General features: G+C 32.5%; 2 protein-coding genes across 3 annotated transcripts; one reads left to right on the top strand and one right to left on the bottom strand.

Annotated features, from left to right (window-relative positions):
• Window positions 1–33,390: 33,390 nt before the first annotated feature.
• LOC140443350 (uncharacterized) lies at window positions 33,391–86,361 on the top strand. Of its 2 annotated transcripts, none has more exons than XM_072534564.1 (5): window positions 33,391–33,579; window positions 67,772–68,252; window positions 69,046–69,226; window positions 69,325–69,624; window positions 70,829–86,361. In XM_072534564.1, the coding sequence occupies exons 1-5, from the start codon at window positions 33,546–33,548 to the stop codon at window positions 71,003–71,005; spliced, it is 1,173 nt and encodes a 390-aa protein (XP_072390665.1). In that variant the 5' UTR covers window positions 33,391–33,545; the 3' UTR covers window positions 71,006–86,361. The 2 variants fall into 2 exon arrangements, with proteins under 2 accessions (XP_072390665.1, XP_072390664.1); XM_072534563.1 differs by lacking the exon at window positions 33,391–33,579 and adding an exon at window positions 61,853–62,026.
• Window positions 86,362–88,373: 2,012 nt separating this feature from the next.
• LOC140443349 (uncharacterized) lies at window positions 88,374–96,950 on the bottom strand. The gene is made up of 2 exons (XM_072534562.1): window positions 96,156–96,950; window positions 88,374–90,932 (listed from the first exon to the last, which is right to left on the bottom strand). Exons 1-2 carry the CDS (start codon window positions 96,179–96,181, stop codon window positions 88,976–88,978), a joined length of 1,983 nt encoding a protein of 660 aa, XP_072390663.1. The 5' UTR covers window positions 96,182–96,950; the 3' UTR covers window positions 88,374–88,975.
• Between the last annotated feature and the right edge of the window lie 47,229 nt (window positions 96,951–144,179).

The following is a 144,179-nucleotide window of genomic DNA, read 5'->3' as shown; positions in this document are numbered from 1 at the left end:
CACTACTGTAAATCAGGAAATTTACTACCAACTTCTTTGTCACTGAATATATCTCCAAGTACAGAGGAACCTATCTAAAACTTATCAAAACAGCTAAAAAAATGTACCATCAGAATGGTCTGGGAAGCTCTAAAAATGTTGCAAGGGAAACTTGGTTCATAATCAACGATCTTTCTAAATAAAACTAAAACGGCTCAAATATTTTCTCTTGCAAACACTGAAAATCTAAATGAATACTTCGTTAATGTGAGTAAAAATATAACATTCACTATTTTGCCACAACAAGATCCTATTTTCTATCTCCCCAATTCAAAAAAGGTCTCGAATTCATTCTTTATAAGACCAGTTGATAAATCTGAACTGATCCAAATAATCACAAGTAACAGTCAAAAGCAAATCTTCCTGTAGTACTGATGAACTATCCATAAAAATTGTCTTAAATCTCCCAAAAAATGTGTTGGAAGTCTTGGTCTTACTAATTAACGATTCCTTTGAAAAAGGTATATTTCCAGAGTGCCTAAAGACAACCATTATTATTCCTTTTCATAAAGGTGGTGAAAAATTTAATGTCTGCAACTATAGACCTATTGCCTTACTACCGGTCCTATCCAAAATTATTGAGAGACGTCTAAAAGCCCGACTTATGTCCTCTCTCGTTGAAAACAATATTTTATCATTTTATCACAAAGTCAGTTCAAATATTTCTATATCCCAACTTTAGAACGGGAGTTTACCAACTCTTGGTTGGAAGTTTGAACACTCTTGGTTGGAAATTTGCCAACTCTTGATTGGGGGTTTGCCAACTCTTGGTTGGCAAACTCCCATTCAAAAGTTCGAATGTAGAAATATTTTATTTGCTTTAATTATTTATTTCGATGTTTGAGTATTTTACCTTTGTATTTCTCGATATAATTGAGTTTTTAAGGGGACATTGAGTCCAAGATTACATCTGTTGGCCATGTAAATTCTGCGGTTTCTTTCAACTGGTACGTATTTTAGTATTTGCTTAGGAAGTCGTCTAGCATCTATTCTTTTGATATGGCCATACGAAATAATAAGTTGTCTGAGTTTAATTTTCTCAATAACAGTTGTTAAGGCTCTCATATGTTGTCATATTTGATCGTTGGGTATTTTTTCAGTCTTGATTTTCTGTCAGATTTTCTAGGGATTTATTTAGCTACCATACCTCGCATCCATATAGTACGATACTTTTAAAGATTGAGTTAAAGAGGTTTCTCGATTATTGGACCACAATATTGAATTTAGAAGTACTATAAACGTGTTCCTTATTTCCTTTTCAGTCTAGTCATTATGGTTAATTGTTATTGTTCTGAAGCTATTTTCTTGTGGCATTTTAAAGTAATTACTATTTAAATGGGAATAAGCCACAATTAAAGGTTAAAGTACGTTTATTGACGTTTCAATTTCCACTTCGGAAATCGTTCTCAAAATACAAACATTAGTAAATTAAACTTTAATTTAGGGTAAACTCACGTTTATTTCCATATATTAAAAAGGTTCACCGACAGATTGCAGTAATTACCGTACAGTAGCATTAATATTATTACACACGAGCAAAGTACTTCTAACCTAACCATCAACAACGAAAGACCACAAATTCCCCAAGAACAATGCGGATTCGTTCCAGGTAGAGGAAAAAGAGAACTTATTCTTAATATTCGAGAGAAAATCTCGAGAGTTTAACATAGAAACATATTTATGCTTTGGTGACTATTCCAAGACCTTCGATACCGTAAAATGGGATAAAATGTTGTATATACTTAGAGAAATGGGTACGCCAGAACATCTAATCTTTTTATTACAAAAACTATATGTAAATAATACTGCTAATGTAAGAGTTAATAGTGTGGTTTCGAAAAACTTCAAATTAAAATCTGGGGTTCGACAGGGATGCATAATATCCCCTATTTTATTCAATATATATAGCGAACATATTATGCGTCAAGTTTTTGAGGAATGGCAAGGTGGAGCAACGATAGGAGGAAGAAAAATCAAAAACCTACGTTATGATGATGACACTGTTATATTGGCGTCATCAGTAGAAGAACTGGAACAAATTATGAATAGGCAAGGCACGGTGAGTACGGAATATGGTTTGAAAATAAATATGCAAAAAACCAAAGTGATGATCATCGATAGAATCAGAAACAACCAAGCAGAGATAAGAAACATGGCAGGTTACGAAGTGGTCAGGCAATTTAATTACTTAGGCTCCGTTATTACTAACAGTAGAGGATGCGAAGACGAGATCCGTTGACGCATCACAATAGCCAGATCGACAACAGCCAAACTTACAAAAATTTGGAAGAACACTGACATCACAAAAATCACAAAATTACGCCTTGTTCGAGCATTGTTATTTCCTATCGCCACCTATGCTTCAGAAACTTGGACAATAAAGAAAGTCGATTCAAAGCGTATAACGACATTTGAAATGTGGGTCTACCGAAGAATGTTGCGCATAATATGGACCGCCCATCGCACAAATAACTCAATTCTAGCCGAACTGAACATAAAAACTAGACTCATCACAACTATCAACCAAAATATACTATTTGGACATGAAGAGAAGAGAAGGCATGGAGCGAATGATAGTTATAGGCTTAGACCATAAAAACTGATAGACACGCCTTGTGCCGAACCGATGAAGCAAACACCTTCCGCGAAAGTGACGTCACAATGAGGCAAGAGCCCGCTTGGATTCTTAGCAAAGCACTAGTAAAATTACCCAATTTTAGACTAATTTTAATATAACTTCAATATTTTGTAAAAAATATGAAAGATAAATTATTTAGTAAAGCAATTAATAAATATTTTTGCCTTAAATTGTAAAAATAAATGTTTTATTTGAAAGTACATACCTACATATATTATGTATTATATTATTATATTATTTATATATATCGTTGGTATATCTCTTCTTGTTTGATATTCAAAAATAAATTTAAAGGAGAGTAATTTTCTTTTGGGTGGAAGTTTCAAGTTAGGTAAAAAAAAATATGTAGGAAATCTATAAATTTATTGACCACAAAACAAAATAGCTTTTGTTAACTTACTTCTAACTCGTATTACATTATTTAGTTTTTCACCTTCATGGTACAATCTAATGTTGCAAGAATGGAAACAAATTATATTTATTAGATTAAACAAATGGTTTGTTTCAAAATCATGATCAAACATATGCTCTTTGTATGCGTTAAACACAGAACCATGCACGTTACTCATGACGTTTAAGATCCATTTTGTCATTATTTTGGAATCGTTTAATTTTTTTGAATTGTACATAAATTTAATTTCGCTTTCAGCAATTTTGCAAATATGAATGACGTCTTTAGAAGGTTGAATTAAAAAATTTTTTGATATGCTATAATTTTTGTCTTTTATGAATGGAGATTGTAAATTATCACATTCAATTGCACACAAACATATGTCACAATCTAATGTTTTCTTAACTTTCTTAACGACAAACCCAGCGATATAGTCAACAACATCACAAACATAAGATGACAATGTTCTTGAAAAACTTAAATTATTTACAGTGTAATCCTGATCCTGGTTACTAGTTATTGTTTCCCTATTATTTTCATCAGTTATAAAGTTGTCAATGAGTTGATGATCAACAGTTTTCATTTTCACCATATTTGTTGTGCTCATTGCTAATATTATGGAAGGTGCCTGTTCTATACAATTAGCCTGGGTAGATCCTGTAACACTTGTGTGCATTAAGAGTCTTTTATATGCAGCTTTAAATTGTTTTGCCGTTGGGTTGTTGTTGTAACCTCCATGACTCCTAATAGAACTAAAGAAAACTTCTAAGTGATCTTGAGAAAGTTTATAGGCCGAAAGATACTTCAGACCTCCATCCATATCCTCCACGTAATTTTTCCAAATTCCCATTAGTGACTTTAAACTAATAATCATACCAATAAAACCCGCCTTTCTTTGGCTTAGATATAGGGGTTCGCCATTTTTGGAGACCTTAAGTGAACTAAGATACTTTATAGATTCTTCAGTTTTTTGAAAAATCGCTTGTTTATTATGTTGCTGTAAACTAGATTTTAGGTGTTTTGCCAATAAATTTCGGCTATTTAAAATATCAAAAATATCATTGATATGTTCAATAAAATTTTGAGTAGCTTCGCTATGTACAAATTCTTTTGAGCTGTTATTTCTCAGATAATGTATTGCCTTAGCAACTTTTTGGCTGAACGTTTGGGCAGCTAATTTCACTTTCATTTTTTCCTTATACCAATTTAAATGCCTTCGCGTTATCCTAGTTGCAAGATGAAGGCCTTCCTTTTCTTGAATGTCTACTAATTTTTGCAAATATTCCCATTTAATCGCTTTATTATTCCCGTCAAAAAAAATTTTGTAATAACCTAAATATTGCGAATAAGTTTCAACATATGTGGAGGGTCAAATATTACATATATTGGTTGATTTGTTGCTGGATGTAGAAAATATACTTTATTGGAATTAATCGATAAATCAACTCCAAGTTGTTTAACCATGCTAATATTTGATGCTGCACCATCAAACGTTAAACTGGTAATTGTGACATCAGCTTCGTGCATTATTTTTAAGCACATTTTTATTAGATTACTTTTTTGAACACCTGATAACCCAGCGATTAAAAAGTAGCCTATCGGCAGCTTCCACAAATCATTTAAACTATTAATTAAGAATACAATTGCTTCTTTTGCTTTAATGTCGGAAGAATCGCTTTGAGGTTTACTTCCTATATCAACATACCTAAAATTAATGTTTTCAATTATTTAAATAGAAAATATATTGTTGATACTCTTTATAATTGCTAATAAATATTAAGCTACACTTACCCTAAAAACTTTTCACCATCCCATTCTATTTTCTGGTGTATAGACATTTCATCGACCATCAAAGCACAGATACATGATTTTCCTTTATTTCTAAGTTCAACTACTTTTTGTTTTAATAAATTCACTGCTTCTTTTTGAAATCCAGGCTCACAAGCTACTACTTGATACCACTTTTGAAGAGTTCGTGGATGAGGCAACATGTTAGGAAAAGTTTTTCTGACATACAAGTAAGCTTTTGGTGAATAGAAATTAAGAGTGAGCGCAAAGCTTTTTAACTCCGGTGGATATGTTTTAGTGCTCTTAGATTTAAGTAGCTGCTTAAAGATAGTTTTTGCAGAAGCATGCATCGTATCCTAATAAAATAAAAAGCAATAATCAAAACTTGATCGACTAACTACAAACAATATAAAATAATAAACTGTTATACATGCCAAAGCTAAATAGATCACTAATAATAAGTATTAATAATTTTCCTTACCGAAAGTTTCAGAGAGGAATCTTCATCGATCATCTGTTTTTCTTTAAGATGTTCTAATAAAGATTTTAAGGTATTTACTTTCTTAATAAGCCTTCTATTTCGTTGTTGCAACATTTTGATTTGTTTGTTTTTCTTTTGAATTAATTTGTTTACTACTACTTTATATCCCTGGTCTCTGTTAGATGATTCTTGTTCAAAGTCACCAAGGTAATGTCTTCGCTTTTTCAAGGGAGGTTCTAAGGTAGTTTCGTCTGAAATTTCTACTGGAGTCTTTATGGTGGTAGATTCACTCGTTACATTTATATTTTCCCTTTTAGATCCTGTTGGTTTGACTGAGACAGTTTCTCTTTTTTTTTGGAAATTTTCTAGTTGTAACTTGCTTAATTAAATGGTTTGGAAAATCGAAAATGCTGGGTACAGCATCTTTTTTTAGTTGTTTTTTTGAACTCCAACCGCTAGTAATATACGAATCCGCTGTGAAATGTTTGGAGTAAATTTTAGAACTCTTTGTTGGTTTAAAATTTTCACGGCGCATCGCTATAATTCATTTTTTTTTGCAATGATGAATCTTTAGGAAATCTAAAACAATTTATTTACTGAATCCTTTAGTTTTCAATCTAATTATAAAATGAAAATTATATATAAGACTCTCTCTCATATGTATCTATTTTAAACAAATTGGGAGGAAAAAGTAAAATAATAGGTGCTAAATTTCTGGTATGTTTTTCAAGTTTAATTTGTGAATTTACTTACCCATGAAATGATATATCAGTCCCTTTTTTTTGTCGCTGCGTACAATTAAATGCACTGCAAGACCCCGCCATAATTAAAATATTAATGTATCGGAAAAATTTTAAATTGGAACACTTTAAAAAGTTTACAACGCGTATAAACACTTCTAATCTCTACCGTTTCTGCCGCACAGTGACGTCACCCACAGCTGTGTGAATCGTTTTATGTTGGCTTCACTCTTCGAGACGAGAGAATAGCATTACGGCGTGTCTATCAGTTTTTATGGTCTAAGGTTATAGGTAACTTAGCGGGTAAAAGATCCAGATGAAGATCTCGAGTATGTTGGTCAGAAATAGTCAAATAAATTACATGACGCCACTGCATCCTTACGAAGGAGAAAAGATAGAGGGGGGATTCTCCGTCTAGTTCTTTCTTCTAATTCTTCGTCCTTGTTTTCATATGCATAATCTCCTTTGGTGACCTATGACCTATTAAACTAATCTTCTTGCTTTAAGCGTATCCACCAACTTCACACTCGTACGTGTTTTCTAACCTGTAATAATATATAACATATTTCTGAATATCTTGCTTCAAAAATAATATTTCCTGAATATCTAGCTCTCAGTGGGTACAATCCAGAAACATATTTTCACTCTTAGATGATCTTTTAAACGAACATTTATTTGTAATCAACGAATGTATTTCACTTACTTATTAAGACGTTTTAAATGTTTATTACTGCGCCTTTTCATCATATTTTTCAATTTGGTTTGGTGTAAAATAAAAAACGCAAAATTTGTTCATATAATCTTTTAAATATTCATTTTTATTATCATGTTTCATGGAGTTGTAAATTTTCTGAGAGTTTTATATTCTATTAAATCTTCAAAATTACGCAGAAAAACAATAAACAAGGCAGTAACCACATAAAAAATTAAATTTAATGATGTCTTGCTCCTGAACGATAACTCTTTTTGTGCTCCAAGTCGTTCAATTAACTCTAGACATTTTAAATATTTACGACATGACAAGGAAAGAGCGCTTTATCGAATTTAAATACAATTTCTTTTTCAAGACGATTAACAACATTATTAATGTACATTGAAGGCGTCCTTTTAAAGATTAGAACGAGTTGTTGTTGACCGATTGTATTATTAATATTTGAATTACCGGATACTATGACGTTTGTTTAAATTAGGTAATAGAAGTATGTTAGTAGTTAAAAGTAATGCGTGGTCTATATTTTTCTCGAGACGAGCACCGCACAAAACTGTCTATCCATACTGTTGATGTAATATAGATTACGTCGACGAAATTAAAGTGACATTTGTATGTTGTACATTTTGTTTCCAAACAATGATATATATGTGATACGCTCCAGGATTTAATTGATCCAGGAGTCCAAAAACAAGGCCTTATCGTTCAACTTTTTCACTTGTTAATATGGAGAACAATTATATCAAGAATCAATATGTTATACTATCATCATCATGGCTTATTCACTCCTGGCGGAGTGTTTGCCGCCCTTTTGGGCTCTCTGATTCATTTATTGCGGAGAATCAGTCCGCTGTTGTTTTTTTTTTTATTATTATAGCAGCGTGTGTGACTTGGCCCTGTCTACAATTTTCCTCCATTCTTCTACAGCGCTCCTTCCAATTGTAGATTCTCAGCTTCTTTATGTCTCCTAAGACTTGATCTCTCCATCTTGTTTTGGGTCTCCCCTTTGGTCTCTTTGTTGTTGGTCTCCATCCAGTTATTCGCTTTAGCGTAGAGTCTGGGTTAGCTCTTTCTGTGTGTCCCAGCCACCTGAGCCTTTGCGTCTTCACGAACTTGATTATGTCTTCACCCTCGATGACTTCTTTAATTTCTTCATTGGTTAATCTTCTAAATTCGCCTACACTTATCCTCACCGGTCCCATTGTTCGCCGAATTATCTTTCTCTCTAAGATTTCCAACCTCATTTCATCTTGTTGTGTTAGGCACATCGTCTCTGCACCATAGGTGATCACTGGCCTGATTGCAGTCTTGTAAATTTTTAATTTGGTTGTATTACTAATGTGCTTTTCTTTCAGGAATTTTTGATAGTTCCGGTAGGTTTTATTGCCCAATAGGATGCGTTCATTTATTTCATCCGTTCTATTATTTCTGTCATTCACCATCACTCCCAGGTATTTGAAACGGTGTACTCTTTCAAATGTATATGCACCAAGCTTAATTTCTTTCTCTATGTTCGTATTCTCTCTTGAACACTTGAGGTATTTCGTTTTACTTTGGTTTATTACTAGCCCTCTCTTCTTTGCTGCTTTATCTAGTATTAATATTATGTTCTGCATGGTTTTTAAATCTCTAGTAACCAGTGCAATATCGTCTGCATACGCTGTCAGTTGGGCTGAAGATTCGATAATCGTTCCCATAATTTTGGCTGCTCTTACTGCCCCCTCTATGGTAATGTTAAATAATGTTGTTGACAGGGAGTCTCCCTGTCTGACACCTACCTCCATTTGTACTTCATCTGACGGGCCTTCCCTTGTTAAGATTCGTGCCTTGGATTCCTTCATCGTCATTTTCGTGAGACTTATTAGTTTTTCTTGGATGCCTAATTGATTCATATCCTTAATTAGCTCCTCCCTTATTACACTGTCAAAAGCTTGCTTGTAGTCAATAAACAGTATATGTAGATCTATTCAGTGCTCCTAACTTTTTTCGACGATTTGCGTTACAATGTGTATTGCATCTATTGTTGACTTACCTTCTCTGAATCCATGTTGGTATTCATCTATTTTTGTTCTAGTTTCTTTTTCTATTCTTTGTCTGATCAAATTAGTTAATATTTTGTACATTGTATTTAATAACGTGATTCCCCTGTAGTTCGTGCATTTCGTCTTGTCGCCTTTTTTAGGGATTGGTGTTATCAGACCACAATTCCAGTCGTTCGGCGTGCGTTCTTCTTCCCATATTCGTTCTATTAGGTTGTGGATTCTGTGGGCTAGTTCCTCTCCCCCTTTCTTGAAGAACTCATTTATAATGTCGTCTGGTCCTGCTGCTTTCCTTGTCTTTAATCTGTTTATGGTCGCCAATACTTCGCTGTATGAGGGAGGCTCTGATTGTTCTCCATTCCTATTTTCTGTTTGTTCTTCATTTTCTGCGTTTTCAGCATCGTCTTTCTTTTTAAACAGTTCTCTATAGTGTGTTTCCCATTCCATTTTTCCAATATTTCCCGGTATCTCTTTTTTTCTCTGTGATTTTATGTATTTGTATAGTCTTGCATTGTCATTACTATTGGCTTCGAGTTCCTGCAGTCATTCTTAGATCCACTTCTTCTTTTTTGTTTTGCAGCATTTATCTGACTCTTTCTTCTTCTCTTTATAGTGTAGGAGATCTTCTTGTTTCCCTGTGGCCACCCACCTGTCTTGCTTTGTCCTTGTCTTTACTAGCTTGCTCGCATTCTTCATCGTACCAATCCTTTCTTTTATTGTCTTCCATTAGTCCTATCGTCTCCTCTGCTGTTGTTAAGATACTATCTTTTATGTCTTCCCATGTTTTATCTATGTTCGATGGTTTTAGGACTAGTAGTTCTTCTTCCAATTTAGTGCAGAATTTTCTGTTTGCATTATGTGTATTTAGTTTCGACCGATTCCACCTCTTTCTTTTCTTTCTGTCGTTTTTATCTTTAAGTATCTTCAATTTCATGTCGCCTATCACCAAAATGTGATCTGAATCAGCATTGGCTCCCCTGTAAGACCTTACATTCTGTAAAATTGTTCTCCATTTTTTTGAGATTAGGATGTGGTCTATTTGGTTTCCATCTGTTGTTCCAGGTATTAGCCACGTTACTTTGTGCTCTTTTTTGTGCTTGAATTGAGTGCTAATAATAAAAGTATTGGTTGCTGCTGCTAGATTACATATTCTCCTGCCATTGTTATTCGTATTTTGATGGATGTTATACCAGGTTATACGAAAAATGATAATATTGTGGAATTTTATAGCAAAAAACAGCAATACCTAAAACCAAACAGAAATATAACGTGAATGTTCACAAAGAACACGGAGAGTTAAGCTTTACCCTAACCAAAGATCAATGATAGATTACGCGATAACAAAGAAAACAATACACTGATCAAAAGTAATTGATTTAAAATGTCGCAACTCAGCGGAAGTAGGACGTATCCACTGTAACTTCTAATGTAAAATAAGAATGAATGTAAAAGATGACTGAGAACGAAATAGTATAACTCGATAACGACTTATTTATATTAGAAGCATCAGAAGAATCAGATTACAAATTATTTTAGAACGTGCATAATCGTGCATGTGCATAAACTGGGTAACCCGTTTATAGAGAGTTTCCCTGGATCTTGATGTTCCAGTCCCGCAGTCTGTTGAGAGATTTCCAGACTTCCAGACTTCCCATATTTCAAGATGGCAAGGTTCTTCAAGTGGTTGCATCCAGTGGTGGTAATTGATATTACCCACCTCTCTAGCTCGGAATGAGTTTGGTGTTTTAAGTCTTGTGTTGCTTGGAGGAAACTATTTCTTGATTTTATCCTTTAGATAGCTAGTTGGGTTCCATACAGTGGATCTTCGGGCATAATGGACTCCTCTCTTACTAGATCCTATCTGAGGGAGTAGGTACTAGACTCTATCTGCGGGAGTCGGTTGCAAGCAGCCGGTAATAAGCCAGCATGTTTCGTTGAGCACTATATCAACGTCCTTGGCATGGGTAGACGTGTGCCAGATGCGAGAGGCATACTCACTAGCGGGGAAGCAAAAGGCTAGTCCTGTCATTATAACGACAGATGGTTTAGCGCCATAGATTGAGCCTATCATTTGGCGTAAGATATTGTTTCTGTGACTGACTTTATTTCGGTGTTAGGGCAGTATTGCCTACATGTAAGAGCTTTATCTAAGGTGACGTCTAGATACTTCGTATAATGGTAGTGCTCTAGCGGCTTTCCTTTTCATGTGCCGTATAGTTTTCGGGATGTGTGCCTATTACGGAGATAAAAGACACAGCCTGGGTTTTTGCAGGGTTTGGAACAAGTTGTTTATGGCAGTGGTACTGATCAATTCTCTCTAAGGCCTTAGTTAGCCTCTTCTCAACCTCCTCAAATGGTCCCCTCATATGGGGCTCCTCAAATGGACCTTGCACCCCCGTGGCTCGGTTCTCAGCATATATAAAGTTGGTGGAGTCCTTCTGTATTGGTTCGTCGTTGGTGTAGAGGTTGACGTTGGAGCCAGAATACTGCCCTATCCTTGCCACCTGCTCCTTGCATCCTAGAACTCCACAAAAAGCATATGGTTGGCTAGAAAATCCCTGATTGCCAATATAAGAGTGTAATATTTTATAATAGAAGAGATTTTTTAAATTAAGTGTCTGTGAATGACCGTGTCGTAAGTGATTGAGAGGTCTATGAACGCAACGCTCATTATTTGGCGGTTGTGGTAGCCTGTGGTGATGGGTTCCCGGTACGACTAACCCAAATGGTTCTCCGTGTTGCACTTTCAAAAAGTATAGATGGTACTTCGTTTTTTATTTTATAACTTACCAATTCTATTTTAACCCCAGATTGCCGAGATAAACAATGTTTATTTATTGGAAATCCACGTATTGTTTATCAGTATGCTTGAACTATTGAACAATTAAACTAAATCCAAGTTATTTCCCTATCATATCCCTATTATAATTATAATTATAATTATAACGCTTCGATGATCTCTCGCCGATCAAATTCTCCCAGCCGGTTATTTGATTTCGCTTATCGGCATTTGTCATTGTAAATAAACAATTGGATTGTATTTTCTCTTCTTCTAAATTTTAAGAAACAATTTTCGAAGTGCTTTCTTTTGACAATCTCAAAACGCAATTAGTATTGTTTATTAAATAACATCTCAGGAAAAATGTTTTTGTTTTTAATCCTTATAAAAGGTATATTAGCATCTTGCACATATCTGCTTTCCAAATTCCGTGCACCAAATGTTAATAAAAACATGTAGGCCCTTATTGTTTAATTATTTTAGCTCATCGTGGCTTCAACGTGGAAAAAAAATGCTTTGATATTATTACACTAAGACTAACACTAATGCTATAGAGCAAACGGCTTCCATCTCTTAAGCTGCTGTTGATTGACAAATTGTGCAAGCTGCAACACTACATCATTGACGTGGAGATGAAGTATCTCTTCGTACCTAGTTTTTCACGAACCTATTGACTTCTTCTTGTATTCTGTGCATCTTCAGGTCTCTGTGAAGATCGTCATTTCTATAAAATTCACTACGCATCTCAGGGCATTGCTTTGAAATTTTTGGATATCATCGAGGTTACTGTTGACTGCACATTCCCATAGTTGTATGCCATATATCAAGACGAACTTTCTGATTTGATTATATACTCGTACTAGTAACTTATTGCATATTGACAGATTTATGTCCGAGAATCCAATACAGTTTTTTGAATTTAAGTTTAAGTTCTTTCCTTTTCTTTTTAATATGTTCCTTTCATTTTAAATGAGCATTTAAGTTGATACTCAGGTTCTTCGCTGAATTGTGGAATAGCATCACTTTATTGCTTATTACTAGGTCTCCGGAACATTTTATCATTTTTTAAATAGATTAAATCAAAGTCATCTGATTTGCCTTCATTGATTTTTATTTTCGGCTCTCCCATCCATTGGTGAATCTTGTTTAATGACTGTTGAAGCTTTCCTCTGATTTCTATTATTTTTGCTGACTGTCAGTATAGCTGTATTATTAGCATAGGTAGCTATTTAATGATTGGCTGTTAAAGTCTATCATCTCTAAAAAACAAGAAAAAAACTTATCCCTATACACCATCCTTACGAACAAACGTTCTTCGAACCATTGTTCTGTCTAAGTAAGATCTAGTAATATCCACGTAGTGTAGGGGAAATATTTTTTGTAGCTTTTTAATAAGCTCTGCGTCCCAGACTTTGTCCAATGCCTGTTCAACGTCATCGAATGTAGCATAGCATACCAGTTTTTCCTTATATGCCCTCTTGATGAAACAAGTTATCCTGTTAATTGATCAATAATTGAGTTTCTGTTTTTTTAAACCACACTGATGTGAAGGATATTCTAACTGTGATTTGTAAACCAAGATCACCACTGCATAGCACTTTTCTTATTTTACTGGATATCTCTCTAGATTGTGCAGGTCCCATCCTTATTTCTTGTGTACATTCGTTATCGTCATTAGAGAATAATTGTACTAAGGTATCTGTATTTTTTTAAGTTGTATTTCTGACATCCTTTTTATATTTAAAGTATCCTGTTTTAGTATTTTTGGAATTTCTATAAATTTCATCTTGTTAACGTTAAATTTTTATTCCACTTTCCTCGCTAGAATCTACTGCTTCTTCCAAGAGCACCTGTAAATCTTATACGGTGTCTGCAATTAATATAGTATGATTGGCATATATAATATTATTGACAGGTCTGCCATTGACGTCCAATCGTTATTTCTTTAAATCATTTTTGAATGATTTCTCCTGAATATAAATTAAACAATAATGGGGAAAATATGCAACTTTCCCGTATAGTTCTCAAATATTTCTTATCTTTGTTGTCTGTAGGTTTTTCTCTAAGTAACACTAGCAGATAAATACCTTATTGTAATCAACGAAGCAAGCAGAGGGCGTTGGTTGACATCCATACACCTTTGAATAATACATTAAATCCAAATAATTAAGTTAAAATAAGTAAATTGCAGATTATATCGGGAGCACCCTATTTAGTGAAAAATATTTTAAAAAGTTATTTCCAATATATTTTGTATGTTAGATTATATTTTAAAATCACTAAAGAGACATTACGAAAAGCGACGTTCAAGCAAAACTTTTGTTTCTGACTTAATTTCAAACAATACTGCAGACAAAAGTGACAGTCAAGGACAAGTAACTCATACTTAATCAGTTGGTTCTGTACCCTAACCTATCCAAACAAACATGCGATAGAGAATGGTTGTTTAAAACAAATTAAATAAACATTGTGATAGTCAAACATCGATATGTTTATACAAAGTGTTGCCCTAATGTGGGTTAGCAATTCCTAGTAACCATATGATTATCGAACTGTTGATTGAACAACTTTCTTACGTTTTCTAACGACTGGTATTATAGAAATAGGTATTTGTATTTGGTCATTTCTTTAATTACATAATGATAAAGATTGTGTTAACGAGTCGATTAATTACAAATTATAACAAAGATATAACACTAAAAGGTATTGATTGCAGATTGCACTTTTTTAAAACATAAAAATAAACGAAAACAGATGAAGCGAAGGTAGCATAATAAATATAAAACTATTAATAAATGCTATTAGGTGGGAAATTATATAAATACTAGAAATTTTCAATGAAGTACTGGATCAAAAGATGGAAAACTGCTGTTACAATTAGAAATATAAGCAAAATATATAAAATACAGATCCTGAAACTGTTTTTGTGGTATGTCTGAGTTAAATATTCAGTTTCTACTACGGAAATCTTTTTCAACATCATTTCAAAAAAGATTATTTAAGAATTGCAGGAAAAGAGTATACTCGCCAAAGTTGTAGGGGTTATGTCTTTTCAAAATTGACGGTTGGCTTACTTGGCCACAGTTTTGTAGGTAATTTTAATAGACACTATTTTAATAGAAACACATTGCATACATATAGTAGACACTAACACATACAACAGACAAAAAACACACACATTAACTAATTTAACAGCCTGTTAGAAAACATCAGTAACAAAAAATACAACCAAATAAGACAAAATACAAATAACGCAACAGTTTACAAGCTATCCAAAAGGCAGTTTAACGCACCACAGAACCTGATGATCTCAAAAGATCTAAATTATGCTGTTACACGCCCATCAGTTCATAAACTTGACATAATTAATGCAGTTAAAAAAGTCTATCAAGAACTACCAATACACGAAAAGGAAGAATATAGAGTACTATGCAAGAAGAAACTGGAGAAACGCACAAAATCACAAGCAAATATTATCAAAGACGAACTCAAAGCTATCAAAGCTCTGAAAGAGGAGAAATCCATAATAATATTACCAGCTGATAAGCCAACTAAAACATGGCAGACATACATAGAAGAACTGTTTGACGATCAAAGGCAGCCTCCTTGTGATAATTTTCCAGAGGAGACAGGTCCAGAAATAAGCAAAGAAGAAGTAATGCAAGCGGTGAAGTCTTCAAAGAATAGCAAAGCTCCAGGACCAGACGAGCTACCAGAGGATATACTAAAGTTGATAGACGAAGATCGAATCCACTTGTTAGTAGACTTATTTAACAAGATTTATGAAAACAGTATAATTCCTGAAGAATGGCTAAGATCAACGTTTGTCCCTCTTCCCAAGAAGGCACCTAAGCAGTGCAGTGATCATCGCACGATCAGTCTGATGAGCCACACCTTAAAAATATTCCTCAAAATAATTCACAATAGAATTTACAGAAAATTGGAAGAAGATATCGGAGAAACTCAGTTTGGATTCCGGGAGGGATATGGAACTCGCGAAGCATTATTTGCCTTTAACATCTTGACACAGAGGTGTTTGGATGTGAATCAAGATGTATTTGCTTGTTTCATTGATTACAACAAGGCTTTTGATAACGTCAAGCATGACCAACTTTTAGAGATCTTGGAAGCTAAACAGTTAGACACTCGCGATATAAGAATAATAACTACTCTGTATTATAATCAGAAAGCAGTCGCACGCATCGAAAATAGCACAACAAATGAAATTCAAATTAAAAAAGGAGTTAGACAAGGATATGTGCTGTCACAAATGCTATTTAATCTCTATTCGGAAGAAATTATGAAGAAAGCATTGGAGGAAGAAGTGATTGGGATAAAAGTTAACGGCCAACCAATTAATAATATTAGATACGTAGATGATACGGTTTTAATGGCGGAGACAGTAGAAGACCTGCAAGCCATTTTAAACAAGCTAGTCACAGCTAGTGAAGAGAAAGGGTTAACAATGAACGTCAAGAAGACGAAATTCATGATTATTTAAAAAAAACAAAGATTCCTGTGAGAATGCAAACCTGTACATTCACAATAACGAAATCGAACGGGTGCACAAATATAAATATTTGGGAACAAGCGTTAATAACAACAATGACATCACAGAAGAAATAAAAACTAGAATTGGAAAGGCTCGAGCTGCTTTTGTTAATATGAAGGACATTCTGGGAAGTCATGACATTAACTTAAACCTGAAAATGAGATTGGTTAGATGCTACATCTTCTCGATACTGCTGTACGGAGTAGAGACTTGGACTTTAAACAACAGCAATATTGATAAACTAGAGGCCTTCGAAATGTGGATATACAGAAGAATTTTGAAAATACCTTGGACAAAGTAACAAATAATGAAGTTCTTCGAAGAATGAACAAAGAACGGGAGCTGTTGATCACCATCAAGAGAAGAAAGTTGGAATATTTTGGTCATGTGATAAGAGGGAAAAAGTACCGATTGCTCCAGTTAATTATCCAAGGAAAGGTTCAGGGCAAACGAAGCGTGGGGAGACGATGTATATCTTGGCTGCGCAATTTAAGAGACTGGTTCCAGTGCACATCTAACCAATTATTTAGAGCAACAGCTTCAAAGATACGAATAGCAATCAATGATGATTGCCAAACTCCGTAGCGGAGAGGGCACTTGAAGAAGAAGAAGAATCAATAAGACAGATCCTCGAGAAAAATTTAACATTGAAACCCATTAGATATTAGTCCACTTTAAGGTCACATACTACAGTGTCAAGAGAACAGCACTATACCAATCAATGCGTGAGTTTGGTATACCAGAAAAACTTATCCGATTAATGAGAATGACAATGTCCAACTTAAAAGCCAGTGTTAGGATACAGGGAGAAAATTCTCGATCCTTTAAGATAAAGGATGAATTCAGGCAAGGGATGCCTTGGCTTGCCTCCTATTTAACATTGCCTTGAAAAAGGCAGTCCGAGACACGAATTAGAGATGACGGTACTATTTACAATAGATCGATACAAATCTTAGCATACGCTGATGACATTGATATAATAGGGCGTAGCAGGCGAGATGTTAAGCAATACTTCCTAGAATTGGAAACGGTGGCGAAACAGGTCGCTCTAGTCATCAACGAAGACAAAATCAAGTACATGTAGGTTACTAAGGATCCTACAGCAAATGAGGAAAGGGAAATAGCATTTGGAAGTCATATCTTTGAACGTGTTGATAGCTCCACATACCTTGGTTCGCTAGTTACTACTACCAATAAAACAAGCGAAGAAATTAAAAAAAAGAATAAACCTTACAAACAGGGCACACTATGAACTCCAAAAACAATTCCACTCAATAAAGAAAAACTAAAATTATTATATACAAAACACTGCTGAGGCCGGTCCTCACATATGGGGTGGAAACATGAACTCTAACGCAGAAGAATGAAAGACTTCTGAGAATATTCGAGCGTGAGGTACTCCGCAAAATATTTGGAGCTATAAACGATCAAGGGCAGTGGCGCAAAATAAACTCTTTAATGAACCAGATGTCGTAACGTTCATTAAAACACAGCGACTTAGATGGGCCGAACACATAATACGAATGCCTGACAACATGATTGCTAAAAAGCTAACGACAGGAACACCTTTAGGAAGAAGATGCAGAAGCCGACCGCGAATTAGGTGGTTAGATGGAGTTGAGACCGACTTAGGGATACTAGAGATCAGAATATGGCAACACGTTGCCAGAAACCGAACAGAATGGCGACTAATCTTAGAGCAGGTCAGTATCCACAGAGGATTGTCGAGCAGATGATGTTCTCGTTCGATGGTGTGTAGAGTAACTGGATGAGTAGGAAATAATAACTTACTCACCACTTAGATAGATCCACGTTACTCTAAAAACAAGGCTTCCAGGAGTCTGAAAGGGTATACAGCCTTAAAGGAGTTCGAAAAACCCGACTGGCTAGTAACTGCACTGGTGCGCTGACTCAAGGATCCTAAAGGGACTGACCAAAGCTCGAATATGGCGCACACTACCAATCGGGTACACCCTGTACAATTAGCAATCACTATTCGCCGAATCAGAGTACTTGCTCTAAAAAGTGCTAGTATTTCTGATCCAACGAATATGGATTCCCAGCTCTACCAAGGAGGAGGTTTTTACTAGGATGATTTTATGAATGATTTTTTTTAAGGATGAAACACGACGTTCACCCAAACGCAAATAAAACTGAAGGTCGCTCAACAAGAGGTTTGGATAACTCAAGTCGCACACTCTTCAGCCAATTACGTCTGGCGAACGACGGGCCAAGCAAAACCACAATTGCAGAGCCAAAGATGATGATGCTGGTATTAATAATCGCCATATCTAATGAAGTTGCTAATTACAGCATATCAACTACAGCTTCATTACTATTATTATTATATACTTAATCGTTTTATAACTTCCAACATGAGCATTTTTTTAATGTTACATAACTTGAATCCGGCTCAATAGCTCAGCGACAGACATTGTACTTATTTCGACCCACACTTCAGCCAGAAAATTTTCGAATGGGTTAGTATCAATTCCAAATTGATTATTTGTTATTTAATTAAGGCGCAAGTTTTCAGAAACCCGGAACACACACAAAAATTGAATTATTATACCTTTCTTGTTAAAACGTGCCATTAATTCTTCTCTAAAATATTAAATTCCTTAAAAATTTAATTTTTGATATGCTCGAACTTTTTATTGTCGTCGTGAATTTTAGTACAGTAAAGTTGGTTCAGGCGAAACGATTAAAGTAAAACTGTTATGTTAGAATCACATCGAGTGAAAACTTAAGCTCTTTTTTACTCTGAAAGTTCTCTTTAAAGAGACTGTTCCTAATTAACAAACTTTTGCTTCTGAAAGCTGCAGAGATAAAATTAATAAAATGAAATTCGACATTTAATAAGTGCCTCACAGTGGGTGGATTTTCACGGAAAACGCTTTTCTCCAGAAAAAATACATCAAAAGCTTATTGTCCATGACAGATCTCTCTTTGAAGTTTTTAGTCCGTTCTTTTTACCGGTTAATTATTAACGAGAAAGGAGCTTTTTAATGCTTTTGAAGTCAGCGGCGTATCATAAAACAGCAGGTTGTCACTGTCATTTATTGAAAAGCGATTACGATAAGAAAATTAGCAAAAGGTTTCCTATTATGTAATTAGAGTAATGCATTATAAGTGTCAACGTTTCTTTATATAGTTTCGATACAGACCAACATATCTAAAAAATACGTTAAAAGAAAAGAAACTTCACTAAAAATTAATTTTATAAATAGCTAAGTCAGTCACAACTTTACATATAACTTTATACACAACTGAATAAAGTTCACATTCATCAAAGACAACTCTTTAAATTTTTTGTTTGGGCTTTATTTAGTATATATGCCATTAGTAACCTACTGGAACTTACTTACTTTACGTGTATAGTTTAAACAATTAAATCTTGTTCATCCAGAAAAGAGCGGTCTGAATGGCCATGTCAGTTGCAAGAGATCGTGTTTAGTGCAAGGTTTCTCCAACCGAGGATAAAGTAGTTGTGTTGAATCTTGTACCGCTCCAAATTCACACAGGATATCAGTCCCCGTTTATCTATATTGATTTCAAACTTGGACACTCTGACTCGCAGACCATTAAGAACACTCCACACAGGTTAAAGAAGATGGCTACCAGACAAAAGCTTCGTGAGGACTCAGATGGCGAGGAACAGCTTCTTTCCAATTAGTAAGGCGAGTTCTTTCTGGTGCATCTTGCTGATTTGTTGATCTGGCCAGAAAGCTTTTCGTCGATTTGAGTCTTCGTGGGGTAGGCTGATAATCGTGGAGTGGATATTGTGAATCTAACATTTTATTATTTTCGTTCCACATTTCTAGCTACTTTTGTTCGGATATTAGGTGGAGTGATACCTACTCTAGGGTAAAGCTTATGTAGAGCTACATCTACGTGTCTAGCGTATGCTGATGATAATTGCCGTACTAGCGAGGCATATTCGGTAGCAAAAATACAGAGTGCAACCGTCGACGTTCTAAGTGTGGAAGAATGTGCGCCCCATTTTTGGTTTACAAGTTTGCGGAGAATATTTTTTGTGGCCTTAAGTCTGCATTTTAGTTTCAAACCATGTTCTTTGAATGATAACGTGCGATCCAAAGTAATTTCCAGGTATTTAGGAGGAGTACAGTATTCAAGGGTTTCACTTTACCATTAAATGTTCGGTGTTCGGGAAACGTTCCTGTTACGAAGGTGGAAGGAACACACCTGAACTTTCCCGGGGTTTGGCTTAAGATCGTTTGGTTCGCAGTATGTTGTAATTATATTTAAGGCTTCAGTTAGTGTTATCTCCACTTCGGCAAAAGTTTTTACATGTGCTACGATAAGGTGATCTCCTGGTACCTCCTCTTCCTGAATTATTTTTGTTCGTTTGTAATGGTATCTTCTCCTGGCGCTTTTAGATATTTCAGTTTTATTATTGTATTTTCAACGGTGTTGATTTGACGTTTGTTGCCGTTTATTTTACGCTTTGTGTGTCAGTTTTCTTATTTATTACTTCCACATATCTATGTGGTATTCAGAAGTTTTCGTGTTTTTATATATTAAGTACGCATCTAATGCTCTTAATATGTTATTATTAATTATATGTTATATGTTAATTTTTCCTCTTCTTATTTGTAAATTCTTCTAATCTACTTTTAAACACAATTCTTCTGTTTTGTGTTTCTAGATACTCTATATTAACCTTATGTACAAATGTACAAATATGTACCACATGTACAAATAAGAAACCTTCACAAAGAATGCAGTATCAATGAAACTACCGCAATCAGTTGTACCCTGCGAAAGGATTAATTAATTAATCGGCTAATCCTTTAATAGTTATTTCAACATGGTTTTGTCAAATCGGCCCTTTTCAGGACCACAGGAGACTTTTTCAGAAACCATATGACCTCACATTAGACAGTAAATTTACTTATATCTGCGTTTTCCTACACAATCGAAGATTTTTCGGATTTCAAAGGTAAGAATAGTACATGAAGAATACAGAATAATGGTCTTGCTCAGGATAAGGTAGTGGCAGCTACACTGTATAAAATTTGTACAAACGACCAACATATACCAGTAGACACTAGGGCTTATATGCAGACGATACAGCTAATACTACATTAATATTTAAAAAAGGCGACAGAAAAATCGAAAAAATAATAGTCGAAAAACTGCTTCTTGTTTAATATAGACAAATTGCCGATTTTTCTTCGATTTTACCTCCTTTCCTGGTGGAATATTACCATTCCATTTTTTTCATTAAAATATGTTAGGACGTTTCGAAAGAAAAGTACTAAGCCGAATCTATGGACAGAACATGACAATGGAGTGTGCAGAAGACGATACAACTTCGAATTTTATAGAATATACCAGGAACCAGATACCACAAAATATATTAAGATATATCATCTGAGGTGCATAGGGCATATAATACAGATGGAACAAAATAACCCAAATAGAAAAATGCTCCTTAATAGATCCATTGGTCGGAGCAGAAGAGAAAATTCCAGAACAAGGTTCCTTGAGAACATCGATGAAGATATGAGAAATGTGGGAATACGTGCTTAACGGAGAAAGGTGATGGATAGGTACAACTGGAGAGAAATTCTTTAAAAAGCTACGGCTCACACAGTATTGTAAAAGAATGATCAGGATGATCCATTTTTTCCACAGTGTTTATGATTCCCATTTATTTGCCACTACAGATTGTATTGCTTCATGGAGCTGCTCTTCTCCACTTCTTATGAGTTTGACAGTTATGCTATTACTCTCAAAAGCTTTGTTGCCTTTAGCTCGTTGATTGCTTCGTTAATCCCGAATAGTGATGGTGTTGCTACTCGTTCTTCTGCTTTCTGGTGTGTCCTACTCACTATGTTGGTTATATTCCTTATATTTAACAGGCTAAAATATTCTTTCCAGCTTTTCACAATTTTTGTTGTGTCTGTTATGAGATTATTAATTTAGTTCTTCAATATGTTGTTTTGTGACATATAACCTTTCTTTATGTTCTTGATTCTCTTGTAAGACTCCCGCCTACTGTTTGTAGTTGCACCTTTTTCCCATCCTTTTGTATTGTCCAAAATATTTTTAACAGGGTTGGTCATATTGAATTGCGTGACAATGAAAACGTCAATTATACTTTTATAATATATAATTACTTAATATAACTGACTGAGAGAGCTTCAAAATAAACCTTGAATACAAAACTAATCTTGCTGTGCCATTGAAAAACACAAGGCAACTTGATGACGAATTAGAAGCTTTTATAAAAAAATATCCAACAGGTAGCTTGGAGAAACACTCCCACAATAGCTTCTAGAACAAAAGAGAATAACTATCCAAAAGAAATTAGAGAACTCATGGAAGAAAAAAGAAAGTTAAGAAAAAAATGGCAGCAACACAGAGCTCCACGAAATAAAACTAGTCTAAATAATGCTAGACAAAAACTAAAAAGGGAGATACAGAATATAAAAAATTAAACAATTGATTTCTTTTTAAGTAATTTAACAGCTGACCAGAACACAGATTATTCATGTTCATATTCATTCAGAAGGCAACAAAAAGAATGAAGAGACCAATTATTCATTCTCCTCCTATCAAGTTGGAAAACGGCAACTGCGCTATCATTTAGAAAGCATGTTCAAACCCAACGACAATGATGGTGAAAAACTGAGATGGGAATAACCATTCCAAGCCAAAGAAATAATAACGATGACATCATTTAGAGAAGTATCAACAGAGCTAAAAAGAATATAAATCCTAAGAAATATCCAGGATATGATCTTATAACAGGAGAACTATTAAAAAATATACCCAGAAAAGCCATAGTTAAGCTGACACACCTAATAAATGCTGCTTTTAGATTGAGATATGTTCCCAAACTCTGAAAAGTAACTAAAGTCATTATGATCGTTAAACCAGGTAAACCTCCTTATGAAGTGACATCCTATCGACCAATATCACTCCTTCCGATAATGTCAAAATTAGTTGAAAACTTCTATTAAAAAGATTATAACCAATAATAGAAAGAAACAATCTTATACCAAATCATTAATTTGGTTTCAGAAATAAACATTCCACTATAGATCAAGTTCACAAAATAACGAATATAACAGAAAAAACATTAGAATAAAAGAAAGTCTGCTCTACAATCTTCTTGGACGTAGCACAGGCGTTTGATAAAGTCTGGCATGAGGGTTTAAACAATTAACTAAGAACGTTCATGCCTAAACAGTATTCAGAATTCTTAGGATCATACATTGCGAATAGATATTTCAGAGTAAAACAAGAAGAAGGGTACACCGATTTAAGGGAGATCAAAGCTGGCGTGCCACAAGGGAATGTATTAGGTCCGGTCCTGTACCTATTGTATACGTATGGCATTTCAGAGCTAGAACAAAACACTATTGCCACGTTTGCGGATGATACAGTCATACTAGCGACAGGAGACACTAGTGAAGAAGCGACTGATAAGTTACAACTATACAATACATACCTGGACCAGAAAATAGCGAATAAAATTAAATGAGACTAAATCTGCACACATCAACTTTACAAATAAAAAATAGAAAATTTACCAATTAAAATAAATGATAGCCAAGTTCCTTATTAGCCTTGTTAGCCAAGAACAACTGGAGTTGACGAACAAGACTTGCGAATTATCTCAGAACTATACTGGCACCAAACGGCAACAATTGAAATAGAGCACACAACATCCGAAGACATACAAATCCGACGAGGAGTGAGACAGGGTTGCGTCTTATCACCGCTACTCTTTAATTTGTATTCGGAGTCTATATTCAGAGAAGCATTAGACGAGGTCCAAGGCGGAATTAAGATTAACGGAATCAGCATAGACAACATCAGATATGCTGATGATACCGTCTTAATAGCAAGCAACGCACAAGAACTACAAAATATAATAAATGCGGTAGTTCACCACAGCGAAATGTTCGGTTTACATCTAAACGTTTCCAAAACTAAAACTTTAGTATTTTCAAAGACACCAATAAACGTACAGGTGTATGCCAAGGGTCAAATAATAGAACAGGTAAATTCCATAAAATATTTGGGAACAAATATCAATAGTCAGTGTAATCCAAAAAAAGAAATCCTGTCAAGAATCGAACAAGCAAGGAAAACATTCATGAGCATTAAAACATTTTTTACAAGATCAGACCTTAGTCTACAGCTTAGAATCCGAATGATCAGATGTTACGTTTTTTCTGTCTTACTGTATGGCTGTGAAAGTAGGACAATGGACTCCGAAGTAGAAAAAAGAATAGATGCCTTTGAGATGTATATATACAGACGAATGTTGAGGATTCCATGGGTACAAAGAGTTACTAATGTTGAGGTACTTCGTCGCATGTGTAAACAAAAAGAATTACTAAGAATAATCAAAGAGAGGAAAATGCAATACTTGGGTCATGTGCTGAGAGGCGAAAGATATGAATTACTTCAAGTTATACTGGAAGGAAAAGTACAGGGCAAAAGATCAGTAGGAAGACGCCAGAACTCGTGGCTGAAAGACCTGAGGAGATGGTTCGACCGCTCATCCGCAGAGATCTTTCGCGCAGCAGTTTCCAAAACTACAATTGCCATTTGGATCGCCAACCTTCGAAAGGAGACGGCGCAATGAGAAGAAGAAGTTCCTTATCAACATCCTTATACCTTATCCTTTTACCAACCATTTACAAGCAAGTACCGAGGCCAGTATAGGTATATGGGTGCCAACTCTAGGGCTGTACCAAAGCTGGTAATCTACATATTATCCAGATATTTCAAAACAAAGTACTGAGGAACACAGAAAGTGCTCCTTAGTATATCCGTAACAGCAACCTCCACCAGGACCTGAGTATGAAAACTGTGACCGAAGTAATCAAGAGAACAGCAGCAAGTCACGAGCAGAGGCTTCATAGTCACGTGAATCTCGTGGTAATCCAGCTTCTTGACAACACTGGACTAAAGAGAAGACTCATAAGGACAAAACCATTTGAGTTAGTGTAAATGTGTAACAGTTTAGTGTAAAAAACAGAGTATAGTGCTGTGATGTTATTGCATGTTAGTTGTAGTGCATTAGTTGATAGATAAAATAAGAGTAAGCCATAGGGTAAGCCTTTAGATTTAAGTATTTGCTGTTTATTTAAGTTAGGTCAGAAAATAACTGATAATTGGTCATTTGTGACCAGATAGCAGTATACAAATACCGTACAGGTGGTATACAAAAAAAATCGTTCAAATCTCGGCGCGGGCTGAAAAAACAAAAAAATTAAATGTAGTAGTATTTTAAATCCAAAATTAATCTGCGACTTTAATAAGGTTAAACCGGTGAATCGAATCGAAAACTGACAATTTTAATTCTAGTTTTTCGATCCCTACAAATTTCCATTTATTAACTCAATGGGAGTTTCTTAGTACAAGTACTTTTCTTTTTTTTTAGTTCAGTTTTTTAATTATTTGAATGTAGTCAATATAACATAACCCTTGCCTACTTGTTGTTTTCATTTATTTATGTCGTATTCTAGTTATTTTTCTATTAGACCCCAAAGACATAAAATATTTTGAAACGTAAAATAAGAAGCAACAACGCCTCTGAATATCTCGTACGGTAATACTCCTACAAGAAAGTTTACCTTTTTCTTTGAACAGTCTGTTTGTGACGTGATGAAGAAAATATATTTTCCGCTAATTTTAAGGATCTAATCTTCTTCGTTTCAAATTCTCAATATTTGAAGGACCAAAGTGCATACTTAATCATATTTCTTACGCTTGATGAAGTAAAATGTAATTTAAAAAAGTAAAGGAAAATTTTCATTTTTTATTATTTTCCTAATATATTTTTCTGCCAAAATGTTTTGCTTTAACAGGGAGGTCTAACGTTGTTTTTATAAGATATTTATATTGGAGTTTTATTAATTTTTTATTTATAAGCCAAATGTAAGAATATTTCTATAGTAATGGTAGTTTATTATTTATAATAAGAGTTAATAAGAACGATTTGACATCATATTGATTTACTCTTCTTCTTATTTAAGTGCCACCTCCTTTAACCTCCTGCCTATAGTAATGTTTTTTTTTCTAAATTTAATATTTTTAGCTTTCAGACTTGCTTAAGGAAGTTTAAAAAGTATCTGAAAAAATGTTTAAAAAAATCTTAATCTTAAAATATTGATTTTATTAATGTCCTACATAGAGGACAGATGTAGGTTGTTGATCTTTTAAATCAAAAATAATGTCCTTCTCATAGGACTCTGGTTGCCTATAGTACGAGATTAGTAAAGGTAAAAAAATGAAAAAAATTAAAGAAGTTAATATGTCTTTTATTTTTGAGACTACAAAAACAAGATTCATTCTTATAACCAAAACATGTACATTCTATAAATGTTTGAAATAAAAAAAAAATTTATGCATTTTCGTGAAAATCACTAAAACAACGTCTTGAAGTTGTAAAACATAAGAAAATTGAACATTTTTTTCAAAATATTGTTGTTTTCAAGGAGCAGCCATCTTTTATGCATCTGTTTTGTTTAGGGGCATAATCTGGCATGTGTATTGCTTTTTGTTGCCTTCGTATAACTGATGGTAAAGGAGTAATAGGCGTTCTTTTGTGTTTATGTCTAGGCATTAATTGAACTATATCTTATTCATTGCTATCGCAATCATTGTCCATATCATTTTGTTCAATTAGTTTCCCTCCCAATTTTATTTTATAGTGTCTCAATTGTCAAATATTTTTACTGCCTTTACTTTTTTCACGCTGTCTATATTGAAGCCAAGCACTGACGACTGCTAAATCTATGAGGTGGCAAATAACTCGTATTGTCCATTTTTTGGTACGACTACATGACGGACAAACGGCAACGATCTACTAAATCTACCCCACCCATATTTTTATTATACGTCTTAATTACTTCTAGTCGGTAAACTTGTTCATAGTATTTATTTTTTTTTTGACACCGCTTACAATAATCTATATTCCCCGAGGAAAAAATAGTAGATAACATTATTACTGGTTTGTTGTCCATCCACCGTGCGATGGCCATTTTGCCATCATCTCTATTTTTGATTTCATAAGTACCCTTTAAAGATTTTGAAAAAAGTTTTTCTAGTTGCATGAAACAATCTTTAGGGATCCGGTTCTTCATAGTGGTTCTAGTTCCATAAAGCCCACGAGACAATAACTCGGTACAAAGCTTTGTGGTAGTAAAATATCGGTCAAAGTATATTTTATGCCCCGGTACCAGTGATCTTACTAGATACAATACAGCTGACTCTCCTAATCCAAAACCGTCACTAGATGAACTATCTTACAAGTAAAGTCGTCCCATAAACGCAACTCAACAATATTGGCAATATCATTTTAAAGTCGTCTACTTTAAAATGTATAATGTATGTCTGAATTGTCAATATTAATGAGTCAGATAAAATTAAATTATTAGAAGAATTTTTCACCAAGTAACCAAAAACCAAATTTGTTTAATTTACTAATGTTTGTATTTTGAGAACGATTTCCGAAGTGGAAATTAAAACGTCAATAAACGTACTTTAACCTTTAATTGTGACTTATTCCCATTTAAATAATAATTACTCTAACATGCCACAAGAAAATAGCTTCAGAACAATAGTAATTAATAACTTTTTACTGGAAAAAAATTTATTTATTTTTATTTATTATTTATAAAAAAAAAATGAATATCCTGCCTGCCATAAAAGGCAAGATATTGCAAATTCTTCAAGCGTATTTCAATTTGAAGTTCTATTTAAAAAAGAAACAAAGCTCTGACAATTCTCCCCTCCACTTTAACGTGACTGTATTTTACAAGTAGAATGATTTTAACAGTTTATAACTTTTTACACTTTTTCTGTATATGCCATCTATAAATTGGATCATAAAATCTAGATGTTCAATTATAAAGTATTCAAGCACTTGCAGGCATAAAAAAATCACTTATTAGAAATGTTTATAAACTAAAAAGTCTGCCGTTTCAAACGATTTTTTTAACAATTTTGTGAAAATGTTGATTTTTTTTAATATATCTTAAAATTGCAGCCTCAAAGAATCGACTGCAATCTGCTAAATACCTATAGGGTCACAGTTTGTCTCCAGGGTCTACAGAATAAACATTGAATAACTTACAAACCATTTGGTCGATCTAGCACACTTTAGTTACTCATTAATTGACACAATTTGAAGTTGTTATATTACATGTTTTTTTCCCGTTTTTTATAGCGTTCTCCGCCTTCCGGTTCCCAGTTTCCAGCTACGTCGGTCATTCCATTCGCCAGGGTGAAGGTTTCTTTCCGACATTGCCTTCTGAATGCCGCCCAGCCAGGATTGTTTTGGCCTTCCTCTCTTCCTTCTTTCCCTTGGCGTCCATTTTAAAATTTGGTTTGGCAGCCTGTCGTCGTCCATTCTTTTCACATGACCATACCAGATCAATTGTCTCCTTTGAATTTCGTCAATGATGGTTGACTTGACTCCCATTATATTTCTGATATGGTCATTTTGTATTCTATCAAGCCTTGATTTTCTAGTTGATCTTCTCCAGAAGTCCATTTCCAATGCAAGTAGGCGTCGCTCAAGGGATTAAGTAAGTTGCCATGTTTCGCATCCATAGAGCACTATACTTTTAAAGATGGAGTTAAAGAGGAGATGCTTTCTTTGATTTGATAGTTATTTTGACCATAGCATCGGGTTTAGGCATCCTATCACCCTTATTCCTTTCACGATTCTTTGCTCTATCTCTTTTTCGGTGCGCCCACTCTTGTTGATTGTTGTTCCCAAATATATATATTCCTCACAGTTCTTGATTGTTTCATGTTCGTTGACCATTAGATCTTCTACTTCATTCCCGATGCATAAGTATTGCGTTTTGTTTCTATTTACAGAGAGGCCCCATTCTTCATATATCTTTTAAACAATCGTCTCGTCATGAATTCTAAATCTTCCTTGTCTGCTGCCACTACTACTTGGTCGTCCGCAAAATGTAGAGTGTATAATGTTGTATCGTCGTCAAGTTGGATCCCCATTCCTGAACATGATCTTCTCTAGTGTTTTAGTGCTTCATTTAAATAGATCTTAAATAGTATTGGAGGGAGACAGCATCCTTGTCGTAAGCCTTTTGTTACTGGAAATTCTTCTGATAAGGTGTTGTTTAGTTTAATTTTTGATGATGCTTTATTGTATAATTGTTTGACTGCGGCGATGATCGTGCTATTTAATGAAGATTGTTCAAGAGACTGCCACAGCTTTCTCACAGGAATCGTGTCATATGCTTTTGTGAGATCCACAAATAAAAATGTATTTCCTGGTTTCTTGCAACTTTCTTTTCATTCAGTTGTGTTAGCGTAAATATGTGGTCTACGCAAGATCTTCCAGCTTTAAATCCTGCTTGCTGTTCAATTTCATGAGGTTCGTATTCTTTCTCAATCATGTTTTTTAAGATTTTACCAAACAGCCTGCTAAAGTTACTGGTGACAGAGATACATCTGTAGTTTCCGCAAATATCTTTTGGACCTTTTTTGTGAATTGGAGTAATCCATGCTTCTTTCCAACTATTCGGGATTTCTTCCCCATTTAAGTATCTTGTGAATAGCACTTTAAGATAGGTTATTAGTTTTGGTGTTCCGTTTTTTAGAAGTTCTGCGGCCCGGATGCTTTGTTATTCTTCATCGATTTAAGCGCTTGTTGTATTTGTTCTTCTTCGATGTTTATATATTCACCTTGTACTCGTATTCGTTTAGGTGAGTCAGTATTATAAATATCTCTGTTTTCATTCAGTTCCCTTGCGTAATGATCTTTCCATGTATCTATCTGAATGGGCTGTATTCGACTTTTATTTGATGTGTCGGTTTTCAGGGTTTTATTAATTTCCATGCCGCTGCTGATCGCGCTCCTCCGATGTAACAGTCAACTTCTTTACATTTTGCATCCCATGTTTCATTTTTGTTGTTCCTTGTCATATCTTTAAATATTCTTTGCTGTTCTTTGTATATTTCTTTATCTTCAAGATTCTTAGTGTTCAGCCATCTTTTGTACGCTTCCTGTTTCTTATTTCTTTGCTCTTCAAGCTGTGTATTCCAAGTGATTTTTTCCGCTGATCTGTGGACTGTTCTGGTTTCTTCGCCTAGAGCTTCTTGGGCTGCGTGGTGAATACAGTCAGTTATATGTTCGTATAATTGGTTGGTTTTAGAAGTTAGGTATTCCTCGAGTAGTTTTTTATTTAATCTATTTTGGTAAGATTTTAGTGCTATATTCTTGTAGGCTTCTGACATTATATCTCTTCAGATTTATATCAGTTCCTTTTGGAGTGTTGATGCTTTCAAGTGTCGGTTAAATGGAATCAGAGTCTTAGCCGCAACCAAATACATGTCATTACATGTCATTATTCAAAAAACAAAGGTATTAACATTTATAAATTACTGCAAAAATAGGTATTTTTGCAATTATGTCCAACAATTGTTTTTTTAATTTTAATTAAAGAAATTAAAGAAAAGTAAAGAACTTTTTAAAATCTACAACTTTTATTTGAACCATTCTTCTCTAAAATGTATAAAAAACGTTTTATAGAAAAAAAATAGTTTTTCACTTTTTATGATTATATAAAAAAAAAACAAGCCAAAATCAGCTTGTACGTCTTCAAGGATTTGTCACCAGCTATCCCGCATATAGATACTCTTTAGAACGTTCAAAAACCTGTATAAGACTTTTAAGTGAAATCGATGATTTTTTCACAGATTTACTGGGATAATATTTATAAATTGACTATTTTTTATTAAAGCTTATAATATTACTTGGATCAAATTCAATATCTGATAATTTATTTAAAAAAATATGTAAAAGATGTGTTTTTTATAAATGTTTTATTATTGTTTGAGAATACTTAGGTTTCGACGTTTCAGCTAGGAAATCCTTTTTGAAATTCCATGCTAAATTAACTTCCAAAAAATATGATAATTAGAAAGAAGATTAATTACTATTTTAATTGGAATAAGCCACAATTGAAGGTTAAAATAAGTTTATTGATGTTTTAATCTCCACTTCGGAAATCGTTCTCAAAATACAAACATTAATAAATTAAACAAATTTTGTTTTTTGGTACTTGGTGAAAAATTCTTCTAATTTAATTATTGACATTATATACTGATAATATATATTTTAAACTAAATAATGAATTCTGTAAACAAAATTTTGATCTAGCAATGGGCTCTAGTTTATCTCCATTATTAGCCGATATATTTATGGAAGATTTTAAAACAAATACTATTTCTAAACAAAATTTAAAACCCACAGTATGGTGGAGATATGTAAATGATGTATTCTCAATATGGCCTCATGGATCAGATTTGTTGGACAGATTCCTGAAGAATATAAACGATAAAGAAGAGACAATAACATTTACCATGAAAAAGGAATATATTAACACGCTACCTTTCCTGGATGTTTTAATCTCTAAGAACGATACTGGATATGAGACTCAGGTGTATAGAAAACCAACAATCAACAACAGATATTTAAATAATAAATAAAATCACAATATCAATATTAAAAAGGGAATCATTAAATCCTTATATGATAGAGCCAAAATTGCTTGTTCTAACGAAAATTCGTTCTTAGAAGAAAAACGTTAACATCTGTTTTATTAAAAATGATTATCCTTTATTGTTTATAAATAGGAAATTTTCAACAATCGACCGAATAGAACAGAACAACTTAGAACGAGATCCTACAGCACACACAAGGAATACTATGAGGAAAATAACAATACCATACAAAAAAGGACTATCAGAAAAATTTAAAAAGATAGAAAATAAATTAAACATTTCAACAACATTCAAAACAACAAACACATTGAGATCTATTATATCTAAAACTAAACCTAACAATGAACAAGAAATAACAAATAATTGTATAATACCTTGTAAATGCGATCCGTTTTATGTATAATCTATAATAATATAATCTCCTATAATTTATAGGTGAAACATCAAGGCCATTAAATGTTAGAGTAAGTGAACATCGATTTTATATTAAAAATAGAGAATTTGATAGATCTCAAGTATGTAAACACACATGGGAAAATGAACATAGGGTTCATTGAAATAATTCAAGTATATTCCTAGTATTATGAGGTTTTTTCTTTATAATTTACTATGGAATCACTAACAGGAGAATTTTACTGTCATCATGGCATGTAGTTGTCTTAGAAGACAAATTAGATGCTACGATTTTTTTATGACGGATATTCTCAAGTTAAAGTTGATTTCAGGTAATCGCATGAACTATCCTATCTTACAATAAAGTTGTCCCAGGAACGCAACTCAGCAATATTGCCAATATTATTTTAAAGACGTCTACTTTAAAATGTATAATATATGTCTGAATCGTCAATATAAATGAGTCAGATAAAATTAAATCATTAGAAGAATTTTTCACCAAGTAACAAAAAACAAAATTTGTCTAATTTATTAATGTTTGTATTTTGAGAACAATTTCCGAAGTGGAGATTGAAACGTCAATAAACTTATTTTAACCTTCAATTGTGGCTTATTCCCATTAAAATAGTAATAACTTTAAAATTCCATAAGAAAATAGCTTTAGAAAAATAGAAAGAAGACAATAATACAATAATATCAATTTGCAAAAGCAAAACAGCTTGAAAAATAGATTAAATAACTGCAAAAAATTAAAATAATTGATGTTATAAATAAAAGAAATTCAAATGAATAATTATTTTATATCTCTTTGCTAACTTATATAATTGTGGATATAAAATTAACAATTTTTTTATTTTAATTAGAAGGCAATCTAGTTTTTTTTACATTAAAAAAAAATTAATTTTTGAGGAGTATCAGTTGATACAAAGATAAATTTCCTTTTAATTAATGGGTATATTAATATTATATAAGAGTGGAGAACCTCCTCCTTCACATTGACAACTAATTCTAATCCGCCAAATTTCAATACCTTCTTAGTCCTGGTGCGTCCTGAAGTTCTTTAATTACTATGCAAACAGAGCGCCGGCCGCTAAGATCCACCTTAATGAACTTTCCGACTCCTTCCAACGCACTGCCTGATCGGACTTCCTTGTCTAAGGGGTTGCTCCACTTCTCCCTACCACCTCCCCACCCGTAGAGGGTGGTGGAAACCACGTTAGGTTAGGTTAGGTCAACCCTCGTGTTCGTATGTTAAGAAATTTCTTAGTAGTATGCCACTGACAGTCAATAGGTGTAGTTATACGACATTTAGATATATTTGATAAACATTTACGACAACAGCGAAGATTTTTATTTTCTTTTGTATATTTTTATATTTTCGCAGTGCGTGATGAAGTGATAATGGACTGAGTTTGTGCGTGATTTTGATTTTGTTTTTGCTATTACGATTTTTGTTTTTGAAATGCCGCTGCTACAAGAAAATACTCCAAAAAGAGGTACTTATGAACTATATTGTTTTGACATTTAATATTTTATAAATTAAATAACGCTTTCAGCGTTTGTTTATGTTCGATAATATGGACAATAAACAGTTTGACTTAAAATTTATATAAATAGAAGATATGGTAAATTTTTTTATTAAAGAATTTGAATATTGACAAAAGCCGTGCAAAAGTTGATGTGCGTTATGTTAAAGAATAATTATAAGGCAAATGCAAAACGGCTTTAGTATTAAAATAAAACATAATAGGAACAATGTTTCTCTGATACTTCTTAAACCACTTTTTTCCAGAAGATAAAAATGTACAGTATTAATTTACATACTTCAAAATGTTTATAAACAATTTGCAATAAATCTGTGAAAAGTTTCTTATTTTTCAATTTTCACATCTAAGATTTGTGGCAAATTGTAGAAATTCTTCGTATTAAAGACTGAACGTTCTAAATTTTAGAAAATAAAATGTATTTACATATAGTTGTGTGCAAGTGTTTCCAATATCTAAATTATTCTAATTGAATAATTAAATCATTTGTTTACATTTAATAATATTGACTTCCAAATTAAATATCTTTAGGATGCTGTCAGTATCTCTAAAGGAAACTTTAGGTTTTTGCATATTATATAAATTATACGTGATGCAAGTTTAATAATTAATACACCTTAGTGACTTAAGAGCGATTGGTTTTTATTGTACATAATTATTTTTCCTATTGAGGCTAAAACGTTTTAATAATAAACTTTAAAAGTATGTAATTTTTCAATTGCATTTTTCTTCGATTGCCATGTCCTTCGGAAAGGACGTCAGGACATTAGGTTTTATTTAAAATTTCAAAGCTGTAAAATGTTTCTTTTGATCGGGATCTACATGAGGCTATAAGTAATTCTTCGCCGCATTGCCTACATTTAATGTCACAAATCCTGAGAATTATCTAACTGGTGTCTTGTTATTAACTCATTTAATACTAACTATTACACGTTTCCCCACAGCTCTTAAAAATTTAAATAAACTACTGCTGCACATTGAGTATTCATAGGTTTAAAATGTAAATTTCAATGCAAATTTGCATTATAGTTCTGTTAGAGTATATAAACTTTTAGTCACATATTTTAGTTTTCTGAAAATGTTTATGTTGTACCAAAGAATATAGACGCTTATAGACTATTCTTTAAATAATATAGTATTTTAATTGATAAAATTAACCTTACTTTGAACGACTTTTTAATTTAATTATTGTTTTGACAAATTAGCGATCTCAATTTGTTTTTATTTTGTTTGTTCAGCTACTAATCTCTATTTTATTAGAAGAGGTTTATTGACTATTATAACAGTTTTATAACAATGTGTTTACCTTTTTTCTACGTCTCCTTTGAGTTTAGTTTAGCGCGCGTTTTTTTTTCCACCGGCTTTCAATAACCTCACATTTTAAAGCTTCCTCAATACGTGATTCAGCGAGAATGTTTTTTACTTTTAGTTTTTTTTTTAATTAATGCGAATTATGTTATCGAGATACTCAACTGGTTCTGTGTTTTTTTATATTTCTAAATGTTTTAATACGTAACTTTTTTATTATTTATTTATTTCTATATGAATTCTTAAAACGTGAACGCATTGATTTCCGGCTCCGGTAGTAAATAACTACCGGAGTCCGACAGGGAAGCGTTCTCTCACTCACATTGTTTCTTCGTCACGTCTCGTATTATTTTTAAGAACGTTTTGTACAGCTAGCTAACATCAGAAATAGATCTTCTCCACGTGCTGTCTCCGTTTCGGAAATTGATTATCATCGTTGCTATTTGGATCTTAGATAAAGCTGCACGGAACAGTTCATTGGAGTTACAAATACTCCCTACAACTTCGTAGTCAAGGCATCTTTATTCCCTCTATACTTCTTCATACATGGATTATGTTCCGTGAAAGTTGTCCACAATATTTAAGTTCTGGACTTTTATGGTCACCAGTAATTCATTTTCTTTTCCCATTCTTCTGAGTACCTCTTCATTTGTTGTATTTTCTGCCCAGGTTATTTTCAATATTCTTCTATAAATCCCTAGCTTCTATTTTGTTGCAACAGTACTTATTCATCGTCCACGTCTCCACACCATATAGAAGGATAGGATGAATATAACATTTTACCAGAAGTATTTTTAGGATTAAGCTCAAGTCTCGACTGGTTAATATTCTTTTTTATTTATAAAGACGCTTCTCGCTTTCTCCATTATTTTTGTAATTTCCTTTATGTAATCTTTCTCTTCATTCACATTGATAGGTTTTTCTTCAGGACATTAATGTTTTTCTTCGATACAGCTATATATCTAGTTTTGTTTATAGAGTATAAGAGTATCTTAATAGAGTTTCATTCACTTCTATACCAATATTTTCGTTTTCAAGCGTCTTCTTAATTATGTATTCTAAGAATAGATTAAATAGAGTTGGCGATAAAATACAAACTTGCCTGACCCCTTTTTATGTTTATTTCTGCTGTTGATCTTTCTTTAATTTGTACTGTAGCTTTTTGATTATTTATAGTAAAGGTTGGTAATGATTCGTATGTTTTTGTCTTTAAGAAGTTGTAATAAGTTACTTATGTCTCACTTTGTCAAATGCTTTGTTGTAATCAATAAAACATATATAGGTATTTTGGATTACATCTAGTCATCGTTGTGTCAGTATATTGTATGCAAACAGTGCTTATATTGTGCCCAGACCTTTTCTGAATAAAAATTGAGTGTCTCCGATTTCTTTGAGTTTGATGTACCTACATCTGTAGTATATGATTTTCAGAAACTGCTTTATCGCTCGTGCGATATTCATTGCAGTGTTTAGTTTCTTTGGGATGATTATAAATGTAGACGTAAGCCACTGTTGTGGTATTATGTCAGTTCTATAAATGCCACTGAAGAAGCAAGAATTCTTTTAGTGTGTCCATATTTTTCTTCTACTAATTTTGTAATGTATATCAAACGGTTATTAGGTTCGGGCGTTCTTCCGTTATTCATATTTTTCAAAGCATATTGAATTTCCGATTTTGTTTTTTTTTTCAGTTATCTTCAAAAAGGTTTTCAGTATAGATCTTTCACAATTTAATCTTTCCTTCGATATCGCTTATAATTTAATTATTCTTGTCTAGCGAATAAGGGTTTTCTTTGGTTTTTGTTTTTCCTGTTATTTCTTTCAATCTCCTCTATAAGTGTCTTGTTTTTTTGTAATTTTTTTATTTCTATGCATTCATCTAGTATTCTGGCGTTTTTCCTTTAAGCTCTTCCTTTGGTTATTTTAACCTTTCGCCGCGTAAGCCACCATATAACCTCTTTCTTATTTCAAGTTTGTGCGGAAGGCGCCATTTGGCGTTATCCGCGAGTTGCATATATGCTATCAAAAGTTCATTACGCACAGGAGAACGTTCTGAAATAAAGTTCTGCAGCGAAAGTGGTAATATCATACTATTATTATGTAAATAGAGATAATATCATATTGATCAAGTGGATAATATATTAATAGAGTTGTTAATTAAAAAAAAATAGCAGAAATGAAATATTCTATGTGAGGAGTTGTCTACAGAATTGAAATTTTAAATAGTATATATTTTCTACATGTTAAGCCTAAATTAAGAGCCTAAACGGAGGGTTAAGGAAATCTCATAAGCAGCGCAGCTCAGATCATAAACCATTTTATAAGTGATTCAAATGGGTATTCAGTATTTGATATATAAAAATACTCAGGAGTTTGTTGTACGACCAGCAAAATTACACCGATATTTTTAAATGTCAGTAAAAGACAAATCGTGTAAAAATTTGTGGTAAAATATCATAAAATAGATTAAATATGACATACAGAATAAATAGCAAGCTTAGCAATAGATTAAAATACATTAGAAAAATGGAGGCGACGACAGACGAAGAAATAAATACTGAGGAGGAAGAGGTAAAGGAAGCATTAAGGAAATTAAAAAATAGAAAATCACCAGGAGAGGACAGAATATCGAACGAACTCCTAAAGTACGGAGGATCAGATCTTCTGACCAAACAACTATTAAAACTAATCCAAAAAATAATAGAACAAAACAGAATTCCTCAAGAATGGAGATCAAGCATTCTAATACCTCTTTTCAAAAGGAGAAACCAATCGGACCCAGAAAATTACAGAGGAATTAATTTATTAAACATAACACTAAAATTAACAATCGAAGTGATAACATAAATTGAATGAAATTATAATACTAGCAGAAGAACAACAAAGTTTCAGGTCGGGAAGATCATGCACCGACGCTATACTTATAATGAGATAAGTGCAAGAGAAATCATTAGAATACAACAAACCGGCATATCGATGTTTCGTGGATCTTGAGAAGGCATTTGACTGGATCAAAATTAAAGGACGTTTCCACTTATTGTACGCAAGAGAGATACCTCTAAGAATAATCAAAACGATCGAAAATATTTACCAAAACAACACAATAAAAGTAAAAGTGGAAGAAGAACTAACCGACCCTATTGAAGCTTGCAATGGGATAAGGCAGGGAGATTCCCTGAGTCTTCTCTTGTTCAACCTGATTATGGATGAAATAATAAAAAAGTAAGAACTAAAAAGGATGTCAAATGGGAGAAAAACAACTTAAAATAATCTGCTATGCTGACGACACAATACTACTCTCTCAAAGTGAAGACAATTTACAACGTATGCTGCACCAATTTAATATAACCTCCAGAAAATTTAACATGTTAATTTCCCCAAAAAAGACAAAATGTATGGTTACAATAGCAAATTTACTAAGATGTAAATTGGAGCTGGAAGGTCAGATAATAGAACAAGTGATGGAGTTTAAATATTTAGGCATCACATTATCTAGCTTGTGCAAGATTGCACAAGACCAAGACGACCTCAGCTACATGATGAAGAAACTACAAGAAGAATATACCAAGGCTGGCCTAGATATTAACCTCGCGAAAACAGAGTACCTATCTACAAGTGAAGAAGACATAGAAGATCTACAGATTGATGACAACGTAACAATCAAAGGAAAGGATAAATTCAAATACCTGGGGTTCATAATCACGAAAAAGGCAACAACAGAGGCAGAAATTACACAAAGATTAGGACAAACAAGAACAGCAATCCGACAACGTAACTCAGTATGGTGGGATAGACACCTAAATATGAAGACAAAAACGCAGATTTATAAAACATTAGTGCGAAGTATTATGACATATGGGGCCGAAAATTGGATCATAAACAAGAAAAACAGCAGTAAGATAATAGCAACAGAGATGGAATGCCTGCGAAGATGCTGCAGAGTAACAAGAATGGATAGGAGAAGTAATGACGAAATAAAGCAAAGAACATCAATAGAAACAGACATACTAACATATATAGAACAAAAAAGACTAAAGTGGTATGGACATGTAAGAAGAGCTAGCGACAGCAGATGGATAAAAAGAATAACCGAATGGAGCCCCATAGGAAGGAGGAAAAGAGGACGACCCCGAAAATCCTGGAGGAACGAAGTAGACGACGCCATGAGTAAGAGAGGACTAAACGATGGAGAATGGAACAACAGAGAGAGATGGAAACGGTTGAGCGAGGGAAGGCAGTGAATACTGTAGAATCCCTAAATATATATATATATATATATATATATATATATATATATATATATATATATATATATATATATATATATATATATATATATATATTATCTAGCTACGAAAAGCTCGAAACTGAAGTGGAAGATCAAGTGAATAGAGCAAACAGAGCCGCAGTAGGAAGACGATCCCCGATATAAAGACGATCAGTAGGAAGACCACGAAAACGATGGAACGACAACTTACTGGAGGCGCATTGAAAAACAGACAGTCATGTCTACATACAAAGAAGAAGAAAAATGTAATCAATATTTATAATTATTGGAGCCGACAAAGACTGTAAATGAAAAAGGAAACACATTTTATTAGGATAGCCAGTAGTTACAAAGAACGACTCACAAAAGGGAAAAATAATGTTTTCCATGTTGTACTTAATGCATATTTATAAAATCGAAAAACACTAAAAGAACATAACACGGAAGTCAAGAACCACACATCAGTTTCATTATCATCATTCATATTATCATTTAGTCTTTTTTAATTAAAATACTAAACATAAAATAGTTTTCATTTTTTTTAATGTGATCTTCTAAAATCTATCATTTTGGACTTTTTTTTTAGTCCATTCCTTACTATCATACGTTATTTTTCTATACTCATTCATAATATTTTCTAATTTTTCATACTTTATTATTTTCCGTATTTAATATTTACTATATTTCTAGAAATTTCTTGTTACCCGATTTTCTAATTATCGTAGACTGATATCATTGTTTATATTATTATTTATAATATTAATGATCGTTTGATTATCATTCACACCAGTAAAGAGTGCTAAGGAACGTCTTTGTTTAGAGGAGCAATATTAAACAAGTTAATATTAACAATTTTATCAGGAGACAATAAATAATTACCAAAATGGTGTGATAAACATCTTTTGTTTAAAAACAAATAACCCTACGCACTAAAAAGATAAAAGAAGTAAAATCCGTAAACTAATTTTCGAAACCAAATTCAGATTAATTTAATTACATTTAATATCAGATGTCGCTATTTGCGTCTATACGAAGCCATGTTAGAGTTGCTTTCTAAGACAGAAAAGATTTATTTTCACGTTCAGAGCGACTATGAAAGCCGTTCTGAAGAGGCCTATTGGGCCGAAATACGTATAAGCTGATACACAGACACATTATACGTGAAATCAAATCTTAACTGTCTTTTCCATTTTATAAAAGAAGTATTTTTATATTTAAGTATGATGTAGTCCTGTGAATTTGGTAGACTTTTTATCTTTTACTTAGTTATACCTTTTAATGCTCTTTAATTTATATTTGGTTATTTCTCTTCATTCGTTACATTTTCAAGTAACTGTTTAAAACATTAGGATTTACAGAAAGATAGTAAACGCCTATTTTTAGAGGCATTGGTTTCGTAAATAAAATGGGCTGTTTCAATGAAACAGTGGCGGGTGCAAGTAGATCTGAATAGCAGATTACATTAACTTGAACTCGGAGATACCGAATTAATGCCAAACTTCTGATCGTTTCGCCGCAGGGAGAAGTCTGCAAACTCCAGACAAAAATATTTAATTTCGCGCACCTCAGCATAAAGGACCTTTTCTGTATTTTCTGGAAATATCTTTCACGATCTGAATGTCAGATATGTCAGATATTGATATAGACTTTAAAAAGCGACAAAATCAAAAGTCACATTCTGCAGATAATCGTTACAAATGTGTCTGCAGTCACACACTATTCTGCAGGTACATTTGTAACGATTATTTAGTATAGTTATTTTAACGTAAATTCTAATTTTTTTTTAAATTGAACTGGTGAGAGGAGAAACCGGATATTCCATAAAAATTTATTTTTGAAATTTTGACAAAAATTCATTATAAGTACGAAGATGTGCCGTTTTGTAGAGAAACCGGACATATCTTTGTACTAATAATGCTTTTATGTGTATTAGCAATTATGGTATAGTGGAAAAACCAGATAAGTCCTGGACATGTTCACTTTTTCTACAAAAGTTTATAAAGATGAGAATCTCGAAATAAATAGTAAAAAAAGGCGAAATCCAGAGTGTTGGAAGGTTGTTATTAAGAAAAAAGCAAGACAATCTGGACAAGAGTATTCCAAGCAAAACTATCGGAGAACCATGCAGATATGTTTGGTTAAATATTTAATTATTATTAGACTTGTTGCATTGTAAATGTAAGAAGAAATGCTTCCTTGCGATTCCTCGTGAATGTAGAGGAGAGTTTTTTACAAAATTTTATAAATTAGCAACAAAATTGCTCAAGACGCTTATCTTCAGTCTCTGATTGAAATATTGACCGTTGCCCGACGGCGTCCTAGACCAAACACTGAAGATAACAGATAACAGGAGAAAACTACGCGAATACTCATTTTAGTAGAAACGCTCATTCTACAGCGTGACAACAAGTACAGGAGTTTATTCTAGTTGTAAATATGCATTTTAAGTCTACATGCTATAACGAAACACAGAGTAGGTCGGTTGATAGAACTTTTAGAAAAAAGACAAGTACCTGTTGACATGAGAGGAAAACAAAAACCAGCTAATGTAAAACCTGAAGAAATAGTCAATAGTATAAAAGTCCATATTGAGTAATTTCCTGTCAAACTAGCACAGTGACGCGAAGTGAAATATTTGAACGGAAAACTTAATATAAAAATAACGTATTCGTTATTTTCGGAAAAATTTCCAGATAACTCAGTTAAATATGGATTTTATAGAACTGTCTTCACCGACTTCTATCAGTTACTCTTCGCAGTAGGCCTGAGATCAACACCTACAGCAAATGCCAAGAACTAGATCTAAAAATAAAGTCCCAATATTTGAATGATAATGCTAAGGGGATTGCAATAGATGAAAATATGATGCATGTACGTCAATCAAAAAAGTTTTTGCTAAAATGAATCAGTTATAGGTCCTCACCAAAGTGGATCCATCAGTAGGAGGAATGTGTATTGACTATATGCTAAATCTAGTTCTACCAGTAACACCTATCCTAGGTACATTTTACCTGATTCAACTGGCAGTCAGTATGTCAACATACACGATCTTAAAACCGGTAAAAGCTACTGATATTTGTAACACGAAGGCTTAGGCAAAAAGAGCCCCAACGAGGTGTTTTCCTTAATAATGGATTATATTAAAACATATGTATCTGAGGAAGTGAAACATTTTCACATTTTCTCTGATGGAGCTGGAGGTCAAAACAAAAACCACAGTTTTAAGTTCGCCAGAGCTTTAAAAGACTTCAGAAGATTTGAAACGGTGCACCAGTACTACTATTCGTGGTCACTCGTTCATGCCTTGTGACAGTAACTTTGCTATAACACAGAGAACAATAAGAAAGGCTGACAGGACATACACATTCAAAGAGTATGTAGAACTCATTATAACTGCTAGTACTAAAATAAATTTCACTGTCCATCTGAACGAGAAAAATATTATCAAATATTATAAGTCCTGGTGGACTACATATTACAAAAGAAATATTCTATTACGAGCCGTTTATCTGACCTCTCTTAATTTTAGTCACCAAGTCTGGTTTTCCATAGAGCAGATGTAGTTCCTGGTTTCTTCTTAACCTCTAAACTTCACCATCTCTAAATGGTCCATTTTCTGAGAATTTTTCTCTCCCACCACCTTCTGCTGCAATATCTTGGGGTCTAGGTTTTCCTCTTATACTTTAAGAGCTCGTCTGGTATGTCATCTCCTCCTGGAGCTTTGTGGGTTTTTAGAGCTTTGATGACCTCAGCAATCTCTTCCCTAGCTGGTGTCTCTACTTATATTTCTAGAAGATCTACTCTGAAGATTTCCTATTCTTGGTTTGTTTCTGTAACCTCTGTATCTCGGCCCATCTGTTAAGGAAAGCCTCTTTATCCCTAATTAAGTTTCCTTGTCTATCATGGCTGAAAATTGTATTTGATTAGAAGCGCTTTCTTTCGTTCTTTAGCTGATTATAAAAATCTTTTACTTGGTTTCCTTCTGTAGTTCCTTCAACTCTTCAATTTTTTTCTTCTCAAAAGCTTTTTCCTTTTTCTGCACATCTTTTTTTGCTTTCTACGGAATATTCTGTATTCCTTAGTTGTCAGTCTAGGGGAAGCAACTTATTATATTAATTATTGTCTAATTTTTAAACTTTTGATGGTTTTATTTAATAAATTATACAAAGTGATAATATTAACAAATTACTTAGGAATCCATTTTCTGATCTCTGTTGATACAGTAACAATTTGCGACAGTTTGTTTTAGAAACTCAAACTTTTTTCATATTTTTTATTAAATTGAGGTAGGTTATAGTAATCAATGCATATCAAAAAACTATTAGACGGTTACCATTAGCACAACCAGTTTACTAATTAATTTTGGTAGGAAAAAAATATCTGATTCATCATTTTAAAAGGAACGATGAACTTAAACCTCGACTACTGACCTAGTCGCAGAAATATTGCTTTGTGCATACTCCATGCGTTATTAACGTCTTTCTGTGTTGCATAAAAGGTATCGTTAACAAAGTGTGGTGTAAGGCTGCTGTGTGTATCACAATGTGGTTAGGAAGAGGATTTTTCAATCTACGTCCTTAATCTTTAATCGCAGTTGTAAGTGAAACAAAACGCATTAATCAGAATTTTTTTGATCTTAAAAAAATAGTATTACAATATTTAGATTTAGACAAAGAATTGTCAATCGAAACAAAGATTAATCTTGATACAATATAATATTAACATATTGTTTAATCTAATCCCTATAAACGTGTTTTTTAATCACTGGTTAATGATGATTTTTATGATTTAAAATTGTTTATTAATTTTCTTTTTTAACTTTAAATTTATTTACCACTTTTTTGTTTCGTTATCGCATTTATTACACATTTTCTTTTTATTTTTTCTTTTTCACTTAGTGTCTCTCTCTGGAGCGTTTCGAAGCATCAAATGAAAATCAAATTCCATTTTGCTGATAATTTTCTGTAGATGGGTACTGATTTCTTCTGTTTTTCTTTTCGTACTATTACTATTTGATGTTTTGTTTACCTTTAGTGGAAGGACGTGGTGAAAGATTCAACTTTCCGTAACTGTTTTTAATTTCTTGTAGAATATGCGTTTTTTTGGGGATCCACATATTATGCGAGGGTTGGAATATTTCAAGGAAGATAAATTGGGTGCCATTATTATTACTTACAATCATTTATTTCCTATCTATCATTTTTTTTTCGTTGTTGTTCCTGGATTTTATAAATTTTTACAGTTTTTTGGTTTTGTTTTAATAATGTAGCATAAAAGAAAATTTTTATGATTGATCTTTTAATTGTTTAACGTACATATTGATTTTGTTCATATTAAATTTAACCTAAGTAAATCAGTTTTTGTAAAAATTTAATTACTACTTTTACAATTTTTTTCTGTTTACTTATGTAATTAGATTTTTCTGGTTAAGTGTAAATTTATTTATGACTCAGAACAGTGGCCTTAATTATTTTTCTGCTTTTACCACATATTTGTCTTCCTATTTATTAAACGTTTTACATATTTGTATGTTGTTGCCTTCCCAAGAATATTTTCCGAATCCGACATTGTTCTTTTTCTTACTTCTATCGTTTTTTCCATTTATTAATATTGTTCTATTAGTCTTATAATTGTTAGTTTATTTGTTTTTTTTTATTAAATTTATTATTTCAAAGTTGCGCTATGGAACTAATGCACCCGAAGTTCAATTGTCATTTTCTTTGATAAGTCAAGCAGCTTTAAAGTTACTCAGTCCTGCTCAGGTTACTTCAAAGCTTATATAGGACTGTTTGGATGTCATTTTCCAGGTTTAAACTCGAAATAGGTTGATACTAGCCTGGGTACCAAGGCATAAGAGTTACCAGGATAACGAGAAGGTTGATAAATTGGTCCAGAACCCTTTTTTAGACTTGTGAACACGCGAAAAATAGCAGCCATTGATGTATGGTTGCAAAATAAATCTCTTGCATGGTGGAAGAATACATCAGGACAGAGACAGACTAATGCATTTGCTAAAGCACAAGCAGCCAAATTTACAGCAGACTTACTGAGTCACAGCCGAAATGTTTAGTCATTGTAGGCTCAATAAACATTTTCCGTATAGGCGCGACAGAAGAGGATATTTGTCGTTTCGGTCTAGAAGAAGAGGAAACTGCATTACATATGTTATACTATTGCGAAACCCTACAAGATTGCGGTTCCTAGAACTCAGTGAGGAAGAACCAGAAGCGTCAGTTAAGACCACTATCGAGGCTGTAGAGCTTTATCAAGACGAGAAAGCTGGATGGGCTTCTTTAAATGATATAGGGGAACACAATAGGTCTGCAAAACTCGCAGTGTAATAGGCCGTTAGCCGTCCTGATTTGTAATCTGAATCATTAAGATTCCACCGATCCTTCTTGAAATCATTTCGTTCTATCTATCTGTGCGATAACTCTTGAAATCTGTTAGGACAAAGTCTTGATTTAAGGAAGAACCTTACTCAAGTCAGTTACACGTCACCAAATATAGTTAATTTCAGACAGATAAAGTAGAATCTTGAAACTTGGTACATAGTTTGTTAGGTATAGTTTTTTAAATCTAGTTTTGAAACAGCCACCACTATTGCATTTAACCGACTCTATTAGTATCTGTTAATATTACGGACATAGATTCACTAGTTGGTAATTAATTGGAATATTACAATTTTTATGTTATGTTGCATTTATTATAATATGAAATTATTGTTAAATGGGGACGGTCCTTTTTTTCTTCGAAATAGAAATTTCTCTATTAATCAATGCACTAACATGAAATTTTTTTCTTCATCTATCTCGGGTCTTCAATAACTTAATTTATGTTAATAACTAGAAACCATTAAATAAATTACATTAAAACGATTTATTTCAATGAATGAAAAAAAAAACTATAACATCTAACTACAACTATAAAGTTAATTACATATCGAGTGTAACTAAGACATTTAAATGTATGTTGTCCTACTAGTTGCACTTTCAAAATTTTAAATCTATAGATACCTCTCACCTATGTATCGATAAAAAAGTAATTATTAGAATTTGCTATGCACGATATTTTATAAAGCAGTGGCGTAACTAAAATATGGATGTAACAACAGTGAATCAAAAAAACATAAAGTGACGGAACTAAGGTACTGTAGGAAGGAATGAAAAACGATTAAACCAAGGGATCCTAGTTGCATTGCAACATTACCAGAGAAAACTGTGGGAATTAAGAAAAATCTCTTTTATTCTTCAAATCTCATGTTCTCCCACAGTGTAGGTATATAACTAATTGCATGATCTTTACTTTATATGTAACTGCTTGTTCTTTGTGTATCAATTCCTGGTGAAGGTGAACGTTTATAACTAATTAAGTATGATATATTTAGTTATTAGTTCTTTAAATAGTGATCTAGCGCTGTTGAAGTAATATATGTAAATATTTGTTGAAGATAAAGATCAAGTTTGTATTTTTTATTTCTAATTCTTTTTCTTAATGTGCTGTACCCAATTTTGTATGCAACTCATCTGCGTACAAATATGTTGTGTATTATAAAAAGTACATAGATATACGGGAATTAGTTTAACAAACAATAACAAGTATTAAGTCTAGAAGCAGCGACCTGGTAATACTTTTTTATTTTGATGTGGGAAGACACTTTCAAATATGCTTAGATCGTAAACTAACAGAACATTCCAGAAGTGACGTAGATCCCACTGAAATTAACACAAATTGTAAATTTATAAAAACCATGCTGCAAAATATCGCAGATGAATTGTTGGGTAAGGTACCTAAAAGACAGCGAAACAACTGGTTTGATGAGGAATGCAAACGAGTAATCAAAGAGAAGAATACCGCGTATCTAAAAATGATCAAAATGATCGAGTAAAAAGAAGAGAGCACAAATAGAAAAAACAAAAGCACAAATAGAAAAAACAAAAGCACAAATAGAAAAAGTGGCAATAAATTAATAAAGAGTTTGAAGAAATGGAAAAACTGAATAGAGAACACGGACACAGAAAATTTTACAAACGAATTAAAAGAAAAGAAAAAGTTTTCAATTTTCTGATAGCTGCTATCAGAGAGAGGTCTCTGGACTTCTTGTTATTTCGTATAGATGTCGCTGCTAGCGTACCTGGCTGTTATTTTGGATATAATGACCAAATACTAGACTGCATTTCATTTCAGTTGAACTTCCACAAGTGTTTCTGATGATGAGTTGAATAACTCGAAACACGTGTAGAGCAATGGTGGAGTTCCGATTGAAATGAAATGCAATCTTTTACTTTCATTGAAACGTCTTTCTCTAAGTAAAGAGCGAAAAAGATAGTATTTTCAAAGGTGAATCGTAGATGCATGTCGAAGTAAAAGGATACTTCTAGCGTCGTTAAAGGCCTCTAGCAAGAGGCCTTGAATTTGCGGTTCACCTAAATTGCTATCAGAGAGAGGTCTCTGGACTTCTTGTTATTTCATATATATATATATATATATATACATATATATATATATATATATATATATATATATATATATATATATATATATATATATATATATATATATATATATATATATATACATGAAGTATGCCCCACTTGTAGCATTTTTAAATTCTTTGGTATTATATTGAAATCCCCTCGTATATGTTAAAACACCGAGGAATATTTTCAATCCTTTTTGCGTCGACGAGTTGATAATAAACACGTTTTTAAAGTTTGTTTATATATCACAGATGCATATTTCCTCGGTATTCGTTGATCGTTAAGCCGCCTAATATTGCACGTTAAATAAATATTCCCGTTTATATGTTTTGTTTATACCAAGTTGGGAGAAGGAATTTTAAAGATAATTACATGACGCTCAGTGAGGCCGGTGTCAGAGGCAGTAGGTTCCTGTTTGTCCGAATTTTTCTTCAAATTCGCATTGTTTTTCGTCCCTTTTCATGGGAAATATGTAGTGTATAGTAGCAGTTCAATGTATAGTTACAGTTTACGTGAAGGTTTGGAAGAATCTTTGAAAAGTTAAGACGCTCCGAGTGTCGGCGTTAAAAAGCCGGCAAATTTGTTGAAAAAAGTGATTTATACTCAATGTAATGTGTCAGTTCTAATAAGAGTAATCACTGTTGTTATTTTATGTCGTCTCTCACCTAAGAGATTTGTATCTAAGAGATTTGCGGTGTTTCTAACAAATTTGAAAAATACCCACATAGTTCCAGTTTTTTAAGAAGCGGAGCTTCAAATTTTGCGTCCAGTGCCCCAACTTCCAGCCTCAAATTTCGCAGTTTGGAGATGAATTTGTTCATGAATTTGTTTTGTGTGACGGTGAATCTAACTCCAGTTCCTAACCCCAGAAATTTTAGTGAAACCCAGATAACTTTTTTTTGTTTGAACTTTCAAAGTAAAAATAGACATTTTTTCATTGATAATTTCTTTCATACAGGTTAAGAAATTGTAATAATTAAAATTGTAGATGTTAGGGTGTGGTTGGCGAGCTGTCATATTAATTTTTCTCGAGTTTTAAAATTTAGTGTTGACATCTGACAGCTAGCTTTATTTTTTTGACATTTGGTAAATACCTAATCATAACAGATCTTGTTTTCGTTGTTTATTTAAAAAAAGGTTAACCTCTATGCATAGTTTCACTTAAAAAGATATTTTTTTATTTGTAATAATTTACTTCTGCTACAAATTTTCGCCCATTAACAATTATAAGTTTTGTAGTATCTCCAAATTCTAGAGTTTGTAAACTGATAGAACATAGTAAGTAAGTGTTTTTCTTTGTTACTGTATTAATTTTTTGTAACTATTAATATAGTATTTTTGTACTATTTACTTTTGTAAATATTTGTACTGAGGCAACAATATTCTTCAAAGCGGCGTCCTTATTTTAAATAGCTTTGAGAACCTTCTTGTGTTTTGTTTGTCCAGGAGACTTATGTAAGTACCCCTTTGTTTCATTTTTGTAGTTGCCCCAATCCCAACCCCCTGCCATTCACATATCCATGACCCAGTTTCCCAAATTAACATTGAGTAGCCGTTCGCAACAGTTTCGTTTTATTTTGCTTGCCCTATCTTCACCCCAATAATTTCTGTCCAAAATTTTCAACCCCTTATAATAATACCCTATGTGGTAGGCAAAATAATCGTTACACACTTTGGATTTGTATACATAAATTATCTTTGGAAATTGGTGTATTATCAATGTTTAAAATCATTTATATCATCATCAAGTCTAATTTTCACATTTGGTCTACGTAAAACATCCTGTATATCATATTATAACGTTGACTACAGCCTACCATTATATGTTAACCATATAAATACAATATTCATATACAAAAACCTGAAAATCTGTAAATGTCTGGCCAATCCAGTACTGTTTTACAAAAAACTTAAATCTTCCACTATTTCAAGTCTGCCCAATTATCGTATTTTTACTATTTTTTAATAAACAAAATTTCAACTTAAAAATTAATTAACTAATGTGCATTCTAATTAAGAAAACAATATGTTGTGTATTGTGTAAATGATCTTATGTCTGTTTTTGATAATTGCATGAGTTATCTATACTGCGTTTGAAAATTATTGATAACAAAGTTTTTATAACACAGCTCATTTGCATTTTATTTTGTATTGTATTATAAGTTTGTAGAAGTGGTTACATTATTTTTATAAATCATTATACAAAACAGCCACAAGAAGGTTTTGGTATTTCTATTTTTTTCTGCTGGGAGCAGTTCTGTACAAAAAGTGTTATAATCTTCTTCAATAAAAACCTGTTTCCTGCAATGAGTAGAACTTTTGTGCATACTTGTATATTTAATTTTACGGCTTTGAGTTTAAGTTTGTTTGCCTGCTGTCGAGCCTTTCTACATCGAGGAATTGATACTTCAACAGATTCTTAAACTTTTTCCCAGTTTGGTCGTTCTTGGCTACGTTGTTTCCCGTTGCGTCCCCCTGCGTCATGAAGACTTTGATTGTTTAATTGCTGGTTCATTCTTTTCTTACAAGGAGCTAAATGGCCACTCCCTACAATACCTTGTATGCCGCAAGAATACGGATTGCCCCACGCAATATATGGATTGCCCCACGCATATTTGCATCTCAAGTATCAAATTCACTATTTTTAACCTAATGTTGTTTTCTTAACTCTTTCTCCCTTGTTTCCGTTTTCTAGTTTTTTCCTGCTATTCTCTTACTCCTTCGTTTTGTAAGTGTTTTTCAACTTATTGCAACTACTTTGATCTCAGGCTTCCTCTTTTAATTATTCTTCCTGGATTCCATTTTATCAACCTGTATATCACTGCTTCATCTCCTACTCGCCATATTTGACCTAGCCATCTAGTTCTACATTGCTTTGTTTTGGTCACGATATCTTCTTTCAGTACTTTCTTAATATGGGGAGGTACTGGATTCTCGGAATAGAGCCTACTCAGAGTTTGCCTTCATTAAATGGGGATTTATTTAATATCTGTACTTTCTTAATATCTGCATTTTTTCTGCTTCCACATTTATTTTGATCTGTTGTCATTGATATCATTATGGTAATCATGATTTTTCTTTCCACTATTCGTAAGTCTTCTTCATCGTTTTTAGTCATTTCTCTTAATAATATTGTACATGCTATTACCAATATTTTAAAGTCATCTTCTTTTCCATTATTTATCTTATTTTGTGTATAGCATCTATTGTTGATCTTCATTCTGTGAATCCACATTGGTATCGTCTCACTCTATTTTTGATCTTTGACAATATTCGTATTATTGATGTCATTATTCTATACACATGCCTATAATATAACACTGCACACCGCCACTGTAGAAATGTTGCTATTTCTGGGTGTAAAGCTTTCAATTTAATTGAAGTTACACTTTACACAAGAAAGTGAGAGGATAAATGAAAAATACGAAATTTGGTGTCGTAAGATATCGAACATAATAATTAAGTGGATGACTTGCTGAAAACTTAAGAGTTTTATCTTACAATTTGTTATACAAATTAAAATAATTCGATCAGAAAGCTTTTAAAGGTAATTATTATTTTTTGTGTATAAATAATTATTCTGCATTCAAAATCACCAACCCTTATGGTCCTTCAATTAAATTTACAAATTAAATTCTGCAACACAAAAACTCTATTTCATAATTTGTTTGGTTAGAATTGCTTTCTTTTTATGAAACAAAAATAAAAAGTATAAAAAATATCCTAAGAAGATAAATCAAAGTCAAAGATATTTTTAAAAGAATATTTACAAATAAACAATAATTATTACTATTACTAACACAGCGGGTCTTTCGTTGTATTTAAAGCTGATAAAAGGGCCTACGTGTTTTTTATTTAACTGAAATATATATTATGAGTTATAAAGGGGAGATCTTTTTGCGGGTACACGTAAACTCATCACCAATTACCATAAATACCCTCGGACATAGTACAAACTCATCACCGCCATAAAAGTAGGGTTTTCAAAATAGACCCTAAGAGATTGGTAAACTGATCACTGGCCTACCTGCAGCCTGGATCAGGTATAGACCATAAAATCCCAGCAAACTGCTAGTTTTTGGTAATTTCACAGAATAATCCAAATCCAGAGGTCTTAAATGCAACTGCAATTTATTGGTTTTTATTTGGGAATTCCACAAAATTCTTTTGATTTGAATAAAAAATTTCTCTTTATTTGTCCTTGTTTCTTCAACATGGATAGTGAACTGAATAATTTCAAATTTCAATTGATTGCGAAAGACTCTAAAAAAAAAACGAATTGCCTTTTGTGGACTTGTGCGACGAAAGGGTGTAAGGCTAAATGTCATACAACTGGTGAGTAGAAATGTTATACCGTTTTTGTTTAGTTGTTTCGCACTGGTTTTCGCGAATAATCCTGATCAAACAGAAAAAAATCAGTGTAATTAAGTTCTTTAAGTTAACTGTATAAAATGTTTCTTGTAGGCAAGGCATAATATTACTTTGTTGCTGTAGATTACCTTTTCTGATATTATATTTTGAGATTTCTAATTAAATTGTTAAAGTCACATTGTTATATGTATATATATATATATATATATATATATATATATATATATATATATATATGTATATATATATATATATATATATATATATAATAAAGTCGGCACCATATGTGAAACCTTTTTATTTTTAGTTCTATGAATTTTGTTATATAAAATAATTTTGTTACATAAAAAGTTTTGAATGATCTAAAACCTAGAATACAATGATCAGATATAAAATTTTTTTTAGTTGTATACGCGGTTTGTCAAAAAAATGAATTGTGGATATTCTCAAGTCTTAATAAAATTCATGTTGTTTAACGAACCGCGTAACTGACTGAAGAATACTAATATCTGATTCTGATGACTGAAATTCTAGATCATTTAGAACTAGAGAATAAATTTTTTTTCATAAAACTAAAAATAAAAAAAATTTCCATATTGTACCAACTTAATTGGACTCTTATATACATATACTGAAAAAGCGATAAACGCTTGTAGTCAACGCTGATCAGTTAGACTACAAACACAACTATATATTTGGGTGTGCAGCCGAAGATAGGACAAAGAAGTACTCTTTTTAAACTACCAAGCATTCGCAAATCTCTATTTGCATCATCAGGGTGCTACAATAAACAAAATTAGTACAAATTACAGAATAAAAATTATTTTGTATCTTACACTAATTGAGGTTAGTTGTCATGATGTTTATGAAATGAAATGAACAACTCATCTGACTCCTACAAATAATGGCGAAAACTAACCAAAAAATGTAAAAATATTGCTTTTAAAAGCACTCTAATTGTGGGATCTTTGTACAAGTCATTGAAAGATAAAGTACAGGAAGCTGTACTTAAGCATTTTGATACATTCTGTCACAATAAATCCATTGCTGATTACTTAAAATTTAAAAATTTCCGCCAATGATGCCATAAAATTTAAAGCTTTGCACGTGTAAAAAATTAGGTTTCCTTCGACTTCAATGCACTAATTGCACACTCAAGTTTTTAGCTTTTCCTATTTTTCAGATATTTTATATTTACTAACTGTCCAAAATCGTGTATTATTTTCAAAATAGTCAAATAACGCCAAAACGGTAAGACTTAGACCGAATGTATGCTTAACAAATTATCTCGAGAATTCAATGAGAAATATAAAAATGCAATGAATATCAAATAACGAAGTTGGGACTACTTCCGATATAAACAAAAATAGCACATGTTGACAAATATTTTCATTTTAAAGTTCACTATCGAAATCCTATGCAACTAAATTTTTAGATCACAAAACCATTTAGATTGGCAGATACGTCTAATAGGCCACACCTTGAGACATATTAATATCTCAGTTAAATTTTAAAGCAACTTACTTAAAATAATTTATGAATTTATTAAATTATCACATAAACGGGAAGTATAACAGGTAAGAGGCAATCTTTCGCATTAGAAACCAGGCAAAAATCCCGGTGATGAGTTTACCTATCTGCGGTGATGAGTTTACCAATCTCCAACGGATGCCGGTGATCAGTTTACTATATCTCCGAGGGTCTAATAATTTTATGAGGGGCTATATAGTGATGAATTCGTACACGTCCCTTTTTGCGCAGTTAATCTTTTTTACCTGTTGAAATAATGAATCTCTTAATATCCCTCTTCAGCAGGTATATTCCATTATGATACCTAAAGTAGGCTAGGTATATAAAAAGCAGGTTGTTAGTTTACAATTTTGAAATTATAGAAACTATTCCAAAGCTGCTTATATTGTTTTAGTATCGCGGTTAAATTTCTTATCGGAACAATTTAATATAAATACGAAAATAGGAACGTTTTTAATATTGTCGTTTTTAGATAAGCAATATCGAAATACTGTTACCTGTTTTTTGTCTTAATTCCATCTTTAAATTAGATAAATTGTTATTTCTTAGATTCTCTACGTTAATTGATAATATCACCCCATCTTTTCCGCTAATCTCCAATACTTCTACTTCCCGCCAGAGATTTATCTCGTGCCACCCTTACTGTCTGTCGTATATTCTGCTCGTTCCATTTATTTTCAGCTCAATATTCAGTCATTTGAGCTTTCCACTTGTCTTGTTGAATCTCTTTTTACGTATGATTAATATATTTATATTATTAAACTTTTTCTTGTCATCAGCCCCATTGTTTCTTCAATTATTACGACTTTACAATTAAGTGTGAGATAGTTCTAGTTCTGTTAGTTTTAGCAGTCCTGTAACTTAATCAGAAATAATAAACTTACTTAATCAGTAGAACCCATTTGTACCTTTCGGTGTTGGGCCGTTTACAATACAATTCATTAAATTACAATATTTGACAGTCTTCTGAGGTGTCCTAGCTCTTAACGAACTTTCTCCATTCCTTCCTATTGGATGCCATCTGTGTTGCTTCCTGCCAAGTCTTACCCTTACTCTGCAGTATCTGCGAGATGTCACTGTTCCATTCTTTAATGGGTCTTCCTCTTCTGTTCTTCCCTATTGGTTTGGCGTCCCACACTCTTTTTACTTGTCTATTATTGTCCATCCGGGTTAGATGTCCGAACCATGCCAATTTTTTCTCTTTGATTGACTCGAGTATCGGTTTGATTTTGAGTCTTTCTCTTATTTCTTCATTTCTGATTATATCAGTTCTTTTTACTCCTATCGTTCTTCTGAGGTATTTCATCTCTGCTGCCTAAATTCTGCTCTGATGTCTTTTGTTCAATATCCAATTTTCTGCTCCATATGTCACTGTAGGTCTATATATTGTTTTGTATATTGTCAACTTGGTCTTTGTTGATATTTCTTTGTTATTAAGGAATCCTCTATTTAGTGCTTGGAATAGTTTTCCTGTGTTTTCCATTCTGTTGTTAAGATCATCCTCGATGTCTCCTTTGTTGTTGATTACTGTTCCTAAGTATTTGTATGAATTTGTCTGCATTATTTTTTGTTGGTCTATCATTACTTCTATTTGATCTTCCGTCCCTTGTTTCCTTGATATTTTCATTATTTGAGTCTTCTCTTTGTTTACGTTTAAGTTGTATTTGCTTGCTTCTAGATTCCATTTCTCTAAGTTGTATTTCAGTATTTCTGCAGTTTCCGCAATTAATACTATGTCGTCTGCAAAAATACACATCTCAGCATTTATCATTTGCATTTTGTTCCAACCGATGCAGTATTTCTTGAATGTTTTCTTACATTCTTTCACTACCTCATCTATTACATTTATGAATAGTACTGGGCTGAGACTTCCCCCTTCTCTAACTCCTTGTGTTGTTTCAAATGGTTCTGACTGTATATTTAACATTCTTCACATGAATCTTCTCTTTGTTGCTTCTATCAGTTCTTCACTTACTTGTTTCTTCTTTAGGCTTTCCCATATATCTTTTCTTTTGACTGAGTCGAATGCTTTGTCCATGTCTATAAAGCTCAGATGTATTTCTTTATTTTTCTTTAAGGCTTTTTCTATTACTTGTTGCATGGTAAATATATGGTCTTGTGTGTTGTGTCCTTTCCTGAATCCACTTTGTACATCCTCTAATTTATGTTCTATTTCTTTTCTAATTTTCCTTTCTATTATGGTTTCGTATACTTTTGCTGCTACACATAGTAGTGATATACCTCTATAGTTCCTACAGTCTCTTGTGTTTCCTTTCTTGTATATAGGTATAATTACTGCATTTGTCCATTCTCTGGGTATTACTTTTCTCTTCCATATTAGGTTATATATGTATAACAATTTTTCTTTTGCTTTTACTCCTATATATTTCATCATTTCTGGTGCTACTTCATCGCTTCCTGGTGCTTTTCCAATCTTTATCTTTCTTATTGCTTCTTCCAGTTCTTCTTTTTCTATAGTTTCTGGATTTTCCGTGTTTCTCATGGATACTCTCCTGTTGTGGCTTTCCTTCTCCATTGTATTCGCTTGATTTCCATTCAGTATCAGCTGAAAATGTTCCCTCCATCTTTCCATTATTGTCTTATCGTCATTTATTATTGTTCCTTCCTTGTTCATTATTTGTTTCAGTTTCGTTTCTTTGTTGCTTCTTAGGTTTTTCAGTGTTCTGTAAAATAATTTTACGTTTTCTTTGCTGTTTTCTTCCATTTTTTCCCCGAATTTTTCCCAACTTTTCTTTTTCTCTTTCTTAACTATCTCTTTAACTTTTGTTTTTTGTCTCTTATAATTTTCATATTTTTGTGTTTTGTCTTGGATGTATTCTTTCCATAATTTCTTCTTTTCTTTTACAAAAATAATAAATATATTTTAATATTTATATCCTGCTATAGATGTCAACTTAATGGACCACCATAAATGAAAACCTAGAAATAAGTATTTCCACGTTAGAAATTAAAGCAAATAGGTAAAATTTTGTGGGTTAAGTTGAACATGTAATAAATGCTTACCTCTATATAGTTGAAACTAGCCACATAACGAGGTCAGATAACCCTTAAATTACATATTTAAGATAATAAATTTAATAATTATTACTAGCTTAATGATCAAGGATTTCATTTTCAAGGAAACCTTGTTGCCTTAGACCTTAGGAACTTTAGGACCTTAGGAACACCGATAATAAAATTGTATTTACTTACACGTGAACATTGACAATACATATAAAGAAAACACAGAAATTAATGCTTAGGGATAAGTTAACGCAAGTGCTAAAATCCGAAATAATCTCAAGAAATACAAAAGAAATACTTTACAAGACTATTATAGGACCATTAGTCCTGTATGGATGCGACTTAGGGACATTAAACCATGCTGAAAATTCATAAACTGTAAGTGTGGGAAAGAAAAACATTTCGAAGAATTTAGTGAGAGGAAAATTATGGAATTATACAAGAGCCTATCCTAATATTGCAACTAAAGCAGCAAAGAATTCGCTGGCTAGGACATGTGCAGCGACTGCCAGAGAACAGGGTAACAAAAAACATATTGAAGAGGAGGCTTGTCGGGATTTTATTGGGTAATGCCTAATCGGAAAATAAACACACTCTATATTACAGCCGTATTTTTTTGGTAATGGATTTAAAGAATTGTTGTCCAACTGTTGATTCTAATCCCAACCTTGACTTTTTTTACTTCACACTAAATAGTTTATTCTAAATAGAATATAGAACCATGTTTTTCATAGACAGAACGCATATAATTGTGTATTCCAATTTTTTGCTTTCAATACCATGTTTAAACTCTTTAAATTTTTCTTTCTTGTACCGTTTATCAATTTAAATGCATACATTTAAATGTCAAGATATTTTAAAAGCTGAAGAATAATACTAATTTAGCTAAAATATCCGGATCCTTACAAAGTAGAGTTTCCTTCTTTCTAAGTATTTCTCCAAAGCGCAATCAAACTGCGGGATTACGGCCACGGTATATCCATTAAACCCGGTCATAATAATATAAGGCAAAAAGAATAATATAATGAATCCTTAAGACTTTATCGTACAACTCCTCCCAGTCATATCCTTTTGCAAGGATCGCGCAGAAGCGAGCCATTATCCTTTGCCATTATCTCCTCCCTTTCGTTCATTAGCAACGTCTTCCGTTTTAACCCTTCCCCATCTTGGAATCTTTGATAGGGCCCTCTCTGCGTCCCTACCGCTAGCTTTTGGAGCCTGGCTTGATCGGGGACTCAGGGCCGCAAGGTAGAATTCGTTTTATTTGAACTTTTGAATAGTCTTTACTTTTTAGCTACACAATGAAAAATATCGCAAGGAAACAGAAAGGTTGTTGGAATTCCTATATTTAATATTTTCCATTTAGTTTGATTGATTTTGTCTTTTTGGAAAACTATTAAAATCATGTATAAAAATATTTACCACTCCTTTGCCAACCAGTGAAGAACTCGTTAGTAGAAGTAGTTTTTTTAGTTGCACAAAGCATAATCTCTAATATTTTATAGTTCTTTTAAAACATCCAACTGTTTTCGTAAAAACAATTGAAATTACCAAAAAAAAACACAGGTTTTACCAAGATTATCATTGTGCAAAATATTTCTCATATAAAATATGAATCGTATAATACATGGCAATAACCCAATATAAAATTCCACCATTCGCGTTATAGTCATTATATGACTGATTTGGCAGATTTCAGTTTTAACTGTTGTAAAATAAATTTGGTTGGCGAATAAACTATCAAATTGTCATACATTAAAGTATATGGAGATGGGCGGGACATTTTGCAAGAATGAAAGACGACAGGTGGACAAAAAAAATTGTTTGAGTGGAGACCATGGGGAGTACTATCGTCCCTGCTGTGGTCTCTGGCGATCTACGACCTCCTCACTAAGCTGCATGATTCTGGTTTTACAACCCAAGGCTATATCTAGTCTCATGCAAACTGCTCTTAACGAAATTAAAAGTTGGTGCTCGAAGGTGAGCTTAAATGTCAACTTCAGCAAAACGACTTTGAAACCTTTCACAAGGAGACGTAAATACAATTTACAGGTTCCAATTATGAATGACATCACATTAGACTATTCCAAAGAAGTAAAATATCTGAGGGTAACCCTAGATCAAAAACTCACTTAGACTAGTCATATGGAAAAAATCTTATCCAGAGATTTGGTGGCAAGTTGGATCTGCCGCAAGACATTTAGAAACACTTGGGGCCTAAAACCGAAAATCAACTTCTGTCCATATAAAACGAGTATTAGGCCCATGGTCACATACGCATCACTCGTATGGTGGCCAAAACACAGCAAACGACAGCTAACACCAAACTGCAAAAAGTGCAGCGGCTAGCTTGTCTGGGGCAATGTCAACATGTTCCACTGCAGCTTTAGAGGCGATGCTGAACCTTCCTCCCTTGCAGTTCTCCATAAGGAGGGAGGCAGTAACTACCGCCTTAAAACTGCGATAGATAAAAGTAATGAAACCTGGAGATCTAGTTGGTCATCTAAAAATCTTTGCAGAAATTCCATTGGATTCTAAGGACAGGCCGACAGATGCTATGCCAATCAATTCGACTTTGAAACACCATTGAAGTGGGTGAAGAAGTTATACCGAAACTGGAAGAAGGTTCACTTGTATGATATATAGGTAGATCTAAGATCATCATAAGTATTGACATCCTAGAATTCAACTAGCTTAAGGTAGGCACAAAATATCTCTATAGGTCGGTGAGGCTGCATGGCCTTAACAACCTCCTATAATCTAATCTAATGGGTAGAAAAACGAGCCAGGGAAGATCCCCAACGCGATGGACCGACGACCTCAAAAGAATTGTGACCTATTGAATAGCAGAAGCGCAGAAAAGAAATGGATGGAAATATCTAAAGAAGCCCTTTTTTCAACAGTGGACAAATAAGGATGATAATGCATGATAATGATGACAGAAAAGACTGGAGGTGTGAGTCTACAATTCACAGATGACTTTTGGAGGGACAAAAAAACTGTAAAACCTCAAAACAATCCATGATAAAAAACATTGAATGGGCACAAACATATTATGCTCATTGGATGAAAGAAAACTGGAGAAATGATTTGTTTTTAGATGACATACTTTTGAGGCGTAACTACGAAACTTTGTGCGGAAAGGTGTGAACACAAAGTTGACTTTACCTTACTTAGTTTAAGTAGTGAAACATCCATTTAAGAATATTTTTTGGAGATGTTTTTTATGTCAGTGAACAGAAAAACTTATGTATATTGAAAGCGTGACGAACAAAGAAATGTTAGACCTTAGAAACGTTTTGTCCAGAGAACTGAAAAATATTCAAGCAGTAAGCAAACTATTCTTACATCAGGGTTTAGTACCGTGTCAAGTTTCAAAGAAGCTGGTAATATAAATATAATGAAAAAAAGAGAGGCAGTAGATAGGACACAAAGATGACCTAAAAATCCACGCCGGTTTGGGATGGATGCCCATACCACAATATATAGAAAAATGTTTTTTGAAGCAGAGACTTTTATACACATTAGATGTCTGAGCGATAATAAAAATAAAAACTATTACACGGAATCCCAAAAATAACATACACAAAATATCGATACACAATCTTTGATAGTTAGTTTCTAGTTAAAAAAATAAAATCTTATTAAGATTTAAGTTAAATATATCTGATTTGAGTTTGATTAGTAGGTACTTACAAAAATATCGTTTCGGAATTACTTTAGTTATTAAAGTAAACGTTTTCAAATTATAATTTAATTATCGATAACCTCTTCCCTTTATTAACAAAGGTGAAACAAGTCATTATTTTTAGGAAGTTATTAACAATAACATACCGACAAATCGAAAAAACATTATACTAATTGTAAATACTAATTACAAGAAATATACACAATTCTTTCAATCACTGTATCAGTGGCGTAGACACAGACTGGGCTTTTTTAAAGTCATAGAATACAAGGACTAATTTTGCCACCTGTTTCTTATTATGTTTCGTATTTGACCCTCTCCGCTTTTTCTTCGGTGCATTCACCAATAATAGTTATCATGGATGCGCAAATTGGCGTACACCCATGTGCGTAAAATTGCGCATACTCATAATTCAAATTGTATCGTATGTATATATAGGTATATATCAGTCTTATTCCCTCATATCTATCTTACTCATAGCCTTGCCTCTTCTTTGTTACAATATCTATCTTGTGAGTCTTGTTTTCCTGTTGGTTTTCAATGTATAATATACGTCCGTATCATATGTGTAGTTAATCACAATTCATTCTCTTTCGAGTATCCTTTCTATGTCTTCATTCCGTGCTCCTCTGATCTTTTGAGCAGAAACTACTTTAGGAGTAATTCCAATGACCGTGTATTGCGTTTTATCAGAAATAATTCTAAACCCTAGTTTTCAATTTTTCTTCCAGCTTTTTTATCATGTAGGTAGACGATGTCGTCTTTGTCTTCTGTTAAAATTATTTGATCTTCGGCAAACAAAAGACTATGGGTATTATTACTGTCAAATTTTACTTTCATCTGTCCTCATTTTTTGTTCCAGTTTTTTAGTGTTTTATCTATTGTTTTATTAATTGTTCATTTAGGTATCGCAAGCATTTATATAATAGTTCTAATGCAACTATTTCTGTATCATTTTTCTTTGGGATTTGGTATTGCAATATATCTCTTTGATATATAAAAAAAGTAAATGAATAAATATCTACTCCCTTTTTGACATTCTCATAATATCTTATCATATTCACTATGATTAAAAAAGGTTCACAAATAAACGTTATTGTTATTATATTCCTCAGTCTAAGCCTATCTTCATTGAAAATTTTCAGTAATCCATTCTTCCTCATAACTGGTGTAATGTTCCTGGTATGCTTCTGAAATTTTCACATAAGAAATAATCAAGAGAGAAGGGTTCTTGTAGTCCGTAATACATCACATATTTGTTTATCACTTTTCCATTGAACATTATATGCTCAAACGTTCAATTTTTCTGTTGGATCAGGCGTCACATTGTTGGAACCTAATTCGTTATTGATCTTTTAAGGGTAGTTCGCTAAACTAAATTAAAACACGTAAAATTATTATCTTAGTAAATACGTATTTTTTAATTTACGGACCTTTTTAAGGGAATGTGGATACGCCTATGCCGCGGACTAAAACCCTATTGTTACTCTAGAGGTGATTAAATAGTCTTTAAACGTTTTTAAATTTGATGAAATCAAGTTAGTTAGCAAAACGAAAGCTACTTACTTTAAAGTTTAATCTTGATGTGTATTAAATTGCTTACAGAACCTCTGTATTAGTAATTGGAAATTGATAGTGAATATTATCAAAAATTTTGTTCCGTGTGTCTGTATAACATAAAAAAGATGTTTTTTGGTAAATGTGTGCATACCTCAAATAATATGTTTTTCGGTAAGTAGACTCTTTGGTTAGATTTCGAAGATAATGTTTATTGTAGTTTTCGCCGATTTTTAGGTTTTATTTACTGTCTTTTTAAAGTTGTGTTTACATATTTTGGTAATCCTCCATTACGAATTTAGTTTTTGGAACACTTATAGTTAACTGAATTGCTTGAAATCGGCTTCCATAATTCCATTTCTCCACATATTTCTATCTTATCTCTTTCACTATAGTTTTCTTCTGGACTTCCTCTCCTACTCAATTAAAAAGTTTGTTGTTTTTCAAATTCAGTGTTATACATCCTAGCAGCTCTTAGGTAGTCTTATTTAATTTGCGTTTCAGTTTCATTAAAATTTTTATTCCACACAATTTACTGCATCGCTGGTATAATTCTACCGCACTTTATTGCTGTTGTACTATTTCTTTCATGAAAACTCAAGTTTTATGTCTTCTTTTTAATTGTCTCCTCTACAATCCGGATATATGGCCATTCCTTTTTAATTAATACTAAATTTCTACAAAATAATTATGTCATTTCTAAATCGATTAATCAAAACTTCTTTTCATCTGTATAGTATTATGCGATTCTCCTTTTCTTTTCTATTAGTATTCGTTGATATTTTATTTTAATTATATATATATATATATATATATATATAAATAATATATATATATATATATATATATATATATATATATATATATATATATATATATATATATAAGCAAGTACCCACTAATTTGTATTTTCGGTTTTATTATAGAGTTTTTTCACTAATTTTTCTGTTACTAGTTTATCTGTTCTATTAAAACTATTTTTTGGAACATGAATTTGTTGTGATTGTATAAGGCCCAACTATGTTATTTCCCAAAGTACCTGCCCAAAAATTTACTTTTTCTGAAAATTGAGTATGTTTTCACGAAAAACGTGAGGATTTGTGTCACTCCAATACCTCACATTGTGTGTGTTAACATTTCCATTGAAGGAAAAAGTATTTTTGGCAAAACTTAGCAAAGTAGAAAATACTTTGGATGAGTAAAAAAATGTTATCCTTTTTATTCACTTTCTTCTTTTTAATGAGTCATTTTTTCCATTATGATCCAAAGTGACATATTTTTTTTTTATTTTTTATTTCAATTTTTAATACAAAGTTTTCTCATTAATAAATAAAGATATAAAGCCTTTACAAAGTGTATCTAGAGGAGTTCCTAGAAATTATAAACATTTTTATGTCCTAAATTTAGAAGAATGATCTGCTATTTTGAAAATGTTTTTGTATTAAACCAATTAATTTTGGTAAGTTAAAGACGGTTCACCTTTATTTTTAGTTTTTAAATTTCTTGAAAGTTTGACACGTTTAACCCTCTTCCTACAATAAAAGTTACATTTGGGAGACAAAAATGAATAGGTATAAGTACTTTTTGACAAATTCCACACTTTCGATTCCTTTAAAATATCTAAACAATCCGTTTTACCTCTTAAGAGCGATGACTAAGCTTTCGAAAATTGTCATGATTCGACATAATAGACTTCGAGCCGTAATATTTGGACAAATGGTCGAGAATGTGCCAAGAGCCATTGAAATTTTGCAACATACACGTACACAAAGTATAAATAACATGATAAATATGAGCATATGTGCAGATCATTGCCTCATTCACGTCCATTCTTGCGGAATCCGTCCCCTGGAAGTATCCTTTAAGACGTTTTACAATGCCAGAAGACGTCTCGGGACTCAATAGCTTTTTCTGACAGTGTCCCCTGTTTTCTGCTCGAACGGACCTTCAAAACACCCATCTATTTCAGTGCCGTACTTAATGTGTTCTACAAGAAGTGTTGAGCAATCAAGGAGAATATTATGAATATTCCTTTTTTCTGAAAAACATTAAAGTGATCATTTTCTAATAGTGCATCAGCTATTATAATATATATATATATATATATATATATATATATATATATATATATATATACATATATATTTTATAAAAGTTATATATCATTTATATTAAAACAAATCCAATTACAGCTTTAATATTATAAATGTTTAAATAATCATGAACGTCTTTTAATTACCTTATTAATTATTTTTGTAATATTCTTTTAAGTTACTTCTAGATATTTATTTGTGTTTATTTTTTGCTATGACAACCTTAATTTTGTGTATTTTATAAAATAAATTAAAAAAAAAATAAAAAAAAAAAGAAAAAGAATCGGTTTTATTTTAACCGGCATGACGGGTTTTTGGCTTTGTTTTTCAATATCTCTGTTTCTGCTATCATTGTTTCTGTTTCTATAATGCAGAGATTTTCCCCACCTTTGTGGCATTCCTTAATTTCACTTTTACTTGTTGTTCTCTGACATTCCTTGTCTTACATTTCTATCGTTGTTTGTGTCCATTTTTAGTCCAGATTAGGTTTTCTTCTTACTGCATTTCTCTATGTGTTCGATTCTTTCCTGTAGTTGCTTTACTTCTCTTTTTAAATTCTGATTCTCTTGCTTCATTTGCAATTTATTAACTGCTTATTTTTTTCGGCTTGTTTCTTTCTCACTTGCTTTATTTCGTTCATCATTTCCTTATTTTCTCCCATAAGTTCTTTCTTCATTCTAATCATGAATGCATTTGTATCTTTGTTTTCATATTCCTCATTTTTCTGGGTTGTTTTTTGTTTTTTTGCTTCTTCTAAAGCTGTAATCTTGTTCTAGTCTATTCCGTTTATTCTCTTCGTCGGTTTTTACCTCGCTTCCCGTTCGGTTTTAATGTGCATTCATTGCATTTTAATTATCAATTTCTTTATTTAATTAATATTTGATTTTTATTGGGAATTACCTGAAGAGGCTGCTCAATATAAAATCAATTGAGAACTTCAATTTAGATATAATTTCAAATGTATTCTATTTATTCTGCCTAAAAGTACCAGATACATTGTTTCCCTTCGATGACCGTAATGGTTGTGTCCTGAAATTACAGTTGTTCTTATGATATTTTCATTATATTTTTCCCGGTTTTCCAGATAGATTACAACTTTCCCTTCCTATGCATAGATATTTTTTCTTTTGAACATTTATAGTTAGTCCCCAATCTTCGTAGGTTTCTTTTAGCTTCGTGCCATATATTCCAGGTCTTTTTTATAGCCTTCCTGTACGACCTGGTCATCTGCAAGCTGTAAGGTAAATGCTGTTCTATCTATTAAAGGTATTCCCATTCCTCAACATTTACGTTTCCATTTTAGTAATGCTTTTTTAATATAGATTTTAAAAAGTGTTGGCGATATTCAACACCCCTGATGTCATCCTTTTGTTTCGTAGAAATCTCTGAACAGTTTATTTTATATTTTGATTTTTGAGGTAGAGTTTTTATGAAGGCTTTTGACAGCATTTATGGGTGTCTGATTAATGGACGTGTTTTTGTAATACCTCCTATAGCTTGTTGGTTGGTATATTATCATAGGCATAGGTTAGAATTCTCTTTGCTTTTATGAGCATGGGGCATCAGGTCTCCCTGATGACATTGTTTCATAAATTTCTGGATTGGATCATACTGATCCTAATCCCCTTCTTTAACAGTTTTGTTTAGGTGATACCCGTTTCAGTAACTTGAAACTCAGAGATTCTTCGAATTAACTGATTATCATTTCGGCGCTGAACCTACAATCATGTTTAGCTTTGCTCTCTTATTTTCGCATCAATTGGAGGATCCACATATATTTTATAACTCCATTCTTATCATTTCCGTCACATGCTTTCGTTGTTCTTCTTCTTTTTTTTTTAGCTGCCTAACATTCAGCGATGTATCTCATAGCTGGTCTGATGGAAGTTTTATGGAATATACCTTTCAGTTTCATTGAAACCGTTTTTCTCTCTCACACACACACCTGTCGCCTTTTCATTTATTCAGTACATCTAATTCTACTACGTGCAGCTTTCTTATTTCCCCAAATCTCTGTAATACCGATTCTAGATATATTTAAAAAAATAATACTTTTCATAATTATTTTATATCCAAAGTTATGATCTTATTCAATAGTAATACGTTCATCTTTAAATGAATATTTTAGACAGTTTGTTTTTATCATACTAATCTTTAATTCTTTGTATTCAATAGTTTTTCTTTGATCTTTCTATTTCAGTATTTTCTATTAACATCACATCATCAGTACACAATAAGCACCAAAGTATATCACTTGGAAATTTTCCTGTTTTCTGATCCAACATTATTGAGAATAAATAAGAACTTAACGCTTGTGCCTATATATTAGTGTCTCTTGCAGTTATTCTAACGCTAGTTGTTGTTCTGTCATACATATATCTCATAATGTTCACGTATTATCCGGGAATTCCGTTCTTGTTTAGTGTCTACCTTAAAACCTGTTTAGTTACCTTTATACGTTTTCTGAAGAAAAAATAATACCATACGAGCGTTGGTTATTCCTATATTTTTTTTCCTTTTCCTTATAATGCCACAGTGAAATATATATTTACCCTAATTCTTTCTCTTCCCGCCGTCACTGCCCGGAAACCCACACAACTCGCCCGTTCGCCTTATTTATACAACATTAGATCGAAAACTGTTTGATCTTTCTCAATAGATATCGTTTTCTTGATGTTCTTTCAAATATGGGATTCCCTACAATGAAACTATGTCGCGCTTTGACACGTCTGACTCTGCATATTTACTATTGAAAATTTGCTTGGATTCAATCTTGTTCAGATCGGGATCAGTTTCCGAACGAAGGTTTTTTCTCCTTTTTTTATTCCACGCATGATGTCGGTTTCTTGTCGGTGAGAATGAAAAATATGCGGACAGATTTGTTGCAAAATATATGAATGAGGGTGTGTTGGAGTAGTTGAGAAATGTTAAATCATTTTATTGCTTTATATTTTTGTTAGGTTTCCTGAATTTATTTATCCGCGTCTTAAAAATTTAAGATACAAAGGAAATAAATGGACAGAAATATTGATACTGTCATTACTTAATATAATAATTCGTAAGGAAAGCATTAAATGCAGTTAATATATTAAGAATAATATTTTTGTTCATCCTAAGTTTGCATATTTTTGCGATTATACGGTAGTAAAATAATACATTTAACCTTACTAGAGGCTTTTTTCTTTTTATTTTTCATTTTTTAACTATTCCTATATGTATTATTATGTCACAAGGAAAATAAAACCGAGAAAAATACCAATAAATATAAGTTTGTATTATTTTAGTTGGATATATTTTTGAAACACATATTTATAAGAAAAGCAAATAAAAAAAAGTAGAAGAAAAAGTAAGTTTTACATACATACTTATATAGCAACATACAAAGGGGAACATTTCTTGTGCAAAATTCGTTTAACTCACTACGAAAGAGCTGGTCTTCGATTCACATCAGTAAGAGAATCAAAATACACCTCTTCACATGCAGAACATTCTGGTCAAATAAATTCGCAAATCAAAATATCTGAAGGTTAAATGATGAAAAAGAAAAATAGGAATTACAATTAGAAAATGTAAATCGCGATGGATTAGTCAGACATTTTGGACTGTGCATTACAATGCCCAAGGAAGAAGAAGAGGCGGACCAAGATATTCACATGGAAAAGATTAATAGAAAAGAAACAAAAAACTTTAAATAAAGCAGAAAGAACAGATAATATAAAAAGCTGTACTTATTGTAAACAATTTAATGTTATTAAATAAAAATTTTTAGTATTTTAATTTTACTAAATTTGACATACATACTCAAAAAGCTTATGTTTGGTTTCAGATTTCCTCACATCCCGAGACATGAAGGCAGACGAGAAGCCACCTATTAAGCCTCACCAAAGCACCTTCGGGTACCCTGCGTTTCCAAACCCAGCGATGTTTACCCCTTCACAAATCCTAATGGCTAGTCAACTAATGGCAGCGTCCGGCTTGACCATATCCGGAAACCCTGCCTTCTTCCATCCAGGGTTGATGCCCCTTCCATGGGCAGCAAACTCACCTCCTTCCAATTCTCCACCCTCACCACCTACCAGCAACGAACCACTTTCTCCTGCGATGAGTACAAGAAAACTTAGTCATAATAACAATAATGTCGTTAGTAGTAGTACGACGACAGAAATTAGGAAAAGAAAATATAAGTTAGAAGAAGAAGCCACCAGTTTACCGCTGCCATCCCCTACGTCTAGTGTATCACCTCCTTCGGGGTCCGATATTAAAGATCCTAACAGGGATAAGCAGTTCACCTGTGGAGTATGTAATAGGTAAATATCTTTATAATTAAACAGCTATTATGTTTAAGATTCTTTCCCGATATTGATAATTATGTTCACTAATGCCTAATCAAAAGGTGATTTCTTTGTATGCTTCTGTAACTACTTTCTTGATGATGTTCTTCTCGTAAATAGTTTCAATTTTTATATGTTCTCTCTGTAATCATTATTTATAGTTTTATTCATTCTAAGATCAGACTAATCAATCATCGTCTAATGTGATTCACAGCTATGTTCTTTAGGTACATATTTTTTAGATTTCTAAACATCTTTTATATTTCTTCATTTTTTTTGTCATTTACTCCAATCGTGCTTCGGGGCTAAAACAATTTAATCTGAAAACAACATATAAGCCGTCGTAAATCCAGTCGTACTGAATCCAATTAGCTTATTATAAAATTCCTATTTATTTCATACATATTCCATGATACATATTCCAGCAAGCTGAAATCTTTTACCAGGTTCAACAGGACTAGTGGATATATATAATATATTTGTGGAGTCATTTGATTGTCTTCAAAAGGTTTTGTCACTACGATTTAGGGCCTCGCAGTCGTGCAAAATATAGTTAAATGTTCCAGATTATCTGCTATAGAGTCTTCAGCTTAATTCTTTATAAAACAGCCTCACTGTATGTAGGTATCCCTTGATTAGCACATGTCCCTTTGTGGGACCTGTGGAACCAATAACAGTGTATGTCTTCTATATACCTAAAGCACTGATATTTTAATGTTCCTTTTCTCCTTAGTATTTTGTGTAATATTGTAACTAATTTTATTTCCAGATCATTTGGCTACAAACACGTCCTGCAAAATCATGAAAGGACACATACGGGTGAGAAACCTTTCGAGTGTCCGGAGTGCCACAAAAGGTTCACTAGAGACCATCACCTTAAGACCCACATGAGACTTCATACAGGAGAACGTCCTTATCATTGCGAACACTGTGACAGACAATTCGTCCAAGTGAGTAACCATTTTCTTGCTTTTTTCCACCGTATGAATACATCTGAAGCTTGAAAATGATGTGAAATTTACAACGAACGTTTTGTTTTATTTTCCAGGTTGCTAACCTTCGAAGACATTTGAGGGTGCACACAGGAGAACGACCTTACTCTTGTGAACACTGTACTGCCAAATTCTCAGATTCCAATCAGCTCAAGGCTCACGTACTTATACATACCAATGAAAAACCATTTTCGTGTGAAAGGTGTCACAGTAGGTTTAGAAGGAGGCATCACTTGTTGCACCATAAATGCGGTATGCCTGATAAAGAAATGACTCCTGATACAGATGAAGAGGAGTTAAAGAGAAGAAGAGTTCTACATACTCTTTCTTCACCAATCATTTCGCTTCCTCTTCAAGTAAGTAAAATATAAATAATTGGATAAAAAATAGAGTATGATATCAATTTAGGAATCTAGTGAATCTTATTGTTTAGTATCACAATTAATTGTTTTTTTTAATTGCCTCTATTTGGCTATATATGGTTTAGGTTAGGTTAGGTAACAGTGGCGGATCTAGAGATTTGCCTTGAGGGGGAAACTTTCAACTTGGGGGGGGGGGCTTAAGATAAACCCAACCTGCATAAATATAAACCTACATAAATAATAGGTTTTCTTACAATTTGGACTTTCTTGGGCGGGTGAATTTCCTGTTTTTCATCCCCGTGTATCCACCTCTGTTAGGTAAGTCCATAGACATAATATGTATTATATTATAATACAAATAGACTGATAGCTGCAATACATGCCTGTTTCCCCAATGCTACAGAGAAAACTGACGCAAAGCAGGCCTTGCTTGATGCATCCGTATGTGAGGATAAACCCGGTCCATTAGACAGAGATGCAGATATTGCTTTGCGTCAGTTTGCCTGTCGTACTGGGAGAACGCAACTGTATGGTAGCAGTCAGTTTATTTGTATTATATGTCTATGGGTAAGTCTATTAACGCCATTATGGCATTTTTACGAAGACTTAGGGCTTAAGTTAATACTGGTCAAATGTATTGAACTGTATTCTGTCCAACAGTATGATAGATAATTCTCTGATCATTCTTATTCATATTTAGTAGATCTTTGGATTTCAACTTCGAAGGTTCATGTACAAAAGCCTTCGAACTGACAAATTTTTTTGTACCTGTGCTCTGGTTACGTTTCGTCTGTTTGAACCAGTCCAATATCATTCTTTTGGTCCCTCTTCTTGCTATGCCAACGAGACGTTTTGGGCATATGAATGTTTTTTGAGCCTCACCTAGCAAGGTCTAGGCATCTAGAGTAAACTTACTTATTAGTGTTCCGATTTGAATCAGCGAATTATGACAGTTTCAAACTAACTTGGAGTCAGTTCGATTCGATTCCAGTGCCTTTAATGAAGCCTGGCTATCATATCTTCATAACATTTGTGTTAATTTATGTTTCTTATCGATTCAAATTTCACTTGCAAATGTCAAATTTGGTATTGAAATTGTATAGTAATATTTCCTCTTTTTTATATTTTTTTTTATAACCAAATAAAGTTTCTTTTTATAGTAAAAAGGAACTAATATTAAATATATTATTTGTTCCAGGTGGCTCTACCAGAACAAACGGAGCCAGAGGACCTCAGTATGTCGACAGGGCTGCATTCAAACAATTCGGGAAGCAGCGGCTCTCCGATCGTAAGTCCTTGTTTAAAAGACGAAGAGGAGGACATCGAAACAACTACTGCGATATTTCTACAAAGAAGGCCAATGAGTAGATCCTAGTCTAGTTATTTTCGTGAGATATACGGGTATGTTAAAGTCAAATTATAATTATCCAAATTATATAGTCCCTTTGTAACATCGTCACTTCCAAAGAAATTGTTTTGGGGATTAAAGAAGTCTAGTAAGAAAGAATAACTGTTGCACAGTTGCACACAAGTTCTAATATAATGTTTACTTGTACACGTCTTGTGTAGAATAAATTTATAGTACTAACAGTAGATTTCAAATAACAAGTAATAAAAATAATCATTTATTTCTCTGTTGATTTGAATGCTACAATACAAATAGATTGTTGTAATTAACGACATTATTATTTTTATTAACAGTTTATATTTATTTTAATTTATATTTTGTTGGAGATATGAACCAAAATACAAACTTGAACGATTGGATATAAGAAAAAAATCTTATGTGTCGATGTTTGTGATTGACTGATCAAATATGAACCGGTATAGTAAGGGAAGATGGTTCACGTGATATTTACCTCATGCAAAAAGTGTATTTAAAACATTTTCTTTGGAAATGATGTTTGGGCAAGGGGAAGCAATTATAAAATGTAATTTCAGGGATTTAGTATTATTTTCTTGATTTGTATTATAATCTTGGTATGCAAGTTCCTCAAACAATAGTGGTAGTTCATTGTTAGGAGTGGATGAAATTTCTGTTTCGATCAAAAACAGTAAGTGAAGGATATGTTGTGAAAATACCGATAGAGCTATTTATTTTATTTGTTATATTTCCTTTATAGTACTAGGAAGTTTTGCCAAACAGAGATATATAAATAGAGTAATTTTTAATATAATATTCCATATCATATTTTTAAATTATATGATTTAGATGATTTAGAATGTATTGGCTCGGTCTATAGACCAAATTAAACCTGTTTTGGCCTTAAGATTTTACAGCAAACTATCTCTACTGCCTTTTGAAAAGTTGTTCGTAGAACATAAGGAACCAAAATCAATACACAAATTAGCTTTTTCCCGAATTCTATATCAAAACATTTAAAAAATCGTGATTTTTTCATTTAGAGTGAAACATCTGCATTTAATAATAATTTAATCGCAATATTGTCAATGGAACTTTTGTAGAAAAAAAGAAAACAAGTTTTTTTATAAAATCTTATCGCGGTGCATTGTTACAGAAAAAAAGTAAAAAAAAACCGCTAAAATCACTATTATCACTATCGACCATTTATTAAAAAATTCATAACGTGGGCCTTTTCAAGCTGGAAAGTTTGAAAAGGCTCTCCGGCGAATAATTTTTTCAAAATCTTAGTTTGAATAGTGATCATCGATATTTTGGTAGGCGGATCATATTAAGTGAGGTTATCCAATTTAAATTTAAAAAATGACCACTCTAAATTTATTCTCCACTTGTATATCTTCGTTTTTTATTTAAATATGGCGAAAAAAGGTAAAAACGGGTCACACATTGTTCGGAACGTTCGATCTCGCTTTTGAAGTAGGGGATTTAAGCAAGCGAGGAGAAGAAGAAAATCAAATACCTTAAATCTCGCTTGCTTTAACCCCCCACTCCTCCGGTTCAAAAGCGTAATCGCGAGTTCAGAGCAATGTTCGGAGCCGGTTTGTACATTTTTCGCCGCACTTAATTTAAAGCCGAAGATAAACAAGTTAAAGAATAATTTTTGAGTTCTAATAATATGATCCATCCAAAATATAGGTTCCAAATATTCAAGTTAGGATTTTGAAAAAACTGTTCGTAGGACAGTGTCCACCTTGCGTCATCAGTTTAAACAACATATTATATATAAACAATTTGCAGAGAATTATCTTTCCAGTTTTCAAAGATCCCAAGTTATGACTTGTTCAAAAAATGGTCGATTTTACCGGTTTTTTCCAATTTTCTCTACAAAAAATACACCGATAAGTTTGTATATAAAAGCAATTGTTTGTTTTTTATTTCTTACAAAAGTGTCATTGATAGTATTGCGATTAAATTACTATTACTTCAAGATTGTTCATTTTAAACAAAAATAACACGATTTTTTTTATATTTTTTCATGTAGAATTCGAGAAAAACTGAATTTGTGTACTGATTTTTGTTTTTTTGTGTTTTACGAACCATTTTTTAAAAGAACTTAGAGGTGGTTTGCTGTTAAATTTTGAAAGCCAAAAAAACTAGATCTTTTCCATTTATGTAGAGTTTTCCTCCAGACACTGCTGAATAAAAACTATTACTTTCATCTGCATTTCATTCTTGTAAGAGGTGAAACTACGAAGCTTATCTAAGTTGATTAATAATTGTTTGTAAACCGAATACAAATACAGATATTCTGAGGTAGGCAATTTCAAGCGAATACGTTTTCGCATATTCGATTTCGGTTGTCAAAGCCCCATTTTTTACTTTCTACGACACTTTCCTTCCATATTATCTACGGCATATATTAGTTTTAATTATAATTTATTACTTTCTTCTTGGAAATTCATCTCCTATGGTGATTCCAAACATTGCTCGTATGGTATTTTTCTGTCTTCTTTGAGTTTATGAGAACGACTTTACTTGCGGTTAAATCCACTTAAGTCCAATTAATTATTTATAATGAAGAGATCGCCATTGAACAAGTAATTCTTGGTCTTTATTAATTCAGTAAAATATGAATAAACAGAATCACATAGTGGTGAACCAATTTTCCGTCATTGATTCGTTGTTTAACTTCTTTAAAAAATAGAAAATGTACAGTATAGTAAGGGCTCCCGACAAATACGAGCAGCTAGTTATAGAAGTCAATCGACGGCCAGTTGTGTCCGTTTTTTAACATGGAGAAAATATAAATATAAAACGGTATGGACGTGGTAGAGGCCATAATTATGTACCGTTTGTCTCGTAAACAAAATAAAGAACATGCTGGTAAATCGCCCTGGCAAATTATATTGGTAATTTCTTCCCATCTTAGTTTTTTCTTTCCTCGATCACTGTATTCTTCAAAAGATATATCCCAAATCCCCTTTCCTTATCCAAAACAGCTTTCAACTTCACGAATTATTTTTCGCTGTCAAAAGTCATTTTAAAAACCTTGCGAATAGGTTTGACACGACAAGTGCGCGTTTACTAAAGGCAACCATATGAATGAATCCTCATTCGCTTTGACTGGGGGCAGCGTACGGGCTGCTAGTGCAACAGGCACGTTCTAGTGGCTGCCGCAGCCAGGGATTCTTGGCTGAATAGTGCGTGGGTTCCCGTAAACCGTCGGGGTTTGAGTGACTGCCGCAGCCTGATTGCAGCAGCTAGGGGACCCTAAACGCCAATTATAGTAAAGTTCCCTAGTACAGGTTTTAAAAGCGTCCTTTTTAGCGACACCGGTTGAATGAATTGTAGCAATGAAACAGTGGCAATCGCTCATCTGTCTGAACAGCAGAAGCAGATAACAATAATTTAACACTCAGTAATAACTTATATCTCGAAGATATGCTACCGAATGAATGACGGCGAAACGATCCCTTCCGATCAAATCGCTAGTTAGAGGGGTTTAGTAACTCAAAAATACGTCACAGTACCTCACCATAATATATGTGTTTGCTGCATATAAATCAAGAAGATTTATAACTAACTTGGTAAGGATATAAAATAAGAACAAAAGAGTCTAGTACACCAACAGAATAGTTTAGACAAAAAAAAATATTCCAAATATTAAAAGAATATGATAAATACATAATATATACAAATATAGTAAAATCAGCAAAGAAAATACAAAAACTAAAAAAATCAATGAAAGAAACAAACACTTATAAATGAAAAAGGTTTGTAAAATAAACTACTTATAATTCACTAGTGTTACATGAAATATGCAAGTTACATAATATATATTCCTTCGTATTGGACTTAATATATGTTACTTATTATAATAAATTGGAAAAATAAAATAACAAATCTCTTAGAATGCCTCGAACATGGTTTGAATATTCTTTTTTACTTTTCTACAATATGTAAACTAAAATACAAATTTTGACCTGGAGACCTATTTTTATAATAGTTTCGGTACTCATTACCCATTCAATATTTTTACAAGGAAGATTTTGACAAAATGGTTGAATCCCTATTATACTGCTAACAAACGGAAACAACATAATACTAATAAAATTTTATAGTTTCCTAAAAATTGTTCCTTTTCAGATACTTTTTAGTAGTTTACGTTTCGGGAATTTGATTTGTCATTTAATATTTGTGCATTTCACAGCAAAATGGCCAGAAATTGATATTATATAATGGAATATACGTTGCAATAAATCATATATAAGGTACAGATTGAAAGTCTGTGCCAAATTTTCAAAATTTTCTTCAAGTGCCGTTTTAGTTAGCAAATGGCTTGAGACTTTTGATCGCAACAGTTCGATAGGACTGCAAGCTAATCAATGTCTTCAACAAAGACATCCTCCTATTAAAGTAGCGACTTTTCGAATCTTTCCTTGTATGGTATTTATCTCTACATGTAAAATATCTCGGATACTAGAGTTTCCTCATTGTAATATTTTTTTATTTTATTTTTTTATGTAGTCTATGATGATTGATTCTTAAGAATATTTTCAATATACTTAAAAATTATGAAACTGATTTTTGGGTGTTTACAATATTGCTTTGCGTCTAGTTTATAGGTATCATTACGTTTGTTAATGGTATAGAATAACATGGTCCCACAATAATGTTATTTCTGATTCTGTTTCACTGCCTATATAATGTTTATCTGTATCAACATGTTGACTGTTATCATACAGTATCCAATATCACGTTTCATCTTTCGTTTATCTATAACTTGCATCTATTACATTGTTTTTGCGTTGTTTGTTTAATTTTATTGTGTACATTAAAGCTGTAATATTTGTTTTGTAGCTTCTTTATTTCTATTTTATTCATATTCAGATCCAAAGGTTTCTCTGCTCAGTAATAGGGACATTATTGTTTAAGAAATTGTTGCTATAGCATGTTACAATTTTTTGAGGGTGCAACTACCAGGGCATATTCTGCATTTCAGTAGGTGTTCCGTGTTCTGAACTTCACTGCATTCGCATAGTTAGTCCTGTGCGTTGATGCTACCCCACCTGATTTCATTAGTTTTGACAGGGGCAACACCTGTTCTGATTCAGTTTAGTGACTTCCATGATCTCCAGTCGAGTTGCCGCCAGAATTATCTTGATGTAGAGGCTAGTCGTCAGGTGGTTCTAGTGAGATTGTCTTTATGAAGCCTTTCCTTGATTTTATTCTAGACTGATCATGTCTAATTCTTGTTTGATCTCCTGTATGGAGGGCGAAGCACGCGGCTCTGTAGAGACAAAGAAGATATGTAGGTTTCTAGTAGGACAGGGCTTGTACTGTTGTTTTAAGAACTGCATGGAACCCTGTCAGTTTTCTAATGAGGTTGTTCCTGAACGCTACTTTTTGTATTGCTTTTTTGCAATGATGTTTATATGTCCAGTACCACTCAAGATATGCGTTCCAGGACTATTACTACTCCACAATAATTTCAGCTGTCGCTTTGAGTCATTGTTTCTAAGGTAGAATGTTTAAATTTGAGTTTTATTAGGGCTGGGTTTATAAGATATAATATCCACTATTCAGCCATTAAGCAGGGCTTAAGCAATGCAAAATTTCCCTAAATGTGTAACCATTTGTTTTTGTTTTTATTTTCAATTTTTATTACTTTTAATTCTTCTCTTTATTTATTCTCTTCTACTTGGCACTAGCAGAATCTCTTCCTGTAGCTGCTCCTGCTCATTTGATGCGATTCTTCTTCCCGAAATCTTTTTACACAACGCCGTACAAGTTAAGTTTTTTTTACAAAAAAGATATTTTGAAGCTAGTTATTATACAATTTCCCGAATATCGGTCAGCTTATTTAAGTCTAAATTTTTGTTGTTTAAGGGCGATTTTTATGATCATAATTTGTAGGAATATGCCACTCTCTGCTATTGACCACTAAAATTCACAAAAGAAGTAAAAATGGTCAAATTTCTCTAAAGGAGAAAGCTACTAGTAAATTTTTATTTATTGCTCTACTTTATGATAGTCTTCCCGACGCGGACGTTTTTAATTTTTAGGTGACTTCTCAGAAACATTGCACAAAATGCAAATTCTTCGGTATCGACTGTGGTATTCGGTCGAACTACCTGAAAATCCACCCCGATTTGCATTCGAGATACATTCGCAATTGTAAAAATTTTACAGCGTTGTTTAACAAGGTCAGAACTTTGAAAGCTGCTCTAGATAACTGTAATCTTCCTTTGTAAAATCTACAAAACACATTTTATGGTTTCGCTGACAAATGGCAACCTGCTGGGAAGAAAGTTTTCAAGAGCTTTATTCAAAACACATAGTTTGAGCAAAAATCAGATGCTCTGGCTGATTTAAAACATAGATATAACAGTTTTTAAACAAGCCACAAAGTGTTCGTGATTTACCACACTTTTTTTCAAGTTCAAAACCGTTAACTAGCTAGAAATTGACTTCTTTTGTACTTTAGAAAGGCAAACAAGTTTTTCATTAAAAACTATCGCTGAAATTCGATAAGCCGTTATGGAAAGGGGTCCAGAATGTGCTCAATTAAACTAGTAGGAGCACTACAGGTTGTTACATTTGAAAGGTATTGTTCTATTCTGCTATACCAACCAAGAGCAGTGACTAGGGCATGTGAATTTTTCAAATACATCTCTTGACATACAGTGAACCAGTTTTTTCTATTTCATTCTCATTGTTGAATGTTTTCAATCTACAAAAACAGATTTTATTTTACATTCATTATTAAAAGACTTTAATTAAGTAAATTATTTTATGTTTTTTGTGTTTTTCTGCAGCATATTTCTGTATGACAAACTCTTTTTTCTATATGGTCACATTGAGCTTTTCCAAATGTTTTCTATTTGTTTTTAATTTTTTTTTCAAGTTCGTCTAGATCTCTCCTTGTTGACTTGTTTTTTTTGTGACTGGGGAGTTCTCAATCGGAGAGTTTTTTTTGCTTTTGGGTGTTATTTATTAGTTTTTAATCCTAGCTTATGATACTTACACATTTATGCTGTCCTTCCTCTTATTCTTCTTCTTACTGAATCAAAACATGCACGACAACATAAAATATATATCAAACCATTGGCGAATACACGAGAGAAATGGGGAATCCCCCTAGAAGGTCCAAAATTAAAGAAAACCTATTATTTATGTCTTACGTAGTTTGGGTTTATCTTTTTTATGTCTTTTGGTTGGTGTTTCATTGGAAGTTCACCCCAAGTTGGAAATTCCCTCCCAAAGCACATTTCTAGATCAGTCACTGCATCAAACATATTCTTTGATAATAAAAGTAATGACTATTTATCAAATTGAAATATGTTAGCAGAGTTACATCTTTTTTTTTGTTATTTTAAGTTTCTAGCGATAATACTCTTTTTTTTTTCTTTCTTTTACAAACTCTTTTTTCTATATCGTCACTTTAACCTTTTTCGTGACTAAATATTTTTTATTTGTTCTTCATTTTCTTTAACTCCTTCGTCTAGATTTTTCTTGTTTTAACTTGTTTTTTTTTGTGACTGAGGAGTCCTCAATCAGAGAGATTTTCTATTTTTGGTTTTGTCGTGTTCTTTATCAGTTTTTAACCCTTTTTGCAATACTTACAAGACTTTTTCGTCCTGTTCTTCTTCTTACTGAACAGAAATATGCACGAAAATATAAAATATGCATCAAACATATTGTTTGATAATAAAAGTAACGATTATTTATCAAATTGAAATATGTTAGTTGTCTTGTATGGTTATTTAAAGTTTCTAGCGATAACTTTCCGCAATAGCAAATTTTTGTTTACTCGAAATTTTCTATAATATTTTCAGTTCTTTTTCATTGCAAACACTATTTTATATCTTCACATTGCTCAATCTGGGCATATGCTCTTCTTCTGCATTACAACCTCTTCATTTTTTTTTCTATATGGTTAGATCCAGTTTTTTCGTGACCATGGGCATTCTCTATAACTTGCCGGGCAGTTTGCCCCTTAGCTGTTAGCGCATTCTGCTTTTTGTTCTGCTGGAATTTGCTTCTGTGCTCTTCTCCGCACTTTCGCACCTAGCGTTTTTAAAGCATGTATTTTAGGCGTGGTAGAAGCCCTGGCAATTAAAACATTGACTTGTTCCGTAACTCCACCTTAGATCTTCTATTTAGGTTGGTAACTTTGTTTGCCATGGGTACGTCTTGTTTTTCCAGTGTTATTATAAACATTGGCAAGGGTTTCTTTTCATCCATCCTTGATATCTTGTTTGTTATGTCTATTGTATTTATTTCATGTTTCTGTATTATTTCTGTTTGTATATCTTTAGATTTTGTATTTAGGACAAATTCTCTGATAACCATTTTGAGCTTGATGTCGTACTCTAATGGGACGGTGATTCACTGTATTTTGGTTATTTTGCTATAATCTTCCAAAATATGGGTAAATTTTTTATAGTCTTTATGGAATTTTATTTGAATAAGAGTTTCCCTTCCGTTTTTGGAAATTTTATTGTCTGTATATACTTTTTGAGTTTCAGCAATTTATTCTCCTTTATTGCTCCTGTTTCGTTCACTATTTTATTACTAGTGGTTTTGTTTTGGACTTGTGTACATGTTGGTTTCTTATTTGTTATCTTTGGTGATTAGGCTACAAGCATTTTATCTAGTTTCCATTGTCTCCTCACTATCCTTATTTGGTAGGGAAGGAAAGTCTTCCCTGTTTTAAGCCTTGGATGTTGGTGGCACACTGTTTTCTTCTCCGAGCTTTTATAAATTTTTGTTTTGGTTGTATTTTCTCTATTTGCGTTGTTCGTCCATTTTTTCTCAACAAATCAAAACATGTACGACAACATTAAACATATTATTTGATAATAAAAGTAATGATTATTTATCAAATTAAAATTATGTTAGCACAGTTATGTCTTTTATTTGATTATTTAAAGTTTCTAGCTATAATACTCTCCACAATTTTTGTTTACTTAAAATTTTCTATAGTGTTATTTCCAGTTCTTTTTCATTGCAAAGACTATTTTGCTCTTAATTACCAATATGAGCAATCTAATACTTTCCGTTACTAGAAAATGACTCAAGTACTGGTTTTTCTCATGTTAATTGTTCTAAACAGTTGTTTTTCTATATTTAGTCTATTTAAAACTTCTTCAGTTGTTTTGTTTTTAGTAGAGAAGACTACACATCTTGATGAAACTATCTCTAGCTTAAGAAATTCACACTTTAATTTTTTGTTCTGGATCAAGCTTGTATTTAATCCAGCAGCCCAGGTATTTGTAATGGTTTTTCCGTTCTAATACCTTCCCAATTTCTTCCTTCCTAATTTATCATTACAAGTAAAGGGACATTCTGCTTCTTTTAGATCACCAATATGGTGAATTTTTTCTTGCAAATCTTTCTTTCAAATTCTCTACAAGCATCATTAATATGTTCTTTCTGTATGTTCGTGTCTGTATCAGTTAGTATGACACTAGAATCTGCATATCTTTTATTAAAAATTTGTTCTTCATTAATTTTTATTCCTGTAGAAAGGTTTTCCAAGGCATTCCCAAATAGCAGTTCTAAGTACTAAAGGTTAAACAGAATAGGTGACAATATACAACCCAGCCTTACTTCTTTACTTATACTAATATTTCTGGGTGTTTGATCGTCGATTCTACTCTTGGCACTTTGCCTCCAATATAAGTTTCTTATTGGCATATAGCAATATGTTAAGTACATAATTACATACTTTTACCTTAAATGATGTGGTCAACATTTTTACATTAGAAGTTACGTTCAAGTATATTTGTCGAGTGGGTTTAACTTCGATAATATAATTGGTTATTCATCCAAGATAATAAGCATTACCTGTTCTCTATTGGATGTGTTAATGAAATTGATATTGTCAATCGTAGATCCACCATTCGCGAAACCTTAAGGCTTCTTCTTCCAGCGCCAACTCCACTAACGAAGGTTGGCTATAACCATTTCAAATTCGTCTCCATCTGATTTTCTTAAAAGCGTCTGTTTTTCGAGAATATTTCTCAGCCAGGATATTTGTCTTCTACCAGGACCCCTTTTTTCTTCGATGTTACCCTTCATAATCAGCTGCAACAACTTGTACTTCTCATTTATAGGTATGTGCCCCAAATATGCTGTCTTTCTCCTTTTAATGGTGGCCGAAAGTTCTCTGCCTCTTTCCATTCTGTGCAACACCCTTTCGTTTGTAATATAATCGATCTATGGTATTTTAAAAATTCTTTTAAAAATCCACATCTCAAAAACTTCCGGCTTTCTCATTAACTAAGTACTTTATTTTGTTCACTTGTTTAATATCTTCATTTTTTATGTGGATTCTTGTTATGACTTTACCCCTCTTACTGCTAGTCACGGTTTTTATTTTATTTATGTTTATTGTTAAACCAAAACCAAACTGTTTCCCAATATCATGAATTGTGTTTAATAGCGTCCTCAAGTCTTTCTCACTTTCAGCGACACTGATTGTATCGTCGGCATAACGAATGTTTTGTTGGTCTCTATATTTTTGAGCTAGAGTTGTGAAACTATACAGAGCTTCCACTGTTCCGAAGCCATTACGAAAGCCAAACTGTCTATAACTCATATCTGCTTCACACTTTTTGAATATTCTTGCATGTAAAACCTTTAAAAACGTTTTCAATAATTGTGACATAAGTAAGCTTATTAATCTATAGTCATTACAGTGTTTGGGATTCTTGGTTTTTGGTAGCGGAACAAAAGTCGATAGTAGCCATTCTGTAGTTCTTACCAGATTTGTATATGTTGTTAAAGAGGATAGTTATTGCCTTTAAATTGTCTTCATCTATAAGTTTAATCAGCTCGATGTAAACTTAATCTGGTCCAAAGGGTCTGCCAGAATTTGAGTCGTTATAACATGATGGACTTCATTTTTTTAAATTATTGGAGCTTCATTGCTATCAGTTTGTGTTGGTTCTGTTCTTGTGTCCACGAAAAAATCTTCAGTATATTTACTCCATACTTGTTTTATTTTCATTTGGTTATCAATAGGTTTATAGTTTTTGTAAATTAATCGGTTAGGTGTGTTTGTTCGTGATTTTTCAAGTCATATAAGACTAATAGGGTTAATATTTTTCCATAAACACTACAAAGGGTGACATTAAAGGATAGTCCAGTATTGTTTGCTTGCTGGTCTTTGGCAACTTTTTTATAGATTAAATATATCTTCGATCACTGCTTATGCTATTTAATATTTTTACTAGAACATCCTATCGTTAACACGAAGAATCATTGTTCTAATATACTTCATATATTTCTGGCAAAATCTCAAATTTTATTTTTTCGTATTGGTTTCCTGATCACCATTTTTCTATTTATTTTACTTACTTATAGTATTATATTTCTCAACATTAAACAGTTATATAAGTAATAGTTTTGATTATTGAATGCAAAATAATATTATTCTAGGCGATATTCAAACCCTTTATGTTTACTACTACTGGAGGTATTGCTGTCCATAATATCTTCGGTAACCCCTGTAATAAAACCCTTGTAATAAAATTGTGAAAAGAAATAAGTTGCGAATAACCACCGGTCAATTGCTGGCTATCCGATACTTTGCGTTATATTACCGATAACCCTATCCACAACCTTTCGTTCTGGTCAAAATGCTTGTATTAATTGGGGTAGTTAAAAGCAGAACCGTTGAAAATTAAACCCTTCTGTAATTCGATATTGTATAACAGTTTGCTCGAAAACTGGCTTTTAAGATCGGCTTCTTTTTAAATGTGAAATGTACATTTTTATTATCTTAAATTATAATTACAGGATGTTTTTAACTGACTTATCTTGACATGTCTTGAAATAGAAAAACATTTATATATCTACTAGAACAACTCTACATATAACTACAATATAAAAATGTCGTAGTTTCTATGTAAGTTCTAGTTTTGTAGCACCTTAATGACTTATGGAGGGTATCATTGAATAAGTGTCACCAAGACATAAGACTCTCTCTTCCCATTCTACTCGTCCATTTCCGACTTGATTCACTCGCAAATTTCAATTTTCAAAGCCTCTGATCAACTTTATATTCTATACTGGTGCCGTTGAAGAATTTTTGGCTTCTAAAAGCATTTTTAGCTTTTAAAAAAATTTGTATGTTACCCAGTAAACCCTAAGCTACAGATACAGCTAGTAAGCCGTCCAAATTACTAGAGATTGACATACAGCTTCGGATGTCCGTAATAGTTATTAATATCTAGAGGAAAAATTGTTCAACTTGCAATTTCTGCGTCTTTCTATATGTTTATAAACAAAAAGTGTTTCCAATTTAGATACAACTTTTCACAACATATCCAGCACTGATACGATATCTTTAACCATGTATTTTTTGTAAATAGTACATATACATATCGATTTTTAAAATTGAATGTCTGTATAATATGTGTGGTTGATTGTTTTATTTACTAACAGCACCTTATAGGGATATATTTCCACTGCATTCATCAAGAACTTCAATTTTTGCTTAACCTATATCAATGTTACGTTTTTTTTTAATAGAATATTTATCAGTTATATACGACGTTTTAATATATAACACGAAACTTGCAACTTTTAGATCTTCTCTTATCTGTCTACCATTGTAAATGGTTTCACTTGGTATTAACACATCTTCAATTCTTCGTACACCTCATGAATGATATTGCTATTGTCTATTATCTAATGCATTTTATGTCACGATTGGCGGCAGCAGTACCATTTATGTCAGAACCTGCATTGAAGATACTTGGAATATTTTCTCACTTTTCTAAAAGCTATCAGTTTAATGTCATATTACCATTTTTAATTAGCTTTATCGTACGTACATATCTATACCTATATTCTAACATAACTAACCAAATAATTTAATGGAAGTCTACAGTTAATTTATTTATAGGCTATGGTTAAGAATAGAGAATTTATTAAAAATAGTTTAACCTAACCAAACTTCCAAACAGTTTTTGTTTTCAGATTTGATTCTCTCGTTTTTCTTCCGCCATAATTGAAGTTCTTGATAATTTTTCTCTATATAATAAGTGTACCAATGGCTGTCTTTCGTATTGTTATTATTTTTGTTAATCTACTAGTGTATAAGTAAGCTATATGTGGTCCAAAATTTGTCTTTATCGTTCTTCTCGCTTTGTTTCTCCTTATCCTTGTTATTTTTGGATTATTCACATTTTCTAAATTGTATAATACTTATATAACTTGTAATTTTGTAATGGTACACATCCTGAAGTTGGGTCTGCAACTGTAGCAAACATTATCAAGGCGATGCGACAGCTGTCGTAAACTCCGGTACTCATTGATAATCATTGAGTAACTGAAGGTCACATTTACTGCCACAGTTGCAAACAAAACGTCAGGAAGTAACAATTCTAGATAGAAAAGGGCTAATAAACCCAGGAAACAACACACTATTAGCATTACATTGTCTACTTTTTGTGGTAATATAACATTATGATAATAGTACACACTTTGGTTTCAACATTGTTATAATTTCAAGAATTTTTTGGTAAAAATAATTCTTTTTAGCAATCTTTACAATCCCCAGAGCACACTAAAGTATATAAAAAAATTCTGACGATGATTTGGTATCTCATAAAAATGTGAATGATCATAAAAATGAAACATTAGCTCATATTCTTCTTATTCTACGTGCCATCTTTAATTCATTTCATTTGTGCGGGTATTTAGTTAGTTTATACAATATAATGATACAGGGTTACCAAAAAAGATGTATATTCTTAGTTTAGTTTTGATTTTAGTTCATATTTATGATGCCCTATTGGATTTTATACAAAAACATTCTATATTTTTGTTTTGTAAATAGAAAAAAGACAATTTTTTGTATGAAATCGCCCATGAGCTTTTTACTTTCTCATTTAAGATGAAACACGTCGATAAATTTATACGTTAGTGAAATAAATATGAATAATTATTCATCAACTTATCAATAATTTCTATTTATATATACTGATAGGTATATGTTTACAATATTTATACATTGAATTATATGATGGTATAAATATTGTTAATATGAATTGCAAAATATATTGGCTAAGTCATAATCAATATATACATAAAAAGTTATTCAGGATTTCTGTTATTTCAATATTGTGTCTAGATAAAAAGTTTTGCAGATAAAAATATTTTTCACTAGACGTATAAAGTTTTTTGATTGATTTTCATCTGGTACAGAATCTACCTCGATGTACCTATAAAGATTTTTTCCGTAAGAAACTCAATAAGACTGATTTTTACTAGATTTAAAAATATATGAAATGTTTACAATAGATATTATGCAAGACAAAAACATTTGCAAAGTACAAGGCGGATAATGGAGTTATGATAGTTATGTACTTAGATACATTATAACAGAATTACTCACTTCAAATGTTATAATATTCATAATACCGAAAAATATCCGATTTAGAATCAAGGAGCAAACGTGTTTTTTCACTAAATATAGTTTAATAAAACTACCAAAACGTGTAATCTACTTTTTTATCTTAGTATATTTATTAATATTTCAAAAGATTACTTATTAAGACTTTATAAAAGCCAACAAGCAATACTCCACTTTCAAAATGAAGTAATATGTGTGGTGTATTATGTTTCTGTTATTTAAACTTCAATAAGCTTGGGCGTTATAGAAACTACAAAAAAAATCTCCTCAAATAGAAGTGTATTATAAATAGTCTCCATGTTGATAGCTTTAGAAAAATGGAGATGAAAAAGAAACATCTATCCGCCTTGTAGAGCTTTGTAAGAATTCACCGACCCACTACCTCAAGGCAAGTACAAAAAATAGATTAATTTCTCCCCAAAAAGGTTTCCTAATCCGTTTTTCGAAGGTGAAATGAAAGGTTTCTCTTTCATTTGTTTTTCGTGAAAATTGGATCAGAGATTAGTGGTCTACACCGAAAAAAAGGATTTCTTTGTTCGAAAGTATATAAAATTATTGACAGAAAGACGAAAATCGGATTTCCATGTGAGAAGTGTAGAACGTGTATTTTCACCTGAAGCAAAGAAATCATTTTTTACTATATTTATACATATTCCTCAAAATGTTTTAATACTCTATGGTGAGTATTTCCTACTCTTTTTCTTGAAAAATATTGAATATGTACATAACTTCAAGACCACTAATGCAAAAATTACCGAATATATAAGTATATATGTGTTACTGTGTTCTATCTCTTTCTAAATGTATATTATGCGATATTTAAATGATGTTTCTCCCTCTCAAACCCCTAAACCATTGTGATCTATTTTGATCGGTGTAAATTACTGTAATATGTACTTTTATGTCAATACTATTTTATTATTAAAAATTTGATCGTTAAAAAACTCTTAGTTTTTCTTTTATCCTTTCCTGCTTATTTATAATCAACGTTAAAAATACCAATAAGGTAGTTACCTACAGCTTACCGATTGTAACGTGATCAGTGAGAAAAATCGTATCTAAGTAAAGTTTACAAATGTTGCAGTGTATGGGAAACTAGCTCAGTGCAAACTTGCGTTTTTGCAAGTAGCGTGCATGCTGTGAGCAAGATGCGTGCGCTTGGCTTGTTTGTTTCTCGTCAATACACATTGAGCGATTTATCGGCGTCTTCAGTCTTCAGTTTCATTACGCCTGCATTTACCGTGTATTGCATTTACCGTGTATTTATATAACAGAAAAAAAGAAGTATGTGGTTCATCTCGTCTTAATTCTGATCACGCATCATCACGCGGTCAATGTGTACTCGCTAATTGCCTAGCAAAGACTTGAAGGCCGCGTGCACGTGGCGGCGTAGCAGAAACTGGCATCCTCCCGGTCCACGCCGCTTGTATCAGGAGGTGTGCACTGCCTAATTACAACTCATATACTGCTGGGCACGCTACTTGCAACGACGCAGGTGTAAGTGTGCATCGAGCCAAAGGTAGTAGTCTCCAATAAATGTCGTACGCCGCGTATTGCATTACGCCAAATGTCGCGTCTGTGTGCTATATATAATAAATTATGAAAGCGATCTCTTATTGTATAGTGCTACCATATTTCTAAGAGACTTAATAATATTCAGCTCAGCTGGGTGCTATTGTTCGAGGTGTGAAATTATATAAACAACGGATCATTTCACAAAACAGGTCCTTAGAGTCTCTTAGAAATATGGTAGTACTATACTCCGATCGCACCGTAAAACTGCTATACACTTATTATCGTCAATCTTATTCAGTCTGTACGGGAAGGGCATGATTGCACCGATGGTACCTGCTATCCGGTCTTGGTAAGGGTCCTTTAAGCTGTGGGCACGATTGCGCCGGCAACAGATTTAATCCTTTCAGCACGATAATGATTTGGTACTTACGTACAGCGTAATCTACTTAATTGGATATACATATCTTAAACAATACTAAAAAATGTTTTATACTTAGTAAATATCAGTCCCTAAGTGTAAGTGTATATTCTTGGTATAAATTCTTATATTTTATTTTCATTTTTAATTATATAACCTAACTTATTTCGTCTATTAATGCATTACGGTGTCGCTGTAGAGTCGCAATCGTGCCCTTAGCTGGAAGTATCTCAGTTTAAATCGGCTCAATCATCAAATACCCGTCTGTACACCTCTGACATACATAAAATGCAAATAAACCAACATTCCATTCAAAATCATGCAATATGCAGACTACTTTTGTGCCTATACAGAAAGCAGGAAACATAAAATCTGTATGAAATCGGTATGCAAAACTCAAGTAAAGTATGTAGTTATCTCTTTCTATGGTTCTTAAAGAACTGCTTAAATTTATCAATTGCCAAATCAGCAGTATCTGCCTTTACAAGATACAACATTCCTATAAACCAAAATATATTTCTTAATAATCAATATTTTACACTTAAAAATCATGTTAAATATCTGTGCCCATACTGGATAGATGTAAAAAAGTGGTAATTTTCTTAGAATGACTAGATTGCGGTGAGGTTGCGATGTTGAAACATCTTTATTAGTCCAAGATCCCAGAGCGATCAGACATAACTTATTTTCACACAGATGAAACCTTAGAGTCTGAGTAGCGTCTCGTGTGCTTTGAATACCTGCGTATTTATAAAACTTGCTGAGTGACACCTGGGCAGGTACCAGGTGGGAAAGGTAACTAAAAATAAGAGCTATTTAACTTAAATTTACATAACTGATTTTTATACATATTTTGTAGAATATTATTTTGAAAATACTGTAATAAGTGTCAGACACTTGTCATGGACCAGAACTTTTGTCAGACGCTTTAAAGCTCCACTAAAATTAAATGAACTTTACTTACTTTTACATGTCTGAGTTTTAAATATGTTATTAATGGAACTATAATAAAGTGTTATGGAATACTATGCGTTTATTTCTTCTCCGGACTAACTCTTTGTTTTGGAATTAAACAGAATATATTGACATGTATAAATTTATTATATTAGAGGATGAAAATTACACTCTGCTTGTTATTTCTTAAAACTATGAATATATAAGTTCTGTTATCTACAATTATTTAACGATGTTTCTGGATGGATTTGAGTACAAGAGATTGGACTCAAATATTAATATTAAAATAGCAAATACGGATAGCTTATCGAACAAAGAAATAAGAGAAATAAATTATTATTATTCCATAGATACGAAGTATTAGGTGAATAAACTAGCGAAACTTATTTATTCTAAATAGGAAAATATTTATGAAGAGTATTGATTCTGATTTCTAACAGCAAATAATTATTAGTGATTATACATGAGAACTTTTCATAATTGTAAATAACATATACCAGGTGACTAAAAACTATATAGAAATACATAGATACTTTAATTATCTTACATGTGAGTAGGTAGGTACATTACACCTCCTTTTGTAAGAATGAAAATAATTGTAAAATGAATTTTCATTTAAATGGTATAAAACATTTGTATACATTATTATTTTATTTTAACACATTTAAATAGTTTCTTTTAGTCTCGATAGTCTTTCACTTCGTCTTATCGGTGTAGTCTCTGTGAAACTAGTCTCTTCACACTTTTTGGATTCACTATAATTATTGTCTTTATTATGTTTACAATCTATACTTAAATCTGTCTCATGTACATGTTTTCGTTTACTTTGACATATATTTAGTGTTAAACAATTTGTAATTTGTTGACAACTATGTGACGGATTTCTACGAAATCGTCGGTAAAAATATTTAATTATCCTGTATAAAATATAAAGTAACATACATTTTATCAAAAATAAGATTGCATAAGTGAAATAAGAACTATTTTTTATTGTGTCTGAAAAATTAATATTTGTTTCTGAGGTCATTTTCTCTAAATTATCTAGTTTATGGCTTGCTAAATTTAATGCATCTCGATCGAGATTATTTAATTGTAAGGGAACAAGGTGTAATTTGGATTCATTATTTATCTTAATATCATCACAACAGACTTCTGGAAGGGATAAATCTGGAATGATAGACTGAAAATTACTTTCTTTTGGATTTGAGACAGATATCAAAATAGTTGATCCGGTGTAAGTTTTGCAATTATTCGAAGTAGAAAAAATACCTGTGTTTGAAAGAACAATAGATATTGGCGTACTAGTCTGACAGCTTAAAGTTAAATCTGTTGGTTTGGGTAAAACATATATCCAAGAATTTGGTTTGTTTAATTTATGCCAAATTTCATATTCTGTTTGAATTATACGAGTATCGCAACTAGATGGTATGTTTGTTATTGAAGTTAACAATTCAGTTTCACAAATTGGATTAGTGTGTGTAAATCGGAAAGTATCAGGATTTTTGCAAATAAGTTTTTCTTCATCTAATGAATAACAGTCTTCTAATGTATCAATAGTAACATAAATGTTTCTATTTTCTGAAAGAACAAGATATTTGACAGATGGAAGAATAAAGGTAAGTCTCTTTAATGTTGGATGAATTATAGGAAGAGATATTAGTTTAAAAAGAGAATAAGGAGTATTACTAACCAAAGGTATACTAACCGTAATTAAAATCTTGTTATCAAAATATATATATTTAAGTAAAATGATATCGAAATATTTATGAGCATAATCGATAGTCAATGGAAATGGATAAGTCGATGTACTAGGTAAATGCGTTACCGTTTTAGATAATTCTTGAATTAGTTGCTCAGGTGTTATAACAGAAGGATGAAGGTTATTATTTCTTGCAAATAGAATAACGTTTATTAAAGTAGAATATTCTTGTTGTAATTCTGTTATAAAGAAAGTTAGTAAGGTAAAATGTTCTTCAATTTTTTGTTTTAAATCTAAATTAAAATATTTATTATTCATTTTATCTGTGTAATTGGTAATTGATTCAAAATTTTTATCAAAAATCACTTTGTTTCGGTCTAGATTTGTAATAGAGTTATTAAAATTTGCAATCGTGGCTTTTACTACATGAATTTGTTGTTTTAGTAAATCAAGAAGATGATTTTCGTTACTTTCAGCTTTGTTAATAGCATTATTGAAATTTTCAGCATCATCACTGTCTAAGGTACCGAATAAGGTCCTGAAAACAGATCCAATTGCATTAAATAGAGCGCGTTTTGGTCTAAAATGTTCATGCAGAATTATGTTTTTTAAAGTTTGTTCATCTTGAAAGAGTCTAGGTATGATTTGTCCTAAGAGTTTTAGTGAAGTATCGCATAATCGTAATTCAATAAGAACTGGTTTGTTTTGACACAGTCTTAATGTTTTTTGATAGGTGAGATCTACAAAATTTAATTTGTCTGTAAAAGGTTGTAAAGGAATATGACTTAATATGTTCCAATGAGTTTCAATAAATTGAACATTTTTTATGTGTTCGTAATAGATTCCAGGTGATTTGTTGATAGGAGTATTGGTATATTTCTTGTGAATTTGTTCACTATTTGTCAGCCATATTATTGCATACCTGAAACAAAAGCATGTTTCAATCTATTCATGTGAACTTTTATTGGTTTTTTATTTACTAAAATTGTGCAATTGACAGGAGAATTTATCTCTAGAATTTTATAAGGTCCATTATAATTTTGTGTAAGTTTTTTGGTTTGACCCTTCTTTGTTTGCTCATTTTGGAGATATACTAATTGTCCTTCTAAGAAAACGGTGTCATTAATCTTTTGGTCATAATATTTTTTACTGACTACTTTAGATTCTAATAGATTCGTTTTTGCTAACTCATGAGATTTTCTAAGCTTAAGTGTTAAATTATCTAAATAATCTTCATATGTATATTTGAGTTCTACTGGTCGTATTATACTGCTAGGTAGATTAGGTGTATATCCAAATATTAGTTCATATGGTGTGAATTTGGTTGAAGTATGATTAGTTGTATTATATGAAAACATAGCAAAATCTAGCCATTCGTCCCAATCGGATTGATCAGCTTTAATATAATGTTTAAGGTAGTCTGCTAAAGTAGCGTGACTCCTTTCTAATGCAGCATTTGATTCTGGATGATAAGCAGTACAATTTATATGTCTGATTTTAAAAAGCTTGGCGATTTGAGAAAATAATTTGGAAGTAAAATCTCGGCCTTGATCAGTAACTATTATATCGGGTTTTCCAAACTTGCAAATAAATCCACGAACCAGATTTTCAGCGATAGTCTTGGTTTCATGATTCGGAATTGCATAAGCTTGAGAAAATTTTGTTAAGTCATCTTGTAATGTTAATATGAACTTATTACCTGACTCGGTTAAAGGTAAAGGACCTACTATATCTAAAAATATTTTTTCTAATGGATTTGAGCTTGTTGTTGTTATCTCCATGGGCTTTACGAATTTTTTTCTAACGAGTTTATTTTTCTGACAAGATTCACAGGTTTTTATAAAGTTTTTAATATCATTTTTCATATTATTCCATTTGAAATGTTTTTTTATACGATTGTATGTCCGATGAAAACCAGAGTGTCCAGCCGTAGGACTAGTGTGATTCTCTTGTAATATTGTAGTTATTTCCTCAGGTTCAGGATTTGTTAGTATATCATGATAAATGATAATAGATATATCAGTTTTTCTAAAAATAAATCTAATCATAGATCTAATTTTTCCCCAACTTAATTTATCGTAGCTAAAAGTTATTCTGGGTAGGCAAATTTTTAATATTTTATCGTTTAATAACCAGTCTCTTAATTTTATTAGGGAATTAAATATATCTTCATAAGAGGTATTGTCCCAATAATTATTTTTTATAAATATGTAATAAAAGTTTTTATTTTGATCAGAAATATATATAATGTCATTTAGTCTTGGATTTTTGGCTTTCAAATTTTCTATATGACTGAATTGTTTATTTATTTGTTTCTGAACGATCTCATTAAAATTTAAATCTACGGAAACAAACAATGCTAAATTTTGTGAAAATGATGTAATCTTTTCATTTGTTTCTTTTATATTATCATTTGTTATTAATATAGTTTCGGATTTAGATAAGAACTGTGAATAAGTGTCATTATTTTCTTTACTCATTTTGTTTATTTGTAAGGTGATTGTTGCCGGGTTTTTGTTTTCTTCGCAAATATTTGTTTCAGATATGGTTAAAGGAGGACGACTTAAACAATCAGCATTTTGATTTAATTTACCTGGTTTATAAATAATTTCATAGCTATATTCTTCTAATGCTAATCTCCACCTAACGAGTCTTGATCCGGGATCTTTTACATTAAATAGCCATGTGAGTGGTTTATGATCCGTATAAATGAAAAATTTATTTCCGTACAAATATGGTCTAAAGTGTTTAACACTCCATACAATTGCAAGTAATTCTTTTTCTGTTGTGCTATAGTTTGATTCCGCTTTGTTCAAGGTACGACTAGCATAAGCAATAGGTAAATCATCTGGTACTTTACCTTGAGAAAGTATGGACCCTATTGCATAATTACTAGCATCCGTTGTTAAGACAAAGGGTTTGGTAAAATCTGGATACTGAAGTATTGGTTCTGAACAAAGTATTGATTTCAGGTTCTCAAATGACTGTTGTTGAATGCTTGTCCAATTAAATTCAACATTTTTCCTCAGCAGTTTTGTTAAAGGTTGTGTTAAAGCACTGAAATTTTTTATAAAGCGTCTATAATAACCAGTGAGACCCAAAAAGCTCTTAATATCTTTTTGTGTTCTGGGTATAGGAAAATCTGTAACAGCACATACCTTTTTTTCGTCCGGTTTGACACCAAATTCAGTTATTAAATGTCCTAAATACATTACTTCGCGACGAAAAAATTCGCACTTATCTGGTTGTATTTTTAAGTTGAATGTAGACAATTTTTCGAATACTTCTTTTAATCTTTTATTATGATTTTCTAATGTATCGGCATGAATGACTATATCGTCGAGATAGACAAAACATCTGTAATTTTGTATTCCTGAGAGGACAGTATTCATTAGCCTTTGAAAAATACTGGGAGCATTTTTTAATCCAAATGGCATTCGTGAATATTGATAATGTCCAGACGGAGTTGAGAAAGCAGTCTTTGGAGAATCCTCAGGATCCATTTTGATCTGGTGAAATCCTGATGTTAAATCTATTGTTGAAAAATATTTTGAATGACCCAATTGGTCTAATATATCGACTATATTCGGAAGTGGAAATGAATCTCCTATAGTAATATCATTTAGTCGTCGATAGTCTATAACAATTCGCCATTTCTTCTTTGCTGAAGCATCGGCCTTTTTTGGCACAACCCAAAGGGGCGAATTCCATGGCGAAGTTGATTCTTCGATAATACCTTGATCTAGCATACCTTTTATTTGAGTTTCGACTTCATGTTTGTGTACTTCAGGATACCTGTATGATTTAGTGCTAATAGGTACATTAGAATTTAAAGGAATTTTGCAAGTTATGGCATTTGTACTGGTAAGTTGATCTCCTTCCAGATAAAAGATATGATTGTACTCCTTGCAAATAGAAATTAAAGATGATTTTTCTTCACTATTTAAATGATCTGTTCTCAAGGCATTTTTTAATTTAGCAATTCTGTTAGAATTCGTATTATCTTTATAAGAAGACATTTTTCGTATATTTGCATTGTTTTGTAAATTTGGAATTTTTTCTATTGCTACTTGAATATCGTTTAATTCAACATCCGTTTCAGTAGTGTTTACGATTGAGGTTAAAAAGAAATCATTTTTTACTTTAACAACACTAGGACATAAAAATACACCTTTAAAGATTTCGCGTTCGGGACATAATCCTTCGCTTAATTCATTATTTATTACTTTAATTTGAACAATTGTTTCAGTTCTTGCGGATAGAATAGTTTTATTACTTCTTGAGTTAGAATTAGAGTTTTGATTTAGTATAAGATCGTCTGAACAGGATTTTTCTTCTGAACAGGATTTTGATTTATGATTTCGTGAAGAGTTACAAGTTTTATTTGTGCATATCTCAGTGGATTTTACACATTTTGGACTTGAATTTTCTTTGGATTTAGAGTTAGATTTAGATTGAATTGGATTGGATAGTAGTTCTTCACTACTTAAGGTTATTTGGATATCATTGGTTTCTAAATAAGAATGATCCTCTATGGATTTAGCATCATAAGGAAATATTTCATCGATATTAGAACTTGTCTCGATATTTTGATCTCTCAGAAATTCGTCATTGTCATTGTTTAATGGAGATTTTATATATTCGATTGAAATAGAACAATTTTTAAAGTTTAATTTATTTTCTTTATAATCAATTTGGCATTTATTTATTTCAAAAAAATCGCTACCTAATATACCGTCGAAATGAAGAGGAAAATCGTCTTCTACGACATAGAAAACATGAGTTTGGACAAAATCTTTTATCTTGAAATTTACGTTACAACTACATATAGTTTTATTTGGATTTAAGACATTTTTATCAATGCCTCGTAGAGTAATAGACTTAGAATAAATTTTTGGAATGTTTAATATTTTTGAATATTTAATTAAAGAAATATCTGCGCCTGTATCGATTAGAAACTTGCAAGAGGATGGATTAGAATTATTTACTAAGGGTAAATCTACATAGGAAGTGACTGAGAAGTTGATGGTTGTGATACGGCCTGAACTGAACGAACTCCTCGAGAATCGACCGTTGGTTGTCGAGGATTCTGGAAGTTTAAAGAATTTGTTGGATTTTTGTTTTTATTGTTAAATTCGCGTTTTCTACATTCTTCTATAACGTGACCTGGTTTTTTGCAGTATCTGCAAAAACGTTGGGAAGTGTTGGTATTTTCTTTTCTTAAGTTTGGAGGAAAATCAGAATTGGAATTTGAATTTGAAGGTTTATAATTTTGATTTTGAGAATTTGACCTTTGAAGATTTGAATTAGGATATTTTGGGTTTTGAAAACTAGAATTTTGAAGATGTCTAACATTTCTATCTGAATTGTTTTTATATCGACAGTTATTTGAGGAATGGTTATTTCGTTTGCAAATATTACAGAATGGTCTGAAAATTTCTTGTCTTGATAACTGTTCTTGTTCTTCGGCAATTGCTATAGCAACAGCTCTTTCTAAGGAATCTGGATTTCGGGCTTTGATTAAAATAGAGAGGTCTTTGTTTAATCCTCTAATAAAGACATTTAGTGCTTGAGTTTTTAAGAGTTTAGTACATGCATTTCTTGCATCTGGAGATAAGTCTGGATCAAGTGTATTTATTAATTTTATATAGCAATTTTCAACTTTATTTGCAAATGACATTACATTTTCACTGGGCATCTGACGTAAGGAATGTAATTCCAATTGCCACTGACCTTCAGTTCGGCGTTCAGAATAAGCATCTAATAAGAAGTCTTTTAAATCTTTCCATTCGTCAAATGTTCTGTTTCTAGTTATGGCCCTAGCTTTATCGGTTAATTTAGTTTCTATAATGGCTAATAAGATGGGTTTGGATTGCGGATTTACTAAATTGTATGCTTTATCACAATTGTCTATGAATTCGTATAATTTTGATTTTGTACCATCAAATCGAATGAGAAGTTTTTCAGCTATTTCAATTGATACTGACATTTTATTTGAATTAGAAGTAGAAGAATTTGAAAGAGAATTTGAGTCGGGAGAAGGTATTTGTTCGTCAAATAAGTTACTTATATCAGGATATAAAGTAGACATACGTTTACAAGATTTTTAAAATATGAGACAGAATTTAAGATAGAATGTACTTACAAGTAGAATATTGTTGTTGGTCGCATAGTCTATTATTCCACGGGTTCACCTCTACTTCCGATGGAACTACAATTGGGTTATGACTGGAACTGGATTTCGAACTGGATGTACTGGACCCCAATGTAATTAGTTGTAGTGGCGATTTTTCCACACTGACAGTTTTTTTTTTGAATGATTCCTCGAAGGAAACAAGTCAATTCAAAAATTCCTCAGCTCTCCTTCTATCAGCAATCAGAGGAACTCTGCTACTAATATCCCACGTTCTGACACCAAATTTTGTTATGGAATACTATGCGTTTATTTCTTCTCCGGACTAACTCTTTGTTTTGGAATTAAACAGAATATATTGACATGTATAAATTTATTATATTAGAGGATGAAAATTACACTCTGCTTGTTATTTCTTAAAACTATGAATATATAAGTTCTGTTATCTACAATTATTTAACGATGTTTCTGGATGGATTTGAGTACAAGAGATTGGACTCAAATATTAATATTAAAATAGCAAATACGGATAGCTTATCGAACAAAGAAATAAGAGAAATAAATTATTATTATTCCATAGATACGAAGTATTAGGTGAATAAACTAGCGAAACTTATTTATTCTAAATAGGAAAATATTTATGAAGAGTATTGATTCTGATTTCTAACAGCAAATAATTATTAGTGATTATACATGAGAACTTTTCATAATTGTAAATAACATATACCAGGTGACTAAAAACTATATAGAAATACATAGATACTTTAATTATCTTACATGTGAGTAGGTAGGTACATTACAAAAGTTATATTTAATCAGTCAGACAAATTAAAATGACCAAACATCCCTCAAACACAAAAATTAGTTAACCAGAAGTATGAGCGCGAGAGTGCTGTGCGCATGAGCCTCAGAGTAAAAAATTCAAATACATTAAGAATACTTACTGTTTTCGATCCGATTAAATATTTTTGTATCTCTATTTAAAAATCAGACATGTAAAAGTAAGTAAAGTTCATTCAGGCCAGTTCGGCCTATATAGCCGACCGGGGTCGGCTTCTCTAATTACGTTTCTTCATAAGTGTCTATCTTGGGTCCTATCAATATTAATATCCTTTACCGACATGTCCTGCCTAAGCGTCTCCCCCAGGTATTTTTTGGTCTTCCTCTCCTACTACTTCCAGAAACCCGCAAATCAGCAATTCTTCGTATTGCATGTACAAAGTCTCTACGTTGAACATGATGAAATCATCCCTATGCTCTCCCATCTTGGCAACAACTGGTGCCACCCCTAAACTTCTCCTAATATACTCATTCCTAATTTTATTCTTTTTTGTCACTCCACTCATCTATCTAAGCATTCTCATTTACGCCACATGCATTTGTTGTTTCTCTTTCCTTTTAACTTCCCAACATTCAGTTCCGTGCATCATAGCTGGTCTTATGGCTGTTTTATAGAATTTTCTCTTCAGCTTCATTGGAATTTTTCTATCACACAACACACCACTCACTTCCTTCCACTTTATCCATCCAACCCTAATTATACTGCATGCATCTCCATCTATTCCCCCATTACTCTGTAACACCGATCCTAGTTACTTAAAACTATTACTTTCGCAATCATTTCACCATCCAAATATATCCTTCTATTTGTGCTAACTCCATCTTTAAACGAAGACGCCTATCCGAAAGCCATAAATATAAATATCATTCCGGTTGCAGTTTGGCTAAGCCTCGGAGGCTAAACGACGAAATTATGGGAATTTTATTTAGTTTCATAGTGACTCATTTCTAGCAAAAGCGTACTTGATTGTTCATGGAAATGGGAAACACGTGTTTCATTTTGTATTAACTATTTTCAGTACTGAAAAACTGACTTTGTCATCCGGATCAGAATTTGGTAAGTATATTCATCCTTATTTTAATTATTTTACTTTATTTTCTACTAATATTCTATATATTACATTCTAAATTAGATATTATTAAAAATAATCCTATGAAGTACAAGAGAACCTAATAAATATATTTAATAAATTTCTCTCATGAAGATACAAATACGCAGCAGATTGACATTGTAACAACTTCTACAATATCTACAAAAAATCTATCGAACTTTTCCATCGTCATTCTTTAAGAATTTTTTCTGCCCCGCACGCCCCTGCATGGCACCTATCTTCGCAGCCACAGCCATAAGAATTGCGAAACACCCGTTAGGCGGTCGATCTGTCGATGTTTTTAGGGGTTTTTTACTCTTTTTTGTCTCGAAATCCTTCACATAATGACTCGCATATGTTCACTTTCCAGGAAACACTGCAATGCTGCCCTACATTTTAAAAGCAGTCCCTTCTTCAGAGGCGGCCCGAGGACATATCTTTACGTTACTCTCTTTATCTCGTTATTACAAAATTACTCTATTTTTTAAGTTATTGATGAATACTAATTTGTATGTTTCCACGGAAAGGTAGTTACATACCTTTCAATAAAACTGTTGAATAATAAATTGGGTATTTTATGGAAAAACCACTCATCATTTTACAATTCCTGTTCGTTCTATGCAGCGTTATTTCTATATCAGAGAAATTAATCGTACTAAAAAGTTTTAAAACTTTTGATAGAAAGAAATTGTTCTGTTGTCTTTAAAAAAACCTCATTCTATCATATCCTGATGTGATCTAACTGTCCATCAATATATCGATAGCCTGCAAATTTTTTTATTTATTTTAAAGTAGAAGTGTAGAAGAAAATACACTGTCAACGTCAATTGTAAAATGACTTTTCTAGTATTTTGAAGCTGTGTTCCTGGAACGAATTTACCTAAGAGCAGCTTATTTGAATATATCATCATCATTCTTACTTTACAACCCTTCGTGGGTCCTAGCCTCATCAAGCGTTTCTCTCCAGTCGTCCCTATCCATCGCCTTCCTTCGCCACGCATGTATACCCATATTTTTAATGTCTTCATCGATGTTATCAAGGAACCTTGTTCAGGGTTTTTCTCTTCTTCTCGGACCAATTAATCTATAAAGGAGCGTTTTTCTAACTGGTTCACTTTGTTCCACCCGCATTACATGCCCTATCCACCTTAGACGTCCTATCTTAATATGTTATCTAATGTGATATCTGGTTCCTGGTATATTTTATAAAGGTTGAAGTGGTATCGTCTTCTCCACATTCCATTTTCATTCACTGCTCTATAGATTCGCCTTAATACTTTTCTTTCGAAATATCCTAATATATTTTCATTACTTTTTATTAGAGTCCAGGTCTCCAGATTGAGCCCAAAATAATTCAGCAGTAGTGTAGTGCAAATTCTGTGGTAGTATTATTTTCAGTGGAGCGCTCCCAGGTATACAAATTCGTTCACTGCTTCGATAACGTCGTTTTCTATAAAAAGTGGGCGTAGGACTTGTGGTTGCGTGCTTATTTTCATATACTTCGTTTTGTTGGTGTTTATTATTAAACCCATTTTTGTAGCTGCTGATTCTTTTAATGCTAAATACAACTCTCGTACAGGGTTTTCCGTTCTCCCACTAATATTGATATTATCAGCGTAGGCAAAGATTTGCACTAATTTAATATATATTGAACCAGTGGTTGTGATTTATGATCTACATATTACTTTTTCCAGAGCCAGATTAAACAGTATACAGGAAAAAGGGTCTCCCTGGCGCAGCTCGTTATTTCTTTTAAAAGATTCAGACAGTTCCCCCTGAATTCGTACTCTACATTCAACTTTTTCAAGAGTTAGTTTTGTTAAATTTACCAACTAATTTGGTATTCCTAGCTCTTTCATTGCTTTGTACATTTCCCTTCTATTCACAGAGTCTTAGGCTGCTTTGTAGTATATAAATATGTGATGAGTATCTATGCCATATTCCAGTGTTTTTTTTCTAAAATATGTCTTAGGGTTGCAATCTGATGAATTGTCGATTTACTGCCTCTGAAACCAGCCTGGTATGTTCCTACTTCCTATGGAGTCTATGTTTGCAGGTTATTACGTCTGTTCCATGTCTTGAATCTATTAAGATGTGATCAATCTGACTCGTTGTTCTTCCATCAGGAGGCCAGGTTACCTTGTGTATGTTCTTGTGTTCAAAATAGGTGCTAGCGACTGTTATATTTAGTTCTGCTGCTAAGTTTACCAGTCGTACTCCAAAACTCGCTCTCGTCCTATTCTGGCATTCATGTCACATAATACAATCTTAATGTCATTTCTGGGACATCTTCTGTAGGCTTGCTCTAGGTCTTCGAAGAACTGTTTTTTTATTTCCTCTGATTTGTCATCAATTGGGACATGTGCATTGATCAAACAGTAATTAAAGTATTTCCCAGCAGCTATAATATATGGAATGGGTTCTCTTGTCAAGAGTGACAGTTCCCGTCTACTGCATTTTCTGCAGTGCTAAATCATCTACTTTGTACGTGTTCACTATGTCTGATAAAGATATGAGTGCCCCAGTTCGGTACAGGGTTCGGGTATTCCATGTTCCTAATCTCAATTCCATTTTTCGTTTGCAGAGTCGTCGTCGTGAGTTCCGTCCAGTTAATATTTTCTGAGGTTCCGTAACATATGCTTTTTTACAGGAAGAGGTTGTCGGCCTCTAGCCCAACTCCCAACCTGGAGGGCAAGGGACTCTTCTGTTAGGGTTGCACTAACCAGTCTGTTTTGATTGGCGCGTGGTTTTTATTTTCCACCTACACGCGGGTCCACCTGGGGACGCTTTTGATGGGAGACAAACAATTCTACATGGAGAATTTGAATAGAAAAAGTCAATTTAAAACCATGAGTTCCTGGTATATAAGAAGCTAGATACTGAAGCAAGAACACGTAAATAATCAACATTCATTTGATGTGGTGTTACAAAAGGATTCTTAGAATAGCCTGGATACAGATGAAAATGAACACGAAAATATTGCGAGAAATGGTCAAAGAATATGAAATAATAAATGCAATTAAAATAAGAAAGTTACAATATCTGGACATGTAATGTAGCAGCAGCTATATGAAATGCTAAGATTGATAATAGAAGGAAATATAAGAGGAGGAAGGAGTGTGGGAAGAAGGAGAGTATTATGGTTGAAGAATTTAAGTGACTAGTTTAAATGTAGTTCAATATAACTCTTCAGAGCAGTAGTAGATAAAGATAGTGATGATATCTAACCTAGGATTGGGAGACGGTTCTAAGAAGAAAAGAAGGAAGTCTATAGTTTTCCTAAACGTAAATTAAAGTAAAGTATTTTAATTTATTTAAGGCTTTTTTATAAAATAGATAAACCTTATCTATAACAGAACTATAGGGTAGCTTCCTACTTCAGCTATCACAACCATTTACTCAATGACAGTATGTCATGATTAACTTAGCTTTTTATATATTTAATATATGTAAACATGATAAAATGAACATCAGTTAAATAATTAAACATTTTGGTTAATAAAAATACTATAATAAATATGCATTTTGTCTAGTACATATCAAGCCGGCCCTGGATTGTCTTCCATTTCTTACTGTATCTGCCGCCTTGTGAGCACGCACTTGGCGAAAGATACGGAACTTCGTTGAAGAAGAAAGCACCCTTCTTTCTCCCATTCGATGTTTTTAAAGGTAATTATTGCCGTTACTTAGGTGTTAATGAAAAAGTGGTCTAATGGAATCTTAAACTTTTAATGTTGAAGATTAATAGTAAAATGTTTTAAAAGAATTAATATGAGGTATCGAATATACTTTGATGGTTTGTCAAGTGTGCTGTTTAATGCAGTGTTTTAATTTCGTGCCAGTTAGATATTTTATTAGATCGCAGAAACCCCTAAGCATATAAGTAGGCGCTTAAGTACGCTGAAAAAATTACTACTTTAATAAAAAATAAATTGAACCAAAAATTGTGAGATAAACCATATTATCATATTATTAAGAAAAGTATAATAGAACTGACAATTACTTAAATTATATAAGGTCTTGTAAAGCTTTATTTTCAGATTCGGATAGAAGTTTTGCTACGTTTTGTGTTGTATTGTATGATGGATTTCAGAAATAAACCAAAATTTAAAGTTATAACTCAAATGCATTATTGCATCTTCATTTTCAGACACGTGCTGTCTTCTTCTTCGCGTGCCATATCAGAATTATTCGACGTTGGCGATCACCATTGCGAAGGCTTCTCGATCTTCTGCAATATGGAGTAATTATCCCGCATTTGATATCCGAGTCCATTCACTAATGTTCCTCAACCAAGAAACCCGTTTCCTTCTTACACCTCTACGGCCCTCTATTTTGCCTTTACACGTGCTGTAATGACAGAAAATATACCAAGAAATCTTCAGGTTCGGTTAAGAGGTATGTATGTGTGACACTGAAGACGCTATTCAACCTGCTTCTCCGAGAAATAGAATACCTGGAAGATGCAATGATTGTGACTGGAAAAAGAACAAGAAACAAAATACGCTTGTTTCATATGCATATAACACATTACAGTCATTTGTCGATCTAGTCATGAAAATGCCCAACAGGATTAATTGCATTTTTTTAAGTGTTTAACTATTGTCTTATAAACATTTCAGTATAAAAATTGGATTTTAATATTAGGAGTAATACCAGTTTTAGTTTATATATGATTTAATTTAAAATTGCTATATTATGTTTCTTGTACAATATGCGTGTATTGGTAATCCTAAAACACCAAGTTCTTGTTCACCAATGAAAAGATATTGTTACAAAATTTCCGTAATTTTATTCCACATAGAAAAAGTCCCTTGGCGAAAAGGAAGAGGTATTAAAATTTTAGAATATTCTAGATGCTATCCAAAAATTTTTAAATGTCCAGTGAAGTCTGGAATGTTAGAAAATGTATATAAACAGAGTAAGTTGACAGTTTATTAACAGTAGTATTTTGAATAACTGCTATCGACCTTTGTTTCACTATGAAAAACCAATAACTCCAAATACCGTAATGACTGTAGATTAATTCGCTTAATGTCACAATTATTGAAAACATTTTTAAAGGTTAAACATACAAAAATATTAAGAAAGTGTAAAGTTGAGATATAGAAGATTAGTGTAAGAAATGCGATTTATGTAAAGGTAGAAAAGGCCCCAGAACAAGAAGTCGTGGTAAAATGGCACAATATCTTTCCGGAGAGTCTTTTGAACAATTTGAAGTGGATATTCTGGGCCCACTTCCGATGACAGAGAAAAGAAACAAGTGGTTAATGGTCGCAATGGATTGTTTTTCCAAATGGCCTGAAATTGCATTCCTTCCTAATCAAGAAGCGACTACAGCAGCATAAGCATTCATAACACACGTCGTATCAAGACATGTAGTTCCTTTAGAGTTAGAGACATTCGGATGAAGGAAACTCACAGTACGCCGCTCGCCACTCCATCCCCAATTAGACGGAATGGTCGAAAGACATAATAGAACTATTTGTCAATACCTTTCAATGTTTGTCGCTGATAATCACAAAGATTGAGATACATTAATTGCTTTATTCCTGTTAGCCTATAGAAGTTCCGAACATGAAACAACCGATTATTCTTTATCACCGATGATGGAACCGATTATTTTTGGAAGATTACCTCCCTGCTAAGAAGAACGTTCATTCTTGACGTACATCGAAAATTTGAAAGAAAAATTGGAAAAGTCTACGAATTTGTTCGTAAAAGTTTAAAGCTTCAAAGTGATAAAGTTAAGGGCGGGCTCGACATGCATGCTACAGGTACAACTTTCGAAAGAGGTGACCCAGTAAGGTTATGCATCTGTACACGTAAGAAAGGACTTTGTCTGAAACTTCAATGAAACTGCGAAACGGGGAAGACCCTTACACCGTACTGCAGAAAATAAACGATCTAATCTACCGCATCCAGTTTTCAGCTAGAAATAAACCCAAGGCAGTTCATATCGAGAGATTAGCTCCATACCATAGGAAGTGATCCATTCTATTGGTTTTAATCAGTCCCTGATAGACCAGTTATTTGAGGCGAATAACTATAAAGGAGGGAGCAGTGTTACGAAACTTCGGTAAGCTTTATCTCACATAGAATAAGTTCCATGGCGATAAAGAAAACGTATTAAATTTCTAGAATGCTCGAGATGTCATCAAAAAATTCTGGAAAGTGTAAAGTCTGGACTATCCGAAAATGTATTTAGAACGTTAACTCTATCTTTTCGAAATACTTTTTATACTAGGTCTCGTTTTTACTCACAGAAACTAGTATTGCAAGATTAAGCTGCTTGTCCATAGAAATCACAATAAGTTAAACAAGGATCAACAAAATGGCATGTCTTTGATACCTTGTTTACCGTGAATTTTGACGTTTATAATTTTCATTGACAGTGACATTAGCTCATTTGTCGTGTTTATTGATTTATATGAATTTTTTTTTTTTTTGGTTTTTCAAATTATTTAACTTGTACTCTTTGGGTATGTCATCTAGTTACTTCCAGTAAGTATTTATTTTTTCATTCTAATGAGAACAGGAATATTTTCTAATCTATAAATTGTCATTATACCTACTACATGAGTCTGACTATAGTTCTGTCCAACGAAAACGTTTTTATATATTTTCGAGATCGCTTATTATTATTATGTTTAAGATATGCCTGGAAAAACGCTTAATTCTCAACCAAGAATTAAAAAAAAGTAAGGCAACATCACGAGGTGTTCCAAAGCTATGTGGTTTCATAGCGGTTATCTATCCAAATCATAACCGAATTACAAAATTAATTATTTTGGCAGATTGTACACGTAATATTAAGATTACTTTTTTATCTTCTTTTGATCATATTTTTATTAATCCTATTCTTGACAAATACTAATCAAAAAACACAAAAATTATAATAAATAATATATTTACTAAATTTAACTTTATAAAATACATCCACCGGGATAATAGCCATTTCGTAATTATTACATTGACAGTAGTAGGTATCAATGATAATTATCTACACATCGACGTATCGACGTATGTTTCATTCAATATTTTGATTTAACTTGATTGAAAATGAATCATGACGCACGGGAAAAGATAGAGTGGACGTACTTTTTTTTATATAAACACAGGAAGTTTACGGTTCAGATAATAGTAGTAATTGAGTTTTTGAAGTTTATAGTTGTCACTGAGATATTGGGTTAAAGTATTGTAAACAAGTTGCTTAATTTTTTTTTTATTTAAATCACTTATTCCACATCAACCATGCAGGGTTATTAGTGGAATGACAAACACAATAGCTTTAATATGATTATCTAGATTAAATAATATAATACAATTTTATATCTGTTAAATAATTTAATACATTTAAATTTTTATCAGTCAGAATGGATTTGAGGTCGTCTAAAATTCCGTGCATTCTTCTTTGATTTGGGAAACATGGGCAATCAAGCAGGAAGTGTTTCACCGTCAATAAAGTAGAGCAGTTCTTTCAATTTTTTGGTGGATCTTTACTCATTAAAAATTTGTGTGTGCCAGCAGTATGACCAATTCTTAAACAGTTTATAATTACTTGATTTCGTCTACTTGTAAGGTTATTCAAAAAGCTGTTCACCTTTGGGCATATTGTGTTTAATTTGGTTGCTGAATTTTCCCAGTAATTTTGCCAAATGTGATTGCAATGAGCTTTAGTCAGATGTTTCATGTTACTATAAGGATATTTTGTAATTTTTATAGTATCTTCTTGTTGTTGATACGGCTTGTAGATGCTAGTTGATCTGCTTTTTCAATTTCATGGAAGCTGTGTTCTTTCCCATGAAATGAAGTATTTCTATTTCACTTTTTATTGCTTGTATAATGGGATTTCTTGTATAAATTTGCTTTAATTTCAATAACGCTTTAAGTGAATCTGAAATGATGACGCACTTCATCGTGTTACTAGTTTTGAAAAAAGTTAAAGCTAAAGAGTATACTACAATTTGTAGATAAGTGTATGCTGTAGGAGTTTTCTTCATCAGAATAGTAAGCAGCAGTATCTCCATCTGGGGTTTTAGAGGCATCGGTAAAGAGTTTGCATTTGATTTGGGGTACTTTCTTAGTGTTCGGTTAATGGTCAGTAGGCGGATTGTCCATAGAGAAGAGATTGCATTTGTATATAGCAATAGACTATGTTGATCCATGTTAAAATTTGACTTTTATTCTTTCTATTAGAGGAATACAGTTTGTTGTCTTTTTAAGATAGAGGATGTCAGGGTGGAAAATTTGAGAAAAAATAGGATGTTGTTTTGAATTCAAATTTTTGCAATGTAGTTTAGTGATAATTGTTGTCTCCTTATGTTTAGAGGTGGCACTTTAGCTAGAACTTGTAGACTACTAGCGGGACTAGTTATAAATGCACCAAGTGCCAATCAAAGCTGTAGATTGAATACTGTTAAGCTTTTTAAGGTAGTTCTGCTTGCGGCGTTATAACAAATGCAACCGTAATCTAGTTTACTCCTAATGAGTGATTTATACAAGTTTATAATTATTTTAGTATCTGCGCCCAGAATTCAAAAAATTGATTTCAAAGAAGTATAACAGTAATTACTGTTTTAATTGGAATAAGCTACAATTAAAGTTTAAAATAAGCTTAATAACGTTTCAATTTTCACTTCGAAAATAGTTCTCAAAATACTAATTAATATCTAACTTTTAAGGATCCTTGTTTATATTATAAGGATTTTACATTTTTACTTGCGTATATTGATAATATTTTCAAAAGTGCAGAACAATATTATTTGTATAATAACTGAAACAATAATTAAAATGTAATAGTTTTATGGTGCAAAATTAGTATTTTTAGTTGTACAGATAAGTAAAATGGAAATAAAATTTAATTTTACAAAGGAAATTAAGAAAACCTTGCACATATTTAATATCTGTAATTGTAAAATATCCAATAGATATTCCAATGCAACTTAAACTTAATTCAACTCAATCGGTAAAGATAAAAATTTGGTAGGAAATCATCAGGTACCTTCCTTGTAGGGAATTGATTGGTTTTCTTTGTATGTGGTGCTAGCCTCTGGGTCAAATTAAATTTTTTGGGTGTCATATTTCAGTCAATTTTAAAATAATTACACTGAAGAACATTAGAAAATTTTGAAAAATGTTTTGAGATACTTAACATTTACAGAAACTTATGTTTTGAGATTTGTTAAAGGTAGAAACAAATAAATAGAGATAGTATCCTATGTTGATGCAAATGTTGCAAACAATCAAATTAACAGAGCAAGTATTAGTGGTTATGCCATAAAGCATAATAATAATCTTATTTTTTTGGGAAACTAAGAAGCACAGTGTAGTGTCACTATCTAGTGCACTGACCGAATATATGACATTATTTTCATGTGTTACAGAAAGTTTGTTCTTTAGTCAGATGCTATAAGAGATTTTTAAAACTACGTATAATATATATACTGGTTTATAAAGATATTCAGTCATGTATTAAGATAAGTACCAGTGCCAGTAAGTGTACTGCCTACATTATCTAAAATTTTGAAAAAGGTGATCGATATTCAGTTACAAACGCATTTAAAAAATAACAACCTAATCCCTTCGATGCAGTCCGATAGGTCCAGATGTAGCTGTCTTTTTGTTTTATTAAATATTACAAATGATATTTTTAGAGCATATGATCAAAACAAAATATCAATTCTAATTCTTCTGGACTACTTAAAAGCTTTTGATACAATTAACCATAATTTGTTATTCACTATTTTAACATATATTGGCTCAGAAGTGAGAGCAGTTGATCTAATGAAATCCTATCTTTCTAATAGATGTCAAGCATTAAAACTTAATCAAAATATTTTTTCATTTGTAGATCTTAATACTGGTGTGCTCAAGGATCTATATTAGGTCCAATTTTATTTTCTATATACACATCTAATTTTCTCTTTGTGTTTTTGTCCTCTTCGCAGCATTATTACGCAGACGATACCCAACTCTATATGTCATTTTATCCAAATTAGTGTGATCAAGCGGTAAATGCAATAAATCATGACCTTCTTCATCTGCAAATTTTTTCTCAAAATCATTGTTTAAAATTGAATACATCAAAAACTCAGAGTATCATATTTGGTAGGAATCTCCATAGGAAAATATTTTTAGAGAATTATGCAAATCGAATTATCTTAGGAAGTGAAAATTTAATTTTTAGCAAAAAGATTAAAAACCTATGGGTTTGGTTCGACGAAGATTTGAGGTTTATACTTACCACGTAAGTATTTGTTCACAAAGAGCTTACTCCGTTTTAAAATTGCTGTATCAAAGCCGTAATTTATAAAGTAGGGCCACCAAGTCATTATTATGTAATGCTCTGGTTTTATCAAAATTAAATTATTGTGACGTGCTTTAGAATGCGTATCTCACTGAATTTGATTCATGGAGAATACAGAAACTGCAAAATTCTTGTTTGCGTTTGATTTTTGGCATCAGGAAATTTCAAAGGATAAGTCGAGTCTTCACCGTAGTCAAGTGGCTAAATATGAAAAGTCGTCGGAAACTTTATGCTTTATGTTTTTACCATAAAATCATTCAAAAGAGAGTTCCACCATATCTGTATAATCGAATAACATAGGACTGACGTTCATAATCTTAATCTTAGACACCAGAATGCCCTCACTTTACCTAAACATACAACATGTTTTTTTAGACCTTCATTTTTGTATTCAATTTCTTGCAATATAAACAGTTTGCCCTACAATATTAGAAATTTGTCTATAGTGTCAAGGTAAAGAGATAAATTTATGAGCAGTTGTTAGTTATATATAATAACGGATTTATTACGGCTGTCGCCGCTTCTCCGTCCCCAATTTCCATCTTTTTCTGTCATATGCAGTTGCCTCTTCTAAGTCTCTTGCCGCCATTGCTTCATCAATATCGTTGCGCCAACTTCTCCGTGGTCGTCCTCTCTTTCTTCTTTCAGGAGGGATCCATTCCGGTACTCTTCTAGGCCATCTGTACTCTGGAATTCTTTTAACATGTCCGAACCAGATTAATTGTTTTCTTTCTATGTCATCATTGATATTTCGCTCCATTTTCATTTCGTTTCTTATTTATTCGTTTCTAACTCTCGCCAGTTTCGATCTACCGCAGCTTCGTCCCAGATAATCCATTTCTGTTGTCATGAGTTTGTTTCTATGAGCTTTGGTGACGTCCTATACTTCCGAACCGTAAAGTGTATTACTTTGGACTATACTACCGTAAATGTGTTTTTTGATTTCTCGTCGAATTGTTTTTTGCCAGAGAAGAGAGTTTAAGGCACGGGTCGCTGATCTGCCCTTATTTATTCTTTCCCTGATTTCATCTGCGCTATTTCCCTTCTTGTTGAAAATGACCCCCAAATATTTGCAGGATTGCGCGCCTTTGATTTTGTCGTCTTCCAAGACTAGGTCACATATTTCATCTGTTCCCACTGAGAGATATTCACATTTTGTCATATTCATGTTTAGACTTGCCACCTCATATTCTTCTTGCAGTTTTCTTACCATATAGCTCTGTTTTCGGCAATTACTACCTGGTCATCCGCAAAGAAAAGTGTATATACCTAGCTTGTTTTCTTCCACCGTTATTCCCATGTTTCTACATTTTTTTACCCATTTCACTAAGGATCTGTCCAAATAGATTTTAAATAAGGTGGGTGACAGACAGCAGCCTTGTCTTAGTACCTTTGTTGTTTGAAAAGGAGAGGTGATTTCTTGTAGCATTTTAATTCTTGCAAAGTTTTGTTCGTAATATTTTTGAGTGGCGTTAATAAGAAGTGGGTTTATTTTCAAGTTACCCATTTCTATCCATAGTTGGGAGATCGGTACACTGTCATATGCTTTTTGCAAAACTATTAAAGCTATATGGGTTTCTCTATTTCTCTGCATTCGTTTTTCCATTGCAATTTTTAATGTGAAAATATTATCCATAGTGGAGCGTCCGGCCCTAAATCCCGCTTGTTCTTCGGGTTGTTTGTCTTTAATATCATTTTCTATCAGGTTTCGTAGTACTTTTGAGTATAGTCGGCCTATAGTAGTAATCACTGCGATCCCTTTATAGTTTTTAGGATCCATCATTGTGCCTTTCTTCTGTATTGGAGAGATATACGATTGTCTCCATTCTTCTGGAACTTCTTCTCCGTTTAAGCATCTTTCGAATAATTTTCGGATCATTTCAAACACTTTTGATGATCCATACCTAATCAACTCTGGATTTATTTCGCCTGGGCCTGGAGATTTTTTAAATTTCATTCCCTTAACTGCTTCTTTCACTTGTTCTATTGATATTTCGATTCTTCCTTCTACTTCCACTTGTTCATTTGTCTGTTTAAACCTTTCTCTTCTCTCTGTTAATAAGTTCTCAAAATGCTCTACCCATGTGTTATCTGATATTCTATTTATTATGAATTGGTTTTTTGTCGTTGTTCTCATCGTTTTTATAGTTCTCAAGGCTTCAGAGCTCTTTGTCCCTCATATATGGTTGTCTAGGTAATGGCATTTTTGTTCCCATGCACTATTTTCCTTTTTAACCACTTTTCGTTTGACTTCTTTATTCAAGTTTTTATATTGTTGTTTTGTATGTTTGTCTCCCTGTTGTAATAACTTAAGATATACTTCCTTCTTTCTTTTTATCTTTTCTTCCACTTCTTTATCCCACCAATATGGTTTATCTACTCTCCGTACCTGTGGCCCTGAGGCTTCTAGCGCTGCGTCTTTCATGCAGTTTTTTATATGTTCGTATTCATCCGTCGTTGATCTGTGTGATTCCTGTAGTTTTTGTGTTAGTTGTTAGTTGAACAGTAATTTAAAAATTTAAGAATTAAAAAAAATTAATAGTTTATAATTTATAAATTTAATATTTTGTATGTAATATTTTTATGTTCCATTGTAAAAACATATTTCATTATTTAGGTATAGTCTATCTATCCTATCTTCGGGGGATTTGGTGGAAGAGCAGTTGTATGCCGCTGTTACACAGTGGTATACAAACTGAATCTCGCCCTTCTGATATAATATTTTATTGTAAAGTAACATATTAATGTTAGACATATATAATTTTGTTAGAAATTGTTTGGTAAATAAACTCATTGCTTTAAAGTATGTACCGTCCGATCATGGACGGTACATACTTTATGGAAATGAAACATGAACTCTACATCAGCGGGAAATAAATAAGCTGCTGGTATTCGAAAGGGAGGTTCTCAGAATTATATTTGGATCTCAAAGAGATGAATTGACAGGAGAGTGGAGAATCCTCAGCAATGCTGAATTGATGACCATAGATGGTACTGAAAACTTCGTCAGACATATAAAAGCTAAGCGGATAAGATAGGCAAGTCATGTGATGAGATCAGAGCAAGACAGAGTGCTAAAGACAGTGTTTTTTGAGAGACCAGACTGTAGAAGATCAGTAGGCCGTCCCAGAAAAAGATGGAAGGATAATGTTGAAGCCGATTTATCTATGATTGGGGTACAACAATGGAAAATGAAAGAACAATATCGTAGAAGATGGAGGGCTATAGTGGATGCGGGAAGACTCACCCCGAGTTGTAAATCCAGTCAAAAAGAAGATTGTCAAAAGCTGAATTCGCCTGTTTTATGGAACTTTTTAACGTTGTTAAGTTGTTATAAATTTTTAGTTAAAGTAATATAGAATTGCCGAAGGGTGTTTGTATTACAATTCTATATTGAATCTTTTTAGTATTATGAGTTGGCACTATCTGTGCATGACAAGTGTTGTGATCAGGCATTGTTGATATAATAAAAACGTTTAATAGTTTGTCAACGTATCCTTTGTGATATTCTATCTAGGTAATTCTTTCCCACCATGCTAGATTTCTTGAGTATTTCTTTATGCATATATACCCTTTTTTGCAGATTCTATACATTTAAACAACTCATTAAAATAATAAAAAAGTATGTACTTCCAATATGGTTGAAAAATAAAAGATTACTCAGTACAAAATTATCTAAAAAATACAGATGCTGGGTAACTAAATACTTAATTATATATAAAAGTGTGTTACTCACACGCCTTTGTAATCTATCAAAAGCTGTCGTGTGTGTGTGTGTGCGGCTGTGTAGGTACCGATGGGGTTTCTTGCAAAACAGAACTTCAGATTCCACGATTCATGATTCCCTTTTCTGTTAAAAAGAGTTCGAAAGAAGAATCGTGTGTCAGTAAGCGTCATATGACTTGTGTGTTTTTTAGGCCAGTCGTTTGCTAGTTAAAATATGGTGTATGTTAATAAAATTGAATAGCAAACATTGCAATTTCAGTTCCATTTATTCTTTACACTCTTTTTGAGAAAAAATATTGTGATTCCAAATGATTATTATTGATTCAAAAGCAGTCTGTAAACTCCTTTTCGTTTTTATATTTTATCAAAAGATAAAACAAACGTTTTTTGAAGTCTAATAAATAAACCTGTATAACTATAGATAGATGATACGCTTAAAAAAATCTAGATTACGTGCATTTAGGGGCAAAGTTAAAACAACAAAGTGTAAAAGAACTGAAACAGGTATTTAAATTGTAACATTAGGAGAAAATAACCCAGTAACTCGACAAACAAATAAAGAAAGCCATCAAAGACATCAAAGGAAAATGGCTAATGAGAAACTGTGAAGAGGTCGATTTTTAAAAGTCGAGATCTGCGTCTAGCAACAAAATGTCAGCTATTTAACGTCGGAGGCATCTATGAAGAGATGCCTCCGGCGATGATCTAAGAAGAGGCTTTCGAGACGTGTTGTTACAGACGTATACTGCGGATCTCATGGGTTGACCAAGTGACGAATTATGAAGTTCCCCGCTCATCATATATGATTTTGAATCAATATCCGAAATATATAGGCACCGCAATAAGAAGAATCCAGTTTAGAGATAAATAGAAGATAAATATTAGGAAACTAATAATAACAGACAATGTTCTAGAAGTTATTGGGTTTTTCTTTAAATCTCATAAGTACCTAATATTGTTCTGAAGCTATTTTCTTGTGGCATCTTCAAGTAATTACTATTTTAATGGGAATAAGACACAATTGAAGTTTAAAATAAGTTTATCGACGTTTCAATTTCCACTTTCATGATACAAACATTAATAAAATAAACAAATTTAGCTTTGGTTATTTGGTAAAAAATTCGTCTAATAATTTAATTTTATCTGACTTATTTATATTGACAATTCAGATATATATATATATATATATATAAAATAAAGTTTTATTTTGAGGTTGCAGTCATTAATAGGGCAGGAAAGTAAAACTCTTTGTTCTTTATTCAAGCTTTCGCAAAATTTATTTGCTTCTTCAGGATATGCTAAAATATGGTAACAGTAAATACAACGAAATTAGAACTAAATAGCATTGTATAAAACTAGTAAAAAAAAAAAAACTTACAACATGAGGTTAATCCATTAAATTTTCAAATTTGCAAAACATTAAAACTTAACTTATTTTAAAAATTATACAGTTATGTAAGTACAATATTCCAATTTAATTTAATTTTGTAAAAATTCATTTTGACATTGATTGTTTGATTTATGTCAGAAAGACACTCGTTTCTGTTTATTATATTTTTTGTTGTTGATAACTAGCTCTTGATTGTTATTATGGTTACGTACAAAGTGGCGCCAAATATGAATATTTAAATTTTTTGAAATTCTAATATTTATAGTCAGAAAATCTAATATTGGAAAATTATAGTATTAATTTTCGTAAGACAGAATGTAATTATAGATATTGCTTAGTTTATCAATATCAGTTTTTTTATTAACGCATTGATATTTATTTATGCATACCATTTCTAAGAATTCTCTTTTATTTAATTGGTTTTCGCGTCTTAATATATTAGTTTCATTGAAATTAAATGAATGATTTTTATTAATTGCATGATCTATTAATGCACACGTATTTTTATTATTTCTAAGGTCACTTTTATGTGATGTTAGTCTGCCTATTAGATTTCTAGATGTGTGTCCGATGTATGACTTATCACAATTTTCGCATGGTATTATATAAACTATATTTGAGCTTTCCATAATGCTAATAGGTGATTTAGTTTTTGTATACAATGATGCTAATGTTTTAACATTTTTAGTTGCAATTTTAATATCAGAATAGTTAGCAAAGACTTTAGTTAGTTTGGGTGTTAATGTTGTGATAAGTTATTATTGTTAATGCGAAAATTGTGATAAGTCATACATCGGACACACATCTAGAAATCTAATAGGCAGACTAACATCACATAAAAGTGACCTTAGAAATAATAAAAATACGTGTGCATTAATAGATCATGCAATTAATAAAAATCATTCATTTAATTTCAATGAAACTAATATATTAAGACGCGAAAACCAATTAAATAAAAGAGAATTCTTAGAAATGGTATGCATAAATAAATATCAATGCGTTAATAAAAAAACTGATATTGATAAACTAAGCAATATCTATAATTACATTCTGTCTTACGAAAATTAATACTATAATTTTCCAATATTAGATTTTCTGACTATAAATATTAGAATTTCAAAAAATTTAAATATTCATATTTGGCGCCACTTTGTACGTAACCATAATAACAATCAAGAGCTAGTTATCAACAACAAAAAATATAATAAACAGAAACGAGTGTCTTTCTGACATAAATCAAACAATCAATGTCAAAATGAATTTTTACAAAATTAAATTAAATTGGAATATTGTACTTACATAACTGTATAATTTTTAAAATAAGTTAAGTTTTAATGTTTTGCAAATTTGAAAATTTAATGGATTAACCTCATGTTGTAAGTTTTTTTTTTTTTTTTTACTAGTTTTATACAATGCTATTTAGTTCTAATTTCGTTGTATTTACTGTTACCATATTTTAGCATATCCTGAAGAAGCAAATAAATTTTGCGAAAGCTTGAATAAAGAACAAAGAGTTTTACTTTCCTGCCCTATTAATGACTGCAACCTCAAAATAAAACTTTATTTTACATAACGTGTCAGTCAATAATACCTAACTACTTTATATATATATATATATATATATATATATATATATATATATATATATATATATATATATTTATAGACATATATTAAAGATTTTAAAGTAAACTTTAAAATAATATTGCCAATATTGATGAGTTCCGTTCCTGGGACGACTTTATTGTAAGATAGATCATTCGATGAAATCAACTTTAACTTGAGAATATCCGTCAGAAAAAATCATAGCATCTGATTCGTCTTTAAAAAGACACCCACATGCCATGATAACAGTAACATTCTCCTGTTAGTGATTCCATAGTAAATCATGAGGAAAAAACCAGGAAAAAACCTGATAATACTATCCCGACAAGGTAAGTATTTGATCTTATATTTAATTTAATCTCAATAAACACCAAGTTCTGATTTTATATGTATGTTATGTAAAAAACATAAAAGATGTATCCTCGATATGTTACTGACTTACTAATAGTGGTATTTTCCTGTTATTAACTTTGTCTTTTAATATCGGTAATCAGATCATACTACATTCTTCCGAGGAATTTGCGACACAATTGGTCTCATTTAGCATAATTAGAGCCGCTTCTTTGATTTAGCTCTTTTTACCATCTGTATCTTTTACGACTATACTTGAATCGTTCCTTTGAACCCTATGTTCATTTTCCCATACGCGTTTACATATTTGAGATGTATCAAATTCTCTATTTTTAATATAAGATTGATGTTCACTTATTCTAATATTTAATGGCCTTGATGTTTCTCCTAAATAAAAATGATCGCATTCACAAGGTATTTTATAAATACAATTCTTTGTTCTTTATTGTTCATTGTTAGGTTTAGTTTTCTAGGACACATTCAAGAATGATGTGATATTATTGATTTAAAAAAATCAACGATCTTCCCTGGTAATCTCTGAATCTCTGAAGGCGAGTGTTGGAGAAGATCAGGGCCCGATTTCGAATATAACACCATTGGAAAGATAGAGATAGAGTGAATGAGAGAGAAAGGGGAAGAGGGAGAAAAAGAGAAAGAGGGAGAATTTTATTAAAATATCCGTTACAGATAAAATGTTTCTTAAAAATCTAATAAACAAGAAATTATTAGAGTATAATAGGCCAAAATTTCTATGACTGACCGTTTTGAAGACAGTATTCCAGTGGTTAAATGTCAAATTTGAGTCATCTGATTGAAGAGAACCCGAGGCAGTCAAATTTACATCGACTGCCTTTAACAGATCACAACTTGGAGAACTTTGCATCATGACTTGGGCCTGCTTCTGTACAAAATTCAACTGACCCAGCAGCTGAAGGTCAGTGACCATATATAACGACGTGTGTTTGCTGAATGAGCTTTGGAGCGGTTAAAAATTTGAATGAATGTGCTCAATTTGAATGAATTTGTCGGTGAACTGTTGAATTTAGGAAGATACCAATGCAGATAAGATTTAGGAGTGTCCAACGCATCCCGAAAAAATTACTGTTTGCTGTAGATTTTGAGCTTGCAGCGTCTATATCCATATTTCTTTAATAACGATCGTTGGTCAGGCCCTCGCCGTCAACGGCGAGTGCTATAGGTCAATGATTATAAACTGTTCTCGACATTAACGATATGTGACTTCAACAAGATGGTACTGCATATCACATTCCACATTGGATACTCTTAACGAGATTTGAATCCATAAAACTCCTTTTTTTAGATTTCTTTAGTCGTAGGTCTTTGAGAATAAGTCGTAAACCTCAGCAGCCTCAAAGCCAGCATAATCCAAGCTATCAGTCTAGCTCAGCCGATAAATTGGACATTGGACAATGAAGCCACGGCCGACATTCGAAGGATATTTTATTCCATAGATAACGGCATCGAGACCCTTTCAAACCATATTTTATTTTAACATTTTAATTTCTTGGTATCTCACTATTCTCACTATTTTAATAATTCTTGGTATACATGTTCAATGTCCTTTACTAGTAAAATGATTAAATTTTGAGCTGATTCGTGAACTGACTGTAGAAGCTGGTTCAATAATATGTTGAGGATCCACGATTTTTTATACACTTATTGACATGTCTGGGCATCGTACTGATATCCTGTTGTATCCTACTGGTATCTCATTCAAAGCTACTTCAACTTAGTTATTAAATGCTACTAAAGTCTGTGAAGGATATTGAAAATTCTAAAGCCTGCGACCTGTCGTTTCCTAGACATGTTTAAAAGGGAAAAGAAAGGTTAAAGATTCTCTGGCAATATGTGGTCTAGCGCAGTCATGCTGAAAAATCTGGTATTGGATGGTTTTCTAATGAAAATTAGTGGTGATTTGCTACCATAACCAATATCACTCTATATTATAACTCCCACGAGTGGTGAACGTGCCGCTCACTATCAAATTGTGGGTCAAGTCTTTTACCATGTAGCTCTCTCACTCTTGCCCCACCATCGTTCATCCACAGACAAAACATCATTTAGCTGAGACATTCGGCGAATTCTACGCACTGTAGCCATTTTAATCAATAAAAAAGGCTTATCAATCAGCTATACGAAATTTAAAATTTATGTTAAGTGATACAGTAAATTGGCGAACACTAAATTCTTCATTATCACCGAACAAATCACGCAGCCACCATAAAAACTTAACAGATAAACCTGAAAATTTTATCACTTGTTGGTTGTTCATGGAGATAAGTCGATATGTGAAAAATTAAAGAATTTTAATACGTATGTGTTTACCTTTTTTTGTCACTCAGTATATAATCATCTTGTAAATATTTTAAAAGAAATTTGCGTTCATAGACTAGTCTAATGTGACTTGTAACTTAACGGGGTTATGGCACGCTGTTAGCTTTTGCCGTTTTTTACCTCTTTTCCCCTTTTATCATAAAAAAATGAAGCGAAATAGGTCACTGGTTGCACACACACGTTCTTCGACTCAGGTATATAATTTATGAAATCGAAGGATTTTGACGATTATTGTGTTAAAGCGAGGAGAAAGAGTTTTTTCATTCTCCGTTCGAATCAGCTGACATGTGTAGAGTTGCTTTCTGTTTCTAAGGACCGACAAATTAATATTAACATCTGCGAAGAGTTTTCGCTATTTGTTTTATTTTTGTTTGATGCTGGCAATTTTTTAAAGGAACACACTTCGTGCGGGCCTTTTGATTGATTATAATAATATCTAATTTTAATTTATACGTTCATTGTGGAACTAATTTTTAAACCAACCTGTTTTTGTAATATATATTTACCATGTTTTGGTATTAAAAATCAAATATGTATGTTACTCGCCAGAAAGAATCTTTTGATATTTATAATTTGATAAAATAATCTTTAATTGGTTTCAAATTAATCGGCATATGGTAGTAGTGTCAACATCCTCACCAATATCATTCACTATGTCTTTAAGCATTACTTCGAGAGTGTTCCCAAATTTCTTTGCTATCTCAGTAAGTGTCCTCAAATTTCTTTGCTATTTTAACGTTTTAGACACAAAGTTTTCCGTCTAATTTGGTTGACTTTTAATTGGAATTACATCTTCTATTTTTGTTTAACCCTTTAAACGCCGAATCATTAAAAACTGTAAACAAATTTCAACTATCCATAAAAAAGATGTTATTGGGATATCTTTTATAATTTTGTTTTGTGAAAAAAAAAATAAAATGCTGTTTTTGAGAAAAAAACCATGTTCCCAAAATGGGAACGTTGGCATCTATAAGTCACAACATATAACAAAGTAATATCATTGCAGTAAAAACATATTTTATTCCATATATTATAACAAAACTAACAAAATTTAAAATAAAACTATAAATCTAATGTTACAAATAATATGTTAGCAAGGTGAGTGATATTTATCAAAACAAAAATTTTTATGTAGACGCTTTTCACATTTAGTACACTCTAAGCGTGTGTTTCTTTGGCATACAGTACATCTACCTTGTGATGTACTTTTAGAAATATGATTTATTCCATCAAATCGTATATCTCTAAGAACTGGACAAGTTGGACCACCTTTTCTTTTTCTTGAGCTTGCTCCAACTTTGATTAGCGCCATAGCAACATTTCTTCGAAAATCCAAATGAGTTATAGTACTTTCAGGATTTACGTGTTGGTAGAAACGGAATGCTGCTACCACCGCTAAATTTAAGGAGTGAGAAAATAAATTCCACCACTAGAATGGTTTCTAGATGAATCCCGTAAGTAAAAAAAACATTTCAGCTAACAGAAAGTAAGAATGGGACATACAGAAAGCATATTTGTTACAATATTTGAAAATATTTCAATATTTTCTGAATCCAACTTATTTTTTACTGTGTTCCCAAAATGGGAACGTTGGCGTTTAAAAGGTTAAGCTAAAGCTGGGCATTTACGTTCCGACGTGCGGTCCCACTTAGTAGGACTTCTTCTTCTTCTTCTTCAGTGCCTTATCCGGTCCGGATGTTGGCGATCATCAAGGCTATCATGGTTTTGTTGACTGCTCTGCGAAACAGCTCCGCTGAGGTCATCCCAAACCATTGTCGGAGATTTTTCAACCACGAGATACGACGGCGTCCCGGTCCTCTTCTGCCAAATACTTTACCCTGCATAACGAGTTGAAGAATTCGATATTTTTCTTCGTTCCGCATCACGTGGCTGAGGTACTCAAGCTTACGTTGTTTAATTAAATTAAGCACTTCTTTTTCTTTTGTCATGCGCTGTAGGACCTCAACGTTGGTGACATGGTCCACATAAGATATTTTTAGTATCCTTCTGTATAACCACATCTCGAAGGCTTCGATTCGTTTTTCAGTGGCTTGCGTCAGTGTCCAGGCTTCAACTCCATATAGTAACACTGGAAGAACGTAGCACCTCACTATCCGCATCTTGGTTCCCAAACTGAGATCACTGCAGCACAGCAAGGATTTCAACTTAATAAATGTAGACCGTGCCATTTCAATTCTGGATCTAATCTCTTGAGCGTAGTCCCATTGTACGTTGAGGGTAGTTCCGAGGTAAGTGAATCTGTCGACTCTCTGGATCTCTTCGCTACCTGCCATTAGTGCCCCGGGATCTAAATTTGTACGGCTGACAACCATGAATCTTAGTAGGACTACTAGTTGTATATTCGTCTCCACTCACGCTCCGACTTGCTATCCAACTAGGGGTCCAACTTCAGTTCTAGTTTATTTTCATGACGGCGTACATTGACCAAAAAATGTATCGAGTAAAACACTACGCAAAATATAATTAGGAGGAGGAAAATCGCAGCATTGTGCTTGATATCCTTATCATTTGACAAAAAGAAGAAAACATATTTTTTGAATGAAAAAAGAATGAAAAAAATTTGTTGATCGAGGATGATTACAAAAACTACGTCAGAATGGACAACTTCACTTTTTCGCTGTTGCTGGAAAAAGTTGGTCTACTCATTTCCAAAAAAGATACCGTCATGCGTGAATGTGTCAGTACTGAACAACGTCTTGTAGCAATTTTACGCTTTCTGACCACTGGAAGGTTATTTGAGGATCTGAAGTTCGGCTGTAAAATATCTCCACAACTATTGGGAAAGGTGATAGCAGAAACTTGCAGGGCTATAATAATTTTTCGTGCAATTGAAAGTTATTTTCTATTATTTATTTGCGAATTAGGTATCTTTGCTCAGCGATGTCGGACAGACAGCACCAATTGAGTGATCTTGTAGTAAATTTACTATGTTAGTTAGGAATTAGCCACAATATGAGTTAGAAATTAAATGTATTTGACGTTTGGACTTTCACTTCGGAAATCGTTATCAAAATATTCCGAAGTTGAAGTCGAAACCTCAAATAAATTTAATTTCTGTTTAATTTAATTAAATTTGCATCAGAGGCCACAAGGAAATAACTTTAGAATAACATAAAGAAACAATTACTTCTAATTTTAGTACAACTATGATTTAATTTTCGTTGTTTGTTGATAATTCTTCTGTAGCCAATCTGGAGTGTTGGAAATTGTACCTGTGTGGGAGTGTTTGAAATAGATCTAGAGAAAGGAAAATTATTTGCCCTAACAAAAAGTAGATGATGATGAAGAATCGTGTAGTTTAATAGGAGTAATGTTCGTGCAATTGAAAGTTTATTTTCTATTAAATATATGCGAACTAGGGATCTTTGCGTAAAGTAATTCATCGAAATCTCATACGTAACAGATGCCTGAGATGACTGACAAAATTTTCGATCCGACCTGTGATCCGACTTCCAACTTCACCATTCACGCTCCCACTTCGTCGCCAGTCGGAAGTCGGACCTTCAAGTCGTTCCACTAGATGTTCCGACTCGTACCACTAGTTGTCCAACTAATCCAACCAGCCTACTCACGGTTTGATTTCGGATCCAACTGCGGAAGTTGGACCACTAGTCGGACTAAAAATCGGAACGTGAATGTCCTATTTAAGCAGTGATCTGAATGTTTGTTTGTTCCGCATCTAGTGCATACATTAAACGGCCTACACACATAAGGATTTATTGTACTGTATGCAGTAGAGCATTAGTCCAAACTGCTGTAGTAACGATAAAACGTGACGTGCGTAGGCAAATTGGATGCTTCGCAGTACGCAGTAGTTGAATCAGATCTTTTATAAAATGTCATATAAATAGTCGTGATTGAACTAAGGTTGGAACGCAAGTTAGAACGTGTGTAGGGTCGCAAATACTACAGTTACGATTTTTTTTGAAGTCATCTACTATTGTTGTTCATTAAAAGACAAAATAATATTGTTACTTAATCGTGATTTTCATGGACAGTAATAAATATCTTATGTAGACCATGTCACCAACGTTGAGGTCCTACAGCGCATGACAAAAGAAAAAGAAGTGCTTAATTTAATTAAACAACGTAAGCTCGAGTACCTCGGCCACGTGATGTGGAACGAAGAAAAATATCGAATTCTTCAACTCGTTATGCAGGGTAAAGTATTTGGCAGAAGACAGGGACGCCGTCGTATCTCGTGGTTGAAAAATCTCCGACAATGGTTTGGGATGACCTCAGCGGAGCTGTTTCGGAGAGCAGTCAACAAAACCATGATAGCCTTGATGATCGCCAACATCCGGACCGGATAAGGCACTGAAGAAGAAGAAGAAGTAAACACAAATCTTTCTGAGAAGAATTTATTGAATTATATAGAGAAAACAAATGTCTATGGGATGTAAAATCAAAAGATTATGCAAATAAGATAAAGCGAAACATGAGCTACGATATTTTATTTGTTCCAAATCGAAGTCTGTTTTAAAGTACAGAATCACAAGATTTTCTTGTCTGAATTGCATACATACTGTTTGTGAGATTAAACATTTTTCGTTATTCTCAGTTTTCGTTTTATTTTGAAACGGTGAATCGCAAGAATTGTACAGATCACAAGTCTTTACAATTAGAAGTTGTCATTGCATACACTTTTAAATCTTTGATTTTTTCGGAAATTCTAGCCCACTGTAACCAATCACATGGTGTAATAATTTGAAAATTAGGACATTTCTTAGCCTCTCGTTTTATGGTTGAGTGTATACTGTCCACCTCCATGTGCGTATGCTCTCGCAAAGGGAATTTGTGAGTGATTTCTTTTAGATGTGGATATCTCGAAAGTGCATAAAAGTAGCACATAATCATTTGTATGTGCCAAGTTGTGTTTTAAGGTAATGAATGAATGTATTGGACCAAGCATAAGGCCATTTCGTTTCTACCTCGACCAGCAATTGATTCATCCCACATTAGACAGCTCGCCTGTTTTTCCGTTGAATCAAAAATTGTATAATTAAAACACTACAGTTATAGACTGTAACAATTTTGAGAGTTAGTTAGCTTTGGGCAGGGATGACATTTTTGTAAATCTACCATTAAAACTTTTTGTCCTGGGTAATTAATGAACATCTCCTCGTCTATCTGTTTTAAGTTGTACCATCTATTGGCCTGTAACAAATGAGGGTTAAACAGCACTTGTAATGTTTCTATCTCAACTGCTGACTTTGATTATCTTAGATCGATTAGAAATACATCACACTTATCGTAAGTGTCTTTTAAAGAAACAGCGAATGATAAATTAAATTCTGTATTAAAAATGTGTTTGTAAAGCCATTCTTTGCCTTCTTCGTCTGAAGGACAGTTTTTCAAATCACACTCTTCCTTAAACATCATAAACATTTAGAAATATTTGTGACCTCCTAAATATTTTTTCGCCGTCGTTCGGCTATAATGTGATTCTTTACATGGATAGATCATTATATGCTCACGAATTCTATCCTTTACCTCTTTACTTTATTTATAGATGGCTGCTTTCCTCTATTTTCATATTCTACAACTCCACTTTTTTCCATTATTTCAAGTGCACATTTAACAAAATATTGAGAAATATGTAGAGTACGCAAAAAGAACTTGCTGCAGACTTGGTATCTTTCCGTCAATGGTAAAATAATATTTCCAGTTATAATAGCGTTTTCCAGCCCAAGCACCTGTTTGTTTTCTTTTTCTTTTGATACACGTTTTTTCAAGACAAGAACATGAAAACTAACTTTTTTTATCTATGTTTGTCTGATGATTCCAAAATTCTCGGTGACTTTGTGCTCTCTGAGGACGTAAGATATTTTTATTTTATTTTATATTGTTGGCCTGCAATTCTCTTCTTTTCCTCTTCAGTTTCGTTCCTCAAACGTTTCCTTTCTTTGATGATTGGCTTCCATGAATTCTTTTTATCTTCATCCTCATTTCTGATTTCAAAATCATTGTCAGTACTCGAGTTAATGTTGGGAACAAATGGATCTTCCTCGTCTTGGTGTATGGTATTTGAGCTCCAGTGATGGTTGCTTAATCTCTTTAAAAAGCACGCTGCTACTTGAAGAAGGGATGTCTTTAGGTACATCTAAAACAACAGCAGCTGCGTTTAGATGCATTTCAATTAAATCCTCCGGCAGGTTAACAAAGTTGTAAGATATATCTAACAAATACGGTGATGTGGTCCCTACAACCATAGCCTCGTCCGAATTCTGACTCTTAAGATAGTCTAAAACAATAAAAATAAAGATGTACAGGCGAAAAAGAGAAATACATTGACAAGACCTTTGAGATTTATTTCTTCTACTTTTCTAAAATAATAATATCAGTTAAGTCAGCAAGTTAAGTTTATCCTTTTTTATTTAAAATTCATTAGGTATAATTTTTCTATTAAATGGCATACGAATGTTCGAATCGTCACTGTAAATTCAAAACATTTGTCTTTAAAATGTAGTTAAACTTATTATTTACCATTTGAAATACTTACGGTTACTAGAAATATTTTTCATTAATGAGGATCCATTATTCACGTTTTCTTTACTGTTCAGCGCAATCTAAAGAATTCTGTGGGTTCTATCTTCCATTTTTGGCTAGCTCATTTAACTTCATGCACGACTTAAACAAAAAATGTGACACAGGCTATAAAAACGAAGAGTGCGACTTGCCAAATTTTAAAAGATTGTGGACATAATATGGTTTTGCCCTGGGAAATGTATACACCTATAATAGACTAGGCGGGATCTGTAGAAATTCAGACCATAATGGACATTTTCCATAGGAAGCTATTTTTTTGCTGGAATCCCTTCAGAATGTGCCCAATATCGATAATCACGATATGCGCCAGTCGCAAACCCTGTGCTAAATTTTTTATTTAACAAAATCTGAAAACAATTGAAAATTTCTCATTTTTTGCTCCTATTTTCGTTTATAGTTCGGAAAATATTGATCCTAGAGAAAAAATTATAAGAAGTTAAAAGTTTCGTTATTCAATTTTACACAATATTTCGTTAGCTAGAAATTGAAAATTTAATGTTTATTGTTGAAAAAATAGCAATAATTGGAAAAAAAAGTACAAAGTTAACCTTTAAATGTTTTCGACTTTCTAAACTTGACTTACAAGCTCCATCTTCCGCCTAGAAAAACTTTTTAATATGTTTAAAACGTGTGCTAAATTTTGTTAAGATCGGTCGGATAGGTTTTGCATAATAATTTTGCAATCCAGCCTACTGGAAAAAAATCGCAAATTTTCAAATTTATAGTAGGCCCTAAATAAGGCTCTCAGATAGTTGCAATTTTTTTTACATATAAAGGAAGGCTGAAACTTTCAAACGCTTTTTGTAAAATTCAAAACGGTTCACTAGGGGAGCCTAGAAAATTTTTTAAAGTTTTAAACATTTTTTAGGCTTATAAACAAATTGAATAACTTTACGAGCTTTAAACATATCAATTTACTATCAACAATTTACTTCAATGTATAAATTGCAAGCTCAAAACAAATGCATGAAGAAAAAATGCAATTACTTGTTTAACATACAATTGTTTATTGCAAATTTCCCAATTTGCAATTAAAAATAGTATTTGAAAATATGATATTTGAAATCCTTGTCGTCCGAGATATCGGACGAGACATCCGAGACATCAAAGAAAAAAAGAGCAAAATTGGTTAACAAGAAGCCGAGATAATGCAATTTTTAGCGCGCGCTATGATTTTGAACTTGCCGATTCACATTTCGAGTGAATGTCCCCCACCACCACCTCTCTCGGTTTTTTATTTGCCTTTTTATGGATGTTGCCATGAAGCGCATTACGTAAAACTTTTCATATAAAAAGTACTTGACAAGACGAGGGTATTCGTTTAAAAACGAGCCCTCTATCACTTATGGTTACACGGCAAATGTATGCCAACTTTGACCTTCAATATCTCGGCAACCAGTAAGCCGAATGTATCTTTTTTTTAAAGAAGCTCTTTTAATGTTCTTTAAGTGTATAAATTTTGAAATTGATATGTTTAAAGCTTGTAAAGTTATTTAATTTGTTTTTAAGCCTAATATATATATATATATATATATATATATATATATATATATATATATATATATATATATATATATATAATGTTTAAAACTTAAGTTAACTTATAAAAGTTTCTAGGCTCTCCTAGTGAACCGATTTAAATTTTACAAAAAGCGTTTGAAATTTTGAGCGTTCCTTTATGTGTAAAAAAATTTGCAACTATCTGAGGACCTTATTTACGGCCTACTATAAATTTGAAAATTTGCGATTTTTTTCCAGTAGGCTGGGTTGCAAAATTATTATGCAAAACCTACTTGACCGATCATAACAAAATTTAGCACACGTTTTAAACATATTAAAAGGTTTTTCTAGGCGAAATATGGAGCTTGTAAGTCAAGTTTAGAAAGTCGAAAACATTTAAAGGATTAACTTCATTTTTTGTACTTTTTTTTTCCAATTATTGCTATTTTTTCAAAAATAAACATTAAATTTTTAATTTCTAGCTAACGAAGTATTATGTAAAATTGAATAACGAAACTTTTAACTTCGTATAATTTTTTCTCTAGGATCAATATTTTTCGAACTATAAACGAAAATAGGAGCAAAAAATGAGAAATTTTCAATTGTTTTCAGATTTTGTTAAATAAAAAATTTAGCACAGGGTTTGCGACTGGCGCATATCGTGATTATCGATATTGGGTACATCCTGAAGGGATTCCAGCAAAAAATAGCTTCCTATGAAAAATGTCCAATCCAAAACAGATCCCGCCTAGACTCTAATACGACTGACAATGTGTAAATTTATAAATTTTTTATTATTGTAAATCGAAGAAACTAACGTTTTCTATGTTTTCTTGGTTTTTTATAAGTAAAAAGGTAGTTCATTAAAAATAGAATCAACATTAAAAAATGTAAAGAACAAAGAAATGAATGATAATAAGAAAAGTAGAAGGAAATGAAAAATTAAATAAAAAAGCAATCATAATAAAGAAAGAAAATAAAGAAAGAAACATATAATAATGACTAAGATAAAAATTTAAATCATAGAAAATTAGAGTAAGAGCAAGAAATAAAAATTAGTAATAAAATAAATACTTCACCTATTAGGTATAGTTTTTTTTATTTTAATCGTTTAAAAATCATAGAAAACTGTTTTGTATTTATTTTTCACCGTGTAAAATCTTATTAAGGCGTTTGCTGCGTAATAAAAATCAACTTGGCTCAAATTGAACAAATACAATAGACTAAAAATTGAATATCATAGATAAATGCTTCGCTTAACGTGGTCCATTCATACATTTTAAAATGAAACTGGCGCCATATGTATCGAATGGATCAGTGTGACCTTAAAGAACATTATATTCTGAATAATTTCAAATTATAATGAAAATCGATAAAGCGAAGTTGTATTAACTCCCAGCGAAAAATACAATAGATATTGGCAGGAAGGGGAAAGAGACGAGAAAAGAGAAATTGGAAAGGGTACTTTGATTAAAATTCCTTACAAGCCTTTATAAGTCGGAAACTTTCATATCGAAGAGCTGTGTTTAATTAGATTATGAAAACTGCTTCATAAATTATGTAGACTATTTGAGATTTATATAAAGTTTAATAATCTTGGAAACAAAATAATATAAAAAAAAACAAATTTCTAATACTAATTAAATTTGAAAATATTTTGTTTTTGTGATTTAAAAATATAAATAAGTTACAGATTTTTAACTTTTCGTTTTCAAATTATTTTTTAGAATTAAACCACAAATTGTAAAATAAATTATTTATTTGACATTTAAATAAAGCTTAAACGTAAAGCTGGAAAGAGAAGGAACTATTACACTGGTAAACACACAGTTTGCTGCCGGAAATTTTTTTACTGTTTAGGTAAATTGGGTCTGCTGAATCCAAAAATGCCACCAGATTTGTTCCATCAGATCGTTTTCAGGAAATACAACAGATCACATTTCTAACATATAGGGTAATTTAACGCAGCACTAGCTACATATATGTAGTGCTGCTACCAATTAAATAAACAAAACACTAATAAAAAGTAAGATATTTATTGTACAATAATGTACTTACAAAAATCATTACACATATATGCTAAAAAAACTTAACTTTTCATCTAACCTAACCAGCATCGCAGCACAAATCTGCTATTCAGCGTCACCTAAAAACTTCCTTTTATATGATTTTCTTGCAAAGGCTTTAAAAGGACGGCACTAAGGTCACCAAGATTTTCTGGGAAACGGAAGTGGCTGTGGAGGTAATGAATTTTAATACTCATGTGACAACCGCGTTTGTTAAAATTGTTGAGCATTTCTTTCACTATATCCCGGTAACTTTCCGATTTATTGTTTCCAAGAAAATTTTGCACAACTTTCACAAAAGAGCACCATGCATTACATTCAATTTCAGTCATCGATTCTGTAAAATGCGAATCTTTTATAAGTTGTCGTATCTGAGGCCCATCAAATATTCCGGCTTTCAATTTTTCTTTACTAACTGCAGGAAATTTGCTGGACAAGTATTCAAAACAAGGACGATTCTGGTCTAGGGCCTTTACAAATTGTTTCATCAGCCCTAGATTAATAAGTAACGGAAGTAATATTATTTTCTCTCGGTCGACCAATACTTCGTTAACTACATTAGCTTCTCCTTGAACTAATGCATCTCTGCGATGCCATTTTCTTGTACTCCAGTGTTGGTCCTTAGCCCTGCTATCCCAAAGACACAGGAAACAAGGATATTTTGTAAAATCAACACAGATCGTCCACTCATGTTGGTCATACTTGATGTTTTTAGCACCCTCGAAATTGTTTTATATTCTTCTTTCATTTTTGTAGAATGTCCAATTGGTATACTTCCATATTTGTTGCCATTATGTAAAAGGAGACACTTTAAACTTCGTTTGGAACTGTCAATAAAAAGACGCCAGTGATCTGGTGTATATTCCGATACACTAGATCACTTAGCTCTTCCTGAGTAAAGAGTTCAGGACGTGTTAACTCCTCTTCAAAATCACTGTCGTGTTCCCCAAATCTATTAGTCTGTAGTTCGTCAGATAACGTTTCGACATTATCCTCTGATAACGTAGGTAGACAGCTAAATATTGGAATGGGTATCTGTTCAAGCTGATGTGGAATTGGTCTTATTGCTGAATCCAGGTTAGGATATGTCCACGTATGTCGATTGTTACGCTTAATGCCCTTTATATTCACAAGATAGAAATAGCAATCGTCAAAACGATTTTTTGGTTCCCTCCATACCATGGATACACCAAACTTTAAACATTTTCGTTGTCCTTTCGTCCACTGTCGCAAGTTTTCAAGACAAGTTTTGCACACTACATGTGGAGCCCTGGATTTATCTTGATCTCCTAAATGAACACCAAAATAGGCTTGATATGCCCTTTTTATAAAATCACAAACTGATTATAGAAGCCATGGTTTTCAGTTGTAAAAACAAACTATTGCAACGAAATTTTACAATAGAATACAGTTGACTTTATAAGAATTTATTAAGGCCGTTTCACAGAAAATACTATTTGCTTATCGGACAATAGTTAAAAAGCAATTAGCGCTAATTTCAAGTTATGGACATTTCCGAAAAGTACACTTTAATTAGAAGTTATTAGTATGTATTTGTATTAGAATTTGTTAAGTTGGTTTATAAACATATTGCAGTTATAGTGAAGGAATATACAGCAATGTAAGAATATTTAAGTATTTGATGAGTATGTCATATCTCGAAAACTAGAGCTGATACAAAGAAAAGGTTTGTATTTTTAGAATCAGCACAGATAAATTAACCAAAATCAGTTGATTTTTTTTCGGCAGCAAGACAAAAATTTTTTTTTGTTGGGCTGTGTTATTTGTTGTTTACAAATACGCAATTAATAAATAAGAAAAGGAGAACAAAATATTAAAGGAAAGCCAAAAAATATATAAGTTATTCCGAAATCTAATAATACCATAACTAAACAAATGGGCCAATAATTCAATAACAAATACAAAACATTAGAACAAAACATTAAAATCTTTTTCATTTAAGACCTAAGCTAACAGTGGAACAACAAGGAATTGAGTCTCTCAGAAGCGCAATACCCTAAGTGTAAAATTAATGTTATGAGATAGCGGCAACTAATAACTAAGAATTGGGCTAAAACTAAAACCAGTTTTTTTATTAACCAGAATTATTCTATTTATTTACACAAACATTCCTGATTTTGTATAAGAAAAGATTAACAAAAAAATCTTTTTTTATACAAAAAAGTCAGTTGGACCACTATCTCAAATACTAAGCTTGCACAAAAAAACATAAAACTTTCACTTGGGTCACCTATTCATCTGTTTCTGATCCAATATCATTATCTATTGCCTCCACGTTTACTTCAGGTTTGTGTAGAATTTATGAAAGATCGGCGGAATGTAAGGAAGAAGAGGCTGAAGGGTGCTCTATGGGTCTTAAAGCAGGATATCTGCTTTAAGACCTCTAAAGTCTTCTCTTTTTATTTAAAAGACGTCTATTCTTTTTTTTGAGACGTCAACACAATTAAATAATACACTCTCGTTATTAGAATATATAAAATAAATTTTGGAGGGCTGTTCTGCTTTGAACATTAGCGACTGTATTTTAAGCCATTTTACTTTTATATCTTGTTTCCTTTTTTCTGGTTTGTAAGTAACTTCTCTAGTTTTTAAGTAGGTACACTTAAAATTTTCAGAGGTCATTTTAAATACCTGAAATTTATTATTTTATAGTAACTTTTATTCGGGATATTTGTTAGAATTGTTGATAGATAGCGCTTTAATCAAACATAAACTATTTATCCTGATACCCAAGGAAAAGTATGAAAATGGTCTAATATCTCGAGAACTACACTGCTAAAGGAAAAACCAAAAAACGTATTTAACATTTTTTAAAAATCTATCAAACGACACCAAACACGACCTCCCTCTACCTTCTGAGGTTGAGGTGGAGGTAACCTTGAAATCTTTAATAAAGAACCCTATTTTTTATTACTGATTCAGATTCTGCAAAAATTCGTAAAACACTGTATTCAGCACCATAAAAATTAGTTTGCAAACTTCTGATCCGTATTTGTTTTTCTGCGATTGCAGCGCCATCTATTGCGAATCGCAATTAAAATTCAAACAAAACCCTGTTTGTTCACGTCGAATATGAATCTGCAATAAAAAATGAGATTTTCCATTTAAGTTTTCAAAATTGCCCCCTCCCCACACCCAAGGAATACTTGTCATCAAGTGCCACCAATCACGCACTTCGATGTTCATCGCCCTTCCTTCTGGAACATATAATTAAATTTAATTGGTTGAGAAATGAAAAAGTTTCATATAAAAGTTAATTTATCTTTAAATATGGGACATTTTTCGGATCTCAAGTCAGTGTCAACACATGGTTTTACCCGTGTAGGGTAGCTCCCTAGAGCACTTTGCTCGAAGAGCTCTGATTCTTTCTAAGACTCTGAAGCTGAGTTTTTTTCTTCTTAGAAAGAATGTGTTTTATTTCCACCACCTAATAAAACCATAATGGCATTGTCTCTTCAAGATAATGCCACAATAAGAGCGTACCGGCCAACTACGCAATATAACACCATATTGCGCAATAGTTGGACAAATTAATAAACATGGAATTTTTGCACCAAGTTGCTAACACATTTTCATACGTTTATTAATTACACCGGAGACGACATACTAGTGATTTTACCCGTCACCATGCGACAGAGAATCGAATTAATTGTCGTCTACAGTCACTCAACTCAATTTTTTCTGTCTTACTCCTATTTAAGGCTAGGACGACAACAAAATGATATTTTAATCTGTTGTATAACTTTCATAACAAATAAGTCACTTTTGACAAATCGCTGAACTTTTGCGTAAAATCAACAAAATTTTCAAAAGAAATAAAAATTAATTTTTAAAATAATAAACTTCTTGCATGAATTTCACGTCAAATTATGTTGCGGTTACTTATCTGTAAGATGATTGTAAAATTTATTTCGGAACACATTAATACTTAATGGATTATCAAAGAAATCACACCAATGTTTTAATACCTCTTTTGATTATACAATTTGTGATGGCAGGAATAAATTAAATTATGCAAAAAAAAATTTAATAACGAATAAAAAAATAATACATGTTGTTTAAGATTCTTCTGAGGTTTGTTCATAACACTATAATGTTATATAAGGTTAGTTCTATTTAAATGGGAATAAGCCACAATTAAAGGTTAAAGTACGTTTATTGACGTTTCAATTTCCACTTCGGAAATCGTTCTCAAAATACAAACTAACTGTGGCTTATTCCCATTTAAATAGTAATTACTTTAAAAATGCCACAAGAAAATAGCTTCAGAACACTATTATATAAGGTTAGCTCAAACATTTTCAACTTCAGAAAGTTCAATAATGTCATCATTTAGCAATTCATCTTAAAAATTGTCTTCATTTTGATCTCTCGCTAGGTTATACTCATAGAATGTTACTGTAGATTCGAACTGTATCTTTTCAACTTTACAGCTACTTCCATTCGATGAAATAGTACCTAAACTTTCTCTTCCATACATAAAAAATTCTGGTATAGTTTATTTCAGGAAAAATTGTTGAGTGCTTAATGATTGCAATAAAACCCGACCGAAAGTACCCCAGCTTAGTCAACATTAGTTGAGCAGGTAAGTATTCAGGTAAAATTGAAGCTACTGTGGAGTGTCGTTATCTTGGTTGTATAATAAATTTCTGGTAATATAAAAACGATTAAAAAATCGTATAAAATTATAAAAACGATTAGAATACATTTTATTTCATAAAGTTGTAAACATTTTAACAGTGAGTTTCACTATCAATGGTTGATCTTTTAATGACCACAATAAATTTGTTGATCGTTAAGTATTTCCTGGAATAATTATACAGGTTCCCTCTATTCTGTATAATTTGTAAAAGTATATAAAACCGATGAGAAATTTTTAAATATACATTTTGTTTCATTTAGTTGAAAGTGTTACAAGTGTTACCAGTGTTATACCTATAAAACAGCATTATGTAGCGTCCGTGGAAAAACATTGATGGTGCTTCTTTCAGTGTTCCAGCAAAGGAAAAGCATTTATCTGCTGACGCTAGAGAAATCGTAAAAACAATATATAGTTCTTTACTTACAAGAGGACTTACTGCTAATACTGCTGCCAGTGAAATATCTGATTTAACGAAAATACCTCTAACCACAGTGAAAATAATTACATTAAATCCCATTAAGTCAAGAAGGAAGCGTAAGGATGCCGGTTCTACCAAATGTATTGACGAAAGTGATAAGGACTTAAAAAGATTAGTCTTTGGAGGATTTTGTCTAAAATGGGCTTCAGATATCGTACAATTGACAAATGGCAAGTGCTTATGGAGTCCTATCGTTTACAAAAGTGGCGTACTGAATATATAACTTCCATAAGAAAGGACCGTACAGAAGATCGACCAATAATTTATGTGGACGAGACATGGTTTGACACTCAGGAAACACCATCCAAAGGATGGTCCGATTCTTCCAACAGGTGTCAAACAAAAGCTCCATCAAACAAAGGGAAAAGAATAACAATTTTACATGCAGGATCAGAAAATGGTTGGGTCCCAAATGCCTTATGGCTTTCTGCAAAGAACATTAAAGACTCCTGCGTGGACTACCATGAGGATACAACGGCAGAGCTTTTTGAGCAATGATTTAAGAATTGTCTTATACCTAACCTTACAACCAAATAACACGAAAATTGAAATTCAAAACTACCTGTTAGAAAACGATATATATTTGAAGAAAGTTATTTAAAAAATGAACTGTTAGAAGTGTTAAAATCATTTTCTATTAAAAAAGTATGTGTTTGTGACGCATTGTCCGAGGACATGGGACATACAGTGTTACGGCTTCCGCCCTACTATTGTTTATTTAATCACATAGGGCATATGTGGTACCAACTAAAGTCAAATGATAGGTCACAAAATGTTTCTCCGACACTACCAAGTGGTAGTGTAGTCGAATTAATAAGAAAATGTGTTGATGATATCGACCCCTGCAAAGAATAACGTTGTAACCAGCATTTATGATATTCTTCAGAAATGATAAAAAAAGATACCAATTTCTTTGATTTTTTTTTATATGTATGTGACATTTTTTCAGTGTAAGTAGTAAGTAGTTATATAAATGTTGAACTCGTCTTTTAGAATAAGGTCTACTTTTTTTTATTAGAGAATAGGTTTTTGAACTGTGGCAGTTACAGTTTTTGATATAAATATAAAGTTTCATCGAATAATCTTGTTACTGCACTTACGATGTTCTCGTCGGAAAAGTTAATATGAATTTCAAATTATTGCTCGTTGTACTCGTAGGTTAAGGAATAATGTTAGTAGATAGTTTTTTAAATGCAAATTTTATTACAAACTAAATATAAATTCGATATTTACAATTAACATATTTATTTTATGTCTAATCTTCCACATCGCTGTCTTGATTAATGTTTTTGCAATCAACTGGGAGATTTTTAAAATAATCGTGGTAAGTGACAGGAATCCACTGGCTTCGACATAAACTCTGCAGATCATCATGTTTTGCTTTTGTTATCCCTAGATAAGATGAATATGCTAGATCTAGATTAGAAAGACCGTTACTAGAAGTTGCTAACCTTTTTGTTTTCTGGAGATAGGTTTCTGTAGCAAGTTTAACTTAATTTTTTTATCGGATATGAAATCATATTGAATATTCACCTCGCCAGGATTTGTTTCAGAAATATTTATGTGTTTCACCATGTTCCAAACCATTTTTTCATTTTCTTTATTTATATACCAATTTGGAAATGTTGTCATAAGTTTTTTAAAATCAAATATATTGTCTTTGTGCAGTTCAGTTACCAAATACGGTTTACTTGTTGTTTTTGCACATCTTACTAAGCTTATCCATTGTTCGGGAATAAAAACTGTTTGGTTTTTTTTACGTCGCTCTATTAAGGTGTGCATGGAATCTCCCTCATTTTGGGAATGACCTACCTCAAAATAATTGTGCGTTATGTTTATAGAAAATTTTTCAACTGCAAAAGAATACATCGCAAATATTATTCTGTTTCTATTTTGTCCTCCGCAATTATCACTATAAAATATAAAAATTTTATATCCTTTTAAAACATTACTTGCAATGTAATTATAAACACTGCTACTTATTTCGTTAGCTCCCTTCCTTCCTCTGGTTTCATCCCACATGTAGCAAAATCCTTCATTGCGTCCTATGTCAAATATTGTGAAATTATAAACGCATAATTTTCGTTTATAGTAAAACATTGACAGTTCAGACTGAGGTGTGGTGAGAACTTTCTGCAAGTCGTAACAAGCAATTATAGTTTCCATTGAATTTTTAGCGATCTCTTTCTCCCTTTCCTTAAGTTGTCTTACAACAGTCTTATTAGCAATATGGTTAGTGTACTTCAGATTCATCTCTGCTTTTTCGTCTTCACGTGCATTTCGGTAAACATGACAGAAAACACACTGGTCTTTTTTTGGTTTAAAAAATTCGATGTTAAATTCACTGTTGAATATCTCACGGTACTGTCTTAATGTTGCAGTAAACGAGATAGGATGTTCTTTCTGCATCCACTCCGTATACAAATCAAAAAGTTTAGAAATATTTAGTTTCTCTTCAAAATATAATTTTATTGTTTTTTTTTTTCTAAGGTAATGTGACTCTACTGCTGGAATAGACGATATGTGTTTTCGAACAGTTTTTTTATTTCTTCTGCTACTTGTTGTGGCCGAGTGGTGTGTTTTCCACTCATATCTTCAACAATTATACCAACTTCACTCTCTGACATCTTTTTAGACATTGTCATCACCCAACTATCGGTTATATCAAATGTATCAAGAAACATTTTTTTTATATACCACAATGTGGTTATCATTTATAGGCAATTTATACTGAAATGTCCACTTCCTTCGAGATTCAATGGTAGTATTTAAAATACGAGTTCTTGTGTATCTAGTAACCAAACGACTAATATATTGGGTCTGAAGGTTGTGATCTCCCATTTTCCAAAACTCTTTAAAAAGTTGTTGTCTTGTTGTAATATTCAGTTTTTCTTGGCACTTTCGGATACATTTGTCCATACAATCACCTTTAAGTTGTCGTTGTTTTACAACTTTACCTTTTTTATTTATAAATTGTTCTCATAAATTTCAAATAAATATTTAACGTTATATCTGTCACATACTTTTAATTTATTTTATCTGTCAGTTGGTAGGTCAGATTTTATTCCTAGGTGGAGCTAGGTGTTTAAATCTAAACTAACATAAAGCTTTAAATTATTTTGTTTATTAAATCTCATTTTAAAATTACTGCAACCAATATTTTTGTCAATTTTGCGAAAAAATTAATCGTATTATTAATCGTATTATTATTTATATTAAAATGTAATTAATATTATTAGTGTTATTAATTAAACGTGTCGTTTCAAGAACAATTTATGATTGAAATGTCAGATGTTGGTAGTTCAGATTTCTTTCCTGAGTGGCGTAGTTACCTTACTGGAGAAACGTCGTGACTTGTCGTCTTAGCCTTTTATACAGATAGATGTGGTTTTTGGTTTTTTCTTTAGAAGTTTATTTTTCGGTTTCCATAATTTTCCTAGGGTATCAGGATAAATCATTTTTTTATTACAGTCCCATCTATCAACAATTCAAAAAATATTTTCGTAATACAAGTTACTTATTTTTTTTTTATGAAGAATGCAAATCAGCAATAAAAAATGGGGGTTTTCATTTAAAATTTAAAAGTTGCCCTCCTCCTCACATTATCGATATATGGTCATATGGGTATAGATTTTTGAAAAATATTGAATTACTTATATGTTTTTTAGTAGTTTTTCAATTTCGCGAAATATTCGACCTTCTCGACTCTTTTGGCACACCCGGTACTTCAGCATCATCATCATCATGGCTTATTCACTCCTGGCGGAGTGTTTGCCGCCCTTTTGGGCTCTTTGATTCATTTATTGCGGAGAATCAGTCCGCTGTTGATTTTTTTTTTTATTATTATAGCAGCGTGTGTGACTTGGCCCTGTCTACAATTTTCCTCCATTCTTTCCGGTCCTTACAGCGCTCCTTCCAATTGTAGATTCTCAGCTTCTTTATGTCTCCTAAGACTTGATCTCTTCATCTTGTTTTGGGTCTCCCCTTTGGTCTCTTTGTTGTTGGTCTCCATCCAGTTATTCGCTTTAGCGTAGAGTCTGGATTAGCTCTTTCTGTGTGTCCCAGCCACCTGAGCCTTTGCGTCTTCACGAACTTGATTATGTCTTCACCCTCGATGACTTCTTAAATTTCTTCATTAGTTAATCTTCTAAATTTGCCTACACTTATCCTCACCGGTTCCATTATTAGTCGAATTATCTTTCTCTCTAAGATTTCCAACCTCATTTTATCTTTTTGTGTTAGGCACATCGTCTCTGCACCATAGGTGATCACTGGCCTGATTGCAGTCTTGTAAATTTTTAATTTGGTTTTCTTACTAATGTGCTTTTCTTTCAGGAATTTTTGGTAGTTTCAGTAGGTTTTATTACCCAGTAGGATGCGTTCATTTATTTCATCCGTTCTATCATTTCTGTCATTCACCATCACTCCAAGGTATTTGAAACGGTGTACTCTTTCAAATGTATATGCACCAAGCTTAATCTCTTTCTCTATGTTCGTATTCTCTTTTGAACACGTGAGGTATTTCGTTTTGCTTTGGTTTATTACTAGCCCTCTCTTCTTTGCTTCTTTATCTAGTATTAATATTATGTTCTGCATGGTTTTTAAATCTCTAGTAACCAGTGCAATATCGTCGGCATACGCTATCAGTTGGGCTGAAGATTCGATAATCGTTTCCATAATTATGGCTGCTCTTACTGCCCCCTCTATGGCAATGTTAAATAATGTTGTTGACAGGGAGTCTCCCTGTCTGACACCTACCTCCATTTGTACTTCATCTGATGGGCCTTCCCTTGTTAAGATTCGTGCCTTAGATTCCTTCATCGTCATTTTCGTAAGACTTATTAGTTTTTCTTGGGTGCCTAATTGATTCATATCCTTAATTAGCTCCTCCCTTATTACACTGTCAAAAGCTTGCTTGTAGTCAATAAACAGTATATGTAGATCTATTCCGTGCTCGTAACTTTTTTCGACGATTTGCGTTACAATGTGTATTGCATATATTGTTGACTTACCTTCTCTGAATCCATGTTGGTATTCACCTATTTTTGTTCTAGTTTCTATTTCTATTCTTCGTCTGATCAAATTAGTTAATATTTTGTACATTGTATTTAATAACGTGATTCTCCTGTAGTTAGTGTATTTCGTCTTGTCGCCTTTTTTAGGGATTGGTGTTATCAGACCACAATTCCAGTCGCTCGGCATGCGTTCTTCTTCCCATATTCGTTCTATTAGGTTGTAGATTCTGTGGGCTAGTTCCTCTCCCCCTTTCTTGAAAAACTCATTTATAATGTCGTTTGGTCCTGCTGCTTTCCTTGTCTTTAATCTGTTTATGGTCGCCAATACTTCGCTGTATGAGGGAGGCTCTGATTGTTCTCCATTCCTATTTTCTGTTTATTCTTCATTTTCTGCGTTTTCAGCATCGTCCTTCTTTTTAAACAGTTTTCTATAGTGTGTTTCCCATTCCATTTTTCCAATATTTGCCGGTATCTCTTTTTTTCTCTGTGATTTTATGTATTTGTATAGTCTTACATTGTCATTACTATTGGCTTCGAGTTCCTGCAGTAATTCTTCGATCCATTTCTTCTTTTTTGTTTTGCAGCATTTGTCTGACTCTTTCTTCTTCTCTTTATAGTGTAGGAGATCTTCTTGTTTCCCTGTGGCCACCCACCTGTGTCTTGCTTTGTCCTTGTCTTTACTAGCTTGCTCGCATTTTTCATCGTACAAATCCTTTCTTTTATTGTCTTCCATTAGTCCTATCGTCTCTTCTGCTGTTGTTAAGATACTATCTTTTATGTCTTCCCATGTTTTATCTATGTTCGATGGTTTTAGGACTAGTAGTTTTTCTTCCAATTTAGTGCAGAATTTTCTGTTTGCATTATCTGTATTTAGTTTCGACCGATTCCACCTCTTTCTTTTCTTTCTGTCGTTATTATCTTTAAGTATCTTCAATTTAATGACCTATCACCAAAATGTGATTCGAATCAGCATTGGGTCCCCTGTAAGACCTTACATTCTGTAAAATTTTTCTCCATTTTCACCCGGTACTTACAACCTTTTTTCTGACAAAAGTAGTAGAATACAATTAATTATATTCCAAAATAAAAAATATAATTGTCACAAAAATGTCACTTTCCGGTACACTAATTTCATATTTCAATTATTGTGAGAAAACATCTAGTTTGTTAACAAAAACTTTCTGAAATCTGTTTCTAAATATCCATATTTTCCATCTTAAAAATATTAATCAATTTTCTGTTCGTATTGATATCACTGTTGGTGTCAGTTTCGTAGCTCATTAAACACTCTTTATCTTTTCTAGGCATTATTCTTTGTTCTTATTTTGATATTTTTCATGGCATTGAAATTTGATGCTTCCTTTGTGTAGACCATCACTTAAGTGGAAATAAATTCATTTTATCGAGGTAACAAGCGCATAAAACGACATAGTTCACCATGTGAAATAATAAATATTTATTAAAAGATTAGGAAACCCTTCATTCTCTTTACCAAAGATATTATTAAATATTCCGCTAGTCGAAATAAAAAACGGACACAATTAAATGCACGAAAAAAATTAAACCTTTCATTACGCTGGCAAGGAAGTATTCCAAATTATAGGTTTGACAAAAAATTTAATTGCAGTATGCAATCATTGAACTCCTTGAAGGGTATTTTTTTAATGGGTGAATAATTCTAAAGGTGGAATTAGGTATCAAAAATTAATGTTTTATTGATGATGAATTGTATGTAATTAAGGTTGGATTTTTTATTTTTTTATTCAAAATATATAAGTAATAATATAGAGATAAAATTCACTGGATGCAATTACTAGAACTTAATATTTAACATTCAGGTTTTTACGGTTCAATAATCTAATATTATATATATTCCTCTTGTTTAATTTTAAAATGAATGGATCCTAAGTAGAAAAAATTATTAGTTTATTTGTCAAACCGATAATTGTTTTAAAATTTTATCACGATTATACAGGCTGTCCAGAACAGAAACTCTACTCACAAACGAAAACCGGAGATTCCTCAGATAATTTTACCACGATTTAACCCAATTCACCTAGTCCGAAAACGCTTCTTAACCCTTTCAATCCCAGACGAAATTATAATTTGTCGAGCTTTAAGTCCCACCGGTACACGTAAGTACCAGTTCATTTAATTTACATTAAAACTACTCTTTAAATGGTTTTGAATGTTTAGTCACTAAAAATGACATTTGTTTCATTGGTACTTGAGAGTACCCTTGGGCATAATTGTAATATATTTTTTTCATTTCAGACATTGTCTGACAATGAATCGAGAAGAAGAGGCAAATAATGAAGACCCCAAATTAGTTCCTGATGATCAATCTAACGAACGACAAATTCAGGAACCTAATGAATATCAAGATCAACAGCCTGATAACTACATGGAACCTGAATGTCCAGAAAGAAGATGGACTAAATTGGAAAAAACCACAGAAATTCCTCAATATACAAAAGCTGGCTGTATTTGGGAAGAAGCTCATTTTAGAGAATGTAAGACCGCTTTAGATATTTTTGTTAAGCTTTTAGATAAAAGCATAGAAGATATACCTTATCAGAGTAACCTTTATGCCACACAAAAGGAAAAACAACTGAATATGTCCAAGGAAGAACTCTTAGCATTTATCGGGATAAACTTTTTAATGGGCTACCATATAGTTCCTGGAGTCCGAAATTATTGGTCAAGTCAAGAAGATCTATATGTTCCATTTGTTGCAGAAACTATGCCAAGGAATAGGTTTTAGACCATTTTAAGATTTTTTCACGTAAACGATAACTCGCTAATACCAAAAAATAATACCGATCGGTTATATAAAATTAAACCTTTGCTGGATTGTCTAAATTCTCAATTTGGTAATTATTGTGGTGGACAGAAAATGAGTGTCGGCAAGTCAATTGTAAAATTTAAAGGCCGATCATCTATTAAGCAATTTAATCCGATGAAACCGATAAAAAGAGGGTATAAGCTCTGGTGTTACTCTGACGTAAATGGCTTTGTAAAAAAAATTTCGAGTATATTAAGGCAAAAACGAAAAAATTCAAGAGAAATACTCCAAATATAATTTAGGTGAACGAGTTGTTTTATCTTTGACAGAAGCAAACTGGGGAAAAAATAAAATCACATTTTTTGATAACTTTTACACCACTATAAAACTACTGGAGAAACTGAAAGCTGAAACCTTTTTTGATCCTGTGGTACGATTCGAGCTAATAAAAAGGATCTTCCTAAAAACCTGTTAGAAGATAGAAAACTTGCTAGAGGTAACTTCGACTACCGTATTTCCAATACAGGGATTCCCTTTTTTAAGTGGAAGGATAATCGCATAGTCACCACTGCTTTCAACTTTCACGGGAGTGAATCAACCACACTGAAATGAAAACAATGTGATGGCAAAAATATCCACATCCCAGCACCCCAAATAATAAAAGATTATAACGAATCTATGGGCGGTGTAGACCATCACGACCAACTAAGGCAATGTTACGGTTTGGACAGAAGATCTAATAAATGGTGGCATTGACTTTTTTGGGCATGCCTAAAAATAAACTTTGTAAATAGTTTAAAAAAGTATTAGAGCCACCTCCAAAAAATCTGTTGGATTTTCGTAGAGACATTACCAGTAGCCTCTGTTTTGCTTCCACCCACAGAACAAACAAGACTTCAAGATGAAGAAAACGACAGCATAATTTTAGCGTTTCTTCGGAAATAAGATTGTCCAATAGAGGAAATCACTGGTCAAAATTTGTTGATCGAAGGGGAAGATGTGAAGTTTGTAGTAAGAACAAAATACAATCTAAACCGATGTCAATTTGCTCATTATGTAATGTTTTTCTATGTATTAATCAAAATAAGAACTGTTTCATAAAATGTCATGGGATAAATAATTGAAATATATAGTTACTATAATACGCCTTAATATTTTTGTCCACTTTCAATTTATCCCAGCGGTACTTTTCAGTACCACATTGTTTTAGTAACAACACAACATCAATTATGCAAATGAAATTGTTGAACATTTATTAAAAAATGTTTAGAGAATCTTCTATTCATTAAAAAAGTATTATCTCTATGATATCTATATCTGGGATATAAGGATGGTTCCGGGTACTGGTACTTCTAAGTACCTCTGGGACTGAAAAGGTTAAGGCAGCTAGAGCTCTTTAAAGATGGCGCCTTGTTAGAAGTTTTTATTATATTATTTACCTTATAAGTAGTTTATTTTTTATTAACCCCAGAACGCTTCTATTTAGAACAATGAAAACTGGTACGATTATTTGGACCGCGTTATGTAATAGCGGATTAAGTGCCAAAATGTAGTTTTGAGAAAAATGGGTTTAAAGATTTTAAATTTGTTTTTCGTGCTATTTCTCAATTATAATACTGACAGGTTTTATATTTTGAAAGAGTATTGCAAATATAAACAACTCTAACATGTTTTTTAAATTTTTTAAAAATAATTTATATTTTAAAAGTTATTCGATCAAATGTTATTATTAATCAAATATTTAGCTTTAATACTTATAAAAAGTTATATCGTTTACAGAAAATACTATGATAGGTCTTCAATATCGAAGTCTAATGATCCATTAAAGCCGTCAATATCGCCTTGAATGCCTTCATTCCCTACGATATTTTCGTAGAATTGTTTGGCATCCAATGGAATAAGACACATTGAAAGATAAGAGGAGGAAGGAGCATAGGAAGAAGGAGAGTGTCCTGGTTGAAGAATTTAAGGGACTGGTTCAAATGTACCTAGTTCTATAGAACTCCTCAGAGCAGCAGTAGATAGAGTAAAGATAGTGATGATGATATTCAACCTCCGATTAGGAGACAGCACTCAAAGAAGAAGATATATTAAATGGACTCAATGTATAAATGTTATTATATAATACGTACCTCCGGCTCTGGTAATAAATTTTCATTCTTTTCTAAGGAAAAAGAAACTGCACTATTTTCTATAGCTGTATACATCAGTTTGTAACTTCTAGAACTTCTATTCGTTAGGCTTCTTCTTCTTCTTCTTCGCGTGCCATATCAGAATTATCCGACGTTGGCGATCACCATTGCGAAGGCTTCTCGATCTTCTGCAATATGGAATAATTGTCCTGCATTTGATATCTGAGTCCATTCACGAACGTTTTTAAACCAAGAAACTTGTTTTCTTCCTACATCTCTATGGCCCTCTATTTTACCTTTAAGGATCTGTTGTAATACTTTATATGGACTTCCCCTTACTATATGTCCCAGATAAGACATTTTTCGATGTTTAACGGTCTTTGGCACTTCTCTATCTTTGTTGATGCTCCTTAGTATTTCTTCATTAGTTTTCTTTGCTGTCCAAGTTATCTTCAGCATTCGTCTATGAACCCACATTTCCAATGCTTCAATTTTGTTCATGATCGATACTTTTAGCGTCCACAATTCTGCACTATACAAAAGTACGAACTAAACATAACACTTAATCATTCTTTGTTTTAGTTCTAAACTGAAATGATTATTGCAAAGAAATGACTTCATTTTCATTAAAGTAATTTTAGTCATTGCTATTCTACGTTTTATTTTTATGTCTAGATCTAGTTGGTTAGCACCTTGTATCCTTAGCCAGAGTTGTGCACAATTTTGCATCAAAATGGAATAAATAAATTCTTTTATATGTCCTCAAATACAATAATCGCAAGGATTCAAATCCAGCGACCTTGCTGGCGAAGCAACTGGACTACCTCTTTCAATCCAGTGGCCTTCTTAGATATTATCAAGAAAGTCTCGTACATTCCTGCTAAAGTTGGCCAGACAGCCGTCATGTAGGAACCATGAGCTTTACCGAATATTTAAAGGCACATCATTTAACAAATCAGATAAAACATTTTGCAGGAAATGTAAATAATCAGCAGCATTTAAAATAGCATGCAATTCCACGAGTCCAAGTAGATAGTCGTCAGCTGCTCCTATCCAGACGTTTATGCTAAACCCTGGGATTGTCACCAACGTACAATTAATAATGTGCATTATGTACATTAAAAATTCCATTTTTTGTGAATCTAGCTTCGTCACAAAAC

Source organism: Diabrotica undecimpunctata, chromosome 6, assembly GCF_040954645.1.
Source record: "Diabrotica undecimpunctata isolate CICGRU chromosome 6, icDiaUnde3, whole genome shotgun sequence".
NCBI classification, from domain to species: Eukaryota; Metazoa; Arthropoda; class Insecta; order Coleoptera; family Chrysomelidae; genus Diabrotica; species Diabrotica undecimpunctata.
The sequence above is the reverse complement of the archived record's forward strand: the minus strand, read 5'-3'. Positions and strand labels throughout refer to the sequence as shown.

Excerpts from the sequence above, each read along its gene's own strand:
- LOC140443350 (XM_072534563.1), top strand. The coding sequence starts at position 61,981 with ATGTTTTTTGGTAAATGTGTGCATACCTCAAATAATATGTTTTTCG. Across the intron at positions 69,227-69,324 it reads GTGACAGACAATTCGTCCAA|GTTGCTAACCTTCGAAGACA; the intron begins GTGAGTAACCAT and ends TTTATTTTCCAG. Across the intron at positions 69,625-70,828 it reads TCATTTCGCTTCCTCTTCAA|GTGGCTCTACCAGAACAAAC; the intron begins GTAAGTAAAATA and ends TATTTGTTCCAG.
- LOC140443349 (XM_072534562.1), bottom strand. The coding sequence starts at position 96,181 with ATGCGACCAACAACAATATTCTACTT. Across the intron at positions 90,933-96,155 it reads CCAACAACAATATTCTACTT|GTATGCAATAATATGGCTGA; the intron begins GTAAGTACATTC and ends CTTTTGTTTCAG.